We start from the raw sequence: 144,179 nt of genomic DNA on the forward strand, positions 1-144,179 counted from the left end.
TACCCTGACAGGCTACCAGTTAAAGACGGCGATACCCTCAATTTGTATTTATCAGCTGTTGGAAATAGTTCATAAAAAATAAAACATTTTAGAAGCAAAAAAAAAAACTAGAGTGGGCAGCTGTTTCAGAAAAACAAAGAAACTCATTTATATATTTATGAGCTGTGTGTTTGACTTTGGCAGGAGTAAAAAGGGGTTGGAAACAGGGGTCCAAAATGATTCAAGCCCCTCCAAATACATCAAAAGATGCCAGGTTGACACTTAAAACAAAATCGTCTTTAATTGATTGCGTTGAAGACTTTAGCCACCTACAACATCTGCCAAATGAGTACAAATCACATTTTGGGCCGGATATTACTTAATGCAAATACTGTACGTGAAATTGAAAAACAGTTTGAAAAGCAGTCAAAATATTTGCATTAAATAGGAATCTTTTGCTCATTCTAAGGGGCTGATATAGTCGGTTTTTAAGGTTTACAGTCGAGGGGGGGATGACAGCTTTGTTGTCCTTTCAAAGGATTTGTTAGCAATAAGAAAAACACATAATCATGCCAGCCTATTTCTTTGTCTTTGGTTCTGAATTACAACATGTATTTAGATTTCTGCTGTTGTCAGTCATGAACACATCACTCACTTAACTACTAAAAAAAGACTTGGAAATGCAGAGAACATCACCAACAAGCCTTTAGAGTTCATAGTATTGAGATGCGTTAAGGTGGGATTTTCCTTTAAGGCCTCAATGCAGAACCCAGACTGTCTGCCCTCTCCTGTCCAAGGCCTGCCTCTCTGATTTCCATGACCTAGAAAGGGAGAAGTCCACAGCCGCTTTGTGCAAGGACAAGCCGCAACCTTGACTTCCAATAAACACAGAAGATAGTGGGTGTGAATCTGTCAGTCACACCGAGTCCTCCGACTCCACCTCCTTCCCTAAGCTCGCGAGCATCACCAAGAGGAGGTCAACTTTCCTTTTATAGGCCACACACGATCTGCAGGGAATATGCCACTCTCAATGAACTGAGAGCAATAGCTGCGTTGTCTTATTTCATTCAAACTGAGCACAGCTGAAAATAGAGCACAGGAGCAATGGCTCTGACAAAAAGGTTGAAAGAGAGTTTCTCCAGACTGTATCTGAACGATTCCGTCTTTTTTCTTAAGCACGTGCTGCAAATAGACTCCGTCGTATATAAATGGATATGCTATGAATGTCACAACAGTAGAATACAGTGTAAGGTCACTCAGTACTGTACATAATGTGTCGGTGTGTAGTCGAGCCTCACACAGGTTAGAGCGGGCATCTCTGACTCTGCCCTCAAATCAATTACTTAAACTCTGTATGGATCTGGTTTTCAAACTTCTGACCCAGCATCAACAAGTGTGTAGTGTTTGTGTGTGTTTGTGAGAATGGTTGTATGGCACAAAGACAAGGCATGGTGTGTTGAATGAGGTGTAGCAGCAATGCACGTTTGTCTGTTCAACCACTGATTAAAACAGCCTTCAATCCAGGGAAAAAACCAAATCAAAGTACTTTTGACAAAGCTCTATGAAAACAGTGTAGACCATGAACTACTCATAAAAACCGTCTATGCTACACAGAGAACTCAGTCTTTCCAAAATGGTGGGTAAATGTGGGAGTGAAAGAGAGAGCAGGAATTATACCAAAACAATATCAAACCATGGGAGCAGTCCTGTGTGTTTGTCCTCCTCAGCCGCATCTGTGCAAAGACACGCCCCCCCCCCCTCGGCCTTCAGAAGCATCTAGGTAGTACATAATCAGCAGTGAAGGAGAAGATATTGCACACGCAGACTAATGTCAACAGCTCCGTGGAAAATGGCGCAGCGCAGGTGTCACACTGAAGAATAGAGTTCTTTTTTTTTTCTCCCCCACACAAATGAACACTGTAAAAAATTCAAAAACACGCCCCGTTGACAGCTTCTTTATTGCAGCACATTCCCTCCTTTTTTTTCCCTCAATATCTCTTTTTTTCCATCCTTTGAGTAAAAAAAAAACGTTTGCGAGTCTCCGTTTTGTTGTTTGCGGAGCTTTTAGAGAGTGCATTTTGGCAGTAAATTAAGTCTTGTTCAAGTTGGGCGCCCTCAACAGCCAGGAGAAGAGAGATGGGTCAAACCGGACAGCCATGATGATGTGTGAGGTCATTTAAGAGTCACTTGCGCTCTTTTTTTTCCTGCCCCACCCTGCCGATTACCATTGCCGCCAGCACAGTCACATGATAGATCACATGCCAGAGGCCCCCAGTCCCATGCTGGCGGTGTGGCTCATGCAGGGCAGCGTCTGAACCGTCTTGGGGAAGTCGTGGGTGAGGATTCGTCCGTTCTCTCCGCCGTTCCCGTTGCCACTCATTCGGGTCAGGGTGGAGCAGTGCATGGCGTCGTTGATGGATTGCTATCAGAAAAGCGAAAAAACAAAATCAGTCTACACACCTGATTACAGTTTTGCATGCATCATACCCTCATCAGAAGAGAGAGAGAGAGATCTTCTGCAACAGTAAGAGCTAGCAGCCGTGGAGTTAACTACTTAGAGACAGCATTTCCTCCGCTCTTTATTACATGAGTATATTGCGCATAAGCAGCTGTTTGTGTCTCTGTGTGAATGTGGTGCCGGCACGCCTCAAACTCAGGAGCAGAATGAGCCGTCAGGAGTCACAGGGTGGCTGGTGTTTTTACCCTCTGAGTGATATTCGGGGGTGGTAAAGCGTGCTGCTAGCCGATGTGCATCGATGTCCTAATTTGTAACAGGAGGAGCGGAGCGACGTGTGGGCAGTGAGACAAAGAGCTGAGGCTTCACTCATTGGCTTAATAGCTTCATTCTCCAGTCTAGTGCAAAGAAAGCCACCGGGGACCGAAAGCAGATCTAATGATGTGTGACGCACGTGTGTGTGTCTGTGGTGTCTGGCCTACACCCCCCCCCCCCCCCCCCCCTTATTCTATAGCTGATCAAATTGGGCAAAGTGAGTGTACGATCTGGAGCAACATGTGAGCGCTACATGGGGATTGGGGGAGTTATTACGGCTCCTAATTGGAATAGAGTTGTTGTTTCTTTCAAGCCAAACAGTATAAAGGCGCCGCTTGACTAATAGGCTCCTCGCCAATGTCATCAGCATACAGATCAGGTGTCTCTTCGAACAGCTGATTAAAACATAAGAGATCCGTGTACGCTTTTCTTGGCCCTGCCTTTTCTTTTTGTCCCTACATGAAGAGCATCTCAGCGAGGGGGGCTTTGATGTTTGAAGAAAGAATCAAAGGTTGTTTGTTGTAGATTGATCCACACAGCAGACGACTAACTGCCACCATGTCGCTGCTGTCAGGAGGAGAAAGCTCACAATCTCGCAGTGAAAGCATCGCAAGCAACAAGTGCTCGCTGTTATAGAGTCGTGAACATACAACAGTTGGAGTTAAGACTATTCTAGGTTAAAAGCAGTGATGGAACACATGTGAGCCGCACCAGGCCTGCCTTATGGGATACATATAAAAAGGATGTTCACCACGATGGGCCCTGCATTTGCGAGACAGTTTAGCAAACAGAGAGGAAGGAGCTCAGAGCGACAGAAGTGGATAGATGTACCACTGTGATTTAAATTGCCTTCATACCTGTGCTGCAAAGTCAAATTTCCTTTAATTTGCGAATGAGATTAGTGTAATGAGTGTGGCGATTAGATTTAACTCGAAAGATCAAAGCACATTTTTCAAAGCAGAATGTGTAATGTTAGCTTAACTACTGAGCGGACACATTCAGATTCCACTGTTAAAGGGAGGTCATGTAAATCAAACATTCAGACAATTTGATGAATTCAAGAATGTTCTTTAAGAGACATCCAAATGTAACTTTAAAGAAAAGACTTACGTGTAATGCTATATGCTAACCCTGGGATGCTAACATAGATTATATGCGTGTTAGCAGTGTAGTGCTAATGTATCAGCTAATGTGCTAGAAATGAAAAGTTACACAAAGAAAAACAGGCATGAGGGCAATTTTAAAATCAAGTGATCAACAAGACTGTAGGAAACCAGTAGACGTAAAGACGTGAGCGGAAGAGGTAGAGAGAGGAACAGGAGAGCGTTTGCACAGCGGTGGAAGCCGTGACAGGCCCTACTGTGATCACGGTTAGATGGGCAGGGGGTGAGGAGGCGGATGTCATCATCATCATCATCATCATCATCATCATGGATTACAGCGTTTCCTACCCCGTGGCTGTGCTCTGCCCTTATATCTTAACAGTGTTGTTGGCGTACAGGCCGTAGCTCTGCAGCTCTGTGTAGGGGGCGCTAGCACCACTGTCTAAGGCTGAGCAGTGAAAGGCCTGAGCGGCTGAGGCAGCAGCAGCTCGCGCAGTGGACACCTTCATTCGGCGCGACTCGGTCCGGGACTTGTAGCAGAACTCCACCAGCGCCACCAGCATGGCCAGGCCCAGGCCGCCGATCAGAATGTAGAAGACGCCCGCCACGTTGCTGAGGCTCAGAGCGCTCGTCTTGTCCTGCGGGGGTCGCAGAGATCAGAGGTCAGGAGGGAAAGTGGCTTCAAAACAGACTACAAACAAACTAATGTCTAAAAACTGAAGACAAACACACTGACGTACACACATAGGTAACAACACACAATAGGTTCACAAACAAGCGAGGACTCAACCATTCATACTAAAGTGTACACACACATTCACACATTCACACATTCACACATACATCATGTCCACTACAGGACTCGAGGACAAGATACACAAATATTTCATACAATACATAAATAAATACAAACGTTTTAGAGGCCTGTCTCACAAAATCAGGAATAAATATGCTGGCAGAATAACTTTAAATCCAACTGACTCCTCCGATTGATTAAAAAAATGCAAGAGTTCAACAAACAAACCTTGAAGAAACTGTCTTTCAGGCTTCCAGTTAGAAATATATCAAGTGAGGCAAAACATTTTTAACACCCCTACGGGATTCAAGAAGGGACAAAACAGTGCCGTCATATTTAACTTTTAAGAACCTAAGAGCACTGTGAAAGTTAATGTAACAGTGTTTTTCTTTATAGCTCTTTATGTCATGTATTATATCAGAAAATGTGCAACAAATAGCTGATACTCACTAACGCTGTAAAACAGTAAGTAGGTGGTGGGAAACCAAACATCACTTTATGCTTTTATTGAACACTCTTTCAACGTTTGGCACATTTTACCAAGTCCATTGATAAAAAGTATATCATAAATAATTATGTAGTACACCTCCCGGGTGCCAAACTGGCTATAAACCAGGGCATCTCACAAACCAGCAAGCACAGTGGGTGGTTGGAGAAGCCAATAGTAAAATGTACTATTGCATATTAATTGTATTGGATTCCTTTCAGTTAAGTGTAGACTGCTTGACTCATATATTTCAGCACTACAGGAGTAGATAATACGCAGCGACTTCATGAGGACCCTGTCATAAATAAGACTTAATCTAACTGTGCCCAAATAACACACAGTGATCCGAGGTTTTCAATTAAAAAAGGGAAGAATGTCTGAACACTGAAAATTGGCTCCCATGATTTATGCGGGCTGCTGTTTGGTCAGAGGCCTTTATCAAGTCTTTTTCAATTTCACAAATAATACTCCTACAGTGCTCCTCTGCATGTATGAGGCAACATTAATGAAACATTTTAATGTTATATAGTCTTCCTTGGAAAGCATCCAATGCAGCGTATAAAAACTGAACGGATGGTCTTTGTGCTGTTAGCATCTTTGTTCCCATATTTAATAGAAATAAGAGATGTCCCACTGGAGGTTGTGATGTTTAACTGACTATCAGCACTAAGATCACAGCAGTGCTGATATCCAGGAAAACGTCTTGACCTTGAGTCTCATATTGCTTTTAAAATGTCACATTAAAATGTTTTTGCTCCACCATCACTGATACTGACCTGTTGCTAGGCAACTCAAACATTCTCCAGCATTCTTGCAACTTTCTTAGTGTCCATGGTAACCAAGGACCAGCTACTTATTTTTAAGAACATGTATTTGAATGTTTAATTTGTTCAAGCAGCAAGTTTAATTATGTTCTGCGAGGGTTTCAGTACATGCAAGAGACAAACTCTGCACGCTGTAATGTTTACTTTACGCTGGTTCCTGTGAAGTTGTACTCGATATCAGAGCTCATTCCTCTTGTCCAATCAGAAAACTCGATCAACAAACTGTTGTACACTTTTACATATTGGTCGTTGTGATTAGTACCTTTATCATTACTTCATATGACTCTGTGCTGGTGGGAGGTTACATTTACTCTCTCCTCATTAAAATCACTGCTCTTATACTGTTAAGTATTTAGCAGTTTGTTTGATGCCCCTCCTCCTGCATGACGATGCATAAATAGCTCTGTGAACGCTGGTTGGTGGACGGTAATCCAGAACCATGTTGGACAGGATGAGTGAAACCTTTACCTTTCAAAGAGAGCCTGCCTGTACTGAACTCATTTTGTGAGACAGGCCCCAGATAATAAAAACACAGTGATCTAGAAATCAATATATTTAGAGGATTCTAAATATTTTCAACAATGCATTTAGTTACCCCTCATAATATGAAGTATAGTTTATAACCATACATATGACTATCTTTCCAAAATCACATTTGAAAAAAGGGCAGAAGGACAGGTAAAGTGCATAAACAACAAACCACAACACATGCATTCATGCAGCAACAGCACAAACACGTATTCAGCCTTACATTACTCCACATTATGGGCCATTATTCTCTATCACAGTGGTGCCTATTTATCTAACATTATAATTTGAGTCGGTCAAACTAAAGGATTCTCGTGGAGTAACGGAGTCTAATGCATTATGTTATGTTATGTAAATCTGCTGGGGAATCCCTTTGAGTCGCTTATTATTGGACAGCTTTGTCTCTGTTGAATGATTTACAGTTAGTAACGCCTCTACTTGCCTTTGAACATCTGATTTGTTTGGTCCACTTTATAAATAATTTTGAACCCAAAGAGCACATCTGTATCTCTGTAGTTATGTTGTATTTAATCTGCATGGGCTATCCTGTCATTAGGGAGCATGTGTCATTGAAAGAAAGTCTCTATGCAACGATGTGTCAAACTATGTGCTATGGAGGAACAAAAGTTTGCAGAGTTTGCAAGAACTTCTAACTAACTGAATTTCTGTCTGTTAACTGACTGTAACCACAAATATCCATTCAGATTCTCCTATTGACCTTTTGTCTTTGTCATCATTTGTAAAAATTAGGGCTGGGCAACGATTAAAAGTTTTAATCGCGTTAATCGCATGAGTACCTGTGATTAATCACGATTAATCGCATTGTTATACGCAAAATCCAATAATGAATTCAAAAGTAGTGTATAGCGCACTTTTATTGTAAATGTACTTCTCAACTTAAACAATGTAGTCAAAGCAAATAAATACAAAACTAAAGCTTATTGCATTGGCTGCAGTCTGGACACAGAGTGGTGTGGGTCTCCTCTCTGCTCTCTGACTGCAGCTGGGTCTGCTGCGCGAGGCTACACTGACAGCCTGTGAGAGCTTTTGGAAGGGGGAGGGGCTCACGGCAGCACCCGCTGCTCGTTGAGGACAGTAATTGCAGAGCAATACGTGCTTTCACATCAGTTTCTTACACCAAAAAAGTCTCCAATAACACCAGAAAAAGTCGCTAGATTTGTCGCTAGTAGCTGTTGACAAAAAAAGTCGCCAAGGGGGTTTGGAAAGTCGCCAGATTTAGCGAGAAAGTCGCCAAGTTGGCAACACTGTTTCTCCTCTTTCCTGTGAGCGCCGCAGCAGACATGCGCAGCAGTAAGCAACATACTCGGCTCGCTCACGATGGAATTTTACAAAATAAAAGCCAGTGAGCAACAGACTTTTACAATAAGAAAATAAATAATAAAACTGCGTTAATGCGAGATAAAATAATTGTCGGCGATGAGTTAACGCGAAAATAACGCGTTAACGTGCCCAGCCCTAGTAAAAATTAAACATACAATCAAATAAAAGCTAACTTCTAAGCTTCTAATGAAGTGTCCTTTCACACAGCTAGTAACTGTCTAAAGCAGGGGTTCCCAAACTTTGCCATGCCAAGGAAGGACATATAGCCTCTGATAGAGACCCCCTCAGGGACCCCCTCCTTTTTATTTTACCAGGAAAATATTCTCATTGAGATACAGGTTCTCTTTTTCAAAAGAGTCCTGGTCATCAAGAGAGTCCTGTCCACGGACTCTTGATTGTATAAACTATCCCCACTAGCACCCGCTAGCACCCCACTTTAAAAAACAGAGAGTTCAAATGAAGCTTTTTTGCAAGAGTCGAGAGTTTTGAAGCAAAGGCAAGAAATCGTAGCAACTTAAAAGCATCTTAGGATTGTAGGTACCACTCCATTTTTTAAAAGGAAAGATTATTCATATGATCAATAGCATTGCTATCCCTTTATGGTATTATTAAACTAAAGCCTGCAGGAAGTTTGCTTATGTTTAACATATCGATTGCAAATATGGAAAACTAAAAACTGTACAAGGAAATAGTATAAAGCCTATGTGGGTAGATTTCTAGCTAAGAAACATGTTTTCCCAGAAATGAATGCATTTCTGATTATATTTTCTGTAAAGGGATTGAAAAGTAAACTACACTTCAGCCTCGTTCAGCTGCATACTAAAGATGTTCTTCACGTGCCTCTGACTGTGTATTTTTAACTTGAGCTCTCCTTAATGGGACTCCTTTGAATGTTTTGCTTGGTCAAAAGCACTCAGAAAATATCTTGTCTGCCCATGTTCCCACAACACTGAGCCCTTCATAGCAAGTGGTTTGACACTCCCGCATTCAGAGTTTCAAAGTTTCAGCAAGAGAGAGGAAGATGAAGTGTGGTGACAGGATCAGAAGGCCAGCTGACATTTTAAATATGTACAGCGACGAGTGAAAGCTTTTGTGTCAGGGAGAAGTAGCCTACTTCCGGAAACAGTGTTGATTATGTGAAGTGCAAATCCATGCAAGCACAGCGGAAGACTTGGGTTGATCTAGCAGGTTGACAGGGTTTGCATCGATACATGTAAACTCTGCAGTGAAGGAGTTGGAACAGAGTTGTCAAACGAGCCAGATTGCAAAGGTGATGCGAGGGCTCTTCAATGTGATCATCTGTTCCCCCTCATATTCTTCTGTGTTCCTTCTTCCTTTTGTCTCTCACTGGGAGAGAGTTGTCAATACGCAGTGGATTATTATTCAAGTTAAACCTCTAGCACAAACTGAAGGTACTCATCCGTGTATGCACGTCTGAGTGTGTGTGCGTCTGAGTGCGTCTGAAGGTTTTGGCAGTCTATTTTCAGAGGATTATCCCTCCTAGATTGTAACTGTAGTCACTATGTGTAAAACAAACCATTGTAACAATCCTGACTAAGCCACCACACAATATTTATGTACACACTGGCAATGAACATCAAATCTCTCACAACACAAGCTCATCAGCGGGAACAATCAGACACCAGAGTACCATCGGAGTACTGGCCCAAATATAAGACAACATTTATTTGTGGAAACCTTAGGCGGTCCCACATAAATAGAATTAGATATTTTTATGTATTCACTGCAGCAGATGTCCTTTTGAATACTTAAATACAGCCTTTGTGCTTCAGAATTGATACTTTGAAAGTTAGCTACATAAAGCTAGCTTTTTTTTTATCATTTCTGGGGTGGCTTTTCTATATTTGACTAATCCCTCAGTAAGTTGATGTTGAATAAAGTATTTAGCTTTTGCTCCTATTGCGAGTAAGTTTGTCAGTTGGTCGATCAAATTCACTCAGGGGTTTTCTCTCTTCTACCTTACTGTTTCTGTTTCTGGTATCACCAGTAGCTTTGCTAGCATATGTTAGCTAATGTTAGCAATCCCTAGAGAGCTGTTTAGCCAACATTGCTGAGTCATTTTCAAGATTAATATGACCCTTCTCTATTTGTTCAACTGTTACACTTTTACTGTGTTCTTTAAATTGACAATTGAGGCCATACTGTCTGCTGTAAAGCCAAAGTTGTGGATTAATTGAACCTTTTACAGTCGACAGCTACCTCACGCAGATTTGAGTTAGACAAGGAAGGGCTTGAAATATAAAAACAAAGGTAACTGCCACTGCCTACATTTTTAATTAATGTGCTCACTGATATGATCGTTATGATTGTCCCAGCAAAGCTTTCCAAAGCTGGCACTGGTAGGAGCAATGAAATGGTAATGATGATCCAAAGCACTTTAATCAAAGTTTTAAATTGTACTTTTACTGACATAACTTTAACTGGGATTTAAAATACATACATTTTTGGTTTATCAGTGTATTTTGAAGATAAGATGCCAGCTTTTTATTTAATCTTTAATGCTTTTTATTAAAATAAGATATGTAGAAAAGAAAAGGGGTTGTCTTATGTTCAGGCCGATACAGTAGCACTTCTAGAGTCACATGGGGGAGAACTGTTCAGTGTAAAAGAGGCTGAGGGCTGGACTTGGGGCTGGTCTAGGATCAGGATTGTGCTGGGAGGTGCTGTGAGGTGACACGTTTGGGATAGGGGACTGACCTTTCTTCCGGAGTCCTTGCTGCCACACTCCCCTTTATCGTACCACCATTTGTTTTTCAGTTTGTCTAAGACGGCTTGCTCATTGAGTTTCAACACCGCTAGGTTTACTGGAATTCTTCCAATCGAAAGGAAATAACATAAATAACATATTATACCATGTTATTTTATGTTATTAGTTCATACAGAGCAGCAAATGCATACACACGTTAATGCTTGAGCTTAAAGGTAAAATAAAGAAAATAAACAGAGACCTTATTGCACACACAGCACATAAACACACACACACACACACACGCACACACACATATTACATTAACACAAACATCATCAGAAGCATTATAGAAAAAGTGATATGCATTAATACTTCATCTAGCTTGGTGGGCTCTCTTTTGGCAGTAGATGTGTATTACTATATCACTTTGGGTAACCGGCACACTGCTTACCCTCTCTGATGCAACACGGATGTCTCAATTAAATCTTTTGTCAAAAGCAAATCGCCAAAGGTAACAACTAAAGCTGAACAAATCCCAAAGCCACTAAATGGATGCATCTTCAAATATCATTGAGCACGAGGGACTCAGCTAGTTTAATTACAACACATTGATCAATATTAAATCATCACTGCTCTTCTTTTTTTTGAGGAAGAGGAGATGGTACAAAAAAATCCCCCTCTCCTGTTTTTTTTTTTTTCAAATTCAGCCACCACAGGTCATATAAACAACCTCATCCCCCCCCCCCCCCCCCCCCCCCCACCGCACCCCTGCACTTTTCCTCTGCTCTCAGCCACACCGCAGAGAGATTAAGTGTTGCCAGAGTGGTAGTGCAGCGTGAGCCTGCCGGTTACCCCTGTCCCAACACACCCCCCACTCCCAGTGGTGGTGGGTTACCCGCAGGGTTTATCAAACTGGCTCTGACCTTGGAGTCCCCGCCCCCGCTGCCGCACTCTCCCTTGTCGTACCACCACTTGTTTTTCAATTTGTCCAAGAGGCCCTGCTCGTTCAGTTTTAACACTGCCAGGTTAACTGGGTTTCTTGAAAGTAATGTAAAACGATAGCCATTAGGAGACACTCCATGGGACAGATAGAAAGACTTTGGTCACATGGTGGTGGCAGTGATTATGACATAACAGTGATATATTATTAGAAACCCCTGCATGAGACTACTGATATGAAGCAGGAGTGCTGGCTCTAGATGCGGTTGTTAGTTGTGTTTCTGTGAGGGGCTGTGATGCAGAGCAGCCGTACAGTGGCAGAGTCAGGTTTTACCAGGCGGCGGCCTCAGAAGGAGGCAAAGCGCACGCTATAAATGGAGATGCTTTGGATGCAGAAGTCTGTCTACAGATGGTAACCTCCCTTTAGTGGCAGCAGCATACAGATTGCTATGGAAACTAACCTATCGATATTCAAAGCATAGCGGCCTCCTGGTGAATAGAAGCCTGTCGTGATTAATTTATATCAGCAGAGACAAAATGCAGAGCGAGGCTTTGAATGTTTAAACTGTCAGTTTTGTTTCCTAATCTGGCTGAAAGAAGACCTTGTGACCACTTTAAGACAGAGTTCTGAACACGAGTCTATATGAATCCAAAGCATCTCGCTAAAGTTTGCGCTCTCTCTCTTTCTGGTGACTGTGTTTCCTATAGCTGTCGACAAAGACTCCCCGCGCCCACAAATCCCAGAAAGGCAGAATCTGCAATCAGAATTTACATAAAGAAAAGCAAAGATTACACCCTTGTCTCTCACTCCAAATCAGCGTCTATTCTTCTCTGCAGCGACATTTAAGTTTGATGTCATTCTGCCTTTCTGGCCAAACGGATGCAGATGAGTGTTTGTCTGTGGCCTTAAGGGCACAAACACAGCTGTAGGTAACACAGGTATCCTCAGGGCTGGTAAAACCTCTGAATTCTTTCTCAGAGACAGAAAGAAGTCAAAGTGTGTGGACACGGATGACTGCAGAGCTGCAGATTACTAGTTAGTTTGGTCCGGTGGTTTGACTTTAGAACATGTCGGGGGGTGGGGGGTAACTGTGCTGTGTGTTAGATGGGATGGGGGAAATAGTCAGGCAGGCATGGGGTGGCTGGATATCATATACAATAGAAATGGAGAGATTAAAACAGAACAAAACATTTAACAGACTGATTAGTGCATATTGAAGACTGTCAGCCTGTAGGGGAGAAAAGTTATCACTACTGCTCCTATTTCAAAATGCTGCTTTCAATCATACTCACAATGCAGAATTTGGGAATCATTTCAAATATCCATTCCAGCTCAGATTGGCCTTTGTACTCCCATCTATCTTTACATTGAATACCTTCCTTTATAAAAATGTTGTGCTCTCTTCTTTGGCTGCAGTGAGCTAATGTTTATGCATCAAGCTACCGCTGTGCATCTTTATTTACAATACAAGCACTTTAAACAAAGTCAGTGGAGGACTTTAAATTTGGATCTAAAGGTGTCACTGGTGTTGTCCCCAGTCGTCTGGGATGCGGATGTGATGTGGTTTTCAAATATTGCATGGACAAGTTTATTTTGTTTAATGTGTATAGTAGGAATTTGTACAAATCAAGTAATTTAAGTGTAAGACATGTGCATTTAACATTAAAGAAGATCAATGTGATGGTGTGTCTGCAGTACCAACGTAAAGCTTCTGTAGCTACAGCTAACCATGACAACGCTAACACGCTGATGTGTAGCAGGAGAAGCGCTCAACATGTTGCAACTTCAGGATATTAACACGAGTACATTAACAAATTAGCAATATCTTGCAAGGTGAAAGACGAAGGAATGTGATAAATCTGCAGGATTCATTTACTCTAATGACCATGAATGTCTTGGTAATCAAATCATTGTTGAAATATTTCAGTCTGGGCAACGGTGTAAGACTGACACTGTCATTTCCTTGAGTGACACTGTAATCATGTCTGAAAAAAAAAAGAATTATGGGCATCAAGTTAGCTTCATTATAATGACTAAATCTTATCAAACTGTCTACAAGAGGAGACTTTTTCACAGATGCAGCAAGGACAAGTTTTGAAAATGAAAGACAGATCTGGTTGAGTATGTCATGGGGAGAACTCAGCCTATTTAGATTCAGTGTTTATAATTCACTGTAGGTATGATTGAAGTTAGCGCTTTATACACACATCACATTCACTGATGTCTGATCCAGGTGAGCAGCACATTTAGCTAATTCCTAAGTTTGCCAAATATGTATTTTTTCATTCTAAATATCAATCCTTAATGTCACATTTTAAGTCATGAAGGTTTGTAATGTTTCAATGAAACTCACTATCAGACATCTGTGAATGGCAACTTGAAAACAACACATGTCACTCTGCTAATAATTAAGACAAAGAGAGAGGGAGAGATAATGGGTGCCATCCTCAGCAGCTCAGCTCTGATGCCTGTGTGCATCGTTGCAGGTTCAGACTCATTTCACTGCATGACATGGGAGCAGATTCACTTCACCACTTATCCTGTCACAAAAACGGCACTTAGGGTGTTGAACAAAAATGTAATTTGTAAAATTTTAACGGAGCCTCCAAGTTACATGTATTTGACATTTGCAGCCAGCATGTTCTGACCTTTGGCTGTCAACCAAGTTGAAACCTCGAATGAATCCTCAGCGAGATCGAATGAAATCTCTCCATATGGCTCCTTTCATTAAAATGAATGAGGCCTATTAGAGATAGATTAAAAGCTTCAGATGCCACCAGCTCCTGCTCTCTCTCGCTCTCTCGCTCTCTCTCTGTTGTTGTAAGAGAAACATGAATGGGAAGTTGGTTAAGGTGTTAATGTGATGTGAAGAGACAGCTGCTGCTCTTGGACATCCACAGCAGAAAAAGTACAACCAGCATGAATTATTACTCATTACATCAGTTATCACATTGCATGTGGTTAAAAAATAAAAATCAGTTTTGCTAATTACACATTCAAGGTGTGAGCCCTGGTGGAAGTGGAAAAGTAGCCGTATGGGATGTGCTCCTTTTTAAGCTGTAACCCTGCTTCGAGGGCTCTGGTGGTTTCTGAGCGGTGCATTTACATTCTGTACGAGCGTTTCTATGTGTTCGAGGGGATGCTTCAGTTTCAAAGCGGACCGCCTGAGACCTGCCTCAGCAAATGTTCATAAAGCGGGTTTAGAATATAATTAGCAGTCGGCAGGAAGACAAGTGTTGCTTAAAGAGGAAGGAGATTCACACATTTCTACTTTACACTTCTGCCTGTGCTCACATGTCAGATTTAAATGAACTATCTTACATACATTCATATGCAGACACAAACATAGATGAGGCATGATCAAGATGTGAGTATCTCTGTGGGTGTTTAAAAACTATGAACAAATAAGGACAAGTTTAATGAAGTACTGTAAAAGATGATGCTGCGTTTTATGTATTCAAACTATGAGGAACAAAAATTCAATAACTGAGATGCAAAATAAATAAAAAAGCATGAAATGTTACAAAAAGCAGGACAATGAAGGGTCATCACACGTGAACAAATGCAAAAAGAACTGAACATAAATATTCAACACATGACGCTCCTGCAGCAGCTGTAATAAAAGCCATTAGATGCTTTTATCCAGCTGCGCTGCAGTGGCAGGCTTTTACCTGAGGGGGGAGCCCTTGGGTGTGGCGATGCCGTAACCTTTGGAGTCGAGGTTTCCTCCCACCTTCATGGTGTCGCAGGGTTTCCTCTGCTCGATGTACTCGTTCATGGTGGACTCCAGCAGGTAGGCATACTTCCCTTTAGACTTCCTGACTCGCATCACGCCCTCGTCCGTGGTCTTCACAAACACGGACGGGTCGGCCGCCTTCATGTAGGACCACATCTTCTCGAACACAGCGATCTTAGACCTCTGCCGGTCAGAAACGTTCATGAGAGAGATCAAGACAGAGAAAGAGACAGTGAGAGTTAGTACTTGATTTTATATTTCAATAGTGTAAAATGATGCAGTAAAGTTGCATTCCTTGAACATTTGATGTGATTAAGCCTTGTTTCAGAGATTTTGTGTTTTTTTATTTAAATCAATATTGCAGTATAATGCATTAACATTCTGTAATTAGCTCTCTGTGTAGTCGTTTTCATTTGGAGGCAGCAATTTGATTTAATTCAACAAACATTGAATGGAACATTACCTCTTATTTTGTCTCTCTGACATCACTTACTCTTCACTCTCCTAAAACTTTAGCACATGATAAGCAAGTTACTAACGATGCCTACCCAATGATCCCTGCGTCTGCTGATGCTTTAAATTTAAGTATTCCACTGGTAGAACACTACAGAGGTTTTGTCTTAACCTGTTACAGGACATACAAGATATTTATTTATTAAATTTAATATATATTTTGGAGGGTTTAAGGCCTTTAGAAATCAGGGAGAGAGAGAGAGTGTGGGAAATGACATGCAGGAAAGGAGCCACATGTCGGAATTGAACCCGGACTGCCCTCTTGGATGACCCTAGCCTCTCCACATGGGGCACACACACTAACCACTAGGCCACCAGTGACCCAAGATATTTATCAAAGAGGTTAGGACTACAATCATTCAAATAAATGCTTTTTGTTTCTGACCCTGAAGAATTCTTTGGTCGAGCCGGCGTCCAATGTCCCATAGGCGATCTCAGTCTGCTTGGCCAAATCCTCAGCACTCTCGATGGGAGACACCATCCTCTCCACGGTCAGGAAGGCAGCCAGGTTGGCAGTATAGGATGAGATGATGATGAGGGTGAAGAACCACCAGACGCCTCCAACGATTCGGCCAGACAGAGATCTAAAAACAGCAGGAAAATATTTTTTCATCAGTCAAGGAAAGTGGCTTCACCTGTCCATGCATTTTCTCAGTTTCATGATTGTCGCTTCCATCTTCCACTTTCGACAAGCGTAGTCAATTATACACAATCATTTTGTGTGTTGGAAAAGAAAAGGCATCATTCCGTTTCTTCTTCCAATTTTTTTTTTTTTTCACACAATCAAGAACAGAAATCTTCAGACCTTCAGATGTTCACACTATCCAAATGACCTACATTGCATCACACTCCCACTGCACTCACTCACACACTCTTCTCTGCGTTCCACCAGGCTTGGAGAGCTTAGTCCAATGTGCTGAGGAAAGATAACCGGCTCCACAAAGGCCCACTCAGCTTCCCGCCTGCCAAATTAATCTCACTTTAAGAAAGTTGCCAATATGTTTCATGGAACCTCACACATTAATTGTTGGGGATTAATAAGCAGAGGAGAACACTTAGCCACTGCTCTAATTGCAATTTAAAATAAAAAAAAAACAGACTGGATGATTTGTGAGCAAAATCCCCAGAGTCAAATCTCCCTCTCTCTCTCTCCCCCTCTCTCTCTCTCTGTCTCTTCACCTCTGAGAAGCCAGCTTGAACAGCGACAGCAGAAATCATGTTGCCTTACACATGGCGTACCAGACAAGCGCGGAGGCATACGTGCGGCAGAGCTTACGCAATGAAAATGACACAAATCTGAAACAAAAAAAGGCTTTCATGATTCACCTTTGTGCCGTCAAGCCAAATGGAGCGTGAACATGAAGGCGAGATTAAGTATGGGGGAGAAAAAGGGAGGGGGGGGAAAGCTAAAACATAATCATTTAAGATGCTTTCCAGATGACGGGCGGATGATGAAAGAGCAGTCAGGGAGTGAGAGGAGAGCAAACACAGACTGAACACAGAGCCTTTTGAAAATCAGCCGGGAGAATGCAGAGATGTCTGCAGGGTGTGTTTGTGGCTGCGTTTTTTCTCACTTGTTCGCTCATCACTGTTCAAAAAAAGGTGTGGGTAAGGTTAAGCTTTTTCTGCGCAGTGAGAAAAGCAACATGTTTTTCTAAATACCTCAGTGCAGATTTAGTTCTGCAGCAAACAGTTTACATGGTAGATTCTCCTGCATCAAAACTCCATTTTTTTGCTCTTTACGGCGAGAGACATCTTTCTCCTCAGACCTTCTCCAGGTATACATTCATATAAATATCACTTAAGCAAAAACTCTCCAATCATGGACTAGTTAGCACAATCCTCCCACATGCAACTGAAATCAAGTCAGTAAGATGTATAAACACGAGGGTAATATACTGAAGAAAGTCAAAAGATTAAATAACACCACACAAGGGCAACAATCAAACCAAATATGTTCTCATCATCAAATTATTTTCTGGAAAGGTCAGAGACAGATTACATGTGTCATGTAAGGAAAGGCAGAATATTCATTTAACTTAAAACTTTAAAAAGTGGCTGAGTTCAATAACATTATAAAATAAGCGTCTTTATTCATCTTCGGTAAGAACGTCATAAAATCAAACTGCTGTGAAAATCAGAATGAAACAAAGAACACACTGTGAGTTTCAACTATCATGATTTCATTGTTTCATGTCTGAAAGTTACACTCTGAATCCATCATCCAATAAATGACAGAAAGAAATCAACATGCCAGTTATTATATAAGTCAAAATGGCTTCTTTTATAAATCCTCCAAAAGTTTGTCACAATACCACAGCATCGCAGACTGGGAGACAAAAGCTCATTGATGACACATAATGAAGAATCATCTTGTACAGAGTTTTTGAACATATATTTGTGTAACCTGAGTGTCTACTGACCCACAAAATGTGAAATAAACCCATCCAGTCCTTTGCTTGTGGTCTGCATAAGCCTTACAACACAGAGAAAAATGCTCCGATTCAAATTGCTCCGAAAAAAACTTTTGCGCAGAACTACCATTTTTTGCTCGCTATCGAAGGAGTGGCGTCTACGGGGAAAACTCAGGGAGGGGGGGGGGGGGGGTCATTGCATTTAAAGAGACACACACACCAAAATGGAGCATTCTGAGAGAGCTGGTTTATACAGGGTCACAAACCTCCTCTGGTGCTTGATTCATGTTATATTTTGACCAAAGCACAGCACAGATGTTTCATTTAGACCACAGGGGGACTGTTTGAAAAGGTGGAAAAGGGGGATGATATGTCCTCTTTAAAGTAGCAATATTCAAGATCTCCATTTCATCCTTTTCTTAAACTTGAAATGTCATCGACTGTCATCGTCTTTTTTGTTTGTTCTGTTCTTTTGAAGAGTTCATCATATGCTTTCAACTCAGCGGAGAGCGGAGAGAAAAGTACACTGCTTCCACCTACTCTCTCTCTAATGCAAGCCGACCCCTGTTTGAAGATGGACGCTGTGTGTGATGTTTCCTGTGAATATCGACCCTCACTAGTCTCTGAATACCGACGAACACAGCATTTGCAACGGCTTTCACTGAACATCTTTGAGACTGTAATTTACAAAGCTGATTACTCCTTCTTCATCATTTCAGGAGTACAGATAATGGGATTTTATCTGAAGGAGTTCTACGTACTGAAACACTTATACGTATAGTTATTTCCAGTGACTGATTGGTGCTTGACTGGAAACTAAAGTTCTGTGATTTAATTTCCACATAATGCCATACATTATTAGTTAAATCATGTCTCAAGTTCTCCTCAGTCCTTTTGTTTAGGTTAAAAAGAAAACAGGAACGACACGACAAACAAAGAAATCCTCAAAGATCTAAGTAAAGGAGAAAAAAGAGAGATAGTATGTTCAGTTCAAACAGCGATACATAAGAGAGGGAGAGGGCGAGAGAGAGGGCGAGGGGGGGGGGGGGGGGGGCAGAGATGAAAAGTAAACTGGATGGTATCACCAGAGGCTGACAAACTCCTTAGATTTGACTGCTGCTGGCCTCCAGAGATGGCAGTAAACAGCTGTCTAATCCTTCTCCTTCAGTCGCCCTTTTTTCCTCTCTCTCTCTCTCTCTCTCTTCTTTTTTTCCCCTCCATCTTCTCTGCCTCTCCGCTGTGCTGCTCGCCTGTCTCTTCTTAAGCTCGGGGGAGATGACAGGGGCTTGTTTTGGGCCAAGACAACAATGGCCTACACCTTGGCACTGACACTGATGCATTCAAGTATGCATACACACAAACAAACGGACACACACACACACACACACACACACACACACACACACACACACACACACACACACACACACACACACACACACACACACACACACACCTCACACGGAGCATACTTTTCTTTCCTGAGGACAATGTGTGAGAGTGTGAGTTTGTCTGTGCAAGAGAACAACCGGGTCACCATTTGCTGTGTGACTTCGGAGAATGAGAGAGGCTGTGTGTGTGTGTGTGTGTGTGTGTGTGTGTGTGTGTGTGTGTGTCGGTGTGTGTGTGTGCGTGCGTGCGTGCGTGCGTGCGCGTGTGTGTGTGTGAGATGTTTACATGTGTGCGTGGGTGTGTGTTGGTTCTCCTGCAGTGTTCGTCCTCCCTGGTTGAGCCGAGCGACATGGCAAACAGACCTGTTTGTCTCTGTTTGTTTCCTTCTGAGCCTACTTTTTCAGCTCATACATTATTGCACAGAAGCCAAACCTCGGTGCCGCGGCGAAACATTAACTAAGCTGTCTCATTACAGAAAATGAAACCTTCCAAGTAGCACTGTAATTTCATAGTCGTGCGAAGGCAATGATTAATCAATTATTCACCGCGCCTCTTTTATTGCATTAGGAGGAATCGGAACGGTAATGGGAGCAGCGAAACCACCAGCTCAGCAGCTGAGCCTGGGATGTAACCTTAGACATCTGTGTAAAATTAGAGTTTGAACGATTTTTTGATAATTGATTGAGTCATTTAACAAGTAAATATAGCATAGGAATGACAGTAAAGGGTTCTTAACTAACGTGATAGACATAAACACGTAGCAGACATTTCAAAGAATACAATCTGGTTAATTCATCTTAAATCTGTTGTTTAAAGGACTATGGACAAATACGTTTTTCTACATTTTTAATACATTATCTAATGAGTCTAGCCTCCTCATGTTACTTTAGGGGAGTTCAGTTAATAAGATTCTCAAAAAAATCCTTATGTCCAACTCTCATTGTAAACTCAATCAGTACTGACTATTTTCAGTTGGCCTTGTAGTCATAGCAACATCTGTACATACTGGGCAACTCAACTGGTACAGTAAATGAAATGGACTTGAGCTTGTATATTTCTTTTAGTCTTCTGACTAATCAAAGCTCTTTAAAAACTGCAGGTCACACCTACACATTCACACACTGATGGTAACTAATCCCATTCATACACATTCATACACCACTGACGAAGCAGTGGGAGCAACTTGGGGTTAAGTGTCTTGCCCAAGGACACGAGACATGTTGCTGCAGTAGCTGGGGATCGAACCCTCGACCTTCCGGTTGAGAGACGACGACTCCACAAACTGAACAACTCAACTGTCGAACCAAGAAAAGAAAGTACAACTGACTTACATCACAACAATGCTAGTTATTAATTTTGACATTCAAAGGTACTTTAAAATGAAATATATTAAATTAAAGATTATATCCTTTGCTTTGCTTTTTGCTTTTGAAAAAAAAAACATAAACGCAGCTTTTTGAAAAGGGCATCTTAAAGGTGCACTATGGAGATTTGGTGGTGAAATTTGAAATGTGGAGAAGTGAAACAATTCTTTGCTATATTTTCAGAACTGAAAACACAAACTTTACTCAAAGAAAAAAATACTTCCCTGAACACTGTTTGGAGCTTAAAAGCTACCAGGAGAGTTACGGTCTCACTGTTGCGGGCCCCCCACCATGACGTCTCGCGTAACATTTTATCTTCAATCACTGCAGAATCTGTACATTTCTCCAACTTTCACATTTCACTACCAAAACTCCAGAGTGCACCTTTAAGATAAAGCTGTTGAATTTAAGTAAATGTAATAAATAGTTTGCGTTAACTTTTCTTATTTTTTTGCTAAAACATAAATTCTGTTTTGTCAGAGTTAATTTGTTATCTGGGTCCTCAGCTCTCATCTGAGTGGGTGGGATATTGCACCTTTTTTTTAGCTTTGTTTCAGAGTGACGCTTCTAATAACAAGCGTCTCAGATCACACGAGGCGTGGCCAGTGGGAAGAATGAACATGTCAGAGTCCATGTATTTTTAAGTAAAAGCTCTGACTTCATTTTTACTTTTGTCTCTAGAGAGACTAATAGCTAAATAGCATCATGTAGATCATGGTTTCAATGGTTTATGTATAACAGATTGATTATTTATTAGTTAGGATTGAATAAGGAAGCCGATGTTGAATTATTAACTAACGATGAAGAAGGGGGATTAGATAAATTCACACTTCTTCCCACTCCTTTTAGAACATGTTACTACACATATCTGTTGTCTTATGCACTATTCTTTTGTGGGTTTCTTTGTTTTGGGTTTGTCAAAATAAAGACTTCAATCATTCAATGAATGTATTGGTCTGTTAGTTTCCTGGTTTGCCTGAAATCACTACTCTAAAGCCGATAGTAAAAGTAGAAATGTTTGTTAAAATTTAGAAATAGGTCCGGGTCTAGGTAGGACAACATCTGGGTCTAGACCCAGACTACGGCCTATTAACGATTTTTGGTAACACGATATGGAAATGTTTTTTAAGAGACAAACTAAGATAATGAAACATGGTTCTTTGTGAGTCAAAGAAAAATATATCAAGCCCATGGACCGTCCATCTTCAAAAGTGTGTTTTGCATTTCATTCAGCACAACGAGAACTATTGACATTTCAACATGTCATGATGTTCATTGGGCGGCTTGCCACCTAAAGGGGAGATATTGCCCTAAATGTATGAAACACTCCTTTTCACTATGTTTTTGTTCTCCATCCATGGCTTTGTAAAACATCTGTTGCTTTAGCTGCTTAATGCTTCACTAGTCTAACCAGCTGTGATGTTTCTTTGTAAGTCAGCCTTAAGGGATTTGGAAAACAAAAAGAGGGACTGCTGCATGTGGAAATGAGGTTGAGACAGCAATGAGACTGTGCCGAGATAAGTAAAGTTGCAGTCTTAAGAAACACACAGCTAAAAAACACTTGAGTGTCGGAAACTGCAGACTCAAGTAGCTTGTTTGTTTGACATGAAGAGTAAGCATATCACAAACACAAAGCCATATTTGCCAATGTAAAGAAAATCAGGCAGCTCTAAAAAGTGCATTTTTTTATAGCTAAACAAAAAGCCTGTGAGCATCACGTGTATGTACAATCAGTGTAAAGAAAGAAGTATACACCCTCCTAAAAGAGACCCACACTGCTTCAGGTGTAAATCTTTGGTGGTCATTTTTGACTGACGGCTGAACGAATTGGACCATCTCTCTGCAGTATGTCAGATCCAGATCCGTGTTAAAAGATCTCCACCCACAGCTCCCTGAGAATCTGCTGAAGCACTAAAGCCTCATTAGAATTCCCCTGGCTGGCCTCCTCTATTTGATATGCTAATTAGCAATGACTAATGACTTTAGCAAGTGTAAAAAATGAGCCAGTAATGGCCATATTACAATGGATTAGGAATTACAGAGGTTTAAATGAGAAAGAAAATGGTCTCTAATTATGGTGTGATTCTAAGACAAATCAGGGACGGATAAGAAGTTTTCTGCTACGCTGACATTTTTTTTGTTCCTTATAGAAATGAGCGAGACAGCTGTAGCCGTCTGCATGGATGGAGATGCTTGGTGTCAGTCAGAAGAAAGGACAGGATGAGGGGGACAGAGGCTGGTGGAGGCAGGGTGGAATCTGCAAGCAAATGGCATGCATCGAATCTGCAAAAACCTACAGAAATAGGCAGGCATGGAGGTATAAGCACACACAGTGTGATAACAGAGTTCTGGGTGTCTGTGGATTTGTGCTGACTAATTAGCTGCTCTGCTGTGATGAATTGCAGGAAACATCCACAGACACCACAGCTCACTACATGTGATAATGATGACAGAGCTAGGACAAATGAACAGAACCTTTTTTTTAGATCAGGACCACCCTAAAGATCAACATAACAAGACCACAAATAAGACAAAGTGACAGGGTGTGTATGTGTGTAGCTGACATGATTGACAGGTGGGTGTGATGTAACGGCTTGTCAAGAGGCTTAAAACCCGCCTCCAGCTCTAGCTCTCAGCCTGTCGTTAGGTTGACTGAAAGTTAGGCTGAGACAGGATTTCCATCATGGCGGCTGCTGCTGATGAGCCTCTGGAACCCCCTGCAGGAACAGATGGACGAGATCACTCCGGCTTCAAACATTAATATTTACAGTCTATGGAATACATGTATGGGCCCTTACATGGAGACCTCCTCTTGAGGTTCAGACAAACCGTTGACTATATAGTCGACATGACAGCTCCCCAAAAGTAAAGAAAACAGATCTGGAACTTCCTCTACACTGGTGCAATAAAGGTTATAAAGCCTTTCTTCTCCATGTTAACAAATGGGACAAGGAAATCACAATACACATCAAAACAAATCTTTTCTCAAACATGGGTTCTGTCTTTAAAGTTATGTCCTATTGTGCTGATTAATGTCAAGTTGTTAATTTTTCCATAAATGTTGGTGTTTGATTTGATGCTATAAAAAGGGGTACAATCCCATGATTGACTGCTCTGTTGACGAGTGCAGCTTCTGAGGCACCATGTGGTCCTGCTAGACCAGGGGTCTCCAACCTTTCTTCATCTGAGAGCTACTTTGAAAAAAATGAAAGTGGCAAAGAGCTACTTGCAACAAATCGCTTGCATTTATTTATATAGCACACATCAGCTGAATGAAGCTACTGTTTGTACAATGATCAAGAAAGCATTACTACTTTACACTCATTTTTATGGGCTAAATATATGAATAGTGAGAAGAGGTGTATTTACTGTCGTCAGATTTTTTATTTATTTCTAACACAGTCAGTCAACCTACAGGCGAGCTACTGAAAACCTGCTCCTGAGCTACCTGTTGGAGACTCCTGTGCTATAGACTACCGGCCTGAGGGATCTTTGACGTGTTCAGTGGGTTAAATCTGTGCTGTGGTTTGCTAAAGAAGTAGGACATTAACCCTCATGCATCACTATGGACATTTTTGTCCATTTGGTCAGATTTGACCTCTTCATCTGGCCATCATTTTGGCTGTGTTAGTGCATATGGCACCATTTTTTGTGAGAAAGACTCTCTCTTGACAAATTTTGGAATGCAAATTTTTTTTTTTTTAAATAGATCAATAGAACACTGTGAAACAAAAGAGAACAGATTGATATGTTTTTCTACTTTTTTACCCTAACCCCTCTGCATACATCTCTTAAACAACTCCAGACCTGCTCAAAACTACCAAACATTCAATCATCTTTAGGAATTTAACCCTTTAAATGCCAGTTTGATTACTTGATGTCACTGTTGTTATTTATGAAAAAAACCCACTAAAATGAGTTATTTTCCATATAACAAATATTTGGTGGCTGGGGGATTTACTTGTTTAAGAGATTTATGCTAAAAAAAAGTAGAAACAAATATTAATCTGTTCTATTTTTATAGCAGTTTTTTGGCATGGACATTTTTGTCCTTAGTGACTTAAGAAGGTAGTAAATTAAACTGATGCCTGAAGGTTAAAACCACAGCAGTCTACGGAGGAACTCTGGCTTCAAATGACATCAGCAGCACAATTCGTTGCGGCGTGAAATTTGGGCTTCACTTTGGTACAACTGGAGGAGTTGGAGACACACTGTTCTATTTTATATTCAGTCAATTAAACGAATAGATGACAATCAAAGTAAATATCTTATATAAAAAAATTATGCCAACCAAATCTTGGACAACCAGACTAGTAACCTCTCTGGAGTGAACCGTGTGTCTGTTGATATTATCTAAAGGTGTAGAACAGGCTCTAAAATCTAAGACACACCAGTTAAATTATTGATGTTTTTTTTTGTTGAGCAGTGCAGGGAGAGAAAGTTGGGCTGATCCTACATCATGTTTGAATGAAACAAACGACAAGACAACCTTTAATAATTGATTTGGCACACACTACTGTGTCAATAAAACTGTAATTATTGTACTCATTTCTTGCCCATACATCTAAGCAGTATTTATCAAATGGAGAGTTTGTTAATTATTGTTTCCTCAACTGTACCTTAGCTGCTTGTAAACATTATGAGTTGATAAAAGTTTTATTAAGTGCCAGATACCCCGTAGCATTTCTCAGTGCAAGACAGCCCGTTAAAACCATGCATCAGGATGTGGTGGCCATGACGGGATAATTAACCAGAATAAAGTATTTATAAACCTGATTACCTTTTGATGTTATTCTGCCATGATATGGGTCACTGTGGCTCCTGAAGCCGCACACTAAATGGTCGTCTGCTGCGGGTTAAATATTGAACTCAGCACCGAGCAGAGACGTTAAATTGTTTTGATGTGCAACACACAATGCTTTTTACTGTAGGGCACACCTGGTCTCCGCAAACAGCAGAAACAGAAAATGCACTTATCGGAGTGTTCATAGCTTTCTTTCTCTCGTTGTCTCGATATTACTAAAACGAGGCTCGGGGGAGATGAGAATGTGTTATGTGCCAATATGACTGCAAAATGCCGGTTTACTTCTGATTTTCTGTTTGTTTGCTCGGTCTGTCGTGCTTTTGTTTTGATAGGCTCACGGTTGTTAGATTGCATACTTTCAGAGCGCTTTCATCTTCAAGGCCGCACTAACATGCAGGCTTAAAGCAGGGAGCAAAAAAGATAATGATTTATTAAAGCATCTCCCCCCCTCTCTCTCTTTTCCTGTAAAGGGCAGTATTACCATGTTGAAAAGAGAACATTATGATAATGATGTTACGAGCCTGCAGCAACTACACTGAAAGCTGGTGATAGCATTCTTCCCAGTATGCCTCAGAAACAATAAGGATTAAAAACACTCTGACATTGTTTCAGAAGCAAGCTAAACTAAGAGGCTGCATTTGCAACATGCAGCAGCTGGCTGTGACTGCTGGTGCATGGCAACACAACAAGTTAGCCTCCAGCTGAGTTTTTGGTGCAGAGGAATCGATCTGATCGAGGCTTGACTGTAATCATTGTATCTGTGCTTGTACATATAGGTTTTGCTTGAATGATATCACGGATGCAGTCTTAGCCCTGTGTAACCTGAGATAAGTCGGTGCTGGTTGAGCTGCGAGGGCGATCGCTAAGCGCCCACACACATACGCACAGCCTCTTAGTCACTCCAGCAGAGAAAGCAGGAATCCAAAACGCCGATACATCACAGCTGCTCACTGAAATAAAAACCAGCAATAAACATGCAGACCGACTTAAGAGCGCCTTCAATCTTGTCTGTGTACTTACACAAAAAGATATCACCCGTGTGCACTCACATGCAGTTTTTTTTTTTTTAACAAACGCTTATCATGAAGCTCTGCCCTGACAGAAAAATCTGTCTCTTTATGGTTGCCATGGCAGCACTCTCTGCACTCCAAACAGTGCAGCTGAGCCGAAAGAGACTTTAGTCATCTCACTTCTCCTCCTCTCCGTCCTTCTTCTCCATAAGAGCAACCACCCATATAGTGGGAAACAATTGCAGCCACAAAGTGGAAGCGCTCATTAGGGCTTCTTTCAATTTACAGGCTTAAAGACGCATGCTCGAATGATAAGCCCTCTAAGCATTACAGAGCACATCTTTCAAAGCCAAATCAAAGCCAATGTTTACAGGTAGATTTCCCAAGTGGCCACTGGTTGGGTGTTTAATTCATGGTTTGCAGGAAAGACATTTGGTATTCTGTCACAGCTGGATGATGGTGAAACCCGTCTCTGCTACAGGAAACATATGTGTGCCTCTGTGCAAACTGTGATTTGAAATGCAGTTTTGACAGAGTATGCGCCTCAGAGGGGCCGGTATCGTTGTCTGTGTACAAAGTGTGATACCCCAGTGAGATCCTCTGGGGAAGTGTGTGTGTGTGTGTGCCTCACTAGCTCCTGTTAGTGAGTGTGCATGCATGTATGATCAAAAGTCGCCTTGATGCAATTTCCAGATAAATAAAACATAGGCGATGCTGTGAACTAAACTGAACCGCCGCCGTATGAATAAATCATTCCATCCTACCAAGTCTTCCCCAACTGCTTTGGCAGCAACTCACTGACACCACACTTATGTAACTCAGTGGTGTGTAACACGATCTGATTCCTAAACCATGAAAATGACAACAATACGGCAAAGTGATATCTGACTGATCCCTGTGCGAGACCAACCGTGCTCCTGATCAGAAAGATTCGCTCAGAGGGCTTGATTAGCAAATTAAGATCCAATTAAATTTGATCACATCAAGCACCACTTATGTTTCTGATCGTATTGACTTTTTTAATGCAGTGTTTTGGCTACATTACAGACGCAGGAGATGAGATATGTGAAGTACAGCCTGCTTTGAAGAGAGTGTTAGAAAGGACGAGAACAAACTAGTGTGCAGCAAGGAGCACATCCAGAAATATACACACACACACACACACACACACACACACACACACACACACACACACACATACACACGCACACACGCACACACGCCCACGCACACATGTAGACATCTCACACACACACACACGCGCGCACGCACGCACGCACGCACGCATTCACGGGAGAAATATGGAAAGATAAAAAGGATCTAAAAAATACCAGCACTGGAAGTTCTACATTCAGTCTATGGAGACAACATGTTTGCATGTTTGTACTGAAAAAACTCAAATGTAACCAAAAGTATTTCACTCATTTCTAGTCAGAAATATCTCATTACACTTATTTAAAGCCACATTCTGTCATGTCCAGCTCTGTGTGTTAGGTTATGTTTTAATTTCTACTTGTATTATTTCCTGTTTTGGGTCACTAACCTCTCCTCTCATTTCAGATCCTTCACTTCCTGCCCTCATGTGTTTCCCACCTGTGTGATTGTCTGCCCCGCCCTGATTGTTCCCAGCTACATCCCGTTGTCTTCCCCCTCACCTTTGTATTTAGTCTGTGGCTTCCCTTCCTTCTGTGCCAGTTCGTCTTTGTCCCCTGTGAGAAGCGTACAAGCCCTTTTTTGGATTCTGTCTGCTTAAGAAGTAAAGACTGTTTTTTGTGAGTCGTGCTTTTGAGTTCAGTTACCTGTGGTCTTGTTACACATTCACCTGACAAGTCCAGATAAAAATATGATTTCAAGATATGAAAACTGAAAAAAAAGGCCTACATTGCTAATAAAAAAACAAAACACTCAAGATACTCAACATGTACATTTAGTTTACCCCCCCAGGCTGATCATTTTACTTCTTATAAGCAATGAAGGCCTTGTTTTGTGTGTGTGTTTTGTATCTTTAAATAAGACTTTTATCTGGAGTTGTCAGGTGGATTTGGCTTTAGATGAGTCTAGTAAAATATTTTTGACAGAGAATGAGACAAATACACTTTTTAAATGTGACCTGTTGCAGTGTGAGGCCAACTAACTATTTATGATCAACAATAACAAGTCATTTACAATTTACACTTTACCAAAGCACAATGAAGACTAAGTTGAAGAGAGTGCAGAACTCTCCCACAGTGAAAAGAGATTCATTATCATCCAGCACTAATGTGGTTAGAGGTAGAGACTATATCAGAAACCTTTCCTGTTGACCTCAGTGACCTCTCTGAAAGGTTAGAATAGTTTTCCAGATTTTTCTTTCGTTTTTCTTTTTGTTACATTTTGAAATTTGTTTTTAATTTCAGTTTGTTTGTTTAGTTTATTGTTTAATTTGTGAACATGCTTAGTTTGATCAGTTTAACTGTTGGTTATTTTGACTCTGAATCAGAAATATTTCAGAGAAAGATTTCAAGCAACTTCTTTAAAAAAATGTTTTTAAAAGTTCAGTTTTTGTTATTTTCCTTACCTTTAATATCCATGCCCCTGTGGACACTCATCAGTGTAAGAAAACAACAACAATAGGCCAAACACTCTGCTTTCTTTTACCACTGAAACCTGTCACTGTGAATCTTTCCCACAGAAAATGTTTTTAAAAAGCCATTTCAGCAGCAAACTGTTAAACATCGTCTGACACCGACCATGATCTCTACATCAGGATATAGCTATAGTTTATAAAGTTCATCAATCTTCTTCCTGCTGGCCTTGTTTAGTTTTGTAGGTCATATAGAGGCATCAGTTTTAATTTCTGTCTTTTTCACCCATCCATCCATCCATCCATTTTCTTTCTCTACGAGGTCGGGTCGTGGTGGCAGCAGGTGCAGTAAGTTAACCCTTCCCTCTCCGCAGCAACGTTTTCCAGCTCCTCCTGGGGGATTCCGAAGCGTTCCCAGGCTAGACAGGATATATAATCCATCCAGCTAACTCTGGGTCTACCCCGGGGTCTCCTCCCAGTTGGGCGTGCCTGCAAAGGGAGGCGTCCAGGAGGCATTCTAATCAGATGCCCAAACCTCCTCAACTGGCTCCTTTCAGTGTGAAGGAGTAGCGGCTCTACTCCGAGCTCCCTCCAAATGTCCGATTTCCAGACCAGCCACCCTCCAGAGGAAGTTCATTTAGGCATGATATAAGTTCACTTATATCCACGATCTTATTCTTTTGATCACTACCCATAGCTCAAGACCATAGGTGAGGGTTGGAACAAAGATGACCGGTAAATCGAGAGCTTTGCATTCAGGCTCCATTCCCTCTTCACCACAAGGGTCCAACACAACACCCACTTTACTGCTGATGCTGAGCCAATCCGTCTGTCAATCTCACGGTCCACCCTAACCCTCACTCAGGAACAAGACCTAATCTCTTGGGGCAAGGACCCACTTCACTTGAAAACTCGACACATGAGCTTTAAGTAATTCAATCTCAACATTATTCCAATAAAGCCTTTAGTAATTATAGTATTTAAAAACGTGAATTTCATAACTTAAATGGGGCGATTGATCCATCTTGAAATGTCTAAAATACAAAAACAATCTGCGGGACAAGTCCTCATGTGGAGTCACTATGTTTACAAGTATTTTTGTTCTCACTCACTTAGGGCCTGAAATAGACAACCAGCATCACTGTTTGACAAAAAAACTCAGTTTGAGAAAAAACTGACCCTCCCTTGGTTACCATTATACACCACATACTGGATCCATTATCGAACCATTTTGACCGCCAGGCTGAGAAATTGCTGTTGTGGCAGGCAGAGTGTGAGTGGCAGAGCTGATTTATTTCAGTGTACAATCATGTAACGGGAGCAAGACAGGCACTGAGGAGAGGAGACAACTCCACGGGGCTATCAGACACACACACACACACACACACACACACACACACACACACACACACAGATCAGACACACACACACACACACACACACACAGATCAGACACACACACACACATCAGGCGCAGACATAAACATCTCAAAACACATTCACTGGAGGAACATCATGAACCCACGCCCTTTTACTCAAGTTCTCTTCCTGCCAAGATCTCCCACCTGCTGAGCTTTATATGGAAGCAGGAGCCAAGTAAACATCCACAAGTTCAGTACAGGTGCTGCTCAATGTATATGCTGCTTCTTTTCCTGTACTTTTTTTTTAGCTGACAGACTGCAGCTCATTTTACAATCTGCTCCCCATTGCCTTGATTTGTTGTTGAATCAATTCTTCATCTAAGACATTTAAATCCCCAACAACCATCTCATTATGTTATTTATTGTTATTATTTATTTATCTCATTATGTTATTTATGGTCTCATGTATGGCACGTAACGCCTGCATTTTATTTTGAAAGGAATGTACTTTTGATCCAAATTTAAAACAGAGCCACTTAAAATTTGATAATCTTTCCTGGTATTGGGTTTTTAATCTGGATATTTATTCATTTTGTTTATTTGACTTGCAAACTCTAAGTATTGGAGTTCTTCCCTCTCTTCCAGAGTTTAGTACTTTGATTTCGACACACCCTGTTTCAAACTGTAACTGTTTTAATTGATCTCAGTGGTTTTTGTCACGGATTCTGAGTGTTTGTTGTGATTTTGCTTGTTTTTTACTGTGCTTGTAATCTCGACGGCATTGGAAATGAGGGAAACCTCAGTGTCTTTTCGAGAATAAATAAAGGTTTGAAATGTTGGGGGCGGCAGTAGCTCAGTCTGTAGGACATTGGTTGAGAATCAGAGAGTCATCCGTTAAAGTCAAGCCAAGTATGGTAATTGCGACTGGTTGCTGTAGAGGTGCCAGTTGACTTCCAGAGCACTGCCGAGGAGCCAAATCCCCTAAAATGCCAAGTCCCCGTGTAGCCCCCTCACTCTGACATCTCTCCATTGATGCATGTCTGTAGGTCCTGTTTGTGCTTTCGGGCCATAGGAGTGTCTCACAATAACTAAGTATATCAAATTAAATAAAAATCATCTAAAATAATGCATTCTGCCGTCTGCAAAGATTACAATCAAAAGCAGATGTTTAGTGTGGACTGTTGTTGTCTGTCATCTTCTGCTCTTGAGGGTCAATGCAGACAGTGTCATGCCTTGATATCATAGATCTATCTCACGCTTCAGAGCCCCCGCTTAGCATTGCATTCACAGCGTTGACAGCTCAGTTTACATTGCATATGCATGATGATGATTCTGCTTGAAAGAAGACAACAAAGACTTCTGTAACTGTCCATTCAGGGACCATTAGACATGTATGATTTTCTCCTCAGATAGCTCAAACTCATAAAGCTGAGCTGTGCTGATTGTCAGTCGAGAATTGATCAGAACTGGATCCATATGTCAAACAGTCTTGAGAAAAGGTCTCTCCGTCAAAGGGAGCTGATTTATCATAGTCGTGAACATGTACTTTCACTGAGACTTTCTATTTTATAAAGGCACTTTACAATTTCAAGTCAAATTTCTAGGCTTTAGTATAAAGATTTAGACTTCAATGTGTCCCTTTTTCAAAAACCAAAATGTCCTTTTAGATTTTGGAATATAATGAAGACGATAATTGATTGGGACACGTTATTCTTTAAATACTGCAAAAGCTGATGCAATTGAAATCCAAGATTGAAAACTTTTAAGAAATATGAACAAAAAAAAATCTGTCTGGATCTGTTATTCATTTCTGATTCTGTTACTAAAAGTTTCATGGAGCCACAATTTTCCAAAGTCCACAAAAACACTGAGAGTTGAACAAATAGTATATCTTTGTGGTTGCAGCTGTTTTCTATAGGGAGCTGTGTGAAATGAAACTGGAACATACAGATACGCTGCACCTGGTAGATTCTCAACCAAACACAACAACATGAAGAGTCAGCGATGTCTAAAAATGACAGGAAGCAGAGCAGTGGGAGAATGGAAGAAGGACTGGATTGAAGGATTGATTGGAGAGGAAGTAAATGGACGGATGGATGGATGGCTGGATAAAGTGGTGTTGGGTAGGGGCTTAAGCTCAGAGTCCACCTGTCTGCAGAGATAAACACAGGGAGGGCCCAACAGCACGGACTGGGGCTTATGGGAGGACCTGACTGACAGTGCTGACATTTAGAAAGAGCACAGTAAACAAGGTCTCACAGAAAATAAATAGCAGGAGGAGCAGGGAGGCTAATACACACCCATGCAGACATACACACAAAACCCACGCCCCCACAGACTTACATTCTGTAAAAATGAACGCATCACATCAATGTACTAATATGTCTGAAAGCATGTATTAATACAGTACAAGCATGCACAAACACAGCTGCCTGTAAGAGTGATGCAGAGATGCAGTCAGGAAGCAGACAAAGAATGTGGCAAAAAGAGCCTCTGCTTTTTATAGAACGCACACACGCACACACACACACACACACACACACTCGGGTACAGGCAGACAGGGAAATTAAACACGCCTACTGATTAATGGAGGACAGAGTGGATCGTCAGTTTTGTTCCTTGGCCTTTTGTCTCTGATTAAATGGAGACACATGAGGAGTGAAGCGCTTGGAGCTGCCTACCTCAGAGCCTGCATGCACCTCCAGAACATTCTGTCCTCACCTGTTATTTATAAAAGCTGAGTGACGAGCGCTTTACAAGCACCTGCACATTGGAAGTCACAAGAGTCAGAAATACAACTTCTTTGATATGTTTGGTATCATGACGTTCTATGAATGTAATAAAAATAAAGAAACTATCAGAGGTTTAAAGTCGAGCCCAACCGATTGATCCGCCAGCCGATTATATCTGCCGATATTAGCATCGATTGAGTCGATTGATTGTTTGTATCGGCTAATTGTACCGCAGATATGCACCATTATTACTAGATTTATTTATCAGTCAAATATTTTTTCATTTGAGTATCATTTTATTACACGAGCAGTTCTCGTTCACCAGCAGAGGGCGCTATATGGATGACAACAAGCATTATGACTCTCCAGTGTCAAGCGTTAATGCAGGTACATGCACAGTCACTTTCCAGTTGAGTGACCATCTTGTCTTCATTATGAATCTTTTCCTCAAGTGTATGATAACTACATTTGAGGGATCAACACAATAAATGTGTTTATCTATATCTATCTATCTCTAAAGATGGAACATAGATCTAAGAAGATATCAGCATGTACTTTTATATCGCTATCAGATTTTTTTAGATATCGGTTTTGGCCCAAAAAATCTGATATCAGTCAGGCCCTAGTTTATGTATCTGCAGAAGTGATTCATGAAATTGAAGGAATCTATCATTTGTTTTAAAATTAATATGTTTTTGGAAGTCTTTTTTGACTCAGTTGTAATCTTTTTTTTCCTATAGTTTCTTGTAGGTCACTACTTTTGCTTTCATCTTGACAAAACACAAGCGATGTCATAACATGTCCTTTCAAATCACGCAGGGGAAACTTGTATCGCTTAAGGACACACATCACCATGCACCACCGTGTGTGTGTGAATTCACGCTCTTCTAACTCGAGCAAGTAGGTGACCCAAATCTTTAAGGGGAACTTGTTTTCTTCAGGGCAGCATTCACTGGGGTGAAACATTCACTGTGTTGGTTTTCAAGACACCGAGCACAAATCTACCACGCTGTGATCGCTACTACTTGGACTGCTGCACGCCGTGAACCACGTGTGGCTTTGTGTTCTTTCATGCTGTCACTCACACAACAGTTTCTCACCACAAACGAGACAATGAAAGTCACCTTGGAAGGACATGGAGCACAAGGAAGGAGTCCTTGGAGAGTACGAGCCCTTAAAGAGTATATCACTAAGAGAATTTGTTCCACATGAGACCTATTTAAATAAGAACACACCAGTTCATGTCTGTGTGCTCCTCAAGTAGGTCATGTATCCTGAAGTTCTTCAGGAAAAACATATTCGACAAGTGTTTTGCTCTCATGTCACATCGCTGTAGTTAAACGTAACTTCAGGCCAACACTGTAGTTGCAATTGTCACACCTGATGATGAAACATAAACGAACTTATGACTGGATACATTTGAGTTAAAGGTGGCATCAACAGAACTGCCTCAAGTCCCCCCCCCCCCCCCCCCCCCTTCCCCAACAAAAAAAAAAGAATCAGTTTTGTTCTCTGTGAGAGGTCTTGCATCAGCAGAGATTGCTTTCCCTCAAGCAAACCAAATGCAAATACAAAAACAAATATGCATGAACCCGTGTGTGTGGGCAAGTGCACGTCTGAGACATACACACAATTGCACACACACACACACAATAACATTTATAAAAAGTCTGGGTGTGTGTGTGCGTGCATAGAAAGACAAATCATAGGGAAGGGACAATAACAGGATGCATTGTGACATTCTCTTGTCTGTCTCTGTAAGACGTACAAGGAAATCAATAGTTGTCTCAGATGCATTTTGTGGCTGGATGAGAAGAACGCTCGGACAATAGACTTCATCCTGCATGAAGCACAGCCCGAGTCTCCAGGCAGAAAATGGTAAATGTCAGGTGAAGGCCTGTGGGTGTAGGGATCCTGTACCTACATGGTGTGAGCTGCTGAACACCTTGGTGCAGCACACAGGGCCTGTAGGTGCAGAGATTTCTCCCTTCTGATATTTGTGTAATGTGAGAGCAAAGTGAAAACACATTTTGTAAATGTCACAAGATGGAAGTCAAGATAAAAATGGAGTGTTGCACATTTCTGTAATTTCTTTAACCTTCAGCAACTCAATCTGGGAAGGCTGACTGAGCACTGCCGCTGTGTCTCAGTAACACCCTTTTAAACACGCAATCACACTCGGCTTGAGAGACTTGAATTGCAATACGTCTCCTATTTTCGGTCACTGATCAGCCTAAATGATGCAGGGGTCATTTCAACTACACAATTCCAAAAACCATGTTTTCCAGAGTACCTCTACTACAGCTTTACGTCTGTGTCTGGCCATGCAGACAGTTATGGTTTCATTTGATAAGGCTGAGCAGGAGACTGGTGGGATTTTCTTCGATTGAATGTTCACTTTTGCTGCTTAAAACATGAAAAAGGAAACCATAAAAAATTCAAAAGTCACATTACACAGTGTCCTAAATACTCTGTTTCAGAAGTTAATGTGATCAGCTTCACAGGAACTACTCGTTAACTTTATTTATAGGATTATTTCTTTGGAAAAGTAAAAACCTCCCAGAAAAACAGGGACTTTGCTTTCTGTAAATTTTCCAGATGAATATTAGCTATAAAGCTAGTACAGATACTGTAACAAGTAATTCATTACATATGTTTTATTACTTAGAGAGAAAGAGCTTTTAAAGGGACAGTTTGGCATTGAGGTAGATAGTTGAAAACCACTCTCCTTTCTGTTCACCAGATATTAAGTTAGGACTGGACAACACAGAGATGCATCACCAGCAAATACATCATTTTCATATGGTAAAAAGGTTTTTAAAAATTCTACTTTTCAGTTCAAAATGCAAAGTCGCAGCGTTAATGTCATTTTCTTTTAGGTTTTTAAGTTTTCCATTAGGAAATGCCTAGAAATACTAGAATAAAAATACAAAATGTACAAAGGCATGTGCATTCATGAAAAGACAAGAAAAACATTTTGACCGAAAAGGTGTAGGCTGAAGCTTTAGCTTATTTATACTTACCCTTGTTACAAATCTTATTATTTAAGGCACTACTAGTTTGGTTACAAAAACTTCTGAAGCCCGGGCCTCTGGCTTAGCTGAAAGAAGGCTTGAGAGCGCTCCTCCTCGTCCTGCCACAGCTCACAGAAGAGATGACGCCATAGCCAGGAAGTGGTTAGCAACGTTAATGTTAAGCTAGTTTTTTTTTCTGAATTTTCTTCACGACGTCTTGTTTTTACGCTAGAATATTTTTTTAAACATAAATTAAATTAAAGATATATCATGTTCATCTGTGAGATTAAGCTTTGTTTTTGTATATTTGTTTTTTGGAGTCTGGCTAGCTGTTTAAAGTATTTTTTTCCTAACCTAAGCTAACCAAACCTAACCACCTCCTGGCTCTAGCTTCATGTTAACATTACTGACTAAATAATTGTATAGATCTTCTCATGTAAATCTAAGCAACAAAAGATTCGGCACGTTAATCATAATGGCAGACTAAGTCATTCATGTTGCTAAAATGTAAATGTTAAATGCACATCATTGTAAAGGTTTGGTAATATTATCATCCAAACCTGAAAGCAAATATTCTATAAAGCAATAGCAGCCTCTCATTCTCATACTATACATACTGGACTATAGATTCATTATGCATATGTGCACCACCGCACTGCACATATACATAATGCATATGTAGCTGAATGTTTAAAGAGACAAGAAGCTGTACATCTCTCTCTGACCTAACCTGTCTCTGCTGGTTCAGAACTTACAGTGCTAACACTGACACTATCTTCTCCTCTCCTCCCTCTGGTCCCTCTGGAAAGCTCAAAAAGTCGACCTCAGAGTCTCTAATTTCAGACATTTAATGAGATTTTTAATTGGTGACCTTTTGAGAATGGTTCCATCCCATAGCTCATGAGAGCACTCCAGGGTAGACAACACATACCGCTCAATATTCACACAAGAATCCTTCAAGAAGGGTCTGATATTTTGCTTTTAACCACAAATTGATTGATCAATACACGGGTAGAGAGGCAGATTTAAAGATTAGGATCTGGCATTTTGAAAAAACAATGACGCAGCTGCCTAAAACAGGGTTTTATAGCTCTGCAAAATCATTTGTAAACACCCCAGGAAGTATCTGGAGACAGGCAATGAAGATGCAACACTCTGCAACACGACCACATCAAAAACTCTCTCTGCTGCTCTTCATCAAACTTTTATGGTTGCTCTGTACGACAAGTGATGGACAAATAACTAAATCTCAATGAACAAAGCACAGCTGAGTTGAACAAGACTGCAGAGCCTCTTGTTGAAGTGTGGGTATGTCAGACAGGTGGCGCATAGTATCTCCTTGTGTACCAATAAATACATACCAACACACATACCATTGTGTATGCAATGCTTCAAAAAGTGTGGCCTCCATTTCTTACCGTGGTGAGATGTCACAGCCCTGCTGCATGAAGGCGCCCAACGAGAACCAAAGGGAGTTGAAGATGCCAAACTCATTGGTCTGCTCTTGACTCTGCTGATTGGTGTTCTGCTGTGTTTGAGTCTGGCCCTGTTGCACCCCATTGGAGGCTGAAGCCTGGGTGGGTGTCTGCGGCTCGCCCCCCTCCTCGTAGTCCTCTGCATGCCACTCGTACGGGCTGAACCGACTGACCAGGAACAGGACGACACTGACGCCGATGTAGGCGAACACGATGCACATCCAGATCTCGTAAGCCAGGGGGTCCAAGAAGGAAAAGACGCCAGGTTTGGATTTGGTGGGTTTCTTGATCATGATGGAGATACCCAGGGACATGAAGGGCTTGGAGAAGTCGATCACTTCTTCACGGACCAGGGTGATGGTCAGAGGAGCCACAGCCACGTCTGCTTTCTGAGGGCAGGAAAGAGAGACAGAAAGACTTGAAGAAGAACAAACACTCACATTTTGAAACTCTGCAAATTGATTTCTAATGCAGCAAAAACGCCAAAGTTTGAACAAAGAACATTCAATAATTTTGAAATAATTGGGTTTGGCAAAATTCTAAAATCTTTTAGTGAGACTTTTAGTTATTTCTGCTTGTAGATTGTAAACCCTTATATGTGTAACGCCAACTGAACACTCTTTCTGCTCACCCCATACACCAGCTCTCCCACCATGCCATTCCACATCTTGGTTTCAGGATCTCTGGCTCCATATTTGCCGTCTGATACGACCTTCAGCTTGTACTGGTAGCCCACATGTTTGGCTATCTCTGCAGCCAGCTCCACGATGTAGCCCTCGTACTTATCGTTTCCCACAAGCTGCTCATGGTTCTTCTTCAGCATCACGTATGGAGATTCCTGTTGGATGGAGGGCAAGCATGAGCACATGTATTTTTTTTTCTGCGAACATCAATACTACACATTACACACCATTGTAAAAAAACAAATTGTATGCAGATATTTCTTGACACAAGCTGATGTGAGTGCAAGAAGCGACATTTTTTTACAGCAGTACAGTTTGTTAAGCTAATTAATTCAAAGGACAGCATGATGGCTGATAATAAAGATTTAGCATGTAGTTAAGTTTTATATGACTAGCTCAGATCTTGGGAAGAATGTTATGGGTCCTTTTTTATCACTCAGTGCAATTCATCACATATTGCTTTACGCCTAGTTCATGGAAAGAATAAAACATCTTACTGGGCCCAAAATACAATTGTTGCTGGGATAAAGTTGGTGAGAAAAGATAATTATTGGATATTTTTTATGAAGGTGTGGTCTGTAATTAAAACACAAAAGGTGCCCAGATGTGGTCATTCAGAAAGCACACCCATATAGAAATAAGTAATAAGTTTGTTAAAGATGAGAGGACCATCTGAGGTGAAGAAGTGTCTGTGATTGTGTGTCTGTGTTTGAGCCTTATAGACAGTCATGAAGACATCGCTGACCTCTGCCCCTGACCAAGGCTGCCCTTCTTGTTACAACATACCGATATTTGAACAAATCACACTGATTGGCAGTCCTGAGGATTGCAGCTGACATGACACATGGGGTCTCCCATTACTTTAAAGAAAACACTCTATTTCATATATAAACCAAGTGAGCTCAGTGTGAATTGTCCAGTAGCACATGTCGGGCCTCAATTCCCACAAGCTGTTATGTGTGCCTGCTTTTAGTTAAGGCTGTGCTGAGCTGAACAAATCCTGCCGTCATATTTCATCAGGGTCTGGAGAAAAGGGGAGTTCCTTTGTGTGTTTCAGTTGTCCGGGTTGTCCTGCCCTATTCTGGATGTGATCATTGTTACACATGGAAACCCGGAGCCCACTGGTACAGAAATCACACCCCAGGGAGACGTTGGTGGGAAAGGTCTGACACGGCGCACACAATTCAAAAAGTGTACGCACACAGATACACACACATGTGAGCATGCACATGAACCCTTTACACACACAGACACAAATGCATTTGTACGCAGGCACACACGTGCACACAGAGACATAGCATGACATACAGATCCTCCTCTAGTCCCATCATTGACCTCGAAACGGATCCACTGAGATCAGCTGTCACTCAGTCATTTTAATGTAATACAGAAACACACAGGCATAACACACATTGTGTACATGTGCAAACACAGAAATGTATAAAAAATCAAATGTAGAATACAAATAAACACAAGTTTTGCTGTTGCTTCTTTTGCAAAAATTTATTTATTTATTCCTTTAAAACCAGTTTAAAAAGTCCTCGAGGAAGTCTTCTTAAATTACATAATTAAACCATGTCTTGCTTAAAGTTTGTTTAAAACTGTACAAGTCACACATGGTGAGAATGCCATTATTAGCAAACTTCTACCATGGTAAAACTAAATCTTAAAATTCCATTCATGGCCTACTTTTAGTGTAAAGCCACGACAGCGGGAACACCGAGCTCGACCGCTCCGTTACACATGTTCTGCTTGGCTCCTCCAGATCTCCTGTTAACCCGGGCCTGCTTTGTGTGCACAGCCTGGGACAGCAAGGATTGTGCAGAAGCACAAAGTGCAAAACAACACACTCCCTCAAGCAACCAATCAGAGAGCACAAAAGTTAGAGTGTTTGAAACTCACTGACTGCTCCCCCCACAGCCCAATAACTGTTCACACCTTATCTCTTCTCTTAGGTTCACAGACAGAGAACCAATTTATCTTCTTAGGAAAGGGGACACTGATAGGAGATGATGTCAGAAAGAGTTATTTTGGGTCCACACTCCTGGGAGACAGCAGCCAATGGGTTTAATGAGGATTCTACATGTTTTTAATTAGATGGCAAAAGACGACAGTTTCAGTTTTACAAATTTTTACAAGAGGTCCAAATTTATTTGTGTTGTGTGCCTCGCCAATCCTTTGACTCCCCTCAACAACACCTGTCACTTTTCAAATCTGATCATTTAAAATAATCTTAAATTTGACATTTTATACATTTTATATCAATGAAATAAAAGACTGAATTCATTGGAGGGTATCAAAGTTAAAGGAGCAATATGTAACTCTGACACCCAGCTTTGAAGAGAGTGGTCTGGAAGAGAGTTGCAGGTTGCCATGTTGCAGACTCTGAAGCTTCAGTGTTTAGCCAGCTCTGCATTTGTCTTGAAACTTTTCTGCACTCTAACCTCTCTCCATTTTCAAAAGCATCTCCAATCTCCTAGTTTGACAATGTGTCTGCTCGTGGAGTTTATTAAAAAAGCTTTTTAGGTTGGGTAGCATCAGTTCTATCTGAACCTGTTCTCTTGCCCGCTTCTCTCTGCAACACCTTTTTGTTTTTCATTTTCTTGGCAAATCGAGGGGGGTACAAAACGGCCTTGTGGGGTTGCCTTAAAACCGCCTACGGCTCTGGTCAAAACAAAAACAGACTACTCAGGAATCCCAGAATCTAAACTTAGAAGTAGGACATACTGGCTGCTGCATTGTTGACATGTTTTCTGCAGATTGAATGGAGTTTGGATGTGTGATGATATATGTAAGGTCATTTAATGACTTAATTCAGTAGATATCTACATATTGGACCTGTTAATAAAGCTTGTAAATCAGTTGTACAACTAGTGATAGAAGCTTTGCATTTCTGTCTTTATGATCAATAATAAACCAATTATTTTACATCCTTAAGTCTGTGTCTAGACATTTTAACTACTTCAACATGCAGTGTTATGCTTGTGCATCTGTCTTAACATGTGTAAAATCTCTTAGGTGGCAGAAAGTTAAGAAAACATGAATAAGGCTTTATAGGGTTAATACACTGTTCAGAGTACTCCCACTGCTCAAACTCATGCTTTATTTGTGCTCTAGCAGAGATGCCTGGTCCACCTCTGTTTTTGATAGATTTCTATGTTGGACCAATCATAACCATTTGTCCAGTCTGCAACAAAACAACCAAGATGGCTATTCTGCCATCCTGGATGTCACAACTAGTTACCTAAGCAACCTAACGAGGTCACAGGTTTCCTCTGCTCTGATTGGTTGTAAGTATTGGTTGTAAGTAAGGGCAGCAGTAGCTCAGTCTGTAGGGACTTGGGTTGGGAACCGGAGGCTCGGCGGTTCAAGTCCCGGTGCGGACCAAATATGGAAGTTGTTGAGCACAGCAGTTCCTGAGCACTGCAGAGGTGCCCCTGAGCAAGGCACCAAACCCCCTCCCCACCACCAGCTCAGGAGCGCCCGCTGTGGGCCGCTCCGTCACTCTGACATCTCTCCCTTAGTGCATGTCCATAGGATCCTGTTTGTGCATGTGTGTGTATACTTCAGCCTATGTGTGTGTTGCATGACTACAGAGTGTAAAAACTGAAATTTCCCCTTGCGGGGATCAATAAAAGTAAATCTTAAATCTTATACAAAGGTATCCAGAGACATTTTAGGCTGCATGGCTCCTGACTGAGTTTCAGGCTAATTCTGATTATTAAATTGTTCTGGCGACGTCAGGGAAAGATACAGTCACTTCTCAATGTCGTAACAAACAATAAGAGGCTGATGTAAAAGGTTTTCCTGACTCGGATTCTGGTATTTACAGCCTGTATTACGTGACATGAATGTAGAATTACCTGATGATTCACATTGGTTATGTCACTACATTGTTGTGTGTAGATGTTTCCTGCTGATGCTAGAAGGGTCCTGGCTGAAAGCCTCTATAAAAAGATTGCAAAAACTGGAGTGTGCCCCCTGCTCTTTGTATATTACTAAACATTGTCTATCACCTCTTTCACCTCCACCAAGCCTCGTCTATCTGGTATGCGGTGAGTCTCTTTAAACGGGAAGTATATGTAGTTGAACCCCATAACAATAGAGATCAGATGTACCCACAGTGCTTGGCTTTAAACCTGAAGTCTGCAGGAGAGGATTTCTACATTTCTGCTTTTTGACATTTCATCCTCATACTAGCTGGCTGCTGAATATCTGCTCCAAGTCCAACAGCATTACGTGGAAGCAGTGATTTCAGAGATAAAAGAAATTCCCACTGAAAAATAAACCAGTCAGTGCTGGGCTTCAGGCATCTCCAGACTCAAAGAGTGTTCTTTGATATTAAATTTTCATCAAGATTCAGACACTGGGAACATACTGTGCCTGCAAAGAAATACAGCATGACCATTGTTATTACCCTCCACTGTTTATCAGCCACCAATAGCTAGTCTGCTATGTTCCCTTTTTTTTTCCCCCCACAGAAAATGTCATGGTAACCTGGGTGCCATGAGCTGGACAGATTGAATTTTGGCTGCCCTATCCTCAAACCTTCACACACTGCAGAGCTCCATCTCTATTATGTAGGCCGGGACACTTAACACAACCTGGTGAGTTTTTTTGAACAGCCTGATGGTGCCATCTGAGCTGAGTGGAGAACATTGGGGGGCAAGGAGAAATGAAGGCCGGAGCAATTACGTACTTTGGAACTACTTCCTTCATGGTACTATTAATATGAATCAGTGGACAGTCTCAGACTACTTTTTCTTCTGTTTTTCTCTCAGAACATAAAAAGAACATAAAAGGAGAAGTTGTTCTGACCTTCTTATATCCTCAAACGTAATGTTAACATTGTGACTGTTCATTTCTTTTCTGTTGTTCTACTGTTTGTGTAAATGATTGTATGGGATCTTTCTTTTTGCTTGTTATAATGGGTCTGTAATCTAGACGGCATTGGACATAAGGGAAACCTCAACGTCCTGTTGAGAATAATTAAAGGTTAGAAATGAAACTAAGAGAAAAACATACTTTCTGTAAAGCTATAAATGTTATGAAATGACCACTCCAAATGTTGGACTGTACGAATAAAGTCAGTGTGGGACATTTGATTTAAATTCAGAGCACAGAAAAGATAGTTTCATATGCAGAGGAGAACGAGAAATACAGAAAGAAAATATAAAACAGAACATAATGAGAGGCAGACCAAACTTAAATTAACCAAAACGCAGTAAACAAAAACAAACAGAGGGATTCTGAATGTGGTTGTGGGCAGGCACAGGTCAGACAGAGAAGAGGAAGGAAGAGAGATACAATCATAGATGTCTGCTGAATCCCATCAGGGGCCTGAACTTTTAGGAACTCTATCAGGAAGGAAAATGAAAAACGTTACCCCACCTCTCTCTAGCTCGCTCTTCATCCTTACTGTAGCCAGGTCCCTTAACCTCTCTGTTTCACAGCGACTTACCAGGATGGTGGTGACGATGTAAGTCCTGTTCTGCAGGCCGTAGGTCTCGTTGCTGCCTCTCACGAAGCTGGCTGTAGTCACGTACTTCTCATCTTCGTTCCAGTAACCGACCTGAGCCGAGGAGAGGATGACATGAATCAGGAAATGTATTTATCAGTAAGACAGTGGTTCTCAACTGGAGGGTCGGGACTCAAGAGTGGGTCGCAGAGCTGTTTTTAGTGGGTCGGGAATGTGTACCTGGAAAAAAAAAATGTTGCAAAAAGTCTGAGACATTCTTATAAAACATGTTTGTCTTGTTCGGTCTCTGTGATCTGTCACATTTCGTTCCATCTGAGATCCAAACTGCCCTATTTTCTTTTTTCAAATAAATAAGAGTGGTTGAAAATTTCAGAAAATTTGGGTCAGGGTTTTCTCACTAAGGAGGTGTTGGTGTGTCCTGAGGCGAGACCCGTTGAGAACCACTGCTATAAGAAACGTCTTGAAATTCATTTGAAGTGAACTTTGAAAATGAATCACTCGTACTCTTACTTGCATGCTTGTGAAAAAAAATGTTTTCACAAAAAATATTTTTTTTTGTTTTTCTCAAGCGTCCTGGAACATGTTTTGGAGCAACCACAGAAAATATCATTGGTAATTGTAAAAATAATTCTGACATTTTAGTAGGAAGTTAAATCATTGTATTTATTAATCAGGGACGTGCCGCAAAAAAAAAAGAAACACATTGTCTGACCATGTTATGGTTCTCTGGGAGCAAGGCCAACATTTCAGGGTCTATTATAGCCTGGGATAAGTACTAAAGGACTTCCGACCAATACTTCCTTTTGCGTGCCATCGCCATGTTTACAGTCAAACTAGCAAATTGGTAAATGGTAAATGGATTTGAGCTTGTATATTTCTTTTCTAGTCTTCTGTCTACTCAAAGCACTTTTACACGGCAGGTCACACCTATACATTCACACAGTGATGGACGAGGCTGCTATGTAACCATCAGAAGAAACTAATCCCATTCATTTGCATTCATTTGCACTGACAGTTAAGTGTCTTGCCCAAGGACACATTGGACATATTACTGCAGGAGCTGGGGATCGAGCCCTCGACCTTCAGATCGAGAGACAACATCTCTATCAACTGAGCCACAGCCACCCCAAATGCTGCCCCAAATTAAGAAATAAAATACAGAGCTGGTGTTGAGAAATGATGATTATTAGCTGCCCTTGCATTCAGATATCTGCTCAAAGACTTTAACTAATACTTGTTGGATTAAAGGATGTCGTTATGTTGTGTAGCGTTCGGTGCTTTCGCTCTCCAAACAGACTGTTTTCCTACTTACATGCAAAGCCCGCTGAAACACAAGCGAGTGAAATCAACAATTCTGCATATTTATGAAGAATCTGTAGAGATGATCTCTGATGGTCACTTTAAGCTTTAATGATTCCTTCTTATTCCAATCTTATTTTTTAAAGTCTTACATCCATGACTGACTGTGTGTATAATAAGAATACTAGATTGTAATGCCGATATTCAGGATTTCACATAAAAACAATGAAAATGTAGAATGATATATTCTTTGGAAACAAGCATCCCTGTGTAAACTGAGGATAAAAAAAAAAGTGAATGAGTCCCCAGGTGGTTGTAAGATAAATGCCTATCTCCATTTGTCTTTTCCTGCTCAAAGTTTACCTGTGATTAATCATGTGATAAGTCGAGAGCTGCTCTCAAAGGTTACTTGTTCACTTCCATGTAAGCTGTACTCTGCTTGATAAATGTGCCTCATTGAGGAACTTTTTTTTAAACTTCTTAGTGGTTTCTTTATGGCTTTTCCAGGTTGGAAATCTCAGAAGTTGGATAAACTGTGGTGCACACCTTTCATTGAATGCCGTGTCAGGGCTTTAAATGAGCCTCAAGGTTATGACACAAAAGAAGCGATCAAGACCAGTTTTTTTAAGACAGGATTCATAAGTAAAAAATGTACATCTTAATTCGGAGCCTCAGGCGGCAGGCTTACCTTCTTTGGTCCGGAGGGGGCCAGCTCCATGATGCTTACAGTGTAGTTTGTTCTGCGGCCTTTCTCGTTGAACTGAATGTGGCCAGTCAATCCATCTATACGGACCTGTAGAAGAATCACAGATATGGATAAGTAACTCTCAGCCTCTGGCCTCCCTGGTAGATGGATAAATAACGTCTGCTGTGAAGCGTGAACATACATACTGTCAAAGTTTCTTCATTTGCATGTCCTGCCTACATGCAATGCATGTTAAGCGTAACTGTGTTTGTATAGCACTCATTTGAGCTTGGGTCCCTACAGGAGTGAATGACAGACGGTGTGCGTGTATGTGTACAGTGCAGCGTGTTTGTTTTGGCCGTGTGATGGAGTTAATTGAGCGAACAGGGCCTCCATCTCCTGTCTATCCGCAGGCAGATGGCTAGATTGACTCTGAGCAGGCCTCTGCACAGCCACTCTGCAGACAGAGCCTCGAGGCTGCACATGCACACACACACACACACACACACACACACACACACACACACACACACACACACACACACACTAACATGCAATTATGAATATGCACTCACGAGCATATCACATTTATTATACCTCGATAGTTAATGGAAAAGGTATAACGGGGTAAATAAACAACATTTTTCACTGCATTTCTAATTGAAAACTGTTTGTCCCTGGGTCCATTTTAATGTCATTAAAATAAATAATGATATAAAGTCCCTGTTCCTAGACATGCATGGTTTCTATGCGTGTGTCTCTGTGCCAGCCAGTCCAACATTTGCATTTGCAGGCCAAATATTACATTTCTGAACTCAATTGCTGATGTCATATTCCATGATGATCACAGCTGAGTGTTATTGCCCGCAGGTTTGTTTACTCGCCGTGATGTCACATTTGATACTGGAGAGCCCTCCTATGACTTAATGTGAACTTTACACGACAGAATGAGACCTAATTTGTTCAGCCAGCCCCGGCTCAGGAGTGGTTAGCCAATGTGCCACTCAGGAGTTTTGCATGATGTGTGTATGTGTGGGGGTTTTGTGCGTGTCCTTGTGTGTGTGTGTGTGTGTGCACATATTAGCCATGTGTGTGCACGGACCTGCTGCAGGGCTCTCTGGATGTCGATGCCCTGTCCCCAGGGAGCCGGTGGGTTGGCAAGACATTCTCCAGCGTTGCCCCTGCGAGATATGTCTATCCTCTGTCTCCTCAGATTCTGGAAGGCTGTTGACATGACTTTCACCCCATCATATGTTAGAGCGCCTGTGTACTGTGAAGAGAGAGAGAGGAAAATTCAAGCAGAAGAAACTATAATAAAACCAATTAATCAACAATTAATGCACTTTTATGATTTTCAAATGCAACGAGATCTTTGACAAATCCTGCAGCTCTCCTTCTACACCCAGGGATATGAACTCTATTACTTATTTTCTATGTTAATCTTATGAGACTTTCTGGATTTAAAATCAATCTCCTTTCTCAAATGGTTGGAAAGTTGTAAATACTGAAAATCAATAATCATTTAAAAGCAGAATCCCAGATTTAAGTAACCAATCTCAGATAGGATCAGGGCTCATCTGTTGGCCAAATCTAATAAAAACCTTTATCACCTTTTGCACTATATTCTGTTGACAGTCACAAACAAATCAACTAAAACGTTAGGGTTACATCAGCGGGGTTTGTTATTTCCTCTAACACAGAAAACCAGTTACCACAACCCACATTTATATGACAATCCTCTTTTAGTTTACATACTTTCAGCATGACAGAGAAGTCTTAAACATGTCCCTGGGTGCTAAGTGTGCTTCATGGATACAAGCGAAATAAAAACGACAGTAGGGGGACAGATGAGGGAGAAAAAGGAGCAGTACTTTAAGTCCGCTTTTGGGCACTTTGGAGTCTTTGTTGTCAAACTCGAGCCACTGCTGGACGACACGGCTGACAACCGGCTCGGAGTTGTTGACGAGCTGGAAGCCGGTAATGTTCGCCCCTCCTTTCCTCAGATCTGTCAGGTCAATGTCCAGGAAACCCTGAGACAGGAAGACAGGGGAATTGAGACAAACAGGTAGAAAAGGAGGATTTCATAAAAACACAGTGAAGGATTAGACATTGGTGTGGCCCAGCATCCTGAGAGGGATTGACTAGAAGTGAAGAAAGAGGAAAACCAGACACAGAGACGTTTCTTCTGAGCAGTCCGTCTAGATGCCCTTTCAAGAGTAGACATCTCTCTTTAAGTGAGCGTGATCTGTGTCTTGATGTGAGCTTTTGTGACAATCCTGCTCGGGTAACTGCACAAACCACAGTAGGAAATGTCAACGTTACTTGGATGACATCAGAATCAGAGATGGTTCAAACACAGAGACCCTGTTGTCATGTGTGATTGAAAAACCTCTTTGTGACAGGTCGTCCAGTTGTCTGCTGCAGCGTTTGTCAACCTGCGGGTCACCACCCCAACAAGGTGTCACAAAACAACTGGGAGGGGTCAGTACATCAGTGGTTTGAGTCTTTTTTTTGGCTTCTGAGCTCTCATAAAAAAAAAAAAATCAATACCTGCTTCTAACTTCCAATCACAGGTGAGGACTCGGATTGGACTTCAGCTGTGAGAATGTCAAAGTCCAAAAGAGTGATTATTCCTTCATAGATATCTTTTATTTCAAAAAGTTTCCAAATAAATTCCAAAGATTTTTCAAGGTCTGAGGAGGTCAAAATGTCTAATACTTGACAAAGAGAAAAAATGGCAGACAAATGATGATTCCTTTGTCACTTTAACTGAATTCTCATCCATGTAATCTTAAAGTGAACCCTCTGGATTTACCTCGAGGTTACTGTTAGTATGAATTTTCATGATATTGATAATTTTGTGGGTATATCATTTAATTCTGTCAACCATCGTAGGGTAATTCTTCTTTTAGGTCTGTGACACTGTAATACATAAAGTATGTGTCAGAGATCTCATAGCGGTGTCTGACATTTACAAGTCAAGCTAATGTCTTCTTTCTAGCCTATTGGAAGTATACCCAAATGGAAAGGAGTGTGTAGGCTGCTAACAGAATATAAGAAGGACTGTTAGCATGAAAACTGTCAGCCATGTGTGTTCTGAAATGTTGTCTGACCTCGGCCAATAAATTCTAATCCAGAGTCTGTTTCATGATTTCATTATTGAACATTTATAACAGAACAACCTTCCACCAGTTACAAACCACTAAATAAAAGAAAGGAGAAAAAGGTAGAAGCATATTTATGCTGCACAAAATCATTTTTGATTACAGATATTTATAAGGAATTATCTACTGGGACTTGAATTTCACTCTAATGTGTGATCATTAAATTCTACCTGTGACAGAAGGGCATTGTTTGCTTCACAGGCCAAAAAGGTTGGGGTCAAGTTAGCCACCTGTAGAGGGCACTTTATGAGACTGTTTTCACTGCTCTGCACTTTACAATCAAAGGTTTAAGGGTTAATGGCATAATGAAAATGACAAATTCTTCTTTTTAACTTAGAGAGGTTTTTCCAATTGTGCAGAACTCGTGCCTGGGATTCCTGAGGGACCCGGGAAATGAGAAAGAAAAACTAATTTCATGGCGGGCGCTGTCCAAAGCTAATCTGTGATAGACTGAGTCCTCATAGGCTATTGTTAACAATGGCAGGATCAAAACCTTATGGGCCACTGTGAACAATAGTAGGGATGCCTGAGGCAGAGCACAATGAAGAAAGAAGTGATTTACAGTAATGGTATCTCCTACTTGTATTTTCCCCCCCCTGACTATTATGTGGAGAAGGCTGTTTTTCAGAGAAGGAGAAAGGCAGAGAGTGGGAGAGACAGATTCAGCCTCTCAGCAGGCTGCCTGTCAGCGTGGGGAGAGGAAGAGGCAGACAAGTGGGAATGGGTGGGAGTGGAGACGGAGCAGGAGAGAAGATTTGTCTGTGATTTGTCAAAGATTTAAGAGCAAACTTTTGACTGATGAGAAGAAAAAAGGTGCCTCTCTGGAGCGGCCCCTGCTCGCTAGGCACCAGTCTGACAACACACACCTTTCGATCTTCTCTCCGCCTCTGCTGCTCGGATGTTTCTTTCATGTTGTTTGAATCTTTTGTTCTCTCTTGGCCACAAGAGAGAACAAAATTGCCCTCATTACGTCCTCAGATCCATACAATAGAGACAAAGGATCCCATTTTGAAGTGGCTAAAAAGTAACATTTTTATTTTAAGATTTCTGCTTTCGGTGAAGCTCCACAGGGTGACTGGTACAAAAAAAAATGAAGACTAGCTCAAGCTTTGGGAAAAAAATTTAGGCTAAGAGGAGCAGTATCCTGAATCTACCCTCTCCCCCTTTACCACGCTCTCTCTGAAGTACCTGTGTGTTGCCAGGTGTCCATATTTCTCAGCTGAACAGACAGAGTTATGTCCTTTTTTTCTGCTCCATGTATGAGCTCATGCAGTGCAGTCAGCTGAAGAGGTTACTATAGAAACCAGTCTATTCTAACACTGGACATGTTAGAGGGGGTGGGGGGCGGGTTTATTTCCAACACACATTCTGACCACATTTTTCTAGTAGTTATTCTTTTTATTGACTTTCTGTATCACAATGTTTCTATTTTTTTGAGTCAGTCACACACACACACACACACACACACACACACACACACACACACACACACACGCACAAAAAGCAAATTAGGGAATTTCTGAAAGAGTACAAGGACACCGAAAAAGTAATTTTGTGCAAACCTATAATGGGCCCATAATAAATGACCACTTTGCCTATCAGCTGTTGTTACCGTACGAGTCTTATCATTATAAATTAAATTTGGCAAACTGGCGAGACAAGAGAGATTGAGCCAATCAGCAGTGAGAAATTGTTCAAGCCAGCAGCTGCATAGTAATGTTGTTATTACCACAGATGCCGCTGATGTCAATTTTCTCTTCATTTGGTTGAATTTTGTGAGTTTGATCAGCGCTATGGGGGTCTACATACCATTAGCAGTGAGAAAATGGCAGCAGACAAAGAGTGCTAATGGATATAAAGCTCGCATACATTGGCCGCCTGACCTTTTTCTGTCACTATCAGTCTGCATAGATTTCTGTCTGAGCCTGTCACAGCTTCCCCGTCTGTGCTTTGTACCGTTAGTCAGACACTCTGCTGCTGTGATGTCTGCAGGTTTGACACTGCAGCGAACTAATATACGAGGTGGCTGAAGAGGGGAAATGGGATGAGAGAATATAAAAGACATTAAAGCGCATAGTTTTAGGCTAAATTATTCGGCACAAGCAACTCCATCAAAATGGCAATAAAGTACAGAAGGTCGGAAATCCTGTTAAAAGCCAAATTTAATAGTGATGCAAATTAAATTAAGGTGTAAAAGAATGGAGAGGAAAAATACAAGGCAGCTTTAAAGGATTGCGAGGCAGCGATATAATAAAGATTCCTTACCAGGTTAGCCAGGATGTAGTGGTAGCTCTTTGCATTCTTGCCTTGTTCAACAATCTGAAAGACAAGGACACAGGGGAGATAGAGAATAAAATATCTGTGATACACAAACAGAAGGTGTGTGTATGTGTATGTGTGTGTGTGTGTGTGTGTGTGTGTGTGTGTGTGTGTGTGTGTGTGTGTGTGTGTGTGTATGTGTATGTGTGTGTGTGTGTGTGTGTGTGTGTGTGTGTGTATGTGTGTGTGTGTGTGTGTGTGTTTACAACAGAGAGAGGGGTTTTGACAGTCTCTCAGCAGTGTGTTTGGTAAAGTGTTCAGTACTTGACCTTGTGCAGGACAGACACAAAGTAGGTGGATAAGAAATAAGGCAGTGAACACTAGACAGTCAACATGATGCAATGCGAGTAGCTTAAACAAAGACAAGCTGGAGTGGCTATGTAAAAGAAAATATCAACACCTTAATCACCAGCATCAATTACTGATTATATTTAATTAAAAAAATTCACCGTACAAAACCACCAGATACAGTAGCTTCAATAAAAGTTACAAAAGCCAAAAAGATACAAAATCCCCATTTTCACTTCATAAACGAATCCTCAATCAAACATAGACACTATTCATATTCTACAGAACAAACATCTAATTTAGGAAATAACTCCACTGAGCATTAAAAAGGTGTAGATTCAATTAACTGGGTGTTTTTTCTTCTCCTTTTCATGAGAATCAACAGCTCAAAATATATCCATTATGTAACATTGCACAATATATCCTCTATTTGACTTTACTGACTTCCCCATTGGGTAATAATAAAGTGTTCCTGATTCTGATATTTTCATAAAAGTCAACTCATGAAAATACTAAATGTTCCTCCCTGCTGCCCTTACGTCAATTTTTCAATATAACCACCTCAGGAGCTGTAATTTGATCTTTGATCTAACACTTGAATAGCTTTCAACAGTCCAAGCTTCCTGGAACTCCATGCTGGTCTAATAATACCATAAAGTAATGAGTGCTGGACTGTGCACAAGCCCCTCTCCCCATGCCTACGCTCCACCTCTTTCCTGCTGCTACTGTTGTCATTCTATACCTGCAGGCGTCACAGGTCGACACAGCACCGAGGGTCAGGGCTGTTTGAACATTACAGGGAGAGGTGACAGGTTTATTTATAAATGACGTGGGCAAATTGGGCGCCCTTTTGACAGACATTCTTAAAGTAGATAAGAATGAATCCTCTGTCTTGCTATTGGCTAATGTCTGGTCCAATAATGGTTTTGTAAAATAATATATATATATATGTGTCAACACAGCATACTGGGTAGTCACATAAATAAAGGAAGAGTGGGCAGCGCTTTTTTAAAAGCCATGCTCTGTCCAATTAATAACCCTTAGCTCGGCTGATAAGAGGCTTATTCAGTGGTCTGTTCAGGCACTATGCGTGACCTCACACATTTTTCTCCCCTCTTCCTCTCTCGGAGAATTTACCCCTTGTGTTTAATTCGTCGGGGTGCACTCATTTGTTTGTGTGTTACGTTGTGTGTGTCTAATGATGCTGTAGGTCATGACAGAAGGTGGCATTTGTTATTAATGGTGACCCCAGCACAAGGCGGACCCTGCAGCCAAGCCCCAGGCGAGGAAAAACAACGAGCGAGGAGGGAGGAGAGACACACACCAGCGCTGACACCAATACACTCACACATGGGTTTGGACACACACACACACACACACACACACACACACACACACACATATTACTGCCACAGTGGACCGTCAGATGGAAATGTTTTGGATGCAAGTGGGTTTTTAATAATGCATGCCGATTTGAAGAGTCATTCAGAGTTCAGCCCCAAGAGAGCGGGTCACTTTTTGTCTCTCTGTTGGAGGAAAATGCTCTGAAAAGGTGTTTGAGCTCGCAGCATCGCAAATGAATGTTCCCTGGAGTCTACATCAATATTCAGTTTATACAAGAAGTCCCTCTCTGGATACTGAGCATTATCGTCGTAGAATCTGCGTACTGTATGAGATGGATGAGACGAACACATGGGTGAGTTTAAAGGGCAGGAAAGGTACTGTAGAGGTGTGTGTGTGTGTGTGTTAGTAGGCTATTGTTTGGGTGCGCATGCAGGGCAGTGTGGCGGGGGGGGAACACATGTAGATGATTGATGGCGGCCGTCTGAATGGAGAAATTCTCAGGCTCAGCTCCTGTAAAGTGGTGAGAAGTGATGCAATAACCTTAACTGTAGACACTGGGCCATCAATAACAGTCACACAGAGGAGCAGCTTACACATACAGATGGGGCCTGTCTGTTTGTGTGTGCAGCATGGAAGTCATTAAAGCGCGTGTGTGTCTGTGCTTTTGTATACACTAGGATGTACAGAGAAAGCGAAAAAAAATGTTTTAGTAATCTGACGAAAAATCATCCATCAGAAAGATGACATCAGCCAGGAAACCAACACAAAAATGACTACGTTTGAATATTTCAGGAGATATAAAAGTCTGCACTGACAAAGATGTTCCAGGTGTCTCTACTGTTTCTATCATGTATTTCCAACAGTTATCAAAGCCAGTTAAATCCTTTATTTTATTGTTGTAATGGCCCGTGTTTATTGTGGTGGCCACCATGACAGAGCCACCATGACAGACACGACATGTTATTCATTGCCATGGAAACACCAGATGTTACTGTATGTCAAAGAATGCTGCATCAGGAAGCGGGAACTGCTACATCGTTGGTAAAGAAATTATCCTCCCAACGGTCAACTCCATGATTCCCTGCCAGCCTCAACATCATCTTTTGTTATTGTTTTTTAATGAGAGCCCCCTGGCACTGGAATTTACATACTATGCGTTTAATGCGTGATGCACCAAGACCTTTCGGAGTTGTCATTGCAGGGAAACCAGGCGAGAACTATTTAGTGGACTGCTCAGTTTACTGTCTTGGTAAGCTATGCCACTAAGTATGCACAATAGTTTGTTTTCTGGAATCAGTTTTTCATTTCAGACTGAGGTTTTGGAGGCTTCGTTTTGTTTTTCCAGCAGGTGATAGTCAGATTTAACAGCTGGAAGCAATGAGAGCTCTCCATAGCAGATTGTTTAGCTGTGAAGAGCTAGCTAATGAGGCTAACATCGGGTATGTAACTCTGTAGAAGAAGCTTCCTTTGGCTAATGTTTCGACTGCCTGTTCTTAAAAAAGAAACTTAAAAGGGGTCTTGAAGGCCACATGCAGAATAATGTTTCTAAAGATGAAACAGACACCTGCTACATATGAAGGGCTACAATTTAGCTTGTTCTTGTTTTGTTTGATAAGGCTTTTTTTGTTAGCACTCGTAGTTTACACTTTTGTTTAAATTTTACGATAGAAATGTTTTACATTGAGGACTGATATAAAACTGTATTTTATGCAATAGCTACTGTAGCTCGGTAAATCTTGTCTGGCTGTCTTGCTAGCATTTCTTTTAACTCTAATTTATACAGAAACTTCTTAACCAAGCAGCAACCACTGACATTGAAAATGAAAAAACTGTAGTTCTTCTAGTGTCCACTTGAGGCTGGCTCCAAAAGCCTTGAAGTCACATACACACCCAGTGTTAAAATGCAAATTTTCACAGCAGAAAGAAACAAGTTAATAGTCTGGTATAATAAAATATGTTTTATTACAACATCTTAGTTCCAAAACAAAAAATGTATAAAGCTACATTTATTTGGTGTCTAATTTTTGTGCTTTTTTAACAGCTGAATAGATAAATAGCATGGGGCTACAAGCTTCCTAGATATGTCACTTTCACTATTGTAGCTCATTAGCCTCAGACTAAAAAAGGTCGGTAAAAAGGCCCATTAAACATAACAGTCCCCATAGGGAACAGGATATTCCTGGATAGATGCAAATACATTTGATCGGGTTGCTATGGCAACATTTTAGTGGAAGTGGCCTGCTTATAGATCGAGTAATAAATGGGCATTGTGTGGGACAGATCTATAATACTACTACTAATAATAATAATACAATATGTATTTAATGTCATCAAATGTTATATATGTACTGTATACAAACATTGTGGTCTGTTCTTTATGAAATTAAATAGCTATGTTTTTTAAAGATATCTTTGAAAATGTATTTTGTACACTCTGAGCCTCATGGTTTTACAAAAGCACACTCCGTTAGATATCGAGTATTGAACAAGTATCGTTTCAGTTTGGACTAAAGTGATACTAAACTTTGTATCAGTATCAAAATCAAAATGATGGTGTCCTCACAACACCAGTGATGACCGCTATCACTAGGCTTCATCACTCCCTCAGTTTCTAATGGGTGACGTCACTTAGACCATGTCCATGTTTTAGTCTATATCTTCAACACAGTAAATATAGGTTGTCATGAACATATTTTTAAGATGTTACCTTTGAACCTTAAGATCATGTCGTTAGTCACTGAATTATCCTTTTTTACATTATATACAACATTGATTTTTACATTTTTCTATTTTAATATTTCTTTTTTTTCCTCTGTCATGATGCTTTTGATGTCGTGTGAAACACTTTGAATTGCTTTGTTGTTGAAATGTGCCATATAAATAAACTTGCCTTGCCTCTATGTCAGAGCTGTTTTGTCAATACTGTAAATATGAAGCTAGTACTGTAAGCTGTAAATGCTTACCTTTGCAGCCTACTTTTCACAGCTGACACCTTTTCTCTTCTGTTAGTTTCAACCAGACTGAAAGAATAAACCACTACTGAACTACATACTGCTGAAGATTATTATTCTATTCTATAATATTACAGCAGCCCAGCCCTATGTACTTCGCTTCAACTCGCAGTGAAATCCAAAGCTTGACAGACAAGTCATACCTGGATGCTAAGCCGTGATTGGACAGTCAACCATGATTCTTTGAACATTTTCCTCAACACATTACAGAGGTGAGTAAGTGATTATCCTATCACAGGAAAAAAAGTGTCGACTCCAACACCAACGCTGGGTTATTTATCTCTCCTGTCTTTGATGTTGCAGGAGACCACCAGCCAACCCCCACTTTTCATTCTTACAACTATATTCTCCCTCTGCCTGCTCATCTGAATAAAACATGTAAATCCTTGATGGAAATGTGTGTTAAATGTATTTAATGTATTTCTTTTCTGAAGAAGCCTTTTAACCTTTACATGGAGTCTAATTACTCATATAAGTTGATATGAAAAATATCATTTAATTTGAGCAATTTGAAAGGTAAAACATACAGTGGGGTTTAATTATGTATGGAGGTTGCTGTCTTTAAGCTGAGATTGCAGTATATATATATTTCAGCATACTGTTTTCTCATAATCCCCCATCACTGCAACAAAACAGAGAGAAACCTTTTTACCTTTTTAAGGATGCCGGTGAGCCTCTCAGTCTCACAGTCGATGATAATCTGGCCCTCCTTCCTCTTATCCAGGTCCTGGAACACTTTCAAAAAGGAGGCCTCCGTCATGGTTTCCACATTGACTGAGGTCACCAGCCAGTTCCTCTCCGCTGCCGTGTCCAGAACCTTCTGCAGCACCGAAAGGCCTGGAGGGAAGAGAAGGGGGAAAGTAAAACTCTCAGGAAATGAGAAAACTGCAGGAGCTAATCCTCTGCAGGTGCGTTTCCAGTCGAAAGTTAAGAGGAATGAAGTGATAAATTACTTGTTTGGTATTCTACTGAGCAGAACATAAGTGTCTATTTTATTAGGCTGCCTCAGACATAAATTATGCACATGTTAATCTTATATTGTGAGAAGTCCCATCATGAAAGATCAATTTAAACACCTTGAGAAGAAACACAGAAGCTGAGCAGAAAACCAAACTGCTCTTGATAAGTTTATCCATCAGACTCTCCCCTGCAGCTTCAGTGATGAAGTACAATGAGTATAAAAGACCATTAGGCACACTGACACGTACAGGTGTGGTTTCCAGATCTTACAGCGCCAGGCTAAATAATCACCACTTCCACACTAACAAATAATCAGACCGTGCATCATCTCAGACTACACACTCGCAGCCAGCTTTACGTCTTCCAAGCACCAATTACAAGAGCCGTTACTCAATTACACTGTCACTGATATGCTGCTAAGATACTTTAGCAACATAGGGAGAGAGGTAGAGCAGCCACTGAGTTAAGGGCTCGTGCTAAGACAGGAAATAAAAGGCGATTAGAGAACACATTGATCTTGAGCTCTGATTTACAGCCTGACTCACTGTTGTACTCTGTTCACTGCTGGCAGCAGACCAATCAGATTCCTCTCAAGCTGGCAGTCACAGTTGTTCCACAGAGAAAATAAAGTAATTTCACCCGCAGCAGACTGGCAGCCATTACCAAAATGAATTATAGCAATTACAAAGTCTCAGAATGTAAACTAATACATGATGTAGCCGTGTGGTTTTTTTCCACTAAGCTGGCAAACACTGTTAAAGCCTCTGTGGGCCTAAACATGATGTGTGTTCAGCATATCCTCCTCCATGTTCGTCTGTTCATGTTCATGCAAGCTTTTATTTTCTGCATGCTGAGCAAATGTTAAAATGGCGTATGCACAAAACAACACAAACCCTGTCAAAAAAAAAAAAGAATGAGAGATGCAGTCACTGCCTTTGAAATATGATTGCTTTGCCTTATCAGAATGCACACCAGCTGCTCTCCAGGCAATTCACGCTGCCTGTTTGACACCAGGTCATTAAGAAACAAAGACGGATGGTGTTTCACCTCGACACACGACCACAGTACCGAACATGTAAATAAATTAGACGTCTCAAAAAAAGAAGGTGAAGTATTATTGCTGAGGAACATGGAGATGTATGAAATCTGTCATAGTTTCTCCTTTTTATCGACCGTGGTTTGAGAGTGAATAATTGTGGTCTTTGGTGCTCAAGCTTGTAGCAGCGGAACTAATGATCAACATGGGGACAGAGAATGCAGTTTGTCATTGTTATGGCTGAAGCTGGTGGGTCCTGACTGAGGAAGTGGACGACTGAATTGGAATAAAGTGGAGTTCTGGCGTCAGTGAAGGTTTCAGCACCATGGACAGCACCATGTAGTTTCAAAGGGAAGCCCCGTCTTTAAGAGAGGTTTCCCTTTGTAGCTTATCTTTTCAGTCTTTCTCTTAATTGTCACATTAAAAAAAGGGAAACATTAGTATTGAATCCTATTTAAATGTACTGTTTAGCTGTCATATAAGTATTTATAATCTTAATATCTTCAGTGTGATTGGATAGTGTCCATATCTTCGTTCCATTCCCTCCCTGCTTTCTTTCCTTTCTGCATCAATCACTATGTTTCCATTGAATATCCCCACTCGCTTTTAAATGTGGCTGATATAGGGGTATAAATCAGAGCCAGCCCTGACATGGAGACTTGTAGGACTGGCCAAGGTAAAAACAGGTCTTCCAAAGGCATCTTGGAAAAAGGAATTATATCATAATGGAATCTGGCTGTCGTGAGCCTCCTCTTGGCTGGAGGCAATACATGAGGACCTGGGCAGTCGGCAATCGAGAGGAGGGTAATAACACTTTGGGGAAACCATTCCCTGAATATTGTTTATGATAAACTTAATGGGCTATCAAATTTGTTTTTCGGTTCATGGGCTTTTCGGAAAATAAAAACCGGACCCACTTTTGGTCCCAGATACTACGAGGTAGGACAGCAAGATGGATGTTAATATTGAAAAAGGAAAAAGTATATTTAAAAAAATCCTGAAATATTGGAAAGTGAGGAATGCATATGGATATCTGTGTGTCCTTGACTACAACAGATAATGATAGAAATATTTGAAAATGTTGAACTTTGATGCATGATAAAGGTAGCAGATTAACTCTTTTTGATCAAGGAGTGATCAAAAAAAAGACAAGACATTTGAAAAGACAACACACGCACTCATACCAGACATACACCTCACAACTAAATATGATTCTTCTTAAAGGCTTAAAATAACCCTGTTGGAAGGGTGACGATGGCGGTGTATCCAGGCAACAGAGGACTACTGATTCGGTTTCCATTGGCTCCATCCCACCACTCAATCACACAGGGGTGACCCTGCACACAAACACTCGCAAACAATAATAATGAAAGGATCACGAGAGATCAAAAAAAATCTGTGTGACATGTGTGGAGCTATGGCCATCATGCATCAACAGGGTTAAAGACCACTGTGAAATCTTCCCTGTCACTGCTTGGTCATGCGCTGTGGAGAGTGACATGATGGCATCTGTCTTTTTAAAGCTGACGTAAGCCTGCTGATGTCTCAAGTCAGTAAAAAAAAAAAATATGAGCAGCAGAAAAGTTACTCTTACAGTATGCTTGCAAATTAGCATTTTTTAAATGGGGCACACATACGCACAATACACCCTTCATGCTCTAAAACCCCCAACACCTGGGACAGATGGCATGGCATTATGGGAAAGTCTTAGCTGATTGGTTAGAGAGGAGCGATCGAGGAGGGGGCTGGAGACTGACAGGTGTGTCCTGCTTTATTTCTGTTTCTGCCTCTGCAGGAGGGTTGTTGAGATGTTTAAATTGAATGCTACAGCACTTTGTGTTTTTCTTTTTCTTCTGGCATGTTACTGACAAAGGCACTGTTTACTGCGCTGAGGACTGCTCGATGAGAAGCTTTATCGTTTGTTCCATTGTGTGATTTATCTGCTATTCAGTGCAGGTCAATGTTTTCTTTTTTGTGTCCTCTGTCTGTACAAAGACCGTGGGCAAAAATAAACGCTCTGATGGCTGCTCATTGCACAATGGCTTTGATTGACCCTATTGCTGTCACCATGGCAATATGAAGACGGCTAATGGTGGTTGCTCTAACGACTCTGGTAGTCTTCATGAGCATGCCGTTTAATGCAAATGCTTTTTCACAATGTTGTGATCTTATGATGGTGTTGAATGATGAATATGGAGAATAGAACCAATAGAGCATGAAGGCAGGTAAGGAAAACTTAAAAAGATGTGATTTTATGAAACATAAAGTATGATGTTACACTAAATAATAAGCGAGCAGGTTTTCCTACCTGAGTCAGAACTGTACATGTAGACAAACTTGGTCCACCCGTAGTGGTCGATCACTCCCACCAGAGCATCCTGCAGCTCGGGCCTCAGCTGGATGACGAACTGGTTGGCCGTCTCGATGGGGAAGGAAGGTGTGACGAAGCAGACATGCAGCGCTCCGCAGAAGGACATGAGCATGTTGACCGTCTTCCTGTCATACAGGCCAATGATGGCATACACACCTTTGGAGAACTGGGAGCAAACTGCCAGAGAGAGAAGAGAGAAAGGGCACATGAAGAAAGTTAGTATTTGGAGTGAATGGTAATAATAATAACTCAGACTGAAAGTGAATGCCTGGGTGAAATTAGATGAATACATCTTCCTCCCATCAAAAAGCACTTCCCACTTTAGTGCACATAAAATCTCTGTACAAGAAACCATAAATGATGAAGAAAAAAATGTCAAATTTGCAATGATTGAGGTTGAAGACTGCATAACTCAGCTCATACCTTGAAGAACACAATTACACAAAAAAAAAATGTCGGTCATGTGTCTTGCAGTCAGAGTCACCAAAACTCTGTTTACAGCATCTATAACTGTGTCCATGTGTGCAGCCATGTCACTGCAGCAAATATAAAACTAAAACCCGTTTGAAACTGTTCTAATTGACAGGACAGAGGAAACTCTCCAGAGAGGCCTGCTCAGGGTTTATAGTCCTGTGTGGGACCTTTTGGATGTTCGAACACACATCTCAATAGTGAATATAAATTCTGACTGATCCTGTCAGCGTGTCTGGAGATTTAACTTATGAATGAAGTTACAGCGCTGTGCGTCTTGCACAGATTCTGCTAAGATGGGATCACTGCAGGTGTCTGATAAACTCAGAAATACCTGCAACCCACCAGCTTTCAATCAGAATTTTAAATCTCATGATGCCGTTTGCCCAATCCATAGTGACATGACTGCAATCAGTGCCTCACCATGACGCATGAACTGTGGCTGAACAAGAGGGAACATGAACACGTGTGTCAGCCTTCACTCTAAATCAGAAGAGCCTGGTTAATTAAAAAATCAGTAAAGAAGTCTGAGTCCTCCTCTCCATCTTCTGACTCTAAATGCAGTACATGCTTGAGTCCAAGTCTCAGTCACAAGTGCACAAGTCCGAGTCAAGTCCGAATCCTGTACTACAACAGTGCTTACAGTCATAAGACGCCTTCACCATTTGAAGGCTTGTCATATAGATTTCCTCGCTCAGAAGAGAAAAAAGAGGCATTGATTTGAAGCTGCAAAGATTATTCAAAATATTGACTCGGCAGTGGATTTCATTTTAAAGATGTGCTGCTCTACTCATCTCAAATTGTTGAATATTCTTTTAGAGATTGAAAGCTCCCTAGGGACGTCCGCTTGGGCTCTGAGATATTATGAAGATCAATTCCACAGTAAGTAGGTTGCTTTACAGAAGAAACAACTCATCATTGAGCCTGCAATCCTTTTGGTCGTGTCAATAACAGAAACACTCACTGATGACAGCCTGATATTGAAAAAGAATGATGTGTAATGAGTCGAGCTACGCTAAATTGAAGTAAATTGAATTTTTCATCATTGACGTTTCATTCACTTTGATTCCCAAATGTATAAAAACGAGGCAACTTCTCGTATTGAAAAAGAAGACTTGATGAGAGAAAGAGACGGTAAATATATCTGGATTTTCTCTGACAGCTTCGTCCTTTCAGCTACTTAGTGACATGTTTATGCAAATCTCACCAGTTTGTCCATCTGTGTACCAGCAGTGTGTGTGTGTGTTTGCCTCCAGTGAGAGGTGGAGGAGGTGAAAGCAGATTAGGAGCAGAGAGGTTAATCAATGCATCCCTGGAGTTCCTCTGACATTTCACTTGCAGCAGGAGGCTCCCGTCTCTTATTTGCGTTTCTCCCTCAGTCTCTGCATTTTGTCTTTGTCTCATTGTCTGCATGTCAATCCGACTGTCTCCACACCCTCTTATATCTTTAAATAGCTCATGCGTGATCACAGTCCTCTCTCTGGAAGGTGTGTCCTCTCCTGCGATTTTTAGCAAGGCATGCTATCTTTGCCCTCTCAGGTCTGGTCTGGGCTATTTTCCACCGTGGCGATGGGTGGGCCTTACTTATTGCAGTATTTACCAAACAGATTGAAGTCGCTGCCTGTCCCTGTGTGACGGCCAAGCTTGCTCCTAGGGGCCGAGGGAAAGACAGAGCGAGGATGGCCGGTACCCAAAACGCCTAACCATGTCACAGACCTGCACCCTCCGGGCAGGCACGTGTGTGTGTCTGCGTGTGTGTTGGACGGAGATAGGGAGAGAGAGAGAGAGAATTTCAGCGGCATCACAAATAAATACATGTGCACACACATGAGCTCACACACACATATGCAGTCTCTAGTGCTCCAAAAGCCTGGTGAGTCACCCTACTTAAAGCGAGCCCTGAAATAGACATTTTTGAGCCTCGCCACACTGACTCGGTAACAGAACTATCTTTCCTTCATGGTCTGCACACGCACGCGCTATTAAATCGACACTCACTTTTGCTTTCCTCTAGCATACATTATATTTCCCCTTACAATTTTCTAGGACCAATTTCAGCCATGGCCTCCATGTTCTGCCTGGATAAAAGGTAATGAGAGCTTGTTTGACTTTTTGTGCAGTGTCCCATTACTCTAGGCCTGCAGCAGGTAAACCAGGTTTTCACTGAATGTGAGTCACTGCTCATACCTGCAGTAATATCTGTCTGAAAAAGAAAAACAAAGAGAAAGAAAACATGCAGCCATGTGGCACAGACCTCCTGCTCTGAGCTGGCAGGAGAAGCATGCCTTCGTCTAATTCGACAAGAGCCTGACACAGAACATTAGTGTAACTCAGCGGTCTGTGCTCCGGTCGAGATAGTAGCGTTGAGGAGTGTTGAGTGTGTTTGTGTGCGAGAGGCGGCTTGTTAGTGCTGCTCCACATGTGTAAAGACATCGCAGGCCCAGCCGAGAGACCTAAAGTGATCTCGAAGACCCCAGCAACACCTGTCCTCCCTGGCATGCCGTGTCTCCTCGCCACGGTTACATCTGCCACGGCGGCAGGACGGAGGTTGCCCCGGCAACGATCTGTTTCTCTGGCAGGGATTACAGTGGGCTCAGAGCTGCTAAAGGACGTCTGCAAGATGAAGTGGGAATTGTGAGTGTTTGGACAGTTTGTCATAATTAGGTCTCTCCTCAAGGAATTAGCAAATTTGTAAAAACTGACTTGGCTTTGCAAAAATCCTTAGATAGCTCCTGGTATAATGGAGCATTTGCTGCGCATTTCCCACGGCATCACATTTTTATTTACACTCATAATCAAAACATAATCATTTTCCAAAAGCCGACAAAAGTCTTCAGCGCGTACATACAGATGACGCCGGAAAGCTCACTGGAACTGTCTCCTGACTTGAAAATTTCAGCCTTTCTAAACTTTTCCCTGTGAATGAACAACCACATTTGCATACAATTTTGTATTCGGTGTGGCCGAAGAGTTTTGGGCCGCAGGAAAAGAGCGAAAAGCACTGAAATCCTGAAGGGACAGATACTCGCACAACAGGAGGAGCTGTCAGGAACAACTCATGCAGTTTCTGTCTTCCCTGGTCTCTGTTTCCTGTGCCCTGCAGCTGTTCCTCTGCTTAGCATGAGCCAAATATCAAATGACAGACGTGTCTGTGCCGGCTGCACAAAGAGGGCGTGTTTGTGACAGTTGTTCCTACATCTGAAGTTGTGGAGGACGGGAGGGCTGCATCCTTTAGAGAACCTGTGAATATTTTAATCCCAGTACAAATTCACACAATGCTGAGTGTGACTTAAAACTACTTTTTATAATGATACTGTAAAAACAAATAAAAAAGGGACTTAGTTTTTATGGATGTCCAGAATATGAGGAACCACTGATGTTTTTTTACATTTTGCAAAAAAGAGAACATTTCCTTTATCAAAGGCAGAACATTTTTCAAAGAAATAGGTCAATGCCGGTCAATTTTTGGTGCAATATTTTGGCAAAATGCTTCAAGGATTCAAGGTGCCCTTGTGCATTTACCTGCCTCCAATCTGCTCCACTGGAGCTATTCAAAACCTGAGTATAAGACCGTGGTATTACAGAACAGCGCCTAGTGTCTGAGCGTGTGTGGTTCTTCTTTCAATATCTCTGCATTGCTTCATATGTCAAAAAAAAAATCAATATGTTGAGTTGTTGTACTGAGTGCTGTCACAAAACAATGTTTAAATGTAGATTTGGGGAAGCAACAACCAGGTTTGCAAGAATCAATATGAGGGAGGTATTCGGATGTGCTGTTCCTGTACACTCGTGTACACATGGTCTCCTGGGTTTACTGTGACCGCCATGCAAACCACAAATTCTGATACGGATGATATTTACATTATATGCCTCTTTAATCTGACACACACACAGGAGGAGGAACATAGGGCTTCTACAATTTTCTTCCCCTGGGACTTGCATGCCATTATCCTGTGCAACATTAAGGTCAGCAGTACAGAGGGAATTTCACAGCAGCAGGAAGATGGGTTCAGCTGGAGGGAGAGTGCTGTTTGCAGGGTTCTTGTTCAACCAACCATAAAGGTCCTTTTTTTATTTTATTTAAAAGAGCCCCACTACTGAGGGCTGACATGTCGGGTGACTCCACAAAAATAGGCAATGTTGCTCATCTAAATCACGGATCAACTTTAAAATCATACTCTACTCTTTGTGTTGTTGCTGTGCAGCTTGGAAGAAATCGTTTGTTTTTTTCTTGAGGTGTGAATCACGTTTTTTTTTTTATTCCTTTGGGCCTGGATGAACAAAGACCGTGGGATGGAAGAGTGAGCAGCTAAATCCAGTCCCACTTTTCTCCACAGCAACATAACCCAGCCTGATTGATTCCCAGAGTCACACACCACCCTTACACACAGAATCTCACTCCTGCTAAGACAACTGAGTTTTTACTGTCCATCCAATGTCACCTCTACACGACAAGACTTGAGGGTTTCTGACAGATGCTTGGGGAGGTCAAATCTGTTTTTAAATTTCAGCCAAGCTGATAGCAAAGTGGGACTAAACAAGGACAACCAAAGACTTTATGTTGAAGAGTTTCAATTAATTATTTGCAATATTGACTCTGTATCTTATTTTCCACTGACTAAAAAAACATTATGAATCATTTAGTTACTAAAATGATATAATTACCTAAAAACAAATCTCTTTTTTTGAACCAACAGTCCAACACACAGAGATTAATCCATCGAAAAAATTCCTATTCGCGAAGCTGTAACCAGACAATAAATCAACTATTTGTGCCATGAATGGTCTAAGAATGATGAAGCTGGGTCAGTCACCTTACTAATGACTGAACAATAAAAACAACTCATTGTGATTATTCTAAATCATGTAGCACCAAAGTTGAACTAATCCTGAAATAAATATTATGCTACTTATAAGATGCTAGCTAAGATGCTAAAAAGGTGAATATTATAGCTGCTTAGCATTGACGTGTTAGCATTGTACTGTACTGTTGGTAGAATCTGAGAGTCTTTGGGATCGCTGTATACGTCGTTATGTAATAATGAAATTAGTCCTGATAGTTTATCAGTACTAAGCTTTATTAATGTTTATCATTTGTCTCTGAGCAGTTCTTGCTTTTCTTACAACATCCTCTGGACCGTCTCAGAGCCAAACAAATCTTATAGGTTTTTCTCTCAGCTATGGTGGGGTGCCAGTTTTTTTATTAGAAATTCAAGGTGAGTGAGTAAAGCTGCCCTGAAGGGAATGTCCTGATAGCAAAGAATCGGAGAAGCCATGTGTGCAAGTATTTTATGTTCATAACTGTCGATAGCAGAGTGACTGAGGCTGTTTGTCGACTTGTAAAAAGCAGCTATATAAATAAAATAAAAAGACGGCATAAAAATTCACGAGAATAATTTCCATGTCATATAAAATGGAGTCAAAGTTGATTGTGGGGAAACCTGACAGCTTGATTGCAGGTGTGAGCCCTTGGGTTAAGTATTGTGTCTATTTAGGGACCTTTGTTGCGTGTCTTAGCCCCTCAGTCTCTCACTCTTTTCTTTCTTCAATCTAATTACTATCATTTTTCTAACAGACACACTGATGCCCCCCCAGTCCCACTGAACTGAAAGTGTTTTTTTATTATAGAATCCAATCCTGCCTTTCTTTGGAACCCCAAAAGAGACTGTCTGCTCCCACTTTCACACTGTGTAACGTACAGTTTTAAAGCACTCACTCATCATTGTCAGTGGCGATTTGAGAGCCTGTTGGGACCCTATAGGCAACTATCATCTGGTGGGCCCTCTAACCAACAATCAGCAGGGCAACAAGAAAGAGTGCTGTCAGATGGGGCCCCCTTAGGGAGGTGTCCTACCGCCATTGCAAAATTTGCACATTTTAGGCCACTGCTTTGGGGCCTCCTACTGGTCTGGGGCCCCATGCAGGTGCTTCCCTTGCCTGTTGACAAGATAGATAGATACTTTATTGATCCCAAGGGAAATTCAAAGCATCCAGTAGCAGGTTACAAAGACGTACATGACATGAAACATTTGTTACAAATTAACCACAAAACCGACGCCCCCCCTCCCATACATATATATTAACCCGAAAAAAGATTTGAAGAATACGCCTAGATGAATCAAACTTAAACCTGTGCAGTTAAAAATAGTACAAGAAATGTACATAACCCATGCAGGGATCAAAATATATGTGTGATTTAAACAAGAACCTATAAACAGTTGAGGAAAAAATCTGTAATTAGACCTGAATATTAAAAAAAAAGTGTTGACCTTCTGACGTAGCGCCTCTGATCATTGTTTATTTATCGGGTGGTCTTCTTTGACCGAATGCAGACTTAAAGACTGGTGTATTTTAATCTAAACATCTCTGGTTTGATTACATTGTTCCTTCAAACCTCCATTAGACAGAAGAGTATAATCACTAACAGTCTAAGGTCCCAGGATTCTTGTCGTCTATTCCAAAGGTCAGAACTGAATGGGAGGAAAAATGCATTCATATTTAAGCTGCAGTTCCTCTACTTATTCACAATATACCCTCAAGTATCTTTCCTGTATTTAGTTTAAGGTATCATTTAGAAAGAGGAGAGGCATGACAGGAGCAGGCAGGTGGCTGTCCCATTAGGCAGTAATCTACACCACCTCCACAAGGGTGAAGGGTCACTCAATCAACCACGGAGCACTTTGAGGGGAGATAAACACATCTGACACCAGACACTGGGAGACGCACACAATCATCGTCAACTCAGCCACCCATGGCTAATAACTGTCAGATGATGTGTGTAATAAAAGTAGAGAGCATGTTGTGGTCCCTCTGGTCCCAGATAATCAGCTTTATTAATGAGAGAGAGAGGGCGTCAGAAGTCCATATTGATATTCACACATGGGAACGTATACATGAACGCAGAACCTTTGAATGCACACACTCCCTGCTCGCTCCACAACACCCGTTTTTAATGAAAATGGTATTCCCTGGTTTTGACATTAAGAGCATCTCACACACAGCTCGTGCTTTGTGAACAATCCCTCAGGTGATAGGTGGGGTTGGCCCTAACCACATGGCCTCCAGCACAGCATGACTCACACAGGGAAATCAATCCCCTACTATTCAGAGGACAGAGACCCTGGGGGACCAGAACGCAGCACCTATGTGGTTCTGCATGAATGTATGCAGAAATGACTGCGGAGGAGGGTTTTACTGAGGGAGCAGTTTTCTGTGGCAAAAAAAAAAAAAGTTCTGCGGATGATGATTCATTCAGCAATAATGTGTCAATGTACTGACAAAAGAGACAATTTCCTCCACGCATATGCTTTAATACCAAGTCAAGGTAATGCAAAACAGGTTATAGAGGTTTTTTAGGAGGGGTGGGCTTTGCCTCGCTGCATTTGTACCTCTCCAGGGTACCCAAACACCCCATGGAGAGCTGCGCTCCAGAGAGGTGCACTCGCTGTTCCTGGGTATAAACAGCTTCAGCTCCTCAAGCTTAAGGGAGATTTACCGCCAGTGCAGGAGCAATAAAACTGTGTTTATGTCACCGCTGTTACCAGTGTGTGGCAAAAAAAAAGAGAAGTACCATAGAGAAAAGGGAGGAAAAGACTGATGAGGAGGTGAGGTGGTGAAAAATGAAGGAAATAAAGAGAGGACGCAGACAGGAAGGCATTATTCTCTTAAGCTTACGCTGGTGGGAATAGGAGTGATCAGAGCAGCTGACCAGCCAAACAGATCTTTAGATTAATGTCAGGGAGCGCTGGATACTTAGGGGAGATTACATTCGCTGAAAAAGGGGGTAATGGAAGGTTAATAAGGATGAGCCTAAAAAGCAAGCCTGTCTTGAAAATGAAAGTGAGACAGAAGGGCAAAGCCGGTTTTCTTCGAGGAGAAGAATCGGAAACGTTAGTGTCTCAGAGAGGAGATGATGGGGAGACTGCTGCGAAACAAAGAGAACAGATGCCAGCCGAGCAGTGGGAAACACAGGGACCACACAGTGAAATCTAGATTCCTCCTTTTTTCCTCTAAGTAATAAAACAATGGCACGGCATCGCCTCATTAAATGGGTAATCGAGGGTGTGAGAGCACTCCCCTCGGCTCCGAACATATCTCTCCCCCTCCCGCGCCTCACTCTCTAACCCTGTCACGCTAGGCTATTGTCTCCGCTCCTCGCTGTTTCTCGCCACAATCTTCAATCTGGTTTTGCAGCGGAGTCCTGCCGCCTGCTGAATAAATGCTTACCTGGGCAGTGGGTCAGAAACCCTGCCCAGACCAGCTCCTATCAGGGGGATATGGAAATTCCAATTATCCCCTTAACCATCATCCCTTTTGCAATTATCTCTCCATCTGCTTATCAGTGTCGACAGGTGCTGAGGGAGGGTCCTGCTCCCACACTCGCGTTTTCTCTGACAGAGGAAGTGATGGAGGTGGATATGTGGAGCAAGACGAGGCAAACATGCAACCTGCATGCTAATTCATTAGGAGCTGCTGGATAAATTAGCAATTGTCTTCAACCAATTCCAGCTGTGCCACTGGGGGGAAAAGTGTTCGTAAAGAACCTGAGCAGAATCTCAGAGTAGCTGGAAATGTTTCGTTTTAATTTCTACGACAACTGACTAGAGATGCACATTAAGTTACACAATATTGAGCTGGGAATAAAGGTTTAAATAGAAATGAATCGAGTGTATTATAATGAAATCCTCACTATAACGTCCCACATGTTACACTCTTTGATGTTTATATACAAATGATTCCATTTAAATGACCAACAAGAATCATCAAATATTGTCAAAAAATGTCTGTCTGTCGACCAAACTTAAAATACAACTTATAGCACCTTTGGGCAAATCTGCAGCAGCACAGTTCTGTGCATATGAAAGTGGTTGAGGATATAAAATCATTTATCAAGGCAGAAGAAGTCTTTCAAAACTGTGATAGGGTCAGGTCTTTGGAAAATCACTTGTGAGATATATCTTGTGGCCCAGCATTACATCTTTTCATTCATATAGTAAATGTATATTTGATAAATAAAGAGAACAATTGACCCGAGCCACAACCTCCAACCAGGCCCGACAATTTTGCAGCATTATCTTTTCTAGTATATCTAAAACCAAAAATACACAAGCAAATGTCTAAGGAATTGAATTGTTTGCCACACTGCTTTAAAGGTGCACTACAGAGTTTTGGTAGAGAAATGTGAAAGTTGAAGAAGTGTACAGATTCTGTGGTATATGTTCATAACTCTATACACAAACTGTCCTCAGAGGAAAATGTGCTCCCTGTAACACTGTTTGAAGAGAAAATGCTACGCGAGAAGTTATGTTGGGGGGTCTGCAACAGTTAAACCGTCTCTCCTGGTAGTTTTTAAGCTCCAAACATCTTTGAGTAAAGTTTGTGTAGTCAGTTCAGAAAATATAGCATAGAATTGTATCAATGTTCCAACTTTCAAATGTCACTACCACATCTCCATAGTGCACCTTTAATGTTAGCCGCAAATGTTAGCAATGCTAATAGAGGTTCTGCCATATAGCCTTTCCAAAGCTTATTGAACATGAATGGCTAAGTTAGAAAAGAGCCCATCAGATTTTTTTATTACAGGGTTCTCATTTTAGGACAATTCAGGAAAGAGCGAGGGCAGAAGTTCTGACCAACTCTTCTGTAACACATGATAATTAGCCGGCATTTCAGCCAGATCAAGAGTCACAAACAAGAGTCAAAAAGCCTGCTTTTGTCCATCTTTGTCTTTAGTGAAAGCCTTATTTTTTAAACCTTGGAATATGAAGAAGTTCTTCAGCTTACAGACTGCATATGAGCCATTCATTACAGAAGGCGTAGCGACAGTAAATAAAGGGGCAGGGCAAAACAAAAACCAATTACACCATAAATATAACATCATCTGGCGGTTATCCTGCTCACTGATTTGTAACACTAGTCACAAGAGTCGTATACACCCACAGATATAAATAGATAGTCCAAAATGTAAAGCAGTATGTGTGGTGATAGACAGATTTAAATAACTTCATAAAGTACATTATTTAATGCCCAGATAGAAGCTAAAAGTATGTCTTTTTGTTTCTTCCACAACTGTTGCAGGTCTGGTGTCACTACAGTAATTCAGTGTAGCGAGCATCTGCGCTGCTGTGCAGATGACAAGAGCAGTCTTTAGCTGTCACTGTTGGAGCAGTTACACTATGTCAAACACTTTAATATGCTTGTAGGCTTTGTTCCTCATTAAAGTACACAGAAGCTCCTGAGATGTGCTGTATGACAAAAGAGGGAAACCGCTGTTGTCTTTGTAGAAAAAGAAAAAAAAAAAAAAACCCATGACAGCTGCCATCATCCGGCGCTTGTCCCTCCACCCCGCAGCACAAATCCTGCTCCTCATCCCCCGAACACATTGTTTTCTAATTGCCAGCCCTCCACGTCTCAGCTCAGACCTCTACGTCCCAGCTGCTATTACCTCCAGGGACGGCACATTTGTTTTTAAATAGTCGGTGAGCTCGTGTGAATACAGAAAAGGGACTCACAACGGGCTCAGAAAGACAATGAGGATGACAAATAGAAACAGAGTGGACACAGTCATGAGTAATGTGTGTTTAAACGAGAAGAGCATGAGCAACAAAGACTGTTTTTTTTTTGTCTTACTGCTCAAACCCCGAGGCAGTGTGGTTGAACACCTCGAACCTCAAGTGAGTGCTTTTGAGGAAATCGTCATGGATATGGAAAGAAGATTAAATGACAGGTTAGGTTCTCCTTACTAAACAATTCCCTTCCTTCACTCCCTGCCCCATATACATCCCCCCACCTTTCTTCACACACCTCTCACACAGAATCTGTCTCCACCCCCCCCTCCTGCTCCTCACTCTATCATTCTGCAGCTTGGGGAGCGGTTTTGGCTGATCTACATTGATTGCTATGGGCCATTCTCTATCCGTAGCGCTGCAGAACAAGAAAATCCAAGCCGTCTCATTTATCAAACCGGCACCTGCCAGACTCTAGCCCAAGAGAACAACCGTCACTTTCTTTTCTTTCACTCTTTGACTCTCCCGTGCTCTTTTGTTTCTCCTCAACAAATAGCTGTCATGTCCTGAACAGTCAGGAGGGAGCAGTGATCTGCTATTCATTGGCCTTTTTTTAAACCAACTCATCGAACACTGTAATCTCTCGGAACATGCGTGAACTGAAGAAGTCGGTCACCACAGTTGTAGCTTAATGAGCTACACAATAAAACACAACACCCAAGAGCCTCAGTGACATCAGCCACTGGGGTCTGAAAATGCAGCTCAACCTCCAACCCCCATCCTCCTTCCTCTAAGCACTTACATCCCAGCTGAGACTTTTTGGGTTTACCACTGAGGGAGGGGGGGAGAGTGGAGCAAAAGGGGGTGTATATATGAAAGTTAAAGATCTCCTGAGATACAAACAGATTCAGGCAGATCCTATAGAGTGTTTTTGTTTTAAGCATTACAGAGCTTAACGGTTGAGTAAGTTCAATTGTCTTTTTTTTCTGCAGGGTTATTATTACATATTTATGCTTATAACTCCATGGAGTGATCGCTTTGGATGTATTGCATTGAATAATACATTAAATGCATCTGTTCGAACTTCGTCTCTTGTAGCTATTGTGTGTGTGTGTGTGTGTGTGTGTGTGTGTGTGTGTGTGTGTGTGTGTGTGTGTGGGTGCGTGTGTGTGTGTGAGACCAGAGAACATCACAAAGCAGCCTCACATGCTCTCACAGATTTCTGTTTAGTAGTCAGAGCAAGAAACTACCCTTGTGAGGAAAAAGTGAGGCAGGTGAATTTCTGCAGTCGACACAATAAAAACATAACATGAAGGCAGCAGCTTTTGTTCATGCATGTTTAGAGATAGTTCTGGTATATTTTTAATTTTGGATACATTGGAATCACATGTAAAAAAAGAAGTCTTGTCCTAGTCTTCTATCCTTTACCCGCTGATACACTGGAAGAACACAAAGAAGATGGCCATTACTCCCACAGGCTGTGTTGTCACCAGTTGATAACCAACAGTTTCAAAGACTTGAGTTAACCAGAATCAGGAATTTAAATGGCACCAGTATATAAGACGCAGTCTGTTTTGGGGGGTTTCCCAAAAAGAAAAAAAATGGCTAAACTGTCTAGCTGTGTGACCATTTCTATCGTGTTCAGCGAAGTCCACAACATGCAGTTTGTGTACAGCTGTGTCGCACTCTTTTAGTACCGTCTGTTTTGTCTTTGTAGGGTTTACACTTTAACTTGCTACAGTACGGTAGGTAAGCTCTCAGTCTGCAGTGAAAGTTCTGAGAATTACTGAAACCCGCTAGTCACGCTGTCTGACTCCGCTGCGGTCACTCGTTAAGTTTAATATGAGTCATTCAATCAAAAGAGAACGCCCCAAGGTTTATTTACAGAACAAGATACCACTGATTGCTTTAAATATTACTATGTCCTGGTGAGGAAGAAAATATGTTAAAAAGTAGCACAGCAGACTGGTCTGTTTTGCTATGTAACCCCACAGCTTGCAATCAGCTTGCAATACACAATATATGTGGAGGAATTTTCAATAATAATAATAATAATAATAATAATAATAACAATAATAATAATTCAGGTGGCGTGCAGTGTGTGATGGCGGCGGCTACACTCGTGGAAATGACAGGGCGTGTGTCTGCATTTTATTCTGGTATATTGGTAACAAGCAGTGCACTTTTTAGATGGAAAAAAAATAGGTATTAAAGTGCGTCTTCTACACTTGTTTTTAAGGAAGTTGTCACAATATCTTTAAAAAAAACATAAATACATCTACAAATAACTATATTAATACATTTAAAGCACATACAAATAACTGACAATGAATATGAGAATATGACCTGCATTAACAACAATGAAGGCCTGATTTACCACAAATGTTCAACAGTCCCTAGACTTGACCTCTACCTGTCACAGTCATTTCATATATCCTCAGAAACCGCTCCATCCTCTATTATCTGTATCCTATTGATTGACTTGGAAGGCCTCTGTGCAGTACTCAGTTCATCGATCACGATCGCCTCATAGATCCTTCTCCAGTCCACTTTAAACGTCCTTCAGAGACCTGGAGAAATACTGCCACCAAAGCCGCAGGGACAACACAAATCGTCTTTCCAAAACACTAATTAGTCTTAATGAAAGGTTTATTATCAGAACCGCTGAACTGGACTCAAAAGTAAAAGTGAGTAAGTGACAGGAAATTCAAAAAATCCCACACTTTGAAATGTCACATTTAGTTGCTATAGGTGCAATACCCTGCAGAGTTTTTACACCAAAAATAGCCAAAGCTTAGCCTGAATCTCACCACACACACACACATGTACAATATCAAAGGGAGAAGTAGATAATATAGGCATGAGCCTGCAGGGGATTTGACATGAAGCTAGCGATTCAGTGACGTCCTTATTATAAAGCAAGTCAATAGCAGATTATGGTAATGTGATATCTAACTGAGGGGAACAGTGACTAATATTCTCCACGTACACACTGCATCCCTGGAAGTTATTTTTAACCACTGGAAACATGTAAAATGAGACAGTCGAGCAAGTGCTTTCACTGAGAACACAAAAAACAAAGGCACATGTATCAAAAGAGTAATGATGTGTACAATAGATGCTGAAAAAGAATATATTTTCTACCAGTTTGTGTTGGTTTGTGCATGAGAGAGGAGGAAAGAGGACAGACAAATGCAAATGAACTCCAGTTTCCTGTCTCACATTCTGTCACCAGTTTTACCTTGATGATCCAATAGCAGAAAATGAAATGAATCACTTTCTGACATTTGTTTGTGTAGGTTTTTTCCTTCAATTTCCTCTCCGTTTTCTCTTTTACTTTTGCTGAAATCCACCTGAACCTCTCGCCCCTTTACTCCTGTTCTTGAGGCAGGTGCCAGCAAGTGTGTATGAGCATGTGTAAGTGTGTGTTTTAGTGTATGTGGGTGTGTGTACGTAAGTGGTGGGAGGTCTTGCTGCTGAAGAAAGTGGCAAGTCACAAGAGCCAGCTGATGAGTATCACCCTCATCCGGAGCGCCATTCATCCCCGAGCACAAGGGCCCATTCATACGCTGCTTTTCACACTTCTGGACCCCACTGGCCCCCGGGCGTGCTCCCACACTCACACGAGCTTACAGGGGTGAACTGTCACTCATGACATCCTACACAGATGCCAGAATGGGCACCCAGATGTACACATGCTCACACTCCTACACACAGATCCAGGAATAGGCTGCTTTTCTCATCTGACTCATTATAAACAGGCCCTGAAGCTCTGCTTTTTTCTTACAAGCGCGTCTCCATAGCCACCACATTTTTCTTTTAGAACGAATGACACAAGGCAGGAAGAGGTGTCACTTTCATTTTTTGCCATCGGCCGCTACTCTGAATCTTTCTGACATGCTTGTACCACAGCCCACCATCGTAGCAATGGACTGCGGTGATAGGCGTGACACTACGAAGAAAATATGTCATACTTGATGGCTTTGCACAGAAGGCTGAGAAGGGTTACTGGAAAGAAGGAAATCTGAATTCCCTGACCTAATAGTGAACAAAATTCAAGGCTCTGAGCAGTGGCAGTGATCCTTGGTCAAATTATCAGTTTAAAGCAGTATTCTGAAATTTTTTATGGCCATCTTTAAGGACCTGCTTTTAGCTAATTTTTGCAAATTACTTGAACAGTTTAACTGAATATAAAGAAGGGGGAGCAGATGGAATATATGACATATTAGCCATGTGATACCGCTTAGCCAAAATGTTCTTTGAAAGCCGACTATAAGTACTGGTTCTCCTCTACAGGTTATTGCCATATAGCTGTATAAAATATGGACGTAGTCTCAGTGACATCACCCATTGGTTTATGGAGCAAACTTGTGATGCCCAATGATGGCAGTCGCCATATTGGAAATGCAAGATCACCCTAGCAACAATGACAGACGTGAAGGTGAGGCAGGCCTCAAGCCCCCTGGCAAACTGCTGATCTTACTAACAATGGATAGGGTAAGGACTAGTTAGGTCTCTCATTATGCATAACTCTTAGCCTCAATATAATCAAAAATAATCTCCCATACAGCGTGTACCAATAGAAAAATTAACTATTTATAATAAAATTTTGTTCTTCGAACCAGGTTTGACCATTTTTGTTTCTACTGTCAAAAGGCATTTTAGCATGGATGTAAATGGGACATCCGGGGATTTTCCCATCAAGCCTCAAGTGGACACTCAAAGAACTGCAGTTTTTTGTTTCTGCTTGGTTACTGCAGTGACTTTTTTTTTGCACATATCCCCCTTCCCTTATTCTCTTCAATGATACAGGCACCATGTTTGATCCACCAGCGACATCCCCAGAAAAGTTCAGCAATAGCCTGACCCTCATATTCACTTCAAATTCCCTCCAGAGCATTGGACCATCTCATTAATGAGGGCATTCTTGGGTGTGTTTACATTTCATTACACAGCCCTGACGGTCTTAAATTGCTGGGAGGGTAGAGGAAGGTTGATATTGCCTGGGGTCCTTTAAGGTCTCCAAATGTTTTTCACAGCTCTGTGTTTTAAAGACATCTCTGCAGAATTATACTCCATGTGAAGCCACATCTATCCAGGTTGACTTCATAAAGTCTGTGTTTTTACGAACAGGTAGAATATTTGCACAAAATAATATCAAAATGCAGGGATGTTGTAGTTATACTCTGACAAACAACAGTAAATGTATTTTAGTGAGAGTGTTCAACATGCCACAGAAGCCAGCACTGAGCGTCTATAAATCTGCATGAGTGCTGTTGCACATAATGCTTTATTTCAAATCCAATTTTAAACTCATAACTGAATCTCATAAGAAATGCTACAACCACATTACATCAAACCCCGGTGGTGGATATGACCAAATAAGCAGATCTCAATACTTGTTTACAAAGAACAAGATGTATATGCTTGGTAAACAGCCATCGTATCTGTTCTTATAGCACATGAACAAAAATAAGACAAGTTTTTTTTTACTGGCCTGGTAACAGAATTCAATAAATACACCGGAAAACATCTTAATGCTCGGCCCCTAATGATAAAAATGTGACCATCCAGCACACTGAACCTCACATATCAAAAGGGTTTATTAACCCTTTATAGAGACAAGTTTGTTCCACTGAGATCAGAGATATCCTTCACAAGGGAGACATGGCCTAAAATAGCAGCAACACAGAAACAAAAATCTAACAAATAGCTTCAAGATTGCATTAAAATGATCAGCTAGACATCTGTTCACAGGAAGCCTGGACTCAAAGACATTTCAGAATATAAAAAAAAATCAGAGTTACCAAGTTTTGCAATTAAACATTGGTCTGTAGATATTTAACAGCGCTATGGGTGCAGAAAACCTAAAAGCTTTCCTTCCCAAATCAATTTGTGCTTTTGGGAAGAACAAATTTCACAATGTTCAATGAATGAAGGCTGTGATTTCCATCCGTTAATACCCAAAGCGAGTAAAGGTAGCCTGGAATTCTGCCCAGAATGGCATCACAAATGCAGATATACCAATGCCCAAGCTAACGTGTACTTTATAATAGAAAGTACAATGGTGAGTAACAAAACCACATTTTGTATTAAATCATACTGCACTATGATACACACTGTCCAGCATATAACTACATGAGCAGAGGCATTCAAAATGAGACCAATAAGTCAGCTCCAAAGATGTTCTCTCAACTGGTTCTTCAACCCAACAATAGGTGGTCCTAGTTGTCAGCAAAAGGAAATAACCATAGATCCAGTTCTTTAGAACACAATGAACTTGATGAGAGACAATGCAGATGTTCATCACCATGCCGATCATGTACTACCCTTTACAAAGTTAGCAAAGCTCATTATGAGGACCTTTGAGTTATTCAGCCATAAGCCAGCATTCAAGCCCTCAGCTTTGGACATGGGTGGATCAGATGGATTTAATTGTGTCAGTTTAAACAAATGTAGTCTCCATGCCTTCAGAATAGTCATAGGCCCCATGCCATCCAACAGCTGGCTTGTGACAAGAAAGACTCAGGAACTTCAATATACAGTACATCAGAACAGTGGCCCGTAACGGTCCTTAGGCAGATGAAGAAATGGAATAAAAGATGGAGAGACTCGTGGCAGCCAGCGCTGATGAGCAGCTAAGGGTCACACAACAATTAACAAGAGTAAACCCAACCCACATTCTACTCCCATAGGCTACAGCAATCAATACAACAGTGACATGGAGGAAAAGTGTGCCAATACAAAGTGATATCAAAGTGCAGGGTATGTCATCACAACCCTTTATTTAGGAGCACCAGCAGCAACCAACTATGATATAACACCAGGAAGCTAATGAAGTGCTAGTTCTGGCACATGTTGGTCCCCAACTTTGAGGTCTTGAAAAGAAGAGCATGTAGGTTCATCCAGCGACATTACATGGCCAAGACCAGGCAGGTCCAGTGAATTGTCAGGCCATTCTCAAGCCATCACATTTAACAGGTTGTCAGTGGCAAATAAGACAAAAGTATCACTCAAACCAGTCCCATGCCTACATACTGGACTTATGCATTATCACCCATGGCTGGTTTAGAGTAAATTCAGCGGTTCTGTTCAAGCTATCCAGACTTTGTTTATCCAGAGAGTAGCTAGTTTTCTTCTCCAAGAATAGATTATGTACCAGAGAATCTGAACAGTTTGGACAGCCACAACACTGCACACATATATCCAACACCTCCAAACAAACTGGCCCTTCCAAATGCTAGGCTTTCAAGTTTGCTCCTTAGCTGACAGGCAGGGATGAGCATTCATATGGAATTTTTAAACCCGATGTCTAGACCAGTTATTCCACCACCTTTCACATCAACTGAGCTAGTTCAATTTGTCATGAAGCTTTGGTTAAGCACTTTATCAAAGCCTCAAGGTCATCACATGGGCCACAGCACCAATCTTTTTTCTTGAGGCTAAGGTAAGAGTGGATGTTGACGGAACATCTTGAAACTCAACACCTCTCCTTCAAAATCAGATGATCCTACTTTTGCAAAACCCCGAGATCATAACTCTAACACTCTCATGACCAAAGATGGGGATTTGTTTAAAGTTCCCATCCAAGCTAAGGCATATGATTTAGAGGCTAGAGTACTCTTTAAATCTTTTAGATGCGGTCTGTGCAGGTTGAACAGTAAATACCATAACATGAGGTACAAGGTTGTACTGAACTGTTTATTCCAGCACCATGGAAAGAACTTCAATACCCTCCTCTATCAGGATCCTCTCTTGGCACACCCCTGCTTGCAATGCTCCTTAGGTTTTATAAACAAGGTCGCCATCTCTAGTGATAAAATAGCATCGTTTCACAGGTTGAGAGTTCTCCCTAAGGATAAGACTCTTCTTATGGAGTGATCCCTGAAGGACAAAAATCTGCCCAGTGTGTATAGCTGGCAGATGATCCCAGTTGGTGCCATGAGCAGTCCATGTTGTGCGATACATGCATTGCTGACGCATGATCAGGAATTTGTGAGAAAACCTTTTGATAAGCTTAACCGTCTCCAGCGTTTCCGTTTTGAGGGGGAGATCAAAGCCTAAGGCTTTCACCACGTCTTGGCCACTGAAGGCTTCAATCTCCGACAGTGGGGTAGCAATAACGAATCTCACATCAGCTACTTTCCTGCGGATGGCGGATCAACCAGCAGTGCTAATGCCAAACAGACATATAGACTTAGAAGCACTGCGACAACATCTCAATAAGCAAGCTGAGCATCTGAAATTCTATTGTTAGCATTTTGATGACCTCTTATGCGTAAGAATTTGCAGTAAGAGTTTCCCTACCTGAAAATAATTTATAAGCCTAAACATGACATGTCCCAGAACAAGTAAGACGTGTGTTTTGCAACACATCCAGTGCCCACCTGGTCACATAAAGATCGGATTGGGGAAGAAGTCACATTACTTGTAGCAAGAATAAGTGTTGCACCGAAAAAAGCAGCAGACACTTCCACAGCTATAGAACTGTGTGCTGTTTTATCTGCCACCTCAGTCGAGTACTAACGACAGACCTTAGCCTTCCCATATGCCATGTTGAGCTGAAGTCTGACTCCATCAGTGTGTTAGCCGAGCTTTGGTCAGAGACATGCTTAATGTAGGTGTTTCTTGAAATCCAGTCTCAGACAAGACCAAGGCATACAATGATGACGTCACTAAAACCTAACATGTAGAACTCCAAGTTCAGCTGAACAAACGCTGCATTTAGTTTCATATTTAATGTGTTCCAAAGTGAGTGAGTGTGTGTGAAGCATTTTTAAGTTCACGCTCGATTTGTCAGTTAATTTGATATTCATAATGATGCTCCACTCAAGCCAAGCTTGTACAAATGGGTATTAGTAGGGTTCATGGCAGAATATGGTTAGCTGTATCTGTTTTGTTGTATTGAAGCATACACTAATCAACAAGTGTAAGTTCTGAGACGACAGTTGACGGTAATGGTGATTCAGTTCATCACATTTTCATCTAAGTCTAAACGTCATTAAACACAATTTCTTTACAAAACAATATTGTATTTATCTCACTCGGTTGTATGAGCTACATTTCATATCTGTGACTGCCTTGAACAGTTGTGTAAGGACAAGCCATTCCAGACAGGTCTCACACTGGAAAAACAATTGATGTCTAAAAGAAGCAATCAAATGTCTGTCACTGAGGGAATGGCCCCCTCACAGGAAGACGGGAAATAATAGTTGTCAAAAGGGTGTCTCTGGAACTGTTTGACTTTTGCTTTACCAAATGTGAGTGAACTACAAGCTAATTCAGAGGAAAAGAACAGAAGAGTCTCAGCGGTGACAAAATCTTGTCAGAATACAAAGGAGGGATAAGTGCACGGCAAACAAAGAAAAGACAATTCAGATCGGCATTTCTTTTGTAAAGCTTGCATGGAGTCATTTTTTGGCTGGCATAATGGCACACATTATCCCCCACAGGAGCAGGGCATCCCCCACTTCTCTGCCCAAGGACTCAAAAGTGATTTAAAGCCCTCCTGCTGACGATAAATACTGTAGCATTATGGCATCGTTTATGTTTTTCACATTAATGAGTATCAGACACTCTTATTTCTGCATAAAAACCCATACACAACATTAAGAATGATCAATAAGGAAGATCTGACGTGCATCCTACAGTCCTTAAGTTCAATTATATCGGAGGTTTTATGGAGTGAAGGTTGAAAAAGTGTGCGTTTTGGCAGTCATGATCATCGGATTGTGATCCGTGGCGAGTTGGTTTTCATTTTTGTTCGCATCGCCTGAGAGCACGGATCCGCGCCGTGGCTCTTTGTTTCTATCTCTGTTTGATCAAGGAAAAATCAGTGCCATATTCATTTTTAAAATTCATATAACTGTTAAACCTTAGAAGATGTGACTGTGGGATCATTAATGCTGCTGCAGAGATTGATGTGGGAAAAGCGCCGTGGCTTCCCTTGAGCGCAAAATCACGCTGCAATTATGCAGAAACAAAGCAGAGAAAAATAAGTGTTTCGTTATCCCACGCAACAGTTAAAATAACCTACCAACACTCGCGAGTCTTTTCAGTAGGCCTATTTATGCATGCGATTACAGCCTGCTTAGGTTTGAACGTTACACGCATGGTGTTCTTCACTCTTTGGGAAGTGGGTAAAATAGACTGAGGGGGAGAAAAGATGCAGAACAGACAGAATATCCGATCATAATCCGCCTCCAGCGAGATTTTACTTACAGGCATATGTCATGGAAAAGCTATTCCCCATTTTGACCATATCCACCTGCGGCACCAGTTTGGGGATGTCCTGGTGGTGTGAGAGGGCGAAACGAAAAACCTCATATTCGTGAGATTCTGTTGGGAACAATCCTCCTGTTGAGCAACAAAGAAACAGGAGTTAATGTCGAACACAGCGGACCCGAGGGAACACCAGGAAAAAATACTCAGATCAACAAATGGTGAGGGGGGACAAAGTTTAAAACAGAAACAAAAGGTCTGACGCGTGTGCGTAATGCTCACCTATATTGATGTTACTTGGAAAACTTGAGCTTGAACCCAAGCATATCCCCAGTAAACTGGTGTAGAGGATGGTGAGGCTTCGCTGCATATTTCCTTTTGCATTGGCGAAGGGGAAAAAGCCGAAATCCAAGCATAGGTTTGTCCGTGTGTGAAGTTAAATTCCCCGCTCCTATGCCGCTCCTTTCGCCTCCAGTGTGAGCAGCTTTTTACACCAACATCGGTACAGCAGCTAGACGGTGATCGCAATGGCGAGAGGAAGCACCTTTCTCTCTCCTCTTCCCCCTCTCTCTGCTGATGCTCTCGTGTCCTTGGCTGCTGTTGTATGAGACGGAGAATGACTTCAGCATTAGCCGCACTGCAAAAAATATGCCCATCTTGGAGAGCTGTTGATTCTCATCGTCAATTCATCAATATTTTCTTCTCTGTTTTTCCTCTCTGTGGCGCGATGATTTCTCTTGTTTCCTGCCTGCAGGGAAATGTTGATTATTTGAAGAAATGTCTGGAAATTGCCCAAGTTGCTGCAACAAGGTAGAAAATAAAAAACGACCTCTCACAAAGGAAGAGATTCGTCTACAATAATAAACTCTCCAACAACAAAATGTGTTTTGCGCATCAAAAAAAGTGATTTTTTTTTTACAGTTGATCAAATGTGTTTTGCAATTTAATAGAAGAAAAATGGAAAACTTCACGTGCATTTCTTCCGTGCATGCGTCTCTTGCGGGCAGATTTTTATTTTTTGCAGTGTACAGCCTCTGAGCGCACCCACAGGTCCCTCAGGAGACGCACAGGATTTCATAGATATCCATTCACTTTCATGCAATGCAAAAAGTATAGCCAGTCCACCTTTACCATCTCCAACGTGTTTTAACGTGCTCTCATTTTGAAGGCGACTTAAAAACAATAAGAAAAATGTGCTCACTTTTCGTGGATTTCTTTGCATCAGTAACAAATTGAATCAGCAGTGATTTTAATCATAAGAGGAGTTTATGGGAACAGCTAACTGAAACAAAACGAAGTCATGAAATTTAAAATCTCGTTATATAATCTGATGTGTTTCCATTGTTTTCAAATAATCGGCTTTTAACATTTTTTTTTTTTTAAGCAAATGAGGCAAGAAATATTTGAAGACCGGAAAGTTTCAATTGCAACTAAAAGAAACATCTTCTGATGAAGACGTCATTATACCAAGTGAAAATAAAGAACTAAAGGAAAACTCTCGTGAGGTTGTTTTCTCAGTTGCAGCTTTTACCCAGATATGACAGAATTTTTAACTTCAGTTTTATTTTCTATTGGAAAGATAACTGAGTATTATTATATATATTCATTGTCAAACATTTGTTTTAAATGGTTTACCCCAAATTTCCTCAGCCATGTTCATTGTTTCATTTTAAGAAAACATGTTTTATAGAATTAAGACCTGCACAATGATTCATTATGAAACGTAATGCTGTGAAGTGAAGTCTGAGTGTGTGTTGACAGCATTGTGAGGCTTATAGGAATATTAAAACCTTATCTCAGTGTGTTTGTCATTGATTGACAGCTTATGTTTCATAATAATCTCATTCTATTAGAGTTTAGGCCATCTATGCACGCAATAATAATAAATATATATGATTAAATAACTTTTTTAAACTTGTTTTGGTTGCTGGCTGTGAAGAGGATGATTCGAGGCCCTGAGACAAAATGATGCTGTCCTCTATTTGCTTGTTGGGAAATAAAATTCAGAATGAGTCACAGAATGATGATGAAATGACCGAAATATCTCCAGAGGATTACAACACTTTGTTTGCCACCTCATGAGGTGTTTTGGATTTGAAATGCAACAACATTTTGAAGAGTTTTAGAACTTTAACAATGGCAGAGTACACTTTGAAAAATTGGCTTATTAACAATAGGGTTTGCCTTTAAACTGTCTTGGTCCAATATATATTTTTTATAAATCTGAATGAGAAAAAAAGACGCTGTGATTACAGCTCCCTCCCTCACACAGTGCAGGACTGGCGAGCAGCTGATAAGGTTGGCTATGATTTAAACCATGTATTTACAGACAGCTACAGCCAATTATTTCCTGAAGAAAAGGTGCATGCCCTGTGCTTCTGTACACACTGCCAAATTAACCGGCATCCACGATATTCACGAGATTGATTGCAAGCCTCACTATGGTGCAATGCCCCGGTGCTTGTTTGGAAAACGAAGTGGTAATCCTGCTTTTGACACAATTAGGATTAAGGATGTGCTCACTTATCGGACCAAGCCAGAGTCCTTTATTATTTTTTTTAGTTAAAATCACTTTCCCTACTTATTGTTTCCATAACACAAAGAGGCAGGCGTTAAGTCATTTCAGCCTGAAAATGAAATTTACAAGATTAGTACATGAATTACATTGCCAGTGTTTCCAATTAAGCTGAAACATTTCTGATAGGAATGATGACTCTTGTTGCAGTGTTTCACACATTTAAGTAATAGCAATAAAGAAAGCGAAAGGTTATCTAATTTATGAACGATGGATGTCCTCTGAATGCAGGCACAATGGTCCATTTTCCTCGCCTTTGTTCAAAATGATGAGGGTTTAGCTTAGACAAAAATGGTTGGATGGTTGGACCGGCTGTCATAACAATACTTCAACTTTCTCACATCTTTTGGTTTTCTCCTCTCTGTGTACAGGAACACAAAGTCTAATGCTAATTATTCAGCAAGTTTTATAATGTTCATTTTTAATTTTGTTTGCCTTTGCAAATACAGATTTCTATTGTTATATCCGTGTGTGCATGTGTGTGTGTGTGTGTGTGTGTGTCCCATGTATAATGAATCCAGATTAATGCAATAGATCTTAAAATAGCATTGGTAACAATGGCTAAGTCTTCTATCGTGCTAAGCAGTAGAATAACAAACATTCAGCTTGTTATAGGTTAAAAAATACCAAAAGACAACATGTAATAAAAGAGAAGTTGTAGTGAATACATATTTGTTCCTAAAGAAGTCAGATCACACAAAGTGACTGTCTGTCTGGGTTTTTTTAATAGAAGTTAACGAGAAGAGTATAATGAGGCTAATCCGTCAAAATCTGCTGCTTCCTCTCCAGTCTGAGTGCTGAGGAGAGAAAAAAACAAAAAGACAAACTCGCAGCATGTTTTTCACATAATTGAGTCACTGCACTTGTGTTGTGAGTGCTTGTGTACGTCACACCGCTGAAGGCATAACTATAAAAAAGTATATTGCTGCAGAGGTGACAAAGAAGGAAAAGATGTCAAACAGGTCGAGGAGTAGATGTGGTCTAAATAACATCAACCTGTCATAGAAAGCTCCTCCAGGGACCACAGGAACTGTTGAGAGTAAAGACAAAGATCCTGTTAGGGATGCTGTAGTGTAGCTGGATGACATGGCCTGTTTAGTCACATTCATGTGGGATAAAAACAACAACACAACATATTTGTATAACACTGCTGAAGGTTGCTTACGGAGGTTAAAACATAGCATCATACTCAAACTGTAGCCCAACCGAGGTGTTTAGCTTTTCTTAAGCTTATCATTGGCATTTAAAACTCTCCACATATTCTCAGTACTTTCATCAACCCCCCAGGTTTATATATTCATTTAGTTATTTTAAAGCAGTGATTCTCAGCTGGTGGGTCCCGAACCAAAAGTGGGTCGTAAAGATGTTTGTCAGTAGGTCGCAGAGATTTTTCCTTTGAAAAAAACAAGTAGTCTAAATGTGCATGCGCTTTTATTGTGAAGGGTCTTTTGCAGCAGTAGTTAATTCCCACTCCAGTACAGTAGGTGGCGGTAATGCACACTAATGGTAGGTGACAAAAGCCATTACAAAGCAAAGATGAGGAGCTACAAACTTTACTTTGTTTTTATGTTGCTGCTAGTTTATCATAGCGAAACGCAAGTACGACATCAACTACATGGAATATGGATTTTCTAATTTGAAGAGGATATAGTTTCCTATTCAGTGCTGCCACCTGCTGGTCATTTTGGTTGACAATTAAACCATTGTTTGTTTCTATATAAATTGGCATACTTTAATGTTTTGTCTCAGGTCCAAACTGCTGGCTGGTCATTTAGGGGGTTGATGGTGGTGAGGCCCGAACTCATACCAGTTGAGAAGCAACTGTTTTAAAGCAACACTACACCTGCCTGCCATAACAGGTGCAAGTGGACAATGTTAGCAGTGGGCTAGTATTAGCTAGAAAGCAAAGCATTTCACTAAGAGAAAGACCTTTTTCTAAAGTACAAGAGGAGACCAACAGCGCAGAAAGAAGGTTAATGAAATGATTGGACTTACACTCTTTTTCAGAGATCATTTAACATCACTGATAATCTCACTCTGTTTCCTGGATGCTAAAGACGGCAACTGTTTGCTAACACATGATACACAACAACCTCAGAGGACAAGGCTCGCATGATGTGTATTAACAGCTGGAATTAGCTCACTGCTCCTCAAGCCAATTCAAAACTTTATTATACCAGTATTTCTGTTTAATTATATATTATAATAGTCAACATACACAAACAAAATATGCATTACATTTAACTGTAAAATAGGTCAAATAGGCTTATGACATTAGGGTTGACTAATCTTTTTTTCTGCAAAGAATATTCAACGTGATCAAAAAAGATGTCAATTACGGTATTAATAATTGATAATGCTTAATAAAAGTGTTTTGGAAATCTCTACTTGTAGTCTGCAGCACCAAAGACAAACAGCTAACCCATCTCTTTGTTGTTGAAATTATTTAATTGTAACTTACATTACTACACATTTGTGCACATTGGCTGGTCTGCTCTCTAAAAAATTCTGAAGAAAAAACAAACAAAAAACGATATCCTCTTGGATTTTTCATTATAAGTTTTATCCATGAGATGAGATTTTCCAGTTCAATTGAATAAAATGTGTTTGTTTTTTTTAAAGGCAGACTTAACTGAGTGTAGTATTGTTTTCTATCCTTTGCAAATGATAGACAAGAAGCACAGCAAAACACAATTTTCCAAACAATAGTGTGAGAGTTGTCATCCCATCCCTCTCATTGTGATCCCTCGGCTGTGCAGCAGTGATCAATCTTTGTGTCACACAAAGACATCAGTAATGGATTCTGATGGTTTCTGGCTTGTTACTCTCCTTATCTGCTCACTTGGTTGCAGCACTTGATGACTGACAGACACTGTGAACGTACACCAGTCTTGGACGGACGCCTGGCATTAACACAAGATCGATAAGGAGCAGACGGGCCTGGACAGTGTGCAGATTTGTGTGCCGTACCTTAATTGGGATGAGTTATTGACGTGTGGCTTAATTAGTCGGCCCCCATAATTGATTTAGCAGGTCTAAGAGGGCTCCAGACAGTAGGAACTTTTAAAGCTACTGACAATCTGAATGTTGTGCTAGAGTCACATGCCATGTGTTTTAGACGGGGAAAAGGTTTGCTTTGTCCCTGAAGAACATCATCTCGTTTCACATTTCATTCTGAACATGCAGTTTTAAAGTCATTCAAAATAATAAATGAATAACATGTTTAAATTGTTTGACCAGCAGACAGACTGATCTTAAACATTGAACTTATATATGTCCTTTTTCACATTCAACTTAAGTTCTTTCAGCCGACATTATCCTTACGCATAACTTCCACATGGGACAAGGTAAGGCAATAATAGTTGTTTTTTTCAAAGGTACCCAGGTTTGTAAAACAGGTGGGTGTGGTGTATTTGTTGGTGTCTTGTTGTAGCCACAAAGCATGGGGGGTTGCCTGAAAATAAACTACAGCTCCCAATTGTCCATTGTTAAGAAGAAACAAGTTACTGAAACATCTGTGCACTTCATTGTTCACGCTGCCAATACTTAAAATTGCTAGAAGTGTAATTTTTTGTCTTTTTTTGTAGTTGTGAGGCTGCCAGTAATGTATTTTATTTAATTTCACTGATTTTGAGAACATGTTGATTTACCCTCCCTGTCTGATATTTTTACTGAGTAAAAGTTATTCCAAGTCATAAGCAAAGGAACAAAAAAACAAAACAAAAAAGAGAGTAGAGAATCGGTAATGTTACATCGTCATTGAGTGAGCTCTACCTTGAAAACCTCCAGCATAGTCTTTGAGGCACTCTAGACCTGAGGGCAGTTTTTCAACTCCCACATAATGAAGAGGCACTGCAGATGGTCACACTTAATGTTTGTAACGTTCAGCCTCAAACAGCCAGAGAGGCTGTTTATGCACCAAGAGCACAGTCAATCAGATAATGCCGATGATCAAACAGACATTAAGTACAAAGAGAAAAAACATTAAGTGGTGTGGGGAATTAACATGCACTCTTTCTGTCTGTCCTTTTATTGCTATTCAGGTGTGTTCTCTCCCTTTCTCTCGGCCTCGCTCTCTCTCTCTCTATCAGCCTCTCTCTCTCTCTCTCTCTATCAGCCTCTCTCTCTCTATCAGCCTCTCTCTCTCTCTATCTCGGCCTCTCTCTCTCTCTCTCTATCAGCCTCCCTCTCTCTCTCTCTATCAGCCTCTCTCTCTCTCTCTCTTTCTGTTTCAAATGCTACCTGCATAATTGCCTTCCCCCTCCACTGGCCGCAGGGGAAGTGGAGCTCTCCCAACGTTACCGTGGTAATACTGATTGATGGAGTCGATGCTTGTGTGGTTCCAGAACATCGAGCATCGTTGCACACAGACATGACAAATTTCAGGAAACAAATTATAATGGCCTGATTAATCCCCTCTGGGGAAATGGAAATATTGTGAGTACCTATAAACTCACAGAGGACAGAGAACTGTACAAAAAGGACTACACTCAGGGGGCTTTAGTATCCATTGTCTAACTGCAAATAGACACAAAGGAAGAATGACCGAGAGGAAATTCATAGAGCTGCCTAACAATGTGTGAAAGGAAAGTAAGCGATTAACTAGATACAAGTGACTCCATCTCTGTCGAAATCATCTGATAGTGTGTTTACTTTTTTCCTAAATACTCAATGTTCCTGAAACGTCAGGTTGCAATAATCAATCGTGACAGTGATTGGTGTTTTACGCTATTAAAACCCTGAGTATCTTTCGCTGTACATTTTCACAGACAGTTTTATGTTAGCGACTGAAGACTCTTTGAGAGTATTAGAAACAGGTGTTTGAAGGATGTGAACATCATGTTCTACTTTAAATGCACGTTTAATTGACCTAATCAGGTCAATTAGATAAAATTATAAAGGAGAAATGGAGAGAGAGAGAGATGGATGTAGAGGGGGGTGCTTTTCTAGAACAATTGTTTGCACATGCAACCATCTGCAGGGCGGCTGAGGCTCAGATGATAGAGTCGGTCGCCTTTCAACCGGAAGGTCGAGGGTTTGATCCCCAGCTCCTGAAGCCACATTTCCAATGTGTCCTTGTGCAAGATACATAACCCCATATTGCTTCGTCAGCAAAAAGTATGAATGTGTATGAATTGGATTAGTTACTTCTGATGGGCTCCATCAGTGTGTGAATGTGTAGGTGTGACCTGCGTCGTAAAAGCGCTTTGAGTAGTCAGAAGACGAGAAAATAAATATACAAGCTCAAGTCCATTTACCATCTGTAGTTATGCAAATGCAGCTTCATCATATCTATGATAAAGCTGGAGAAAGATTTAAAACATCCCATCAAAGGTGATATATTACAAAATCGAATGAGCATTTAACCTTTGCAGGAAGTGCTGATTTACTTATTTTTTCTTAATTTCAAAAGTGTTCAAACAAATAACACAAACACATTTAAACAACATTTTTAAAAACAAAGTCATTTCCATGTATCTACGCCTGTTTTTTTTTGTCAATGATAGGCTGCTCTGCATTTTTCTTACTGATCCCACCATGAGATAATAGAAAATAATCCCTTTAACAGTCGCCTCATGGAACACACACATTTTGAATCATCAAAGTATGAAGAGAGAGGTGTTTCTAATCACGTTAATGATGGCTGCATTCAGGTGTCCATGTACGCTGTGTCAGCGTGACAGTGAGCCAGCTTGTACAACACCGGGCCTGTGAAACTCAAACAGCTACTACATTTTAGTATTTCATTATTCACTGATGTGCTTTATCTACTGTGACATGTCGAGATGACATGTTTGAAAAAAAGCCTATTTGTAACTTATTAAACTTCACTTGGAAAGGATGCCACACACAGTAAAGCATTCTGAGCTGCTGGACTGACACCAGGAGCAGATCATGAATGTGAAATATGGCTATTGTTATTTTCTGGTATACAATAACAGAAAATAATATAATGAGAAAATTAATGATTGCACCATTGTTTCATTTGAACATACAAATAAGACCATTTGTTTGTTGTCAGTTCCCAGTGAGTATGATAAATAATACTTGTTTACATAAATCCTTCAAGCCCCTCCAGCAACTTCCATTAAAAAATATACAAACACAGCGAGGAGGAAATCACGCTGTTTGATTTAATACATGCAGTATCTGTCTCTTTGGATATATTAGTTTCATATGATGGTATTTCAGGTGAATGTGTGCAAAAAGCTTTAAAGAAGTGTGGTGTAAATTGATATGTTACCTAACTGTCTCCCTGTCTAATAATTTTCATTATCAAGCCTGCCGTATCTGTGCCGATGTTCTGCCTCTGCTAACAAGCATTTAGGATCAATCAAAACAAATTAACGCTGTGCGCGGCTAACAGGGTCAAACCCAAATGAGATCAGACACGCTTACAGGGACGGTCAAAGGAAAGCGGATGATTAACTGGACCTCGAGCTGTCAATCTTACTGTCCAGTGTTAACTTTAAAATTGCTTTCATTACAGCCCTTTCACAATCAAAAAGTACAAGTGGCTGCATGCAACCATGCAGCCATGGATTTTAGCCACAGGGAGGGGGAGGAAGGAAATGTTTTGGTAGTCGTTTTAGACACTGGACTCTAATTAGTACACACAGCAGGTAGAGTATCAGTGCCCTGAGAGGGAAGAGGGAGAAGCTTACACTCAGGCCTTCAGAAATCATGCTAAAAAAATAAATAGCGTAGAAAATTTGGATGCAAAGTAATTAATTTTCTAATCAAGAATTCCCTCTGAAACCTTTGAGGCTGGTTTGAATAACTAGTCTCTGCCTCCCTCTCTCTTACACACACACACACACACACACACACACACACACACACACACACACACACACACACACACACACACACACACACACACACATACACACACACATACACACACACGGTTCAATATCACGGCTCATGTGTTGCAGTATACATTGCAGGTGATAGAGTTGACAGTTCCTTCCCTATAAAAGCAACCACGCATCACATATTTGCCCAGGGAAATCAGCGCTGGTCCAATCAATTTGGAAGTTTGTATGTGTGTGTGTGTGTGTGTCCGCTGCACAAACCTTTACTGCCACAGCTGCACGGGGTGCTGTGAGGTTGTTAAATCAGCAGCTCTAATGATCTCAATCTCCGCCTGATGCAGTCTGAGTGACTCGATACTTGCAGGGGGGAAGTCTTGGAGAGTGGGAGGGAGAGAGGCAGAGGTGGAAAGGTCAGTGAGGAGTCACAGAGAGCGAGACAAAAAAAAAAAAGAGAGAGTGTGCTAAGTCGATTCAAACAGCACATATTTCAACAAGTAGGAACACCTAACATTCAAGATCATTCACAACAGATGTCCCAGGTAAACACTTCATCATTCCTCCAAACATGACTCCGAGTCAAACCATATGGAAAAAAATCACACTTTCCTCTTTCCGTGCCGCTCCTCTGCAGCACATACATCGCTCTGCTTTGATCACGTGGTAGAAGCATTTATAGTGTTCTCCCCCAAGTGTCCTGCAGGTGTGGATGAAGTTATGATTCAGTGGTGAGCGTGCTGGATAAATAGCGGTGTGTTGTCAGGCTGCTTGAACTGTGCAGAACAGTGTGAGTAACACAGGTGAACACACCACCATTACTGGGTCAGCGAACCAGGTCACACACATGCACGTACTGCATTTACAAACACAAACACGCTGCCTTGTCCACATTCTTTTACCTGTCACAACTAAGAAGATCATGTTACTGGATGCATTTGTTGCTGAACGTCTGCATTTCCTTTATACATTAGATAACAAGCTATGGCAAATAAGCTCTTGGATCTGCTTGCTAGCTAATGACACTGCAACTGCAAGAAGTTAAATACACAAAACACAGGAAAACTTTCTACCACTTTATCCTTTTTTTAATGAGAGACTGAGGTTTATTTTGGTGTCTTTTGGACAGTAGTTTGCTTTACCCTGTAACCAATTATTATGCTAAGAAAGCTGTCTTCATGTTTAAAGTCATAATCCATACACCCAGGCTCACTAAAGGTAACTGTAGGTGCGACTTTATACCAGTCAAAACACACCTTAAGCTTATGCTTTATCAGAAACCAAACAGAGAAGCCACTGGTGTGTCGTTCTGCAGTTGGGCCAAATACACCTATTTTGTCAAAAGAGTCATGCAAAACTAACGGCAGCTTCTCTTTGTATGCTGAAATTACAGATCAAATTATTTCATCAAATAAAATCAAACCACTACGTACCAGCTGGTGATGTGATGTAATGTAAGGAAGCAGTGGGAAATCTTCACTTTACATTTGCAGTAACTGCACACACAATGCTGCATTGTTTCTCGTGAATCCATTGGGCATGTGAATCCTCGGTGAGAATGGCCAACTCCGCTTCCCATAATACATCAATCAGCACATACAGAGGTCATTTTGGAATGCACATACTGTACATTATATTGCAATTGTGGGAAATATCAAAATGGGATTTGAGTTCATAAAAATGAATGGTCATTGCTGCATCAGATATGAGTGGTGTTGTTCGTTTAACACATTTCCAGAAGAAAGACCAAATGTTTCCTTATCACGGTTTAATAAAAAAAAAAAGAGAAGAACCCAAGTGTAGATAACCATGATATTTAATTTAATTAAAAGGCAAAAAAAAAAAATGTACTTCTTGAAATCCCGAAACAAAGTACATCAAAATCCAACAAAAAATCCACAAGGAGAAAACCAGGAGTCACGAGGAAAGACTAAAAACACGGGGAGGCAGACGTATGAACTGACACAGAAGGGAAGGAACATTAAGACTAAGAGGTCACTCGGCTAATCAGACACAGGTGAGACTAAAGACACAGGTGATCAGAACTATCAAAACTGGAGGGAGTGGTGCACAATTCTGAGGGAGCGTAAATCATACCCTATATATTCCACTCAATGTATCCCAGAATTCATTGTGAAAAGTAGTGTACGACTGATGGTCACTATCCGAGCAATATATCCCATCATGCATTGCTGTTCAAAGATGTTTACTAGCAGTGAGAGGCGTTTGACTTGACTGCTCTGAGAAGGACGAGAGGAGCGACCAGCGTGAACACAGAAACACAATCAAGGTCATCTTTGGAGAGTTTTTACTAAAATCTTTGATCAGTTTTAATAAATAGTAAACGATCGACAGCGTTAGTAATGGTAGTTTGTCCTAATCTTGATGACATACACGTGACCAGAGTCGTGAGCTGTTTTTTTATTTCGCTGACTGCACTAGTCCACTACATATAACTCACTATACAGGGAGTAGGGACTGAGTGAGTGATTTCAGACACAGACTTAAGCCCCGTTTCCACCGAGCGGTCCAGTATGGATCAGGATAGTTTGGTACGGTAAAGCCTGATCCTGTTTGCGTTTCTCCAGCCAACCGCAGTTACTGTACTCTCATAGCAGCGCGACACAGTATACCCCGCTAATAAATTAGACGAAGAAGAAGAACGCGAAACAGTGAACAAAGAGCAACAATGGAGGACATCCAGCAATAGGTGTTTTTTCTCATTGGCTTTTGGTTCTTTGTTACAAAACGCAATGAAGCTTTGTTTCAGACGAGGCTGTGTGCCGCGAGGAAAAATACAGCCGTCCTTTATTACCGCTGTCGCACAGGAAGTGACAATTCTTTCGACCAATCAACGGACTGCAGTGTTTAGCTCTAGCTTTTAGGGTCCGATCGGTAGACTTGGCACCCCAACAGAAGGGTAGCAAAAAGTAGGAAGGTACGGGACGGTAATTTGGGGACCTTTCCCAACTTTTGATAGTGGAAATGGGGCTATAGAGGCAGGAAGTAACACCAAACATGGTACACAGGGACATGAACTACAAAATAAAACAGGAAAGACTAAACTAAACTCAGGATTATCAATCAGAATATTGACTAATGTTCTGTAAAATGCTAAAGGGTTACAGTTATCACTAGGTTGTGTTTGGAACAAATGTTATGGCGCTCAGTCGTAATAAAGAGACAGAAAACAGGTGTGTGAAAGTTTGTGAAGGTCAGAGAGTATTCCAGCCACCGAGAAATCAATTTCCTTTTGGGCTAAAAATGTCCCTGGTGTTTTATTGACCCATATCTTTCTAGTAGCCAACCCTGTTCTCTGGTCACCTCAATTGTCTTTGTGCCAAAAATGGAAAGCAGCAATTGGCCACTGAGTGAACCTATAGGGCCACAAGAGTGCATGTGTCTAAGATTACTTTCCCTTCTCTTGCTATAAGCATCTCTGTAAATGTTGCATGTGCTTCATAGTATGAGCTGCATGCATGAGTGTCCACCATTTGAATTTTCTTCTGTGAGTGGATTCCCATGAGAATGTATGTATCTATGTATGTGAGTGTGAGTGAGAGGGAGAGAGAGAGAGAGAGGGAGAGAGAGAGCATGTGTGTCTCAGAGTGCTGAATTTGTGCTTTTCTTTGAGGAATGGGGAAGGAGGGCTAGGAAGCCAATCTGTTTCTCTGCAGATTAACTCTCTCATTCCAGACCCTTCTTCTTCTCTCCAAAGCACTCACTATCTCCAGCGTCTGTCTTCCCTCATCACTCCTTCCAGTTCCTCCCTTATTGCTTCTGTACACTCTCTGTCTCTCTCTCTTGCTCTCTGTCAATCAGGCTACCTGCTAGGGCCCCTGTGTATTAGTGTGGGAGAGCGACAAATCTGCAGCCGTGGAGGCGGTGTAGAGATCCACCCTCTTTTTGAGCACGTCGCTTTGGCTTCAAAAGCTTTTTTCTTCAGAAAAGGTTGAGGTTGAGAGGGATGGCGAGGGGACAGATGGAAACTGAACCCCGGGCTAAGAGAAGATGGAGACTTTCACTGCGTTTTGCCCCTTAGAGAAAAGAAGCTTTTCACATTTCACCGCATTCACTCAGTGTTACTGAATGAGAGAACAGCGTTTCCTGCCCAATTAGCTTGAGCATCAAGCCACTTCCCGTCTTTTCTGTGTAGCAAGAAGCTAGAGAGAGTGTTTCCAGAGAGAGAAAGAGACACGCAGAGAATGAGGGCATGTGAAGGAATGAACAACACACCTCATGATCCCTGGGAAATCGTTGCTCCCCCCCCCCCCCCCCGGAGTCAGGCTGGAACAAAGAGGAAGAAAGAAAAAGCAACAATTAAAGAATGAAAAAAAAAAAGATTGAGGAAATATACAGAGCAACCGTGGGTGGAAATGTGGCGACTGAAGAGACAGTAAATCCAGAAGGGCTTTGCTAACTCTCCCACACATTTCTATGTTTTAAATTGTAACTCACGACATCTGTAATTGAATTCTGTGTTGGAATGGAAGAGAGATAGGAAGACTGAGGGGGTTTGGTTTGGACAGGTTGGGGGTTGAGGTGCTGTAGATAGTGTAATGTGCAGCGAGTGGTGTTGGGCTGGATGAGTAGAGGAGAGAGGAGGTGTAGGGAAACAGCGAGGGTGCTAGCACTCTGCGTGCTTTCATTAGCACTCTAAATGCTAATGAATAAGTTCATAGCTTTGAAGATGCAGCAATGTTAAATATGCATGGGTTATCCAACACTGTGCATGGAGTGGGAAAAAAAGGGGGTAAAAGAGGGACGGGTATGAGAGATGTAGATGGAAGGGAGGAAGGAGAGGTGAAGGGAAGAAATTAAAGAAAGGGAGAGAGGAAGTTGGAAAGCTCTGTTTTTCTCTCCTTGTCGCCCCTCTCCTTCTTCTATTATCATCTCCCCTTCACTAATGGGCCAAAAAGTATTTGTTAACGGCCATATGAAAACCCAAAACATCCTTGTGGAAGTACTTTAAGAAAACTGATGAAATGAGAATCGCCGCCTTAATTGTTGCAAATAAGAGTTAGCGTGACTTTCCACAGTGCATTCGTCCGCTCTCCTCCCTGCAGGGACAGATGCAGAGTCAGTCATTAGTGTTAAGTCAAAAGACATTAAGCCAAGCTGCTTGTGGTGCAGTAATGACCCAGCAGTTTGAAGCGATGACAACAGCAACGAGGGACAAATCTCAGTGGAGAACGGCTTCATTTTCTTCCTCCCCTGCAGGAAGGAAAAGTGTAATGTTTGGTTTGGGAAGGCACTCAGCAAATACATTATACACTCTCGGGTACATGGTAGACTGAACTAGATTATGTGAACCATTAACATTTTCTGCATTTTTTTGTGTGTTTGAGGCCTCTCATTTTGTGCTTGGCTCTGATGTTTGAACTCTGCAACACAAATTGAATAAATGCATGTATAATGACACTTAATTGACCATTACAGTGCAGTGGTCGTTAACAGGTTAATGGCTTTCCATTAATACCTCTGCAAAAGTGACAGGGGGGTGGAGGTGCTTCTTCAATTTGATTTCCAATTAATATGTATGAGTAGACCTGTATGAGAGGGATGATATAAAGACACATTATCAGAGCTGAGCAGAGGTGACAAAGCTATCTGATGACTTGGCCTAAAGAGGAAGTGACCAAACTATTAATGGACTGATACAGGACTGAAAGGACAAAGGCACATTCTTGATGGTCTAGCTGAGGAATAGATATGAATTTTGGCCATATACCTTATAGGGATTTAAATCAAGAGTAAGATGATTCCTTGACAAACTGATGTGATCCATCACCCAGGTTTTTGACAGGATGCTAACAATAGTCAGATGCTGCTGTGTAATTGGCTTTTTAGGTAGATTTATACATAAATAGTTACAGTAATTAAACTAAAGGAAGATGACTGAAGATTTTCAAAATCCTAATGAGAAAACATATCTTAACTGTTCATACCTCGTTAAGGTGACAGTCATTTTGTAAATGTTTTGAAGTGGAAGTTAAAACTAAGTTAGGACTCCTTTACAACACCAAGGGCCTGATTTGGATTGTGGTACTTCATGTCACATTTAGATTAAACCTTTTTTATTTATCTATATGTAAGTGTACACCAATGTACACAGATGTCTTGTGTGTCGTTTTAGCACACATCTTCTCTGAACTAGTGAAAAGCTGAAAACTTTTAAAAGAAGAGGCCCTAGATTGTAGCCTTGGGGAACTCCTCTATCTTATTTTTCTTCACTTTCACCCAGGTAAAACTTGGTTGAAATTCCCATCTTGGTATGAGCTCTTGACTGATTTTATTGCAATGTTTTATTTGCTGTTTTTATTTGGTTATCGTTTAGTTTTACGGTGATGTTGTTTCTTTTTTGTGTGCTCCTGCTGCAAAACAAATTTCACCCTGTGGGACAATAAAGAATCTGAATCTGAATCTGAAGTAATGAAAGCTGGGGGAGGTACATAATTAGTGTGGAGCAAGGGGGTCAAATTTGATATACTGTACTGTACTGTATGTTTGGGGTTGTATAAAAAATAACACGTATTCACCCACTTCAACACTGTGCCCATCAGAAGTAACTAATCCCATTCATACGCATTCATACACCGCCGACAAAGCAGCGGGAGCAACTTGGGGTTAAGTGTCTTGCACAAGGGGACATCGGACATGTGGCTGCAGGAGCTGGGGGTCAAACCCCCAACCTTCAGGTTGAGAGACGTCCCACTCTACCAACTGAGCCACATCCGCCCAAGTATCTGCTTACATGATATTAGCTTTATTTTCAAACATAAACCATAGCTTTCCCCTTGACTACCTTGACATCTGTTTACCAAGAAATTGGCTTGGCAACTTGCTGATAGCATTCTGTCTAGCAAAGAAAACTGTGTCTACATTTCTCAGATTCCAAGTTAAATATAAATAACAAATTGCATTTCATTTTCACTCGTTTGAAAAAGAGATTGATACTCTACAAACAAGTAACCCACTGCTAAGCTGCAGCTGTGTACTGCTGTCTGTGTGTGTGTGCCTGCTGTAGCAGAACTATTCTACAACTTTCAGACTTTCTTTGGTATTTTCAAGACGTATCTTTATATCTACATAATGAGATGGAAAGTAATATAATAAATTTTCATATGAAAATAAAAAAAGTTTAAAAAAAATTGTAAGAGGTCTCTGCTTAGATGTGTAATAACCTTTTGAGAAAAGGTGTTCCTTCAAACCAATTTGTGTGCTCGCCACGTGAGAAAGTTCCACCCCTCATTTTCCAGTCTGTCCGATCATATGTTGTAGGAGGAAAAGGAGGAAAATGTGAAAGGATGGAGGACAAAGAGGTGTATAACAAGCATGCACATTTCAAGACATTTGGTGCACAAAGCTGGATAGGTGAGTGGCTCTCATGCTTGCCATCAGCACATTACAGCAGAGAATCTAGGCAAGTTGGATAAAAGGTTTAAAAGTTTAATTTGCATACGTAGGCAGTGGGAGCAAAATAAGACCCTACATTTCAGCATAAATCCTGTGGAATGTGTCATTTTGCCGGGGAAATACTTTGATGTCAAAAATGCAGCGCTTACTGTAACATATTCTATGTAAATGATAACAACACTGAAGCATCTACTTTTTTCTCTCTCCATGCATTGATATGGATGTTAATGACCAGCCATTTGTCTACTCACAGTTGACAGCATTAAAGCACATTATTCCTCCATCTGTACCGCTGTTCTCTGTGTTATGAATTATGCTGTTTAAATGGGTTCCCTCTTTTAGAAGAGCTCGGTGCAGGGTCTGTGGAGAGGCATCTAATGGCAGCTAAATGAATTCATGGCCAGATAAGGCGTAGGCTGCAAACACAGCAAAGCAACAGCAGCTGTCAGAGATAGAGAGGGAGGCAAAGAATGAGAGAAATGAGAGGGGGGGGCAATAGAAGAGGAGAGAGAGTAAAGGGACCAGAGCGGGAGAGAAGTACAAAGATGTGAAAACAAATGGAGTGTGTGAGTGGAAAATGAGAAAAGATCTGTGCTGTGGTATCTAGCCTCTCAACAAGTGAGGGGGTGTGTGGGAGAGAGCAGAACAGGGAGTGACATTAGTTGTGAAGAAATCTATTGATTGCCACAGCAGGCATTATTCTCTAAGTCAAGAGACTATGGCAAATAAACGAGGGGGATGTGATGGATGACATTTGATGTGATTCTGAATCGCCCCCCCCCCATGGGAGACATTAGTTTGTATCAACTGGTGCTAGCATTTTGTAGCTTGTTTCCAGTTTTACCGTGAACCAGCATGCACTTTTTCCAAATGCTATTTATCTACCAGTGGCCTTAAACATGGACGCCAGAGACGTTGTCACTTTCTGTTAAGTTTAATATGAAGAAGGGGGAGAGCAAGGCAAAAAATTTAGATAAAATCCATTCATTCCTTCCTAGAAAAGATGTGTACTTTGTTAAACTGCTGCTGACATGCCGTCATGCTCTAGCCAGGAGAGACATGCCAGTGGGGAGAGAAAGGCAGGCACAATTCAAACCAACAAATGAGCAAGGGGGGGTGGTAGCTCAGTGATGGAGAGGAGGGGGAGGGAAGCATTTATGTATGATGGATGAGAGGTGGAGAGGGTTGCAGACTGTCAGATGTTCCCTTTATCTCTCTTATGCGTTTTTGATACGCAGAGTGAGGGGAGGGTTGAACAGGCGGCGGGTGGGAGGGCTGAGAAACGAAGATGGAAGGCAGGGATGGAAGAGGAGGAGGAAGGGGGAGAAAAAGGAGGAGAAGATTCTATCACGTGTTACCTGGCAGAATTGTTGCAAGCACCTCTGCTTATCCTTAATGAGGCGAGGAGGAACATTATGCAGATGAGCCTCAGTGGAGCGAGGACTGCAGCCCCAAATGAGGGTCCCGATTACCACATGCCCCTCTTCCTCCTCTTTGTCTCCCAATCGGCAAACCCTCTTCCTCTTGCCTCGTCTTGGTCCAATTTGTCGGTGTCCTTACGTTTGGCCTTTTCCATTTAATTTGCTCCTTAATGCCTTTTTCCTTACCTCCTAATCTCCTCTAAACTCACCCTGGTGTTTGCTTCTCGGCATGATCCTCATCGTCCCATTTTCCCTTTTCAGAAAGCGAGGCTTTGTCATCGATCTCCACTTGAGACATGCTGGCTGATCAGAAGATGAATAGGGCCCTCAAGATGTAAAAATGAGATTCATTGCAAAAAAGTGTGCTTTAAACCCGCATCCGGGCGAGGAGCGGAGAAAACATAGACAGAGGAAACCCAAGCGATGAAGAGCAGGAAATGAAAGGAAGAGAGCCAAGAAGAGGATTCATCACCTCTGTGATAGAATTTGGAGGGCCATCTCTAAATGATTGCTCATCAAGCTTCATTCTGCATGTCATATCTAATTGCTTTTAGATCTGTTCCTATGGAAACTGCAGTTCTCTTTTAAGCTGCTGAGGGGGGATGTTTCATCACCTTTTCCCAGGGGGGTTGGTGCCACCATTACATGTACGGTTTGGTTGAACACTACACTGTGGAGGGATAAGCTCACTGGGCCTCAGAGGACAAGCATCACAAACCAGGAGAAGACATGAGAGCGGAGAATGGAATGAAGGCTTTCTATTTTACTTACATGGGAATATTGAATGCATTACTCATTGTAACATGAGATAACAGCAAGCAGAAAAGAATGGATATGCATACCACTGCATGTGTGTTCATGATACAAAAGCACACTTAAATGCACAAAAAGAAACTGTGATGTAAGCCCCTCGGCCGGAGAAGGCTCTTATCTATATGCTGGTAAACAGCACAATAACACACTTCAAATGTGTATGTTCTGTGTCTATGAATATTTGACTGGTTATATCTTGAAGCAACAAAACAACACTACTGCTTCTATAAAACAGTTTGCCTTATTGCATGTTAGATGAAAATAGTCTGTCAGTGTTGTTATAGTGGGTTTTTAAGATCAGATGTTATAGATCCTTGTGCTTTTAGCGCTCTCTGCTCTCTCAGCCTTTTATGTGTTTCTTTCATTTTCTACATCAGGCATTTGTTGTTATTCAGCCATCTCCTAAATTGATGGATGAATGTTTGCTGGTAATTTGGGTGTGATTGATAGAAGACATGCTTCCTCTCAGGGGAAGAAAATAGAAAAAAAAGTATTTATTTTTTTCCACTGGCATTTCACTCCTCAATCCCTCAGTATTGTTTTCTTGCTTTGCTGCAAGAATGTCAAACATTTCCCATATTTGCGAGAGTCGTATACAGTACACTCTTGCGCTTATTCATCTTCAGAAGTGACAAATTCATTGTGAGTAATGGTGGTTTAATTACAATATTCCCCCTAAAGCCCTGAAGACATTATTTTTTTCCATTTTAATATGCCTAGTGGGGTGTAAAATGTCACGGTGGTAGGCATATTGCAGCCGTATTGGAGACATATGAACAAATGTAATTTGTTAATTGGTACAATAGCATAGTATTTTTGTAATGGTTATATAATAGTTACCTTTTTGTGACCTCTGTAAGGGGGTTTCCTACAAGGGCCAGTGGTGTAGTAGGATATGGTCTCTAAAGAGGCAAAGAGGATCCTTGGTGGTTTTTGGGTAAACAGTGATTGTATCTGTGTCCTGCCTTCACAGCTCTCCTGGCTGAAGATTCCCAACCTATGAATTATGCATGCCTCTCTCTAAATCAATTGTTGGTTAACACAGAGTAATGAGGCTGATGTGCAGCTGGATTATGAATTTCTTAATAGAATCATGCCACTACGTTTGCTTCCCTAGTACTTGTGGTTTAATTATGTCGCCCAACACATGCCAGTCAAATGTAGACATTTGCAGTCAAAGCCCTTTGGAAAGAAAGTGTGATCGAGTGTTCAGACAGTGTATGTTTGAGCTAAAAGAAGTGAAGGCATAGGGGCTTGGAGTCAGCTCTTTTCCTCTTCTAATGGCTCTACGTCTTTTTCCGTGGGCAGCATCACATAATTGGGAGGTAATCCCTCATTCTTGCAGGCTGCCCTCACTCTAGTCTGAGAGGGTCATTGGTGTCTAAACAAGAGCACTTCATTTATTTCCAGTTCCCCCCTCGTGCTTATTTAAGCCACTAGGGCTGATGGTGAAAGAGAAACCATGAGGGCTCTCTAGCCTAAGCCCAACTGCAGATACCCAGCCTGGTCTCATTCCAAGATTGCAAAATAAAGACACTTGGGCTGTGTCTGAAATCGCTCCCTATATTTACTATTTAGTGCACTATATAGGGGACATGCTTTTGTAGTGCTCTCTGAATTCTGAGTGAGCATGATCATACTATAGTCCACTCAATGTATCCCACAATGCATTGTGAAAAGAAGTGTACTACAAATGGTGACTATCTGAGTAATATATCCCGTCATGCATTGTGGTTCAAAAATATTTACGAGAGGAGAGTGCCATTTGACTCGTCTGCTCTGAGGCGGATGAGAGCAGCGACCAGTGTGAACACAGAAACACAATAAAGTTTATATTTGGAGTGTATATTAGGGGTGTAACGATTTATTTTTACAACGATGCAATAAGTGTCATTTCCCATGGTTCCCATACACTCAGTATAATAGAAGTTATCCGTGAAATTCATGTCGTTATTTACCGTTTTTATTTACCCTCAGCCGTTGATACGCTGCACGTTTTAGTTGAGCGACAACAATGATGTCACTTTCAGCGGCTGGCGAGATAGAGAGTAGTGTCCGAAATGTTTTTTTAATTTTGCTGAGTGAGTCCACTACATATAACTCACTATTAAGATTAAGATTAAGATTTGTTGATCTTTTTTTTACTTTTATTGAAATTTCAGTTTTTACACTCTGTTCATCATGCAACACAAACATAGGCTGAAATATATACACATGCACAAACAGGATCCTATGGACATGCACTAATGGAGAGAAGCCAGGGTGATGGAGCGGCCCACAGCGGGCGCCTTGCTCAAGGCCACCTCGGCAGTGCTCAGGAGGTGATCTGGCAACTCTCCAGCTACCAGGCCAACTTCCCTATTTGGTCCGCACCGGGACTTGGACCGGCGACCCTCTGGTTCCCAACCCAAGTCCCTACAGGCTGAGCTACTGCCGTTTTTTTCCATACACAACCTGATACAATATCTTTCAAAGTGGGGGGTCCTTCTTCTTTGTTTCATGGAACAGAAGTCAAAATTAATAACTAATTTTGGTGAGAATAACATTTTAATATTAATCTTTTTTAGATGCAATCACTACTTATTTTAATCTATGTGTTTGTTTCTAAGCCAATCTTTCAATTGAAAAACAAAACAGACACCACTCTAGCCAATCAGAATCGAGCAGCAGCAAAGAGGGACACTGATATGTCAGAAAGTTTCAGTTCCATCTAGCTACTCACCTCGACTCAAAATGGAAAAATGTCCAAATAAAAACGAGTGAATGAATGCTTAAAAAAAAACATAATGAAATGTTTATACAGTAGTTTACTCTTACTATTGCTGTCGAATTATTGCTGAGACAGAAATTATTTGAGACTGTTCACAAAAGATATTTAATTACAACAAATAATTGTTAATAAAAACAAGGAAATATAAATAAGTTGTTTGTTAAATTTTTTGCTTTTGCAAGAGTAATGCACAATTAATTTAAGAAATTATGCAAGACTGGGGTCCCTGCCACGTTAATGCTTTATGGGGGTCCTTGGCATGGTAATGTTTGGGAAGCCCTGGCCTAATAGAGCAGTTCAAGTCAATGGTAAATTGACTTGGACTTGCATATAGCACTTTTCTAGTCTTCTGACTACTCAAAGCGCTTTTATACCCCATGTCACACCTACACATTCACACACTGATGGTAGAGGCTGCTGTGTAGCATTAGAAGTAACTGATCCCATTCATACACCCCCGACAAAGCAGCGGGATCAGTTCGGGGTTAAGTGTCTTGCCCAAGGACACATCAGGAATTGATGTTGCAGGAGCTAGGGATCGAACCCTCGACCTTCCGGTTGAGAGACGACGACGACTCTACCAACTGAGACGCAGCGGCCCAAGTAAACTCTGTGTTAGAAAATATGAAATCTGAAACTACCTTGCGAATAGTAAATAAAAATGGTAAATGTACTTTTATAACACTACATTTCATTTTCTGACCACTAAAATAACTTTTACATGATGTCAAATTCACCTTTCCATGTTCACATTCATACACTGATGGCAGAGGATTCTATGTGAGGTGTCCATATTAACTAGCCCCCTCCCTGTCTGAATGCATTCATACTGTGCTAGCTATACCACCGGGAGCCATTGGGGCTCAAGTCTATTGCCAAAGGATAATTGTCAACTCTTGTCAGACATGTAGACTGCAAGGGCTGGGATTGAACCGCTGACTTTCCTTGCAGGACAAACAACCCTACCACTCTTCCACAGCTACCAACTTGTGTTTTTTGCCTGTTAATGAGACGCTGAAAGGGAATGACAAAGAGTTTGTATTTTACATCCTAAGATGAGAATAACTCTGAGAAGTCTATAGTGTGCTTTCTGGGGGTCCTTCAAGAGGAAGTTGGTTGTATATCAGAAGAGAAAAGAAAATTGAACCTGAATAAGAGGACAGGAAGGACAGTCACTATTCGGCTCATTTTCTTGTAAACTACATAAGTTGGCTTTGACCCAGAATATGATTTTCTGTCTCAAACATTCCACCACTGGCTGACTGGTTTACAAAGATACACTTGAACACCTCTTGTGTCATGTATCAGCAGTTCCCAGGCACAGCATGTTTCCTCCTCTTCACCTTTCAGGGAGTAAAGCAATTTACTGTTTGGCTACTCCCTAGGGAACTTTAAGTGTTTGGACACAGTGCTCAAGGTACTTAATGCCTATCCGTACTTCTATGTGGATGCGCGGTTTGATCCTGGAAGGTTAAACAAGTTACCACATTTTTATACGATTTCAGACCATTGATTTGGGTGCAACCAGCAACTTTGCTCAGTCATTCACCTATATGATGTAATGTTGAGATCTTATCCCATGGAGCTGCTGGGTATGTTATACATTTAACATTTGCTGTTTGAAGCTGTTGTAGGAAATCATTGAGATATCTTGCTTTATAAAGCCACATGGAGTGACATAATCCTTGTCCAGTGTCCACTCATACAAACAGTTTTCCAGAAAAGAGTGGCTATTGAAAACTAAACACTACCCCTGGACATGGTTAATGGTAACTTTTAACTGGATATCGAGTGTTTTCTTTAAAGCAGAATACTATTCCACCCTGTGTTAGTCGAGCATTGGATTGCATAAGTATGACTATTTACAATGGCAAATTGATCGCTCTAGGGCTCTTCCCCTATTCCTGGAGAAAGTCTGATTGGAGGAAACTGTCACCCTGGTAACAAATACTGACCCAATGGGCCTTTGTTCACAGCAACACTACAGGGTGCAGGGTGATTCAGTAGCTGCTAGTTACCCTGGAAAATTTCTTAAAATACAAGATTTTTATTCACAGTGAAACGACTCTTGACGCAAAACTGGGGACCCTGGATGTCCTTGATCATGACAGGAACACAAATTTGTTATTAGATTGTTCTGTAAAGTGGCACAACATGGTCAACATAAACTGAATGCACAAGTTGAAGACAAACTTGGCTTGGCTTCAAGGCAAAGGGAGCAAAGATGGTCCAGTAGGATATTTGTGTGCTGTGATCGTTTCCATAAAACTGAAATTGACCTCTAAATATTTTCTGCTTTGGAAACTTACAACGTGTTCATCCCTCAGGGAAAGTTGTTTACTCCCGTCCACGATACAAGAGTGAAGGACTTATTATCCGAGAGCCAGATAACCTCTTCTGAATATCCAGGATTTGTTACATAGCATCTTGTCTAAAATATACACAAATGCTTCCTCCCATTTTTATACCATATCTTTCTCTGTTATTCTTTTTTTCTCTTCACTCCTGTTCTTTGTCTTCCTCTCTCTCTTTGCTTCCTTTCTCTTGGTTTCGAGTGGCGGCATTCAGCTGTTTAGATAAGCTGATGTATAAATTCCCCCAAGCCCCTCATCATGGCTGGTTGCCTTATCAAGGTCAAGAGAGTACTTTGCAACACTTACAGCATTTTATCGGCATATTATCTGAGTGCACAGTAAAATGAGAGAAGAGGCCTGTAGGCTAGAATTCATGGGCGAAGCTTATTAAGCCCTTTACTGTTTTTGATGACAGGCCATGAGTAAGTTTAGTGTCTCTTGTGCTGAAGCTCCACTCAGACCTCAGGATCATTAGAGTCTAATCTTTAGCTCCTAATCCCCCTTATTCTAGAGCGGACTATCTTTGCTTGCTAACCTTGTAGCTGTGCTGCTTCCAAGCAAATCCTCAACCTTGGCTTGGCTCATCTGTTTATACAAGAGACTATTCCAAGGCTTAGCTTCGCCCCTGGACTCAAAACATCAAAAGCAACATTCTTCCTCACTCCATCTTGAGGTTAAAAATCAGTTCAAATGCATTCAAAAAAAACAATGGCCGTCATTTTACTCAACAGCTGCATTTTTTTCTTCCCAGTCCTGTGGTTAAGCTGGGCACAAGACGGGAATAGTATTTTGAGCCTCTGCAGTAATCGCCAGTTTCACCGAGCAAATCAACAGGACGGTTTGTGAAATGGAAATGGAAAACAATACTGTTTCTCTGATGTCTGTCTTTAAAGCCTGACAACAGAGACTGAAGGTTTACACCCAGTGAGTCTAGTCTTTAAAAAAGAGGCTCTTTAGAAATAAAGTTAAACATAACACCAATCAGGACAGAAAGGACTTATACCTCATTACATTTAAAAAAAGAAACAAATACTTTGTAGAAATAGAAGCCCAAGGGCATTTGTCTAATGTGGTCAGGGTTTGAGCCTGGGGTGTTTGATTGTTGTTTTTTAAGAAACTTAATTGTAATGTTACCATGAGACAATTTCAGTCACTGCATCATTATCATCCTTATCACTGCTGACAGTGCAATTCATTATAAATTACACATGCGCAAGTATTATATTCATTATTTCATGTACTGTATTTCCCTATCTTCCCATTAGCAGCCCCAGGCTGTGTCATCTAAGTCAGCAGCAACCAAGTGTAGTGAGTCTACTGAGGATCCATGACTGTTAAGTGTCAGGGTTGAATCAGTTCAAATTGCTTGCTATGGGTCAGTGACCCTGAGGAACAGGCATGACTGAGAGTCACACACTGAGAGTCAAACACTTGACAGGAATTAAAGAAAGGTGACACTGCACAACAGCCTGTATACTGCATAGTGTCAGGTGAAGGGTGAAGCCTGTGGGCTGAACAGCTCTTTACACAAACACGATTGTTGGATTGGTATAAATGGAGACACAATGGTATCTTTATTAACAGCAGGTCACAGTCTCACAGTTATTAAGATGAGGTTAAGGTCAAAGAAGATGTTGTTAAATTGAACAAACAGATTCTGTCATGATTTGGTCTGTTTAAGTTTTCAGAGTTTAAATTTCTTTATCTTGTTTAATTTTCATTATTCTCTGGTGTTTGTTTCCCTTGTGTGCTTCCCAGTTTAGTCTTTAGTGTTTCCTGTGTAATTTCGTATCCTTGTGTCCCTCTATGTTCTCGTGTGTATTTTTGTTGTCACATTTTCCCCACGAGATGTCAGTTTTTTCCTCGTGCTCCTGCGTGGTTTCCTCGTGTCTACCTGTGATTATTTTTAGTTGGACTTTTCAAGAAGTAAGCCTTGTTTTTTTGACTTTTTGTTTAATAAATCTTTTTGTTAGTTTCTGGGTCCAGCTCCTTTGTTTGTTTTTTTTCAACAAACCATGACAGGTTCAAACTCTGCAAAGTTACTGTTCTTGTACCTTTGTGGCTTTTAGCTTTACATCTATGATGTTGCCAGACTGGAAAACGTTTACCAGTCTAAACCAGTTGAAAAGACCATTAAATGAATGCTTCTCAACAACATATGTAACATCTTTTCTGCAATGCATTGGAAATATCGCTGGAACTGAGTCATTATTGATTTTATTAGTAACAACCTTGTATATCTGCTGTGACAAGATATGTGTGACTGAGAAAGGTGTGAGTAACCTGATTCAGAAATAATGATGCTCTGATGCTAGAAAACCGATATAATAGTCAGATTCATAGACAGAGGAGAAGTCTTAGTTGGCACCAGTTTGTTATAGGTTCAAGTTTTTATTGCTTCCTTGGCCGATTAATACAAAATTGGATGTTGGTTGAAGGTGATCCATCCTTACCCTTCATCTTTTAGATGCTGTAAGCCTTTGTGTTTGTCTGTTTCCTTTGAGGTTTTAAGTTCATTCATTTAAATTGTCTTTATAATTTTGTAGTCATTGTAGATCATGCTTTATGTTGTGGAAAGTTTGTTTAGTGTAAAAATAAAACATGTAATATGAATATGTAAAATGTATTGTCACTGCGGACCCCTGGAAGAATAGCTTCTCGCTATGCGGAAGCTAATGGGGATCCAAATTAACAAACTAACAAACAACCCCCACGCCTCCATAGGGAGAAAGGTCTTACAGGTTCGGGGACCATCTGTAATAATTGTTCTTCATTAGCCAATATTTGATACTTACTGTAAAGATAAATTATATGGTAAATGGACTTGAGCTTGTATAACGCTTTTCTAGTCTTCCAACTACTCAAAGCGCTTTTACACTGCAGGTCAGACCTACACATTCACACACCGATGGTAGCCGTCGATATGTAGTATCATCCATCAGAAGTAACTAATCCCATTCATACACCACCACCTTAGCAGCAGGAGCAATTCGGGGAGAGACAACGACTCTACCAACTGAGCCATAGCCTCCCCTGTGTATTGTCATAAAACGATTTGTAGGCTCAACAATTCCTCAGGCCATCACTAAAGTACTTCATTATATTTTGGTTATTGAGTTAAATGCTTTGCTGCCACACGTTACATCTGCTTGTTTTATCTGATAAACACTTAAACACCTTTTTCTTCTTCATCCACATCATGGCCCCTGTTAATCTGAAAGACGTGTTACACTGTATTGATGTTGCAGTTCTACTGTTTTATATTGAACACTACCTTATCATTTGCATTAACTAATTAAAATAGGGATTAAATGTGAGTGAAATGATTCCCTAAACAATTCACATGCTTTAGAGGAGGTAAAAAGCCCTTAACAGATGCATAACAAATAAAAACAGATTTATTTCCTCTAGTCGTCATCCTCTTTCTTCAGGTACATCATTTGTACACACTTCTTTCTCCAGAGACCCATCTTTTTTTATGCCTGATTAAGTCGACATATGTCAGGAATTTTCTCAAAGCCAAGAAAAATCATCTTGATTATCTTGACTTCAGGAAACAACAAAAAAAAGGATGTTGCACAGGTGGCTTTAGGATCTTGTAGCTTTTCATGTGTAACTATTTACCAATGTTTGTGTCAAACACTGTCCCTGCAGTACCATAATTCAGTTTAACTTAAAATATAAATTCTGCCTTCTGAATGCAGTGGCAGTTTTGTTGCATTAATAGGAGGCAACAGCGCTGAAGGTGCATACATCAATGAACGTGGTAAGGACAGGTTCTGGTAGATGCAGGTAAGTTCACAGGTTCAGCCAAACAGTGCTTATCTCCTGCTGGCAGCTGGACGTGGCAGAAATAACTCAATTTAATACCCATGGCTGTTGCGTGATAATGGCCACACTCCTGTCACGATGGGAGACTTCTCACCTCTTTAACCCCGCAGCTCCACTTCTCTTCTGCAAGCTGCTGATGTTAAGCCGTCGGAGGTACAATTCATATCGCCTTGTCCTCATCCACCCTCCCTTCTTCCCCTCATCAATCATATAAGACATAACATTTCCAACGCTCCATTTTTCTCCTGGTTTGCCTTAAGACAATAAAGCTGAATTATTTCCATTTGAAGCCCAAAGTTATCACTCCGAAGTGCTCTATTCCTACCTCAGTGCTGTGTCATGCACCCGTGACTCAAAGTCTCGCTGCCTCTCAAACGACTGCGTATACTGGAGAGGCTTTCATTAGGCGACCGCAGTGCAACCTCTCAGGAAGAAAGACAGCTTGGTGACTCATAGCCAATCTAGGTCTGTCATACAATATTTGGCCAGTCAAAAGGATTTCAATGCTGCACTCTAAGACCCCATCCACATTTCCAGAGAACTTTGACAGGCTTGCAGCTTCCTGAAAACAGTTTTGTTGCAGGGCCATAAAAATGGCACGATTGGTCCTTTCATCCAGGACTGTCTACAGAGGAAGAGATCTCAGTGAGATACTGGCCTGGCCATGATGAGATTTGGTACAAATTATAAATATTCAAATTTACCACAGATCTTTTACTTTGATGACAAACTCAGGTGTGAGAAGATCAAATGTTGTCATAATGTTTTGCTGCAGGTTTCAAGTGGACTTAAGAACAGATGTGTCACAGAGTTTCATTTTTCCTGCTTCTCTGTTGAAAAGCAACTGACAAGACAATCAATAGAGGGAAACATTTGAGGGTGAAATGGGGTCGGTCTGTCCAAGCCCTCATTTTATCCGGCTAAAATACAGTCATAAAATCAGTGTGTCAGAAAACATCACTTTGTCTTATAATTTTGATAGGTTGTAGATATTTATGTATTTGAAGGGTGAAAAATGATGTAATGGTGAAATGATTTGAGCAGTATTTCTCCAAATTCATTTTGCAGGGTTGGGTGAAATCCCATCTACGGAAAGACGTCGGCTGTGCAGTTGTGAATATGAAGACAGAATGACCCCTGGTTGCTGGTGAAGTTGAACTCCATGAGAGAGCTTGCATGCAGACACCGTGGGATCAAATAAGGCTCTGCTCATTACATCCGTTTTGGTTGGTGACTGATGCACTACACACTAAAACCATTTTATCTGCAATAAATACAGGGAGATAACCCTTGGAAATCACTGTTAATATCTGTGATCTCATTTCTTTGGGGTTGCTCTTCAGTTTGGTGGTAACAAGTTATTCGATTCCCAACAATTAAATGACTGCAACATGAACAGAGTATGTGTTCATATTTAACAGCAATGAGCTTTGCATCCGGAGTTTGGCATTCAGAGGAACAGTGCAAACGTGTGAATATTGTAAATAGGATGACTGCTGATTTATTTGGCGGAATTCATAAGTTGCATCCAAGACCGGTACCAACCGATAAATCCATAATATAAAACAAATGAATACGTGGAGTTTAAATAATTTCAAATCATCTAAAGCCTGAGAGCAGCACTTTAAAACTAAAATAAACGTTACCTCAACGCTTTAGTCAAACAGCAAGTCAAGTGTCTCCTATCATGTGAAAAATGTAATCAAGATCCATAAACTGACCAATAAACACAAAAAACAAACATGCAGGTCATGGAGGCCAACATGACGGCTGGGGACATGAACATTTTCCTTCACTCTGATGAGGATCTGAGTTATTTAAGGTTATTTCATTGAATAAAAAGAGCTGGTAACATATCACCGAGACAATGAATTGACATGCAGCCGAGCTGAGTATGAATCGATGATCTCATGTAGCAGTCAAAATCACCCACAAGGCATCCTTTCACTTTTTTTTAGCACTAAGCATAGCTCTGGATGCACAGTATACTTTTCATGTTCATTTATCACATATTGACCACAGAGCAAGCCTCATTACTATGAACAACTGACTGTGGTAAATATTCTCCTGAGATATAAGATCTGATTATCACCGATGATACTGAAGTAAAAATTAAAATACGACTCCAAAGAAAGGCTGCGTTTACTGCTTGCTATGTAACCAAAATGAACTGCTTTTCTCTGCTGCTCGGCTTAGTGAACAGAAACTATGTGATACTAATTGGAGGCTCTGAGTGAACATCTTCCTCTACTCTTCCTCCCTACGGCACTTTGTGTTTCTGTGTGACCCTTGCACACACACAAACAGGGCTGATAATGTCTGTGACTGGTGTTCTAATTCAATGACTATTAGGAGGCGTAATGTGTGGCTGCCTTGTACTGTTCCCGTGTTCGACATTAAACCAACTGTGCTTGAAAAAACCTTGCAGTGGGAGGACCGATTCTCTTCAGTCAATCACTTTTTGTCAAGCTGTTGAAGCAGATCAATACTGCTGCTGTTCACTTCATTGTTTCCCTGATAGTCACCACAGGAGCCAATCATGCATAATTGTTCCATATCTTTTGACCAATGGTACCTCTTCTGCTGTACACAGTCACGTCATTAGTTGAGTACAATACTGTTGGCTTTTACTAAGTGTTAAAAATGTCAAGCCTAAAGCTTCACTGAGACTGCAGTAGGTGGAGTCAATCAGTGTAGGGAGGAGTTTGCAGGTGATTTAAGGGCCAGCTTTTTCTTTTTTTCACCTTTTTTTTTCACCTTTAAGAAAAAGCTAAAGACCCAGCTCTTTCATGAATACCTACTAACTTAATGATGATGGTCTCCATATTATTGATGATGATGATGGTAATGATGATTGTTTTTGTTTGATAACGACGACTTATAAGATGGTTTCTATACTGATTAGAGCTCTCAAGAACTGCCGTCAATGTTGTGCTTTGCCTCTGGTCACTTCCTGTCAGCACAGGATCCTTCTAGATCCTTGCTTGTGTTGTACTTACTCTCTGATGTACGTCGCTTTGGATAAGAGCGTCTGCTAAGTGAATTGTAGAATTGTAGGTGTAGACACTTCAAGTCTTCGTCTAATCATGTTGCCACTGCAGTCCTGTAAGTTTGTTTGAATTGTTTAGTTTTTGATTGAATATGTTACATAAAATGCATCTTTAGAGAATCTGTGTGTATATATTATAAAGACAGTTAAAACTGGGTAAACCTCTTGTTTAAATATAGAATGTGTTCTAGGTTGGTTTGGGTACAAATTTATGTTTGCATAATAGGAATTTCGAGAAGCCCTATTTCCTTGTTTGACCTAATGGATGCATAGATAATGCAAGTTTATCTCACCATCTTTGATTAATTCATGTCTGAAGCTTGTGTTGACCATGTAATGAATTTCCTTTTGTTTATTTTACAGAAAATCATCCGTCCACCCCTCTACTTGACCTTATACCAAATAAATGGTTAAATGGTTTTGGATCCCTGTGTTTTGAATGTTCACCACCCCTAATTAAAATAGTTAGTTTTTTACACAAAGTATACATTCATATATTGTATACTAAGTAGTAATGTAGCCACTCAAACAATTGAACCTCTGAATCAGAACTCTGTTTTCTTCATTTTCCTCCTTGAGCATTGTTTGCATCCACACAGAATTAAAGTGTGTTTTGAAGTTGACATTGAGTATAATTGGGGACAGAGATGGGTTTTTTTTTGCAAAGACAAATGTACTATACTGCTGATATTCATAGTTAGATCACTAGAGACACATGCAGCATTTAAAACTGCAGGAATAGCCAACAGCCACTGGCACTGAAAAAGGTCACAACAGTTTGGGCTCAAAGTTCAACACATGTAAAACTGTGCATAAATCATCATATGAAACAGCACATGTACCAGTAAACAATAGAAAATAATAATAATTGTATGCAATGTTTGCTATTAGATATATTTAATTTGTGATAATAACTTAGTCAGAGATAAATCTGAAAAATGGCCGTAAACTGGTAACACCAAAGAGAAGATGGGAACCAACCAAATGACCAACATGGTTAGTTATAGTAAATCACACATTTCCTCTTTTCCATAAAGCATTTCATGTAAAAGCAACAATGTGTGAAAGCAGACAATTTACTGTAAGGCTGATTACACTCAGTTTGGTACATTGCCAGGAAGCACTTACTGTCAAGTAGATAGTAAACATTTTTTTCTCTTCTTTATCCGTGTGATTACAAGCAGGAGATTAGTATTAGAACTGTATAGATCACTGTGCAATCACGGGCATCAAACCAAAGTACAGTTTTTACACTGACATGCTTCCAAAATGCTTGCTGTGCATCAATGTGTGTCTCAAAAAGAAATTCATAAAATATCGTGGTAAAGAAGAACCTGTAGTATTTCACAACATCCCCAAGCAACAATTTGCCCTTGTTCAGCGTTTGTGACCCTTTTCTTCCTCTGACATGATTACATGAAACATTAATACAACCCAGCATGAGTCAAGTTAATGGTGATGGACACAGGGTGGACAGTGGTTTGTGCTGCCTCTTCACCTAGAAAAGGGGTTTAAGCCATAGGCTTAATTATTAATGGACAAAGCATGATGTCATCTGTCTGTCCATTCACACTGGATCCGTTTCTGGAACGTCAGCGCAGCCATGATCAGCTGTACACACATCACAGGAGAACTACAAGATCCCGTGGGAATAAAGAGAAAAACGTGCAAACGACATGTTGCTTTGTCTTTCTGATGATGAGTTGTTGTTCATTCAGTTCCTGTTTTGATGTAATGTTGATAAAGTGATGAAAAATACGATCGCAAGTTTGTATATTGTCTTTTATTTTGAAATTGACCGGATGCTCTGTGCGTTTCCTTGTCTGACTTCCTGTCCGGGCTGTCATATTCTCCGGCGAAAATAGACTTGCTGCGTATTTGAAACGGAGCAGAGACGTAGTGCCGTTGGTGTCACGCTCCGGAGACGTACCGCAGCGCGCCCTGTGTGAGCACAATGACTGACTAGAGTGGCAGCTAAGTACGGCGTAGTGCACGCTGCTGACGGACGGCTGTGAGCATGGAGTATGTGTGAATTGGCAGTAACTTTCAGACAACCTAACGACAGGCTGAGAGCTGAGCTGAGGCGGGTTTTGAGCCTCCTGACAAATTGTTCCATCACGCCGCCTGTCAGTCAGGTCAGGTTTACACGCCTCATTGTGAATAACAGGTATTCTTCATATAATCAAAACGGATGTGTGCCGATTGAGACGTTAGCTAATCAGACCAATCTCACTTTTTTGAACCAAGCTGTAAACATGTTAATTTATGCTGTAAAAACAGACTTTTTGGATTGGTGTGTATGTGACCTTCAGTGCTTCAGGTGGAGACTCCACATACTTCAGGACTGTGCACTTCTGCATCGGCTTCATTTTCCAACACTGGAGGTTTCCACTTGGTTACAACCAGCAGTTGGCCCCACAGACCCTCTGACCTGAACCGACCGTCTGAAAGTTACCCTGCCTAAAAGCCTCCACTAAACGTCTCTGAAGCACGGCTGCAGCCAAGAAGGCAAAGCTATGACTAACGCAATTTCATGCACGGCGGTGGTCTGTGCAGCTGAATTTATACTGGGTGCCACGTGTGAAAAAAAAAAAGGCGAAGAATAAAAAGAGAGAGAGAGAGTGAGGGAGGGAGGGAGGGAGGGAAGGCTGAGCAGACAAAGATGTTTTACCACACCAGATCAAATTATTGAACTCCATTTGCAGTATTATCATTGTAGATTAACATTTTTACGAGTGTGTGAAATCACCCATGAACGTCTATCGCCCCGCAACACAATGAGCCACACAGGGCCCATTCCATGAATAGAGATGCTGAGGATAAAGAGGAAGCTTTTCCACATTATCCACTTTTTTGAGGAGAGGTCTCATGAGTCAGTCGCAGGTTAAGGTAGTGAAAACTTTTGCAGGCCTTTTAAAAGAGACTGCTCACAATGCTGAAACATTATTTTTTATTTCAAGGTCACCTCTATAAATGTATTACAAGCTAGCCACACCGCAAAAAGCTGATTGTAAGTTTTTATAGAAGCCAAAGGAGTCTGTTTAAACTTGCCACTTAGTTTTTTCTTTTAATGTGTGGAAATGTCAAAAGTCAAACTCCAAACTGCTCAGACCAGCACTCCTGATAATGAAGGAAGAGTTTTTAATTTAACTCTTCTTTAACATCAGTCTGAGGAAAGCATTGGCTGGACACATGCGCAAATCTATCCCCCCGTGGCTCTCCTGGAGTGTTGCAGTGTAAAATTGCCGGACTTATCTCGATCACTGTTCCAGAGCAAAGCTTTAAGGGGGATAAGAGGATCACGAGCCAGAGTAGAGTTTGATTAGGGTTTTTTGTCTTTAGGCACATGAGCTGGGTGATAGACTGCATCAAAAGCTGGAGTGTTACGGTGAGTATGCTGCCATGCTCCTGCATAAACGTGTTGCTACATTAAGAACGAGGATGAAAGTGTACTCCTTCCTACACAAGACACCCTTCACACACAGACTCAGAAATACATCTTCCAACCATCTGAGGCTTGGAAACGTAAACAACAAGGACAAATATATGCTTACTTGAACTGCCAACCACTCTGCCAGAGAGGAGAGCCAAGCATGGAAATACTAGGATCACTTTTCTTCACTGAACATGGCCGACATGAATGACTTTGTTTGTTAGATCCTGTCTCTTGGCAAAGGTCACCTTTACAGAATGAATGGTTGGCTCCAGTAACGCTGTGGTCACATATATTAACGGAGCAGATGGACTTCTGGTTGTTCTCTCTTAGCGGCTTCGCCTGAGTCACAGGCAGCCAAAGGCGGTTAGCTTTTATTTAATCAGAAGTTACTATCACTGGGCTGATCATGCAAACATAACATAACTTTGAACACTGTTAAAAATGGCTGACAACATATATGCAGTATTGAGTGTTTTTCAAACCACACAGTAGTGTGTCTAGATATTTGATAATCACAAATCATTGCTAATTACAGAGATTTAAAAGCACTTGTACTTGTTACTTCATGTGAAATAGCCGACGACTACATTAGAGTAAGGTTTATTGACATCTATTCTGCGGGCGCAGTTACGCTGATGATGACAGCTTCCTGTAATGGAACGACAAGAACACAGTGGTGAGTCTTTGTGCCGGAAGGAAAACTCTGTCCACTGACAAGAATAGTAATTCTAATTTCACAAAGCACCGAGCTCAACGAGCTTCTTGTAAACTAGTCATCAGAGAGTTCGGCACTGCAACAATGACCCAGGCGCAGCTCACGTTAGCTTGCAGACCAAGGAGGAGCCTCTCCAAACAGACGCTACGATCTGTCAGCCATGACTAAATAAACTGATAGCAAGGTATGTTGTTGCAACATGCTTCATATCAACTTGAGTCTGTTTCCTTCAGAGAAGTCATTAACAAAATACCTACAAAATACCTACATCATACAGGAAATGTGTGAGTTGTTTCCTCTCACACTGCCACAGCAACACTAACTAATATGTTCATTAATATGAATAATGGAGCAAACAGATAGTAACTCTAAAGTTACTTTCCCCACTATAGTTACTTTTATAACGTAGTTACTCACTTTGTAACTTAGTTAGTCTTTGATAGAAGTATCTGGTAACTAACTAGTAATTCATTTTTAGTAACTGTGTCTATCAGAGGGCTGGACCCAGTGTGTGATATAAGTAGGAGGGGGTTTAGATTTGAAATCAGAAAATACTTAAAGACTCAAATAATCAAAAGTATGATGTTTGATTGCATCTTAATTAATGCACACAAAAAGAATACTTTTCACAGAGAGAGAAAAAATCCCAATGTCAATTATTTTTCCGATGTCGTTCAGCCCCGACCCAACCACAGAAAGAAGGACTGAGTAAAGCCTACTGACTGCTATTTGAATGAAAAAAGGACCAATACAATAATGGCAAACCTACATGCAAAAACCAAAGGGCATTTTGAATCTACACTACCACGACTTCAGTTCATCTTACTCAGGCCTCTGCAGCATCATTCTTAGTCTGAAACTTTTAGTTCCTCCCTGTTACCCCGTTTTTTTGTTTTGTGTAACTGGTCCACACATGCAATGCTTCCGGATGGAGTGGAAGGACCTTGATTTTTTTTCAATTTCTAAAGCTTTAAAAGTGAGAACTTTCCTGTTTTATGAAAAAGATAGCCTCCAGTAGCACACTGCCATAAAGCTTGAGCGGGTTCAGGATCCATTTAGCAAATAAAAAGAGAGCAAACAACAGAGTGATGGCTGCCAACACAATCTTAGGTTGTAAGATGCATTCATGCTTGTGTGTTTTCTAGAAACGCTCTATAACTGCTGTCACATGTGATTTATGATCCCTTTTGCCTCAACACATCACTATTAATCACTGTCAACACAATTACTGGACATCGCTCTGGATTGAGAGTGGCTTTTCCCCCTTCAGGTCAAATCTAAGTTTGGTTTCTCTTTGCAATATGGAGCTCGATGCAATCCAGAAAAACATACACTACCTGTTTCAAAAGCAGCAGCAGCATCAACCCACAAAGTGATATATTAATATTTGTGTAGAGTATGTTGTGGAGACCAGAAACTGTCCTGTTGTTGCTCCTGCTGTCAGGAGCCGGCACCGCTCCTTTGTTAAAACGCCTCACTGATGACAAGCACAATGACCGTGATCAGAATTGAAAAGCCTGGTAGACAGATTTCATTCAGCACACACTGATGACTCACAGCCTCAGTGAAGTGACTTCTGATGCCACACACCCAAAACAGTTCAAAGAGGTTGCAAATAGAACTACACCACCACCTCCGTACACTCATTATCTTCAAAGGACCTCTGTATGGGGCGAGACAAAGCCGCAGTCTTTGGCTTGGCAAAGGGGCTTAAGATAAGAAAAGACCCAGAAGCCAATAAATGGCAGTGAACCTAGTTGTGGCATTGTTGGATATCTATTGTATTGCTGTTGGGGATACAAAATATGAATAGAGAAAACTTGTAAACAATCATTTTGCCCACGATGTTGTCTTATGGAGTGGGGGCGGTAGCTCCACCTCCTCCTGTCTTTGACAAGCAGATCAATATTTGATTAGGAAGGCGAGTCGGATCAGTGGACACACACACACACACACACATGCACACATACACAGTGTGTGGCAGAGTCAGACCAACAATGGAGGAAACAGGAAGTGATGGATGAGCTGGCAGATCAGGACTACCCCTAAGGTCAGGACTGTAGATAACTCTTTTATTATCTGCTTTTTGTTTTATTAAGTGAACCTTTAGTACATTCCCCCTGTGCTTTCCTCCTGTAAACACATTTAAAGAGAGGTGTCATACCAGGAATAATATGAGAGAGTACCAACCAGTGCATAGGGATAAACAGCATGATATATTGTAGCCAGGCGGTTATGCTAATACGGTCATGCATTAAGCCATATCATACATTCATTAAAAAAAGTACTTTTAATGACTTCACATGTTAAAAAGGTGTCTAGTCATTTGAACTCTGTGTTGTAAATCATTAAAAGCACTTTTAATAAAAATATTTTATAACCATTAAGATGCACATTTATTCCTCAAGGTGCTATAAAGTCGATCATGTGGTCAGTAGGGCATTTTTTATTCTTAACTTTAAAGTTTGCTAATAGATGTGTCTATATGAATAACAAGCAGGCAACTCAGATACATCATAAGTTTTTGTTTTTTTCAAGAATGCAATGCTGAACATTTCTAGAAAATGTCTCTGTAACCTGACCATGAAGATTTCCTGAGTAGCTTATTCACTTTGGTCCGAGAGGGTGGGGATTGTAGGGAAAAATACACAATGTTAAAAAGATGCTGCAAAAATCCAAGATGGCGGACAAACTAATAGAGTCTGAAGCAAAGTGTTGGAACGGCCTATCCAATATCATATTTCTATATGTTTATATTTGTTTTCTTATGGATTAATATTCATACTTTGGTTCTGTAGACCTTCATTGTCTTCATCATATCAACCACACTTTGACCAAACTAGCCAAGACAGCCTGTCGATGTGATTCTCCACCAGCCTGAGCTGAGTCCTCCTTACTGATGCATCACATGCTCTCGCTTACAGAACTGGTAACGGCTGACTGGCCGGCAGTCAAACTGCTCACCCCAAAGCCTCATGTTGGGATTGAACACGCTGGCTGGTATCAAAGCCCCGCTGCCTCCTGTAGCATGGCCTTGCATCAATACAGCTACAATTTGTGTACCGTCCTTACTTTCTCCTCCAAAGTTCAGATAGAAATGGAGCAGGGGGGGAGGAGGTCGAGGCGGAGGGAGAACAGAGTGTGGGCTGACGAAGTGAGGATAAAGGCAGGATGGATAGATGCTGCTGCCAGGACCTGTCAGCGGTGACAAATGGATGTTGCAAAGATGAAGCAAGTAAGACATTAGAGAACAGTGATGTGGTGAATCACCGCTACGAGTGTGTGCACCTGTGTGTGTTTTATATGTGCCTGTGTGTGTGCTCTGCTGGCTGCGTGGGTGAACGAGAGAGAAAGTGTGTGCGTTTGCATATAGGTGTGTCCCAAGTGTTGCGAGGTGCCAACCCTGACAGCGGCCCTCCAGGATGGGAGAGTGCTGGGAAATTGATTTAGGTGGTGTCTGAGGGCGACAAAGATGAATCTGCGGGTCTGATTACAGGAGAAAAATAGCAAACACTATGAGAAAGAAACAAACAGAACAAAAAAATAGAAGAGTAGGACACTGAAAGGCAAGGACAGAGAGAACGGTTTTTACAAACTTTTCTAGAGAAATAGAAGACGATTCTATTTTACTCTCTTAGTAAATGCAAATTCAGTTGATTTATTTTCTAATAATAAGTAACAATTGTTGAATGCTGTTTAGAGGTACAATTTATCTCAGACAATAGAGAAGATACTCTCGAATTATAAGTGGAACCTGAAATTCTGAAAGTAAATGGGGATTGGTCCATGCTCAGTTTTAAATTAATTTGTCAAACAAAGAATCAAATACAGCTAAGGTGACTGCCAATTTTAAAAACTTCCTCAAATCCTGGACCAAAACATTAAAGAATGGACAAACAATGAAGTCCAGGTTTGTTGAGATTTCATGTAAAAAAAAAACACACATTCCCCACAACAGTGTTCTCCATCGTGTTGTTGTTCTAGTATGTCAAGCAGAAATGATGCTTTAGGTCATGCAAAAAAGGACATTCCTACATCAACAGGGGGCCAGGCGAAGTCAACCCAGCCTTTGGATTGGCGACGTGACTGAAAACAAAGAGGGGGAAAAAAGAAAGAAGGGGTGTAGTTCATGGGTAGCTCCCCATGGGCATTTCCTCTGCGATCTGAGAATTCAAAGTCTTTCCTAAAACAAATATTTGTAGGGGAAACGCAAAATTAAAACTCCCTGAGTGGTTTCTCCAGAGCCACCACAAATAAATCCATTAAGTCATGAAGAAAACAGCCTTAAACATTCAGAAGCTATGGACCTTACCTCTGTGCATAATGATGTACCTCTCAATGCACAAGTACTGAATCAATGTATCTTTTAGTGTCAATGTTTGAAATTCAATGATTTCTTTACAGCTCTATTTATTGGCAGTGACAGTTGGACTTGAGCTTGTGTATTTCTTTTCTAGTCTTCTGACTACTCAAAGTGTTTTTACACCCAGTAAAGGGTTCTTAACTAACGTGATAGACATAAACACGTAGCAGACATTTCAAAGAATACAATCTGGTTAATTCATCTTAAATCTGTTGTTTATTAAATCTGTTGTTTAAAGGACTATGGACAAATACGTTTTTCTACATTTTTAATACATTATCTAATGAGTCTAGCCTCCTCATGTTACTTTAGGGGAGTTCAGTTAATAAGATTCTCAAAAAAATCCTTATGTCCAACTCTCATTGTAAACTCAATCAGTACTGACTATTTTCAGTTGGCCTTGTAGTCATAGCAACATCTGTACATACTGGGCAACTCAACTGGTACAGTAAATGAAATGGACTTGAGCTTGTATATTTCTTTTAGTCTTCTGACTAATCAAAGCTCTTTAAAAACTGCAGGTCACACCTACACATTCACACACTGATGGTAGAGGTTGTGAGACCATCAGAAGTAAGTAACACCATTCATACGCAGCTGCCGAAGCAGTGGGTGCAATTTGGGGTTAAGCGTCTTGCCCAAGGACAAATCGGACATGTTGCTGCAGGAGCTGGGGATTGAACCCTTGACCTTCTGGTTTAAAGATGACCGACTCTACCTATTGAGCCACAGTCACCCCAGTTGGGCTTGTTTGCTCTCTTTGGTCTTGCTGCAGGTCACAGCTAGTTCATGTCTTTGTTTTGTTCTTATATTTTATGAACATCTTTGTGAGGACAGGACCTAAGACGTGCTGCTATGTTGAGTAACTGGATCTATCCGTCGCGTTAAGCTAGCTGTTAATGTTCAGTTACCAAAATGTGGTCTGGTGAATTGTGTAAACTTAAAGTTTTGGCATTGAATCATGTTGTTTAATGGAATTGGCCCAAAGCTGGAAGTCTTTTTTTTTTCTCTAAGAAAGAAACTTCACAGGTTATTTACCAAAGCTAATTTCCCATCCAGCATATTATCTGGCGAGCCAGAGTATCAGCAGATGCTCCGTGCTTCTCCTTACAAATATAAACATATGGCTCCATCCAGAGCCTTGCACTGTCTGAATAATAATACAATTGTACCATGAAATAAGCATCCTTGCTGAGGCCTGTTTAACGTGAGTGAAAACTGATGGCATGCATTAATATGATTTATCCAATAACTTAGGGTGCTTAGGCAGTGAAATGAAAGTTGCCCCCGTCTTAATGTTATCACACTGTTGCCTCTGACAGGCAATTTCAGCCATCTGATTATGCCTTTATTGCTATGTCCTGTTGGTTAGTCAGTATTCTCGGCATCCTCTCATCCTGTTCTCTCATCATCACTTACCCCTTCAATCTCTATCTCTCTCTTTATAGTGTAAAGCCTTTCAAAATGGATCTAGCTAATTATCTTCAAAGTTCATAATTCAAAATAAGCCATATCTGGATTGGTGCTGGGATTTTATCGCTGCATTTTAATGTCCTCTTCATCTGCTTTTTAACTATTTCCTTTCCATCCAAAAATCCCCCTTCTGCCTCGATCTGTTTCAGCTCATGCAGCTCATGCTAACATAACACTAAAGGGAACAAACAGTGCCTAAAATAAAGACTGCAGACATTATCCAAGATGAGATTTATGTCCTGACAAGCCATCAAAGATTAATAAAACAGTCACTGTTTCATTCTTCTTGCTTTTATTGGAGAAGAGGGGTTTTTCTTTTGTCACACCTACTGTATCATTCTGATCACATCAGCACAAGATTCATTTCCTCACTTGTTTTTTTGTGGTCAGCCTGGCAAAGGTTTGTCTCTTTTCTTTCCCAGCCTCAGGCACCCCATCTGGGGACACTTCTGTTGGCCCCCGGGGTCTGATTGGACCAGCCAGGCAACACCCGAACACCAATACAGACCATGTTTGGTGGATCAGCACCACATGTTCAATCCACGTTCAAACAGAATCGGAGCTTTGTTTCAAGGCTTAGCTAGTTTCCCCCCCCCCCCCCCCATGTGTTTAAGATAATTCAAAGAAATGGTTCATCTGAAAGTTTAATCTAAATGAAAATATTCTCTTTAGATATGATGTCACCTCCACCTAGCAAACAAGATAGACACAAGCTTGCTCAGTTTGAGCTTGTTACTAAGACTTTGTGTATTATGTTTCATATAAAGTGGATTGAACTCCAGAAAGGACAAGTCTTATTATTCAGATATGATTTGTTTTCTGCACTGAATGCCTCCTCATGGCCATGACCTTTATCGACCTTTGAATCTATTGGCAGTACGGGATCAAAGCTGAAGGCTGATCTGCACAAAGCAGCCCTTAAATACCAGCAGCACTGCAACATTTTGAGAATATATTCACCTCTTTAAACAAACAAAGAGTGGTAGACGACACAAGTTGATAATGTAAACTCAGCAGGAGCAGCCATAGGAAGAATGTCTGCTTCATAATTATATGTAAATCTCTGAATAATGGGCCTTACTGGATATCAGCAATAACAGAGATTAGTCCGCTTTGACAAGTTGCCTGAAGGCGTTAGTTCATATCAGGAACCCTTTAGTGTCAGCAACTTGTGAAAGGACCTATACGTTGCAGCAAAGGTCAAAGCATCCCTGAATGCAAATATACCATGACGTGGAAAATGAAGCAAGAAATTGTTAATCCGAGCTGAAGACCGGAGAGATGATATAAGGATCCTTGCTGCTCAAGGACCTTCGTTTTTATTAAGATGAAAATGAAGGGAAGGCTGTATATTTGTGCCTGTTCCACTTGACAAATTTAACCACTCTGTGATTCAAAGAGTTACTCTGGATTGAAGAACCCATAGCTAAAAAATTAAAATGTCTGCAAATTAGACAGAAAAAGCGGAGGGCCGAGAGAGGCAACAGGTGTAGCTCATTTTGAATCACCACGTTTTAATTAATAACATAAAGCATATCAAATAGAAAAACATTGGGCTTTGGCTTGTTGATTCCCACAGGCACAGAGGAAGCTAAGGTGAGAGAGTAACAGGCAGAGTGAGTAAGAGTGGTGTCCAGTGACGTAGCTGAGCTATAAATACTGTGTTGCAAAGGCCATATTGACATTTAGGTGCTGATTTATCTGAGAGTCTGGCTCTGGTTTATGAGGTCTCCACCACTGTTCACAGGCAGATGTGGTGTTATCAACAACCTCCTCCTCCTTCATTGTGAGGGAGTACTATGTGATGAGCACAAATTGTTTATTTTTCTGCTCCCACAATGAGCAATGGGAGGGGCTGATACGACAATAACTCCAACAGTCATGATAACAGCAGAAATGTAAGCTATAGGGTTAGAAAACCAAGGAGTGATAACAGTGACTGATTGTTTGAGGTGATGTGCCTGAACAGCTCCTGACTGAAATATCAGCATAGATGAGCATTCACTTCATAACAAAAGGCTGGTTCCCTGAAGAGGTAAAAGCACAAGCCTGTGTACATAAAAACGAACAGGAAGAACTCAAATAGAATATCAGAGTCCATGCAACAAGTTTGAAACTCTGTAAGGTATCATTTCTCTCCCATGACCAAAAACAATGGTATAGCAGCATTTAGAGCCACCTGCTATGCCAAAGTAAAAAGTTATTCTTTTATGGAAGCTCAGTGGAAGAGAACATTTGACTTATACAACTTGAGAGCACACAGTAGATCTGACAAAGAAACAAATCTAGTCTACAGCCATGTAAGCGACTCTGTTAGGAAAGATAACAGAGCAGGTCTCTCAGCTAAATGTCAGTTCAATCAGGAGAGACTTAATTGAGAATGAACAATTATTTATTTAACAATAAATGTGCAACAATTTAGATTTGAATGTGCAAAGTCTTAACGACTTCATGTACTCAGAAGGGTAATGAGGCCGGCAGCAGGATAGGATACCCCCCTATGGAGTCTAGACACTGGTGGTGGTGAAGAGGAATGGAGGCTATGATGAGCCTGGATCTGGACTCTGCTGAGCTGGAATGGAGGTGACTGGGGGGGCGGTGGTGGGTTGCAGCGGTTGCACTGAAATGACGGAATGACTGGAGGAGAAAGAGAACTGTTTTAGCATTTTGCTGCAGCAGGATGATTGTTTGAGAGAGGTTGTGCATGAATCTGGTTGATTAATTACTTAAAGAATAAACGCCCATTATGAGCTGATCACCAGAGCAGGTAGACAGAGGAAGTAGTTTAGGTTGAAGTGAAAGGATGAATGAATTTGTGAAAGAATATTGCCAGTCTTCCTGTCTGAACTTACACTGAGCTCCATTAGACTAAGTTAACATAGTCAGAGATATTGTGGAAAATATCTGAAGCTAATGTTTATTATTTTTTTATTTTACATGTATGTTTTACTAAATGTGCTAGCATTTACTACTGAGTCCAATAGAGGCTGATGCACATCATCCCTGTTGGAAAGGGCCAATTAAAGTATTGGTCATGATAATGGTTCTTCACTAATAAGTCATTACAAGTCACTTGAATATTGGCACCAAATTTCATGGCATTGGATCCATCATAGATAATTCATAAGATAAGGCTAGCAGAACCAGTGACTTCTTTTAAATCTCTTAAAGTTTTACAGACTTGCTTTTACATGATGTCATATTCTTGTCTCCTTATTTCATTTTTTCTTCTCTTTATCTTTTAGCCTATCATACTTCTTCTATTCTTCTAATCACTTAATTTCCCCTTAATACTCACTTCCTTTGTTTGCTCCTATGGATTCATTTATGGTTTTATTTATTTTTGATTGTTTTTAATTATACAATTGCTCTTCTCGATTTATTGCGTTTATCTCTTTTAATTGAGTTCAGTCTGAACTTTTAACTGCGTCTGTTACTTTTATGTTCTCATTGCCTTTAATCTATTTGAAGTTTTAACTGCTGTTATTGTTTATTTCAGTTCAAAGCTACTTCCCCCCTCTTATCGTTTTGATCAAATTTTTAATAATTATTGAAGAAAACTCTCTCTTTTAGAGCTTCTAGTCACTTTTCATTGTTTCTATCTCTTTTAACTGCTTACTCATATTCTTGGATCTTCAGTCCTCGTGGTCTCGACCTAAGTTGCCTGATGAGTTATGATGAGTTATTATCTGTTGTTGGTCGGGATGTTGTCTGGGTTCTTTTACTCTTGGGGTTTTGTTCTTTCTAAAGCTTTGTTATATTCTTATGCTTTATGTTCCTTCATGTGTCAAGCACTTTGTAAAACCTTTGTTATTAAAAAAGTGCAACACATAAAGTTATTTTTAATTATTATTATTATCCATTGTGGACATTTTTCAAGCCTCGGGCTGAAGGATGCTAACTCCTGACTTATATGAGCTGCATGATCAGAGCTTTTCAGCTGTTGAACTTTATTATGGTAATTTGGTTTCCCTGAAAACAGAAAGCTTTTCAGTTTACACATTAAAGAGAAAGATCTGTGTGCTGCAAGCCAAGACTAGATCTCTCTTAAAAAACAATGTTGAAATGATATGTGGATGGTAATGTTGACATAATACCAATAACTAATATCTTTTATAAAAATGAACACAAACGGAAGTACAGGCCGCAGCAATACTGCTAGCATAGCCAAAAGAAGCCCTCTTTGTTACTTAATGAATTCAAGCATTATATTCAAATATCTAAAGACTGGAGGAGTAAATCTTTCTTAGTTAGTTAGTTATTTTGAAGCCTTACCTCTCGGGAACATCTATGCATCAGGGTTTTTTACATCCTGAGTTCACGTTTCGGTGCAGCAGATGAAGCAATCTATAGTGAACTTCTCAATAATCAACCATCACAAGGTCACAGAGTTTTTTATTGAAAAAAAGTGAGTATGCACTGCCTCCTACTACAACTGCTGTGACTCACCCAGTGTTTACTCTCTTTTCTCTCTCTCTCTGGCTTCTATTTATTATGCTGCCAAGAAGCATATGGCCTTGTGCTGACATAGTAATTATATACATTTACACCCCATCTTTTATTTTCACTCCCACCTGTTTTCTTTTCTATGAAGTTGACTTGAATGTAGTACACCAATACAAGTATTCATGTTACTTTATATTCATATTCAAAATTTTATGCCGTTTGCACTATTCTTCAGATAAAGTTTCTGGAAGTGAGCCCAGAATTCAACTTTTGCTCATAAAAAAGCTGAAGCAAAGAAAAGTCACGCTGAATTATCTCACTGTTTTCAATACCAACAACTGTTCTGTGTTCTTGAAACCAGTATCCAGTGAAAATTCAAAAATGAAATATTCATCTCCAAATTTAATCATGCATGTTAACAGAAGCCCTTTTCATTCTGGAGATCCGCAACAGCGACATAAGGAAGCTCCGCTGTCGTTACATCTCAAGACATTATTCATTCTGCACTGGTGTAATTAGTTTCCCAGACTTTGGATTCACATTGCATTACTGCGTTGCAGAAATGTGAAAGAGCACGCAATGCAAGAGCTCCACATACACACACAGTCAGACATGCACACACACACACAGCGCTGTTCTGTTCCTCCTCGTCGCGCCCCTTTAACACATCTGTTATCCTACCTCTGAAGGCGGCGCAGAGGGAGGAACACTTTGTCCCCTTACATCACAAGAGTGTAAATATGGTGCCTTGAAACGACACTCTGAATAGGTCTAATGAAAATGAAAAACACGACCAATTTTGCATCCTGAAAATCTGCGAATAATGTTTTTTTGTTTGCTTTTTTAATATATTTTTAATAGTTAGCATCCATTTTTATGAGCTTCTCTGAGGATACTTGTTTCACTTTCTGTGTTATATGTTGACATCAATGCGTTGCATGAGCAGAGACTTTGTTACGGAAGATCCATCCAGAAGGTGGTGAATAATTCAATGTTTTGTTGGCAGGAGGCGCGAGTGGGGATGAAAGGCCTGGCTTCCACCCCAGGAGGGCTGAGGGATGGGAGGGACAGAGCTTTCAGTGCTGGCCCTCAACCGCTCCAAGCACCTTACTAGCTTAGCATAGTTAGTGCTCTAACGGCAGTTTGTTCATTAACAGTCCCTTGCTGGGTGACAACATCCAGTCAGTGTCAATTAGACAGAAGCAGCTGAACAGGTGGTGGGAGTGCGACTGCTGGGAGGAGAAGAATCATAAGGCTGAGCCATGAATGCCAGGAAGCACAGCAGCAACATCTGAGATAAGCTGCTAATGTGATGAGCTGCAATCATTGGCATGGTTACTGTTATGACCTTTTCAGCAGGTAGGTTCACTCACAGCACGGGCTGGACCAGGACCCCCCATTTACAGTTTAATGAATCAACCTAGATTAAGACATAGAGATTATATTCAGCTAGTCATGTGTAAACCAAAACATTGTGTAACCATGGCTTCTACCGGTGTGTTACATGTAAAAAAATAAAACCGTTTGTTGTAAAAGTTTAGATGAAGACATTGGTATCATCCTAGTAATTTTCTCATAACAAGCAGTTTATGTTGACAACTTTTACTCATAGAGTGTCCTTGTTGACAAACAATAACTACAGACTGTAAATATTAAAGGAAGTCCGCCATTGTTTACTACAAGGGGGTCCGGAGGCTCATCAGCAGCAGCCGCCATGTTGGAAATCCTGTCTCAGACTAACTTTTAGTCAACCTAAAGACAGGCTGAGAGCTGGAGCTGAGGCGGGTTTTACAGTAAGCCTCTTGCGCCCACATGGCAATCATGTCAGCTACACTCCTAACTATGGATAACATGTAACGTTCAAAAATAAAAACCGGATGCGTTATAAAAAAAAATTCACCCCCCATACAGTGTGTGCCCAAGAGGAGAATAACTAACCTGCCCAATATCGTTTTATGTACCAGGATGTAAACATGTTCATTTCTGCTGTAAACATTGGCTTTGTGGAAAGAGGTGTGTGAAGTATGTGGCTCCCTTAATCATAACTGTCATCACATATCATCAGTGCAGACTTGGTGTTTGCTGAACAAGCCACCCCTGAGAGGTTTTGGACAGCACTCAATGTTGGGGACACTTTAGCAAGCGGGCAGTCAGAGTGTCCGTGTACATGAGAGGGTGTAGGGGGTGGTTTGTGAAAGGCCCCACCTACAGGTTCAAATGGCTATAGAATTTCTGGTGATTTTCAAACAAAAATGTAATGGGACTGTTAGTATTACCGTGTGGTTACTGTGAGGAGATACTCAATACTTGCTTTGTATTGACTTTGAAACCATCCTACTGTTTTTAATTCTGAAAAGGAATAACTGACTGTTTTTCATGTAAAAATGAAAACAGAGACACTTCTGGTCTGCATGCCGTGTGTCATTTCTTACTGATTCAGACGGGCTTTCAAATATAACGACATACAAACAGAACATTTTCTAGCTAATGGTCTTTTGCTTTTGTAGGAGATACAAATGCATCAGTATTGATCTCAGTCTGCTTTGTAAACAGTAAAAAAAAAAATCTTGTTTTCTCAAAAGTGTCATCTTAAATTTGTGTGTCAATGAATTCTTAGTTCAATGATTGGATGTTTTTGTAACAAGGATATGTTTAACTTAATCATAGAACACACTATTTATGTCAGGATATGCTCAGTGATTTGTGGATGTGCATTTCTAGGGGAACTACAACAGCTGGAGGAGCAAAGTGTCTGTCAGCAATCACAGCTGTCTGCTGCTAATAGCAGAAAGTGGCAAGTGCATCCAACTGTTTGTCTATGTATTTATACCCCCCACCATACTGTATATATATATGGTCTCCCCTCTGTGTAAGTGTGTGCATGACTCCATATTGAGTCACACTCCACTGAAGTGTGAGCAGGTAGAAGGGAAAGCTGCTTTTCACTCTGGAATAATACAGGTGCCCAGAAAGTGTGCATCGATTTAGAAATCATGTAACAAAGAAGCATTACCTGTGCCTTTTTTGCACTCTCTATTTTTCCTCTTCTGTTGTCAAGTTGATAGCACCCAAAAAGCTTTTCAGTCAGACGTACCCCCTGCAGGTTTGAAAAGTTTGCTGCTTCAGTGATGGAGCGTTTTGTTAGCTTGGGTTCAGTCAGTTATAATGGATTACAAACATGACAAGTTTTTCACTGTGGGTAAAAAAAAAGAAGAGAAAAGCAATAAAACGTCAACAGAAATGTTTCCAGCACCTGCTGCAGAATAATCCACTTTTCCACTGTCCATCCACACGCTCCGTATGTTACAATCAGAGCTCTGCCAAAGTACGACTAAACACACTGCTTCTGTGTCGTTTCCGCGAGGCTCTGAAGTATTTCTGTGAAAATGTGACTGTTTGGAACATATTGAGTATACAGATGGACAGACGAGGAGTGGATTATGCTGCACAAGGAGTTTGAGATGCTGCCATGCATCTGTAATAAGTAAATGAAAATTAAAAAAAAGCTACTTCTTTCCCACTTGATGAAAGACTGAAGCAGAATCAGCAGCTCTTTTATGTTTTAGTCACAGTTTTGCCTTCACTGAAATATTTGTTTTTGGGAGATTCTAAACTCGGGTGACTGAGTAAGTATTGAGCAGAAAAAAAACAGTAAACATTATGCAATCGAGAGCTTAAAATCAGTGATGTAATAGTACTTTATTTTGGACTCTTTTCTGCAGTGGCGGTTCTAGACCACCGCCAAACTGGGGCCAGTTGTTTTGTCAGAGGGGAACATTAAACCCAGGTGAAAAATAAACAAAGATGATCGCTTTAAAAATATATATATAACAATAATAATAATAATAATAACAATAATAATAATAATAATAATAATAATCTTTATTTATAGAGCACTTTTCAAAAACAAGCTACAAAGTGCTTTACAAGGACAGCCAATGTAAAAACAGGCAGGTCATAGAATAATAAACAAGGCAAGATTAAGAAATAACAATCACTTTAAGATATAAAATCCATTTAAAAGAACTGTCAAATACATACAATTCTTAGAATTTTAAAACCTGAAATTCAAGTTATAATTTAAAATCAACAAAAAGCAGGAAAGGCTTGCTGGTAAAAGTTTGTCTTAAGAAGGGAACTTAAAAGAGATGACTGATTCGGCCAACCTGATCTCCTCGGGCAGGTTGTTCCATAGTCTTGGAGCCCTCACGGAAAATGCTCAATCCCCTTTAGTGTTTAATTTTGCATTTGGAACCACCAGGAGACCTCTGCCCGAGGATCTCAATGTGCGCGTGGGTTTGTAAGGTAGTAAAAGGTCTGACAAATAGCTGGGGGAAAGGCCATGGAGAGCTTTAAAAGTAATCAGTAAAATCTTAAAATCAATTCTAAAACACACAGGGAGCCAGTGTAGAGATGCTAAAACACGAGTGATGTGGTCATGCTTTCTGGTTCTGGTTAAGAGCCTGGCAGCTGAGTTCTGTACCAACTGCAGTCAATTGATAGATTTTTGGTTCAGGCAAATAAAAAGGCTGCTACAATAGTCAAGACTTGATGAGATAAAAGCATGTAAAATCGTCTCTGTGTCTTTAACAGTTAACATTGATCAAATTCTTGAAATATTTCTAATGTATATATTAGGCATAATAAATATTTATTACGCCAAATAATAGCGCACATCATTAAATACCATGATTTATATTTGTTTCAGTAACAGTATTTAATACTTGATTGTGAGTCCGGTTGCTGAGTCAATTACTGTATGTGTTATTAGGGGGGCTCTTCCTTTTGGAGGGGTGACCACAGGGAGACCGAGCTCAGTTTTACTGTTGGCCCCTACCTAGAACCGCCCATGCTTTTCTGGGAGTATCTGTACTTTACATGAGTTTTCATGTTTCTGTCAACTTCCACTTGTACACGACTACATCTCCTAAATAAACGCTGCACTTTTACTCTGACACATTTCCCTTAAGAATCTTCGTTACTTCAAATTAGATCAGGAGAAATGAAGTGCCCTAATGATTTTGGATTATTTTTTGCCTTCTGAAAATATGTCTCTACATGAGTGGAAACAGAGAGGTTAATTCAGCTCTTCTTTTATATTTGGCTATGCAGAACATTTCTGTATATGAAAATCAGTAAAAAAAAAAATGAAACAATGAGCCTTACATTAAAAGATTAAATGACATGTTAGGTAAATAACCTTGAAGAAATTTCAATCTTAAATCCCACACAAGTGTGATAAACATGTTTGTCTCAAGACATTCCTATGACATATAGTGCACATGTCCTCACACCTGAACATTTATGTGTACGCACACTAAGCTTTAACCCCTGCAGAGAATCTAATCATCACCTGTGGAAACATGTAGTTCAGCTCCTTTGGGTTAGAGACAACCTCCCTTAATAAGAATGTCTCCATAATGAGATTTCTTGTGATGGGCCTTCCATGTTAAGACTGACCTTGTTCAGCACCCTCCCCTCATTTTAACCACAAATCCATCTGCACCTTCAAAACGGGACATTTTCAATTAAATGTCTGATAGCTAAATTGGAATACTTATCTCGGTATTTTTCATTTTCCCCTTTGAGCTCAAATTCCATTATCTTTGTCACGAGAACTGTCAACGCATCGAGATTTCCCCTCATGCGACGGCACTCTAAATACTCTCTCTGCTGCTAACATGAGGAAATTAAACGCTCAGCGCATCCTGCTGTAATCCCCAAAGTGTGGCTAAAGAGTCAAATAAACCGCACCTTTCTGCCCTTCTAGAGGCATTGTTTTTTATCACTGAACCAGAAAAAAGCACGAGTATGACATTTTCTACATTGTTAACAAGCCCAGCTACAAGTCATTGCCTTTGGCGAAAAATGTCCTTTGTGTCTACAGATGGCAAACCAAAGCCTACACAGCTCCTGATATAACTCTTTACTCAGAGCTACAGGGGAACATGTTACTGATGTTTGCATTAAAGATCAGTTCTACAGTTACATAAAAGAGGACTGTTTTACACTTATATTAAACGTCTCCATTTCTGACAATATAAGTATCTCTCTTCCAAATGGCTGTTTGTTTTCTTTCCTACTTTTAATCCGCAGTTACAATTCTTGTTCCATAACTGTGTCTGATGCAGCCAACAGAAAGCCAAGAGAAAACATTTAGCATTTATTCAACATCATCTTTCATTGTTAAATAGTGTACAGGAGATGATTAACACAATGTCAGCCACCTTCCTGGCTCTTCCTTCCATTCCCTTTTCTGCTCTCCAACTCTTCTCCTCATGCCCGCTGCTCTCCACATCATGTAAATCTCACCAGTAAATATTTCATTGGGGTTGTGCACAGTTTCCCTTGCTCTCTGGTGAGGTTAATAGAATTCAGAGCATGTCTTTGCCATCAGGTCCGCTCTAATTAAATAACGAGAGGGATGCTCGTGATATACACCAGCGCTGGTCTGCTTACCTCCTGCCGTACTTTTCAAAGACACTGGAGGGAAAAGACCGAAAGGGACTGCTGGGATAATTGATGAGAAAGAGGAAGTGAAACTGCTCTGAAAATAGATTTAAGGCTCCCGTCCCTTGGATTGGAATTAAATTAGACTACTTCAACTAATGGCTTTGAATCGTCTCTCTTGGACAAAAATGTCTATACATGTTCATTTTTCTGAAACTGTTAGAAACCTGCACTGACAATTTGATTCAACTAATTATCTAAAAGTCACTTGTTACCTTCATTGAGGAGAAACATTGGAATGATTTATTCTGTGCAATGAAAAGCTGTGACAAACTCGGGTTTGTTATAATACCAACAAGTTAGCATCAAGGAGTATTCATTTGTCAAAATTATTTGGTGTCCTTTGCAATCTTAGGGACTGTTTACAAATTTCAGCATGGGGCTGGGTTTTAAATGAAGAGGTTTTCTTTTAGTTGAATTGATGTTGGGTCATCATGGCAGCAAGTCTTAATGGAAGAATGTGCAAGATAAAAGAGATGACAATGATTTAGCAGTGCAATGCTAATTTCAGAGGCGCTGCTTGTCAACAGGCAAGGCAGTCAACTGCTTTGGGCCCCAGACCAGTAGGGGGCCCCAGAGGGCTGAAAAACATTTAACCAAAGCAGCACACCAAATGTGCGAATTTTGCAATGACAGCAGGAAACCTCCCTAAGGGGGCCCCATGATAGCACTCACTATCAGTGCCCTGCTAAACGCTGGTGGGAATTACCTTTTGCTTAGGGCCCAAACAGACTCTAGAATCGCCACTGTACACACTAGAAGATAATCAGGACAATTTTGGGCCCGTTTCTCCCCTTCCGACCAAAGTCAGCAAAGGTCCGATGCTATTGCCAGATACTCCTGTTGTGTGAGGTGTGTTAAGAGTGATTTTAACCTCCCCGATCTGCTCGGAAGATCAGGACCGCCCCAATTTGAAATCGTATATATTAAAAGTGTTGAATATTTACGATTAGAAATCCTGTTGTGTGGGCAGAACACCGAGGACGTAGGAGCATAAACTTTGTGAATTGTCACATGGGACCGATCAATAGCCAATACGGAAGCAAACTGACTGAAGCAGGAAGCACAACACACATTACCATGGCAACGACAGTAAACACGAAGCATAAAGTTAGATGGATGTTGTAAATTCAGGACCTACTTGTTGATTTGTGGCAACAACACAAGTGTTTATACAACGTGTCCTTTAAAACAAACCACAATCCAACTGACAAGGAAAGTTTTGGATGTACCAGCTAACCGCTAGCCACATTTAGCTTGAACATCATGTTTGTTTACTCTTAAGTCACGTTTGACCGCGCCAGATAACACGTTCTGATAGTCGAGACTCGGGTTGTTGGTGAATTAATCAGTTAGTGTGTGGTGTGCTGAGGTGGTCGTCCCGTTGCACACCACACACTATGAACACAAAACTGTTAATCTGGCATGATATGTCGTCATGTGTGGGCTCTCTCACATTTTCAAAATAGTTTGAGATTTTTTTGTGTGTTCCAGGCTTAACGAAGATTTTAACATTGTACATTTGACTAGAACACGTGTCCAGCAGCTGTTTATCTTCTTAGTTGTGGCGTCATGGCAACAACAGTTTGAAAAAAAAGCAATGAGTTCTAGAACATTGTCTTCATTGTGACAACATAGACCCAAATTTTAAACCCTCTCTGCCTTCAGCCAGCCTGCTCATTTGTGCCTAGAGAGTGATCGTGTTGGAGTATTTTTGAGTCTCTTGTTCGGGGTTAAACCATTTTGAAAGTTTTTGTCAGTGTATTTCCAAATTATCTTCTTCTTTTTGGATACACTTCAATTGAATGTCCATGGAGTTCATTGAAGGGAGCCGAGGCGTCTACAGACCCGTCAGGGTTTTGTTCGACACTCCCATCTATGAACAATCACTGCAGCTCTGCTGGCACATCCAGTCATATAAGATCAAGATCGCAATGGTGGCTGAATTCTTACGTCTTCAGAAGAAGAACGAGCTCCCAGCCGAGGTTACTGTGGAAGACCTGACAGACCTACTGGTGATGGAGAGCGAGAAGTCTCTCAGACTGCAACTCTGGGACTTTGAGTTGGAGGAGTTTGATGACGTGGACATCAAGCCTCTTCTCAAGCTGGTGTGGGAGGTGAACACCAGCTTGCAGATAAGAGATGTGGAGTTTGAAGCAAAAAGATTGCTCAACTCACCAGAGAAGATGCCACCGTCCTTTCGACACTCTAGGATCATCAGCCAGGCGCATGAATATTTCAGGATCCTTGTAGAACAACAACATGAGGTTCAGATTTCCAAAGAGTTGGGCCCACAAGGGATGGTGATGGATGTTGTTCCCAAAGTCCTGCAGGACTTATGGGTCCCTCCAAAAACCACCTCCCGGGAAATGCCCTCCCAGCAGCTGAGTAAGATGGCTGTCGGAGTCACAAAGGCTGTTCTTGATCGTGTGTCCACTGCTCTGTCTACAAATCCATGTGAGATCTCCTTTTGTAGATCCATGAGAGACGATATGGTCCTCTCTATCACAGGGAAGGTGAGACAGATTTACACTCCAGACATCCTAAAGAAGAAGAAGAACTGCTTTGAAGCACAGTTGTTGGACACCATCACTGATGTTGTAGTTGAACACATCTGTGGGCTGTTTGAGGCTCAAGCTCAAATGGACATACCTGCCGATGAACACCCAGCCAACACAGCTGTTCAGGGTTCAGAGTTTAACTGCCAGGCTATACCAAGCCCTTCAACTCCAGTAACCCTGCCAGCTGAGCCATCAGTTATCGCTCCAGTGCTGGAGGGTGAGGTTATGGATGAAGAGCCCAGCAGTGAACCGGACTCTGTAGTTGTGCGAGCTCCAGTACCATCTGTAACCCGGCATGCTGTAGCTACTGTCCTTGCGTCAGTCCTGGAGGGTAAAGTGATGGATGTTCAGCCCGACGAGGAACCAGCCTCGGCTGTCATGTCCTCTCATTCTTCACCTCTGACTACCGCTGAACATCCTGTGGACGTTTGGATGGATAAGATGATGTCCTGTCCCCTAACCCTGCCAGCTGAAGCTTCAGCCAGTGCTCATGTGCTGGAGGGTGAGGTTATGGATGGAAAGCCTAGCGGTGAACCAGACTCAACTCCCAAACCTACCTCAACCCTGCAGGCTGACAGCATTATCCATGCTTCATTCCTGAAGGGTGATGTTTTAAATAAGCAGTCCAGTGCAGATCAAGAACCTGCTGAGTTGCATGCTCAATCACCTCTGGTGCCTGATTCACCATCTCCTGTAACTCCTACTGATGACGCTCCTGCCATTGCTGCTGTTAAGATGGGGTTGAAAGTCATCCAGGCTACAATAGAAGAGCCATTACAGAGCCCAGAACCAGACTCTACTGTGGCAACAAAATCATCATCTCATGGTACCCTGTCAGTCCTGATGGGTGAGGTCATGCCCTGCAGAGAACAAGATCTTCAGACCCTCCATGAAACAACGCAGAATGACCCCAACATTAAGCAGGAGAAGGCCAAGAAGACCAGAAGCCAAAGGGTATACAGGTGGCTGGGGAAACGATTCAGCTGTTTCAGACCCGAAGATTAAAACTGAGACATCTTAGGTTGACATGTCACCAAAATGGAGATCTCATCAAAATAATAAAAGCATTTTTTCACTGCAGTCAGTCTGCCTCAGCCTATTTTCTCATTAGATATTGTGAATTAAGACAGTCTTGGGTTGGAGTTCTTATAAAGGTGAAAGTATGTCTATGTTCTAGTCTATAACTTGTCGTTAATCGTAACAATGTTAGAATCAATAACTTACAATTTTGTGGTATTGGAACTGACAGTAGCTGACTGTCTGTCTTTTTCTTTAACTGCACGCTATTGCTTGGTGGGAGACAGGTGTCTGTTAGGGACCAAGCAATCAGGGCGAAAGTGTAAAAAAGAGCAAATTGAAAAAGTCTGAAACAAAATTAGTAAATTTAACATGCAACAAAAAAAGGGAGGAACAATACAAAAATAGGGTCCAAAATAAAGTGTGATTTATGTAAACAAAGGACAATGTGTGGTGTGAATTATTTAAATGGGAACTAAATGGCTGAAAATGAAATACTAACACGGGGTGGCAGCACCTGATACGGCCGCCACAGCGTCATTTCAAAATGTGTCAATATGAGAGGCCATCAAGACAGGGACGGATGCTGCTTGTCAACAGGCAAGGCAGGCAACCGCTTAAGACCCCAGGCCAGTAGGGGGCCCCCTAGTTCTTAACCAGCAGTGACTCAAAATGTGCAAATTTTGCAATGACAGTAGGAAACCTCCCTAAGGGGGCCCCATGATAACACTCATTATCATTGCCCTGCTAAACGCTGGTGGGAATTACCTTTTGCTTAGGGCCCCAACAGTCTCTAGAATCGCCACTAGCTAAATTGGTGGCTATTCTCTTAGCAACCATGCCACCAGGACTTATTTTTAAAAAATTATAAATTGAACTTTGCACATTCCCGATCCCTTAAACAAAGGGCTTACCTTTGCAGTTCCCAAGTCTCATTAAAAGTATGTGGCTGGAATATTTGGAAAATTAAATAATACTTGTAATTTGCATGAAGATTGTGTGCTCTGTAAATGATTGTTCTATTAAGATTGTAATTGCTTTCCTTTTTTTATGCTTCTCCTTTATGGGTTGTTCATTGATAAACGACCTAGTTACCCCTGTTACACTACTCAGAGTTCATGGTCGGAGGGTTTGTCCAGTTTTTCAAGTAAATAGGAAGCTCGAAAAAAAATGAAGAACGAATGAATTGATTGAACTTTTAGAAACGTGAAACATAATGTTCAGCCTTATCATATTTTACTTTCTGTTTCTTCTGGTTATTAAAAAACTATAGACAGGATTTGTTTCTGGTTGATGAAAGGGATATCAGAGTCCAGGACTATCCGGGGGTTTGTCATCTATTATCAGACTATGGGGGGTTAGGGAAATGAGTCGAGTGAAAAGTTCTGCAGGGAGTAATCAAGCTGTTTTATTTTAGCAGGAATAATCCAAGAGAGAGGCAGTTTTAATTTCCAAATGCCCCACAGCACTGACCCAAAATTAATTGTTCCTTTTGCTACAGAGGGAGACCCCTTGAGACACACAGTGGACCGTGGACAAAAAAATGGCAGGTAATTACACAAGTGTAGAGCACTTTTTTATGGAGTGAGAGTCTCAGTGGCCATGGATTATGTGAGTTTAATGGGAGAGAGAGTTGACCTGAGGCGGAGCAACGGAGAATTAGAGTGTTGACATACAGGACTGCTGAGCCAGAGGAGGCTCTCACAAATCAGGAGTGGCGGCTGCCTGGGCAAATTATGTTTGTGTCTCACAGTGAAACAACATTCATGATTGAACAAAGTGTGCTGTGATGGGGTTGAATTGTGGGAATGTTTAGAACCTCGCCATCATTACACATGCAGGCAGGATTAAAGGAATAAACCTTAGGTCAGGAAAAAATGTTTTATGAACACTTCTTATGTAAACAGAGGGGGAAAAGCAAATAGTGGTGCTTTTAACATGCTCCTTTAAGGACATTTGCCAGACACTGAAATGTTAGAGCTCAAGTAACATATGTACAGCTCCACCTCAGTATAACCACTAAGGGTGCATTCACAAACCGCTTTAAAACAGGGGTCTCAATTCGATTCCAAGTGCTCCAGAGTTTCAGGTCGCCATGGGTGAGAAGGCGTTCCAGACCAAAGGGAAGTGAACCAAAATGCAGTGCACCGTGGGTTGAATTTGGCCATCTGTAGATGATTTGAATTAGGTTAGCCGAGCGTTGCTAACATTAGCATTTCTAACAACACAAGCCTTCAGTCCTGCTTGCAGGTTAACATCCGCTTGGCTGTGCTAAGTGTGGTTACACATCGCTCTGGTCGATATGCCAGTTTAAACTGACACTATAACTTTATCACCATTTTATAGATCAAAATGCTAATAACCATGTAGCGCTACGGGATGCCATTATTTTTCTGTCATGTTGTTTCCTGTCACAGTGCAGCATTAGATCGGATGGCAGTAGCCACTGACCGGTGCTACAGCCTCCAACTCGTGGTGGCTGGCTACAGTACACAACATTTTACAAGCAAACCAACCAAATGAAACAAAAGCAACAATGTTACAACTTCACCTCTGAATCACAACGAGTCCACAGAAATTCTTATGTGAAAGCGACCTGTAAGGAATTCTTATGTGCAGATGTTCTGCAAATCAATCCACACTGTAACCACTAAGCAGAAACAGTCAAAAGAAAAACTTCAGCTGAACATTGTTACTTTCAAAGTGGAGTTTTTTCATCTCTGTCCCTGCCTTATCATGTCTTCTTTTAATCCATTAAATACACCCATTTAAAGTAATACCAATAAGTTAAGAACAACACATTACTTTGTTATTTCAATGTAAGTGTCAGATGAACAAATGACTAATATACCTAATATTTAACCTTTATAAACATGTAGTGAAAACTTCAACACAAATACCAACAGCTCCAAAGTGTTCCTGAGGATCAATACAACCCGAACCACAAGTCAAACAAGGTTAGTTTCATTTTAGAGGGGTCATAACATGCCAATAGCACAGGAATTATTGTGATAATTACAGGACCACATGATATCTATGTTTTCGTTATACAGCAGAAGAGCTATGGGTAGTCAGAAGATAGCCATATAGAGTCACAGAGAAAGACAGAAAGTTGAACCCTTTACGGTGCTTGGTGAGAGCATTTCTATCATTACTGAGACGAAGCAGAAGTAGTTTGTGAGACGGGAGCAACCCACAGTGATATATCAAAGAGAGTTTAATGCCTTAATCACAAACTTCCCCTGACTTTAACTATACCATGACTGCCTCCCACAGATCATCACAGCCTCATTAAAAAGTGATCTCAGGTTTTGAAGTTGTTAATGTCCTCATTGCGCTAGTATTAGAACTTTTGGCCTGAGGCTAAATAAGACCGGTAAAGACAAAACAACAACCTCATAATAACCAGAATATCAAACCCCCCCACAGGTGTGGAAAAAACAGCTTCTTCTTTCTTGGAGATTACAGATTTGGAGTCTTGAATGTGAATGCTGTATTGCTCATGAGTTTTTTGGAGGTTTGCATGAGACAGTGAGCATAGGCATTAAACTGAAACTGAAACTGCAACTGCAACAGCAACAATTGATATGCAGGGATTCTTAAGCCCCGTTTCCACAGAGCAGTCCGGTTCAGACCGGTTCAGTAAGATACACGTTTTTTGGCGTTTCCACTGTCAAAAGTTGGGAATGGTACTAAAATAACCGATCCGTGTCGTCCTACTTTTTTGGTACCCTTCTGTTGGGGTGCCTAGCGTACCGATCAGACCCTAAAAGGTTGGAGCTAGACTCACTGCAGTCCGTTGATTGGTCGAAAGAATCTTCACTTCCTGTGGTGGACAGCGGTAATAAAGGATAAACATGAAACGCAACATGTTTTAATATCCTGTGGACTTGGAGAGAGTCATTTCAAGACTGTTTTTTTTTTTTTTTTTTTAACTATTGTCAGCATGTAGCACCGACCCATTGACGACCTGGGAAATGTAAACCTTCCTATAATCATTGATCTTTGTAGACTGTGTCGCATTCTCCTTCTTTGTTGAATTTATTGGCTGTCTACACGATGTCGCACCGCTGTGACTGAGTGATGTGTTAGGGTACAGTTGGCAGTGGAAAGATCAGGGTTAAATGTACCAAACCGTACCAAACTGTACTGAACCAAACAAGACCGCTCAGTGGAAACGAGGGAATTTTTTTCAAGATCAACACAGTTGCAAACAAAGTGCAGAAATTAGCTTATTTAAAACGGAGCAGTCATGATGAAATAGGCCAGATAAATCCTTTTTATACATGCTTATCTAATCAAGGCTTGCTTGTTTTGATTTTGTATGAAATATTATTTTGGATTGATTGGAGGTTCATACAGCAGTCAAAGGAAGAAGATAACACACAGTGCAGCTTTAAAGTCATAATCCTGAGACGTTACAGCGATGATACATGAATCACAGTTGATTAGCAATCAGGCAGGCTTTATAGTGACTCCGGCTGTATTTGTTTCAAACACAGTTCTGCTGTTTACCTTCTTTATACTGAAGAAAATACGTACTCTTCTCCTTATTGCTCCTGTAATAAAAACCCTGCGTCACTGGAGAAACAGATCACCACCATTTCACCAGACGCACACCTCATTCGATTTATTGTGCCTATAGCCTCCACAGTCTGCAGGAGCATCGAGGGAGGACTGTCTACTGTATGTGTGTGTGTGCATGCATGTTTATGCGAGTGGTTAAGAGTTGGCAGGGGACTCTATGCTTACTGCCTCTCAGTATATTCTGTTTTTTAGGATGCCTCCTGGAGGCTTAAACACACTATTGATTTGTCTAGCTAAACAATTTTTACTCTTTTTTTTATATCTGAAGATGAAGCCATGTGCACACTATGCCACATCTGGGAACATCGCACACCGCTCTGACAAATACATACAAAGATTTGAGAAAATTAAAAATCAAAGAGCATTGTGATGAGAAGTTTTGTCTTACTGAGTTTTGGCAGCACAGAAAATAAAAAAATGAAAGAGAAATAAACATCTCTGGGTCTTGTATAATCAGGTTGGCTCTGAAAAAAACAACATGTCACATTCCCTCAGTCTCCTGTGAGCTACAATCTTTGTTGAAGACGAGGAGATGGTGCTACAAGCTCACCTATCATGGATTAGCTTCAGGCTTTAAGAGACTTTCTGTTGTCTTTTAGAAAATCCTTAAAGAGTACATGAATCCAGGGCTGTCACCACTGCTAAATGAAACACACCCCATTCAGCCCTCTCTCCCTGAGGTGTTGTGGTGAAAGGAAAAGGTCGAGCCTGTGTTAATGGGCTACAAGTCTCTGTCTGAAAAGCTTGAATGGAATGAAGTGGAGTAGTAGGCGTAACATGGAGGTCTCAGGATTTCCTCTATGGGCTCTTTTTTTCATTTCATCAGGTCAGAGTTGTTCAAAATATACAGTGGACATTCCCCTGCTGCACCGATAATCCTCACATAACAAATGAGTATGAGTGACACACCATTCATCCAATAAGACCTCATTACTACAAGAACATCCACGGGCATCTGCAGTATAGTAATGGGAACAAAGCCACTCAGCCACACTTACACGACTACAGATGAATTAAGGTCATGTGATTACACTGAAGCATGTGGCAATGTATACAGTCAGAGGAACGTATAGAAGCTGTAAAGCAGCGTCACCAGCTGTGGAGGCCACTGTGAGAAGTACAGTATCAGCAGTGCTTAAGATGTGACTATAATGAAAATATGAAATATTAAAATATATTGTACATTAGGTTCATCATTAAACACAACCTAGTCTGTCTGTTTACAGATTTTAGAAACACTATGTAGAAGTGATTGGATTAGTAGGTTGTCGTTTTCCCAGTTTAACACTGAAAAGATTGATGTTTTTATATCACATCATACAATCAACAGCATGAGTCTTACACTTTGCTCGTTTGTTTTGCAGCTTTTTCAATGCTCTAGTAGGAAATGTTTTTTGTTTATTTAACAGGGACACATGCAATGGACATTGCTTCATGTAATAAATACAAAGTAGATACCATGCAGACAGGTCATAGCTGTGGCTAATGTGCACCACCTGTCCCTGGGCTTTAAAGGCTTTATATGCGATTTTTTGATCCAGCAGATGTCGCCCTTGAGCACCAGCATGAAACCAAAACAACTCGCGCTGCATTGTTGTGTTAGCATGCTAATGCTAGCTAAATCTTTATTATGCTCGTATCTTCACACTGCATGTAAATTTACCTGAAATGAGCGTGATCTAGAAACACAGTTAAGCAGTGAGTACAGTATGTTATTCTTCTTTTCTCTAGTCCCTCAATTAAACAACTTTTATACGTGAGGGGAGGAGACAGCCGTCCCGTCCATGTAAACACGATGTAGATACGGCTCAGAAAGCATTACAGACAGTGGGACTCGGGTGTCACACTGACCATGATTCAGAGACTTTTGACCAAAGAAACAGATGCGGATCAGGGCACTAAGTACTCGTAACAGTACTCGGTATCGGTGAGTACCCAAATGTAAGAACTTGTACTTGTACTTGGTTTGCAAAAAAGTGGTATCGGTGCATCTCTAATTATGTTGAAAGTATGACACATTAGATTTTGAAGTTCTTCAGTCATAATGAGTTATAATAATACGTTTGAGAAATAGTGTCCAAAATGACAACTTGAAATCTCCAAAATCATACTTTACCTTGTGAAATGTTGTGCTCTGGAAGTAATGACACGATCTATATATCATTTTTTGTATTTTCTAAATGAGAGATGGTGACCGTGTTTTTATCAAACAACTTAAATCATTTATTCAACTATCACTTCACACCTATTTGCACGTTCACGTGCTTACTCTACTGCTTACACATACTGTAAAAATAAATAAATAGAATAGGGATAAAAATGACTGCTTTGTCCACAG

General features: G+C 40.9%; 1 protein-coding gene across 2 annotated transcripts; it reads right to left on the reverse strand.

The window, feature by feature from the left end:
- Positions 1 to 370: 370 nt before the first annotated feature.
- On the reverse strand, positions 371 to 82,450 carry gria1a (glutamate receptor, ionotropic, AMPA 1a). Of its 2 annotated transcripts, none has more exons than XM_061048969.1 (16): positions 81,975 to 82,444; positions 81,693 to 81,827; positions 60,433 to 60,672; positions 56,781 to 56,965; positions 51,432 to 51,485; positions 47,874 to 48,032; positions 47,105 to 47,272; positions 46,006 to 46,110; positions 44,001 to 44,111; positions 38,488 to 38,694; positions 37,800 to 38,245; positions 16,113 to 16,311; positions 15,150 to 15,397; positions 11,462 to 11,576; positions 4,356 to 4,490; positions 371 to 2,401 (listed from the first exon to the last, which is right to left on the reverse strand). In XM_061048969.1, the coding sequence occupies exons 1-16, from the start codon at positions 82,060 to 82,062 to the stop codon at positions 2,234 to 2,236; spliced, it is 2,763 nt and encodes a 920-aa protein (XP_060904952.1). In that variant the 5' UTR covers positions 82,063 to 82,444; the 3' UTR covers positions 371 to 2,233. The 2 variants fall into 2 exon arrangements, with proteins under 2 accessions (XP_060904952.1, XP_060904953.1); XM_061048970.1 differs by having other exon boundaries at positions 2,262 to 2,401; positions 4,201 to 4,490; positions 81,975 to 82,450.
- Positions 82,451 to 144,179: the final 61,729 nt, after the last annotated feature.

The sequence above is a fragment of the Labrus mixtus genome, chromosome 10, assembly GCF_963584025.1.
Source record: "Labrus mixtus chromosome 10, fLabMix1.1, whole genome shotgun sequence".
In the NCBI taxonomy this organism is placed as follows: domain Eukaryota; kingdom Metazoa; phylum Chordata; class Actinopteri; order Labriformes; family Labridae; genus Labrus; species Labrus mixtus.

What these genes read in the sequence shown, in the direction of transcription:
- gria1a (XM_061048969.1), bottom strand. Translation starts at nt 82,062, where the DNA reads ATGCAGCGAAGCCTCACCATCCTCTACACCAGTTTACTGGGGATATGC. An exon ending in TCACCGGCATCCTTAAAAAG is followed by an intron (nt 51,486 to 56,780) that starts GTAAAAAGGTTT and finishes CTTGTCTTTCAG; the next exon opens with ATTGTTGAACAAGGCAAGAA. An exon ending in TCCAGAGAGCCCTGCAGCAG is followed by an intron (nt 46,111 to 47,104) that starts GTCCGTGCACAC and finishes ATTCTTCTACAG; the next exon opens with GTCCGTATAGATGGATTGAC.